The sequence below is a fragment of the Cynocephalus volans genome, chromosome 14 (assembly GCF_027409185.1).
Source record: "Cynocephalus volans isolate mCynVol1 chromosome 14, mCynVol1.pri, whole genome shotgun sequence".
Taxonomy (NCBI): Eukaryota; Metazoa; Chordata; class Mammalia; order Dermoptera; family Cynocephalidae; genus Cynocephalus; species Cynocephalus volans.
Window position 1 is genome coordinate 101,288,863 of NC_084473.1, and position 144,179 is coordinate 101,433,041.

Consider the following 144,179-nt stretch of genomic DNA (forward strand, 5'->3'; position numbering starts at 1 on the left):
TAAAAATATATAATTGTTAATTTTATAATACCATACCTCAGCAGAAAAATAAGCCTTTTCTTTTTCATTAGAAAGAAATCTATATAGATGTAGCCTGGAGAGGATGAAAGTGTCGGTTTTTACATTTAAGGATTTGTGCTTTATGAGCCTTGATATGTTAATGCTTCTTTGGGGCTCTTCTGGATGAGCACATTGCACAGGTGGCCCCTGAATTTATAGACGCAATAACTGAATGGGGGATATAATAGGCCAGAGCACTTGTGGCACATGGGCTGCAGGTGGCTTGGCCATTGAACAGCCGACATGAGTTTTATGTGACAGAGCCACTTACTGAAACTCAGGAGACACTCTCTTTCCTGGGACACCGACCTGCTGCTTTTTCCACTCTCTCTTCCTCTAGCACAGACCAGGGCAGCCTCTGAGAGCTGCTTTGTCAAACTCTGAAATGAGCAAATTAATTTACCATAATTTATAATGTTCTGGAGCTCCATGAAATGAACATCCGTTAAATGGAACTTCATTTTGTAGCACTTAAAATTCGGGTGAGTTAAACAGTTAAGGGGCTTGGAAACTTGAAAAAATTAAAGTGCCTGTCTCTGAAGAAAGTTTTAAAAAGGCAGAAAACTGGCTCCTGCAAATAAAGTGGTTATTTTTTATCTGCTAAATTATAAACACCAATTATAAACTTGCTGTATTTGTCAGGGGGTGGGGGACAGGGAAGGCGAGGTGCTTTGACCAGAATTTCCTCTAGATCATTGGAATAGCTATTGCCAAACACTGTTGAGAACCAAAACATGAAAGAAAAAAAAAAGACAAACGACTTCACACACGCACACAATTTCAAATTTAAAAGACATAGAATTGGTTATGGGCAAATACGAGGGTACATCAAAAAGTTCTTGGGAAAATAGAATTAAAAGATAATATGAATCTTTCCATGATTTTTTTTCAAATATACTTGTACTTGTAAACATTCAAGGTGTTCCCCTGCCAGTTTAATCTAAGCTAATGCCCTACTCCAAATGGAGGCACTTTATAGCACCACTATTTTAAGTAAGGAATACAGATCCTGGAAAAATAGAAGAGAGATGAAAACATGAGAGGAAAGGAGAAACTTAGAGAGCAAGCGAGATATGAAGCGATAGAAATGAGAAACAAGGAATGATAGAAAAGAGGTAAAATTATTGCTTTGCACATTATTTGTGGGCATGATAATTAAGATATTAATTTATTTTTTGTTTAGAGAGCAAAAAGTAGAACTTAGTTGCAAACAACCTGTGTTACTGGATTTTGTTTTCTGGAAGCTTGAGCTCTTTGAGGAAAGAGAGGTTGGGAAGGAGCATGTTGCTGTTCCTGGAGGCTGGGGTGGAACTGGAAACAACACACCCCCGACTGCGAGGTGGAAAGTCCTCAGAGGGGAAGGCCTGACAGGTGGGCTCTGGCCTCGTGTTACCTGTGTCAAAAGAGCAGCAGGTTGCCAGGGCCCCTTGTGAGCATTAACTGCAACAGCTAATGAACTTGGGCACTGAGGTCAGACATACCTGAAATTCAATCTCAGCTTCTTTTTTTATTACTAGCTGCCCAATATTGGGCAAGTTACTTTGTTTTTCCATCCGTTATCCATGGTTGTTGTAAGGAATTAACTGTAAATGTGGGTAGAGCATTGAACAGTGCCTGGCACAGACTTGATATTTAATGTTTAATAAAACTGGCTAGTTTGCTTTCTACTAAAGGGTTCTGCTTTCAAAAGTTTAGGATGTACTTACGTGAGGCAAATAATTGTTATGCTCATAGCAAATCATGATCCTTGGTTCATTTAAGTCAGACTCCTAAGAATACTTAACAGAATACATTTTAGTATTATTATTGTGTGTACCCAGAGAAATAAACCTACACTTTCTTTGGGATGTTGCATAATTCAAATTATTTACTACTTCAGATTAGCATTTCTCTAACCTACGGTAGAAATAAGATATTTTTATACAATAAAAACACATTAACATGATAGGTTTTGGATTTCTTTGTCCAAAAGTACTGATGGATTACACTAAATTATTAGCACAGGTTTTTTAGTTTCCCCCATTAGTTTTATATGTGTATTGTGTATGTGTTTATTTGGCTGTGTGTTGTGCATATACATTCACATGTATGTGCCTAAAGAAAGCTGATGTTCTTTAACCTCAGCAGTTTAATGGATGTTGACATTATCACACTGGCCTCATAAGCTCTGTGATTCATTTAAAGAACCAACCAGACCAGAATAAATGGAGAAAATGACAGGGATAGATAAAGTGTTTTTAAAGCATCTTATGTAATACATGGCCTATACTGATAGAAATCATTCTTCTTAAGGGGTATTCTATAAGGGGTGACAGGTGTTGCTTATTTATTCTGCAGTGTTTTTTCTGTTTTTTTTAACCTGGTCTCAATTTGAATAATAGCATAATTTCTACCTGTTTTGAGTATTTATTAGAAAGGGATATTTTTACTGGGGAATTTAATATAGCTTATAATAAAGATTAGCTGAGAATAACTGAACCCATGCAATGAAGTGAGAAATATACACTGTTAATTAACAGTTAATTTACTATGACGTATAGTCCACAAAATGCATATACCCAACAGGGTGGTTATAATGGTCCTTCCTCACTAAAATTGGGTGGAACTCTTGGCCAGCTGTGGCTGGCACTATTGCTTTCTTTATTGATAGGTCTATATTGGAATGTTTTTTTCCTTACATGAGAGTTTAACACAGATTGTAAAGAATTTTCGTTCTCCTCCTGCAAGTGATCAAAGTTGTCTTTAAGGTTCTCTTTTTTACTTCCCATTAACTTCCAGATCTAGGCAAATGCTGAACAATAGAAGAGCTGCTATGATGACATATACTGGCTCTGAAATATCATCTGTTTTTCCCTGGGAAGAATGACTCTATTTCTTTGAGCCACAGTTTTGTTTTCTGTTTCTAGGAGTTGGCCACAGAGATTGAAGAAACTCAGCATACTCTAGATCAGGTTTTTACTGAAAAATATTTTTATTTTTTTTCTTGAAAAATCATGGAATAAAAAAAAGGGAATTCATGGTCACAAAGTAAATTGTTTCAGTTGCAAACATTGCCTCAAATATTTTCTCAAGGCTCATAGAGAATTAGTTTGTAGCAGTAGAATGACTCAAAAAAGTCAATATCTAGTAGATTTTTAATAGAGTTTCACTAATCTAGGTAATATATTCTTCTGTTAGTGGAAATATGTGATTACACAGAAAAAGTCATTGATTAGCCTTGTTTAAAAATGTAAGCTCATCGAGCTAATAATAGGCTTTTCTGACTTCTAAGAATTTATCCCCAAACAATTAAAAGCATATGCACAAACTAATCATCCTAGTGTTCTATATATTAATAGTAGAAAATTGGGAAAATCTGTGTATCCATTAATTCAAGGCTGTTTCAATAAATTATTGTAACAAGAATAATGAAACACTTTGAAGTGATTTCAATTGATATATTATTATTGGTATGGGAGGATGTTTGTGGTATAGTTTTAATTGAAAAATCTATAGAATAGCAATATAGTATAATTTCTATACTGAAATTTTAATAAATTTCCCTTATTAAATTGGTGACAAGCTCATGAGTGATTTTAAATTTCATCTCTTTGATTTCTGTATTTTCTAATTATCTGCAATGGATATGTATTACTTGTAATACGGTATATCAGAATGTTATGCACATACTCTAATATTATCAATCAAATATTTCAGTTAATAGAAAGTTTCAAGATATATTAGATATTGGTTCATTGGCTTTTTCATTTAACCACACATTATGAACATCTTTTCATATTAGTACATATTTATCAACCTCATTCTTTTAAAGCTATATTCTGTTTTATTGCTTAAATGTTCAGTAATTTAGCCTATTCTGTCTTGGTGGACAATATTGTTGTTTTAATGCTATAATAAAACTACTTGTATAAATACCTTTCCATACTTGTGGGAGCATTTCATAAATTTCTCACAATGAAATTGCTAGACCAGAAGCAATACTAATATACTGATAGAAAAAAATTAGAGTTTGCTTTTTCCCCCCCAAATATCCCTTTAAAGTTCTATCACTTTTTACCCATATCATCAGGGTATGATTGTTGTCATTTCCCTAGATCCTCAAAAACACAGGTTATAATCCATAACTGTGCTCTTCAAAATGGATAGATACCATTTGAATTTACATTAATTAAAATTCCATACAACTAAAAATTCAGTTTCTCGGTCACTGGTCATATTTCAAGTACTCAATAGCCACCTGTGGCTAGTGGCTACTATAGTGGAGACATAACAGCACTAGACTTTAAACTATACTACAAAGCTATAATAACCAAAACAGCATGGTACTGGCATAAAAACAGACACACTGATCGTTGGAATAGAATAGAGAGTCCAGAATTCAACCCATACACCTACAGCCATCTGATCTTTGACAAAGGCACCAAGCCTATACACTGGGGAAGAGACTGCCTCTTCAGCAAATGCTGCTGGGATAACTGGATATCCATATGCAGGAGAATGAAACTAGACTGATACCTCTCACCATATACCGAAATCAACTGAAAATGGATTAAAGAATTAAATATACACCCTGAAACAATAAAACTTCTTAAAGAAAACATAGGAGAACCACTTCAGGAAGTAGGACTGGGCACAGACTTCATGAATATGACCCCAAATGCATGGGCAACCAAAGGAAAAATAAACAAATGGGATTATATCAAGCTAAAAAGCTTCTGCACAGCAAAAGAAACAATTAACAGAGTTAAAAGACAACTAACAGAGTGCAGAAAATATTTGCAAAATATACATTTGACAAAGGATTAATATCCAGAATATGCAAGGAACTGAAACAACTTTACAACAACCAAAACAAGTTACCCAATTAAAAAATGGGCAAAAGAGCTAAGTAGGCATTTCTCAAAGGAAGATATACGAATGGCCAAAAGACACATGAAAAAATGCTCAACATCAATCAGCATTCAGGAAACGCAAATCAAAACCACACTGAGATGCCATCTCACCACAGTTAGGATGGCTAATATCCAAAAGACTGTGAATGATAAATGCTGGCAAGGTTGCAGAGAAAAAGGAACTCTCATACATTGTTGGTGGGACTACAAAATGGTGCAGCCTCTATGGAAAATAGTATGGAGGTTCCTCAAACAATTGCAGATAGATCTGCCATATGACCCAGCTATCCCACTGCTGGGAATAGACACAAAGGAATGTAAATCATCAAGCCAAAGGTATACCTGTTCCTCAATGTTCATTGCAGCACACTTTACAATAGCTAAGAGTTGGAATCAGCTGAAATATCCATCATGAGATGAGTGGATATGGAAAATATGTTATATCTACACAATGGAATACTACTTAGCTATAAAAAGAATGAAATACTTCCATTTGCAACGACATGGATGGACCTAGAGAGAATTACATTAAGTGAAACAAGTCAGGTACAGAAAGAGAAATATCACATGTTCTCACTTATTTGTGGGAGCTAAAAATAAATAAATAAATAAATACACAAACAACCGGCGGGGGGGGGGAAGAAGACACAACAATCACAATTCCTTGAAGTTGATATGACGAGTGAACAGATACGAGGTTGTTGGGAGGGAGGGGTGAGAGGGAAGGGCGCGGGAGGTTTTGGTGATGGGCCACAATAATCAACCACATTGTATATTGACAAAATAAAATAAAACTAAATAAAATTTTTTTTAAATCTTGCATAACTAATCTATTATGTTAAAAGTAAGATAATGGTTGTTCTTGGGAAGGGGGTTAGAACTGGAAGGGGGGCCTCCGGGATGCTAGTAATATTCTGTTTCTTCATCTGGGTGTGAAAAATTATCAAGCTATATATTTACAATTGCTTGCCTTGAAATCATTAAAATTCCAAAAATTAAGGAAACTCCTAAAAATTAGAATTTACAAGAAACGTAGAACTTCTAAACTACGGATGGAGGTGAAAATGCACGAGTGATCAGCCCAATGATAAGTAAAAATGGAAACACCACAGAACGAAAAGGATGGTAAATCCAGCACAAAAGGTGATGTGGCAAAAACAAGTTCACACGGCAGTAATTCCAAAAAAATTTAATGGCTCAAATTTATCTCTTAAAAGAAATCCCAGATACAGTTCAGTTTTAAGGATTATTTATATAATTTATGAAAGACTCATTTAAACAAAATAACACAAAAGACTTAAGATAGTTAAAGAAAAAAAAACTTCTGAAACAGGTAAATACTAATAAAAAGAAACCTGAACTATTAATATTTCATAGCAAAAAAGTAGATTCAAAAGGACAGAAAGGAACATTTCAGATTTATGAAGGGAATAATGTACCAAGCAGGAAAAGTCAGTTATGGCTTCAAAATACGTAAATAGAGAAATTGAGAAATCCGTGGTCATATCAGGAACTTCCATACTGGCTCTCTCAGACAGGAAATATACTTTCTATTCAAATACAAGTGGAATATTTACAAAATATAATTACATACTACATCATTTTATCAAATCTTGTAAAAAAATGAAATGTAAAAACCCTTTACTAAAGATAAGCAGCCAAATTATCTTACAATTATAGGTATCTGTATCAGTCATGAGTGAACAGTTTACTCCCATATTAATTACATGGTTTTTCTGTCATAACCACCATCTAGTTTGCTAAAGGATAAAGTTATACAAGACTGTGATAAAGCTCTAGTTATTGCTCAGGGCTGTCCGTGTAAAAGAAAAGAACTATGTGAGTGAAATGAACGGTGACCCAGGTCTCACTAGTTTATTAATAAGAAGCGTGTGACAGGATCTTGGACTCGGCTGGTCTGCATATCAATCTTAGTAATCTCTAAATTCAATAACTTTCAACATATACACTCTGGGGCAGAAGAGAGGAATGTCAGTATTACATTGTGAAAGCTGTTTAGGCGTGGTCGATGCTAATGTGAGCTACTCCCCACATTACCCAGCCTTGCTGCACATACTAACGGCTCAGGCAGCACGTGTGTGCAACTCCAAGTACCCCACCCACAATGCCTGCTTTCCCCGTGTGTGTGTGTGCTGCAGTAGGGACAATGGAGGCCCTTACAACTGGTGACTACATAAGTAACAGTGTGTGGAGCAGCAGCAGGCCTTGAGGCTAACTCTACAATGGCAGAAGCACCCTACGATTCTTCTGCTTTGCCAAGAAACGTTGCCTAATATTAAAGACAAGTCGAGTCTAAGTTAGGGTCCTTTTTTGAGGCAAGAGGAAGAATCTTATAAGAAATTTTCCCTAAAAAGAAACAGTTGTTCAGTTGCAAAAGGAGCCTTTATTTATTGAGATAATAAACCACTCATTCATGTTCACTGAACATGTTTTAAATTGAACAGAATAATCTGGAACGGTATGTTCTAAAACAAATTCATCCATTTTTACAAGGCAGGCATCTTTTGCCAGCCTTCATCTCTTTCTCCCAAGGATACAGTGCATTTGATGTACAACAACTTTACAGAAAATTTGAATAGACAATTGGATATTAATCATTAAATTTTTTATCCCTAACCATACAAACTTCACAAGAGAGAGATTTTGTATATATAAGTAATGGTGTGCTGTTTAGTGTTTAACAGTTGGAGGGAAAAAGAATGATGGTTTGTAAGTCAGCTGGTTTCTGTGGTGTAAGTACTCCCTCCGTGACTGATTTCAAGCTACCAACATGATTCCTAAAAATGTAACAATCAGCTCTCATAAGTCAGTGCAAGCCAGTTTCAGCACACCCGTGAGGGGAAAATGCTCCCGAAGCATCAAAATTGAATGGATGAAAGTATCGGCATCTTGCTCATCTGGTCATGCAGTTTATAGCATGTGATTTATGGTAAATGTAATCTTCCATATTCTATTCATTTTTTTACTTCGGCAAAAATTTCCACAACAGAAATATCATCCTTTTATACCATCAGACCTTAGAGAGAGATAGTTGAATATAATTACACAAGAAAAAAAATCAATGATACAGTAGTACGTAACTGCAGAATAAAAACAGATTTTACGGAAATATTTTAAGGGCTCTTTTGAAAGCAGAGCCTAAAGACAATAGGTAGGTCTTTGTGTTGGTTTGTTGTATTTTGTTGTTTTTAAATGTGAGGCAGATAATAACCATTCTCTTTACACTCTGTTCAGCTCTGAAAAAAGCTTTCCAAGCTGTATTCTAGAAATGCTACATTAAAGTCATGCTAAGAACTCTTCCTTTCAAAGCTTTTATAGATGTGAGGAGATGTCATTCAGTTGCACTTCTGACCTGTGATAATCCAAAAAGCTTTGTAGGATTTTCAAATAGGAGAAATGATCTTACTAACATTTTCTCCCAACCTAGAAATGGGTTCTTTTTAATAGGGAAACAAGAGGGCATGAAGCCTCATTTTCTCCCTAACTAATTGTGCCATTTAATTGCTATTCAAATTTTTTAAATAAGCATCATTTTTAAAAAGTTGGTAAATTTTGTTCTATTGAGTTTTATACATTATATCAAACAAAACACACACACACACACAAACGTGGAAATATACAAGGGCACTTCAAAAAGTTCATGTAAAGATTCATATTATTTTTTACTCTTTGAAGTACCGTCATATTAGAAATTTTTCTATCCACAACACTAACTCTCCAAAGAAATTACAGTTTTTAAATATAAAATTTTAAGAATGAAAGAAATTCAGATACTGCCGCAAATGTTAATTGACCCTGGCAGTTCAAGAGACACTGCCATGGGATTTTGTAGTTGGGACTGGATTCCCCCTATGGAAAGAAAAGAGCAAGCTCAGGGATAACAACCACAGTAATGATGACTAACACACATGGAACACTTACACGTTACTTCACACCGGAAATTTTAAATTGCATTTTTTAAAGTTAATTAATTAAGGTTATATTTTACTAGTAAGAATAGCCTGCAGTACTGGTAGGATTAATTATCTAAATAAAGAAAAATAGAAGTAATGGGTGTTTATCTTTTGCTATTAGTAGTACCTTTATTTAACTAATTTGTCATCATGTTCTAACACCTTTCCCGTCAATGTATAAAAAGACTTCATGAAAGTGATCGCTTTACTTTTAAATACTCGCTGCCATAATTTTGATTATGGAATACTTGAGAATCTATTCAATCCATTCAATAAACATTAATGAAGTTCTTATCATGTGTCAAATACCATGAAAAGTCTGGAAGAAAACTTGGGCATCAAAGACACTTGGGTTGGGCCGACCCGGTGGCTCACTCGGGAGGGTGCAGTGCTTGGGAGCGCAGTGGCTCTCCCGCCGCAGGTTCGGATCCCATATAGGAATGGCCGGTGCGCTCACTGGCTGAGCGCGGTGCGGGCGACACCAAGCCAAGGGTTGCGATCCCCTTACCGGTCACAAAAAGACAAAAAAAAAAAAAAAAAACACTTGGGTTAGGTGTTATGAAATATTTATATATCTTTTTTCCCATGGTATGATCTAAACCACAGTATATTGCTCCAAATCAGTAATTCCAAGGCATAACTTAAAAGGACGAGCATCAACTATTCAGCTGAGCTTGATATATTAACTAGAAATATGCTTTTAAAAAGTATGAAAGTGCTTTAGTTTTGCTGAAATATATTTAACTGAATACCAATAAAATCAATAATACCACTAAATATCACAGCTTCCAGACAAATGATCATCGCTGACCTTTTTTTCCTTATTTCTGGGCTTACATTTAGGGAATTCTTTTTCTACCATAGTCAAAATGCTGTTCTTAAATAAATAACAACAGAAAAAAATAGTTAAGTAAGAGGATAATAACAACAGTTTTCAAGCTGGATTTAACCAGTTCATGTCAGCAGTTTTCAAGCTGGATATAATCCCTGAGGCTACCTAACACTTCCCCTGGGGTATAGGAACAAAGAGAGCTTTCAGGAAAGAAGACCATTTAAAATGGTTCCCTCTCACAATTACCCTCCTTCTGCTTCTGGAAAGAAAGGAAATGACCTTAGAGATGTAAAAACCTCTCCGGCAACAAAGACACTATTTGAAAGTTGGTGTAGGTGTTGAGAAAGACTGGGTAACAAATCATTTCTTGCAATTGCTTGTCTTAAAAAAAACTTAAAAAGAGCTAATCTAATTGTCCAATGATAGATTATTAAAAACACAGATGCTCTTTGACTTAGGATGGAGTTACAAACTGATAAATCCATCATAAATTGAAAATGCTGTAAAAACATCTAACACAAAGCCTGTTTAATAATACAGTGTTGAATATCTTTTGTAATTTACTGAATACTGCACTGAAAGTGAAAAACAGAATGGTTATGTAGGTACTCAAGGACGATTTCTACTGAATGCATGTCACTTTTGCACCATCCTGAACTCAAAAAATCATGAGCCAAACCATCGTAAGTCGGGAAGCATCTGTACTATTGATAAGAGAGTGTATTAGTCAGGGTTCTCCAGAGAAATGTTACAGCAGCCTGGGGTAACTAATAGTAACTAATTTAGTTGTTGACATTTTTCAGTTAGCAGAAAGCTAGAAACACCAGGGGGGTGCAGGTACATTCCCTTTTAGGGGCATAATGAAGAAATGATATTCTTCACTTCCAGTCATGCCTGCTTGGGCACACCACACCACAGGGAAGGCTGGCTGGGAAATATAATCTTTATTCTGTGTGGCTCTGTGCCCAGCTAAAAATGAGGGGTTTGTTAAACATAGAAGGAGTGGCTGGATTTCGGTGGATGACTATCCGCCTCTGCTGCAATATGTGAGAGAGCGTTCCCTTTGGGAATCACGCTGGAACCAGAGCTTCCCCTAGGGACTCTTGTTAAAATGCCAATTCTGGTTCAGTAGGTCTGGGGTGGGGGCAAGGTCCTGCATTTCCCACAAGGTCCCAGGTGACGCCAGTGCTGCTGGACTGTAGGCCACACTTCAGTAGTGAGGTTGCACACAGTACTCTGCATCCTTGCTTTCTCCCCACAGGCTGTTACTTATAGATTTAACTATTTTTAACAGCTACCTGATATTCAATTATTTCCTTATTGATGGATAGAAATGCTTTTCCAATTTTCTCCCTATACAGAATGCTGCAATAACTATTCATGATCATATATCCTTACATATTGATGCTTTTATTTCTGTAAGACAGTATCTTACAAGTGGGATTGCTGGCCAAATGGTGTGGGTGTTAGTGTTAATGGAAACTACAAGAATTAGTTCCTAAGGGTTGACAGTCCCCCTCCCACAAGCAGTAGGTGATAGTACCTTTTTTCCTCTCTCCTCAACAGCATGTAGATATAATCAATGTTTAATTTTTGTTAATTTGATGGATGGAAAATGGTATCCAATCATAGCTTTAATTTGACTCGGTTACTAGCAAGGAATAGGATATTTTTTATATCATTAGTCACTGGATTTCCTAGTTACATCTTTTTCTCTTGAGTTATCTTTTTTCTCTCATTAACTTATGGGAGCCCTTTGCACACTGACAGTATTAGCTCTTCTCTCTAGCACATGTTCCAAATATGTTCTCTCTTTAATTTTAAATATGAAATTTTAAATATGTCATGTGAACATCTTTTTTTCTAATATAAAATTAATAATACCTGAAGTAGAAAATGTTGCAATGTGAAGAAAAGTGTGAGGAAGATAAAAGAAACTACCTACAATTGTGCTGCTTAAACAGTGACAACTACTTTTGATGCTCTGATGCCCCAGGGTGACAGGATAATGGTTAAAATCTTGGGCTATGAAGTCAGACAAAACTGGGGTTTTGCCCATGCCTGAATTTACTCTTCATTAGCTGATAGATATTCTAGAAAGTTATTTAATCTCTCTGAACAGCAATTTCCTCATCTATAAGAGGCATTAATAATGCTCCTATTTTTGGAATGAACACTGTTCGTACAGTGCCTGAAATATCGTCAACGCTCAGTGAGATCTTTTGTACATGTATTTACAAATACTTTACACAGCATATAATTTTAAATCCTGTTTGGTCTTAGTTGCATTAACTATAAACATTGCCACTCAACCATTTACTATTGTCAGACATTCAAGTTTTTTCCAATTATGCATTTTCTCTTACAAATAAGGCTACAGCACAAACTTTTAAATGTCATCAGGTAGAAAAGGAGAAACAAATGTATTGGATCCAAATGAATGAACATGTTCTTGATGCATGCTGCCAAACTGAAACAGAGTGAACCAAACTGACTCCATTTTCCCTGCAGAGGACACTTTGTTAATTTTCCAATACCCAGTCATGAGACCCTCCCAGGCAAATGATTACCCCATAGGCTGCCCTGACAAAACAGGCTGAGATAAGAGAGGAAACAGATATTTACTGAGTTGCAAAACCCCTCCCCAAGGCTTGTTCACCATAATTGTAAAGGTTACATATTAGCCTTAAAACCCCTTTAGGAATTCCCACCTGCACACAAAGCATCAAAGTGACTGCTACAATGACCCTCCTGGGGTGACAATGATGAACACTACTGACATCTTGGAACTACTGAGCATGCACCGATGACACAGCCATGAAGAACAGAACGGACCACCTCCAGTGCCGCTGGCCTGCACCCCTCAACTCCTTTCCCTGTAAAAGACCCTGAACAGCTCCCCTGGGGGGGGGCAGCTTTACTGTCACTACCCCCCTTATTCATAAGCCTATCTCCTCTTTTAATGAAGTGTTGCTTGCTTTACTGTTGGGTACATTGTTCATTTCTATGACTTTGGAATCTGATGGCAAAAATTGAAAGCTTTGGGCCCGGGAGAGGACTCCAGCTGCAAGAGGCAAGTGGCCACTGGGACTGTTTTGCTCCCATGTCTCTCCTGGAGTCCCTGGCCTAAATTCTGACAAGGCAATGTTTGTTCTCTTTAGCTTTCTCTGATTTTCCCAGCCCCCTTCTGTTTGGTTGGATTGTATCCACTTCTGCACAGGTGCACCCTGGAGGGCTCCTGGCTATGATTTGTTTTTCTGATTTGAATCTAGTCGATACTTTTCTTCTTTTTGCTGAAAACAGTGGGGAGAACTGCTTTTGTCAATTACTGTTAATGGAATAGGTGGGCGCTGCCGATTGGGACCAGGCTAAACTGGACCCCACTGCTCCTCTTTTCTCTTTGTTTGCTTGGTTAGACATTTAGTTGGGTACCTGTAATCGGAATAAACCTTCCAATCCTTGCACCACCTTTTGGACTTTCAGGTCATTTGTTTATGGTGAGAGGGCAAGCCAAGCCTGACCCGTCAGTAACAACCATTTCTTAACAGGTGTATTTTTAATATTAAAAAATGATTACTAATTTTGTTACATGTGATTATGAAATTTTGGCTAAAAAAACTCTTGTCTATTAGATATATTTCCTTTTGAAATTTTTACAGGACAGATGAGGTCTGGACTTCATTCTAAAATGCTGTAGCAAACAAACAGCATTGGTGGGGTAGGGAACAGGTGCAGAAGTAAACAAGTAGCAGCTGAGTAATGAGTGCGTGGAAGTTCATTATCCTGTGCTTTTGTGTATGTTTGAGATTTTGCATAATAAAACATTAAAATGGAAGAGGGGAAGGAAGGAAGGAAGGAAGGAAGGAAGGAAAGGATGGAGAAAAAAATAAGAAAGGAAAGGAAGGAAGATGTATTCCTTTAGATGACTGGTAGCCATTTATAAGAGTATCTGATTCACAATGTCCTTGTCATCCCTGTTACTCTGATGAAAGAAAGAGAAAGAAAAAGAAAGGAAGGAAGGAACGTAGGAAGAGACTTAGTTTGAAGGAGTACAGTCTCTCTGATCCCCGGTGAGGCCAAATAATTTTTCATGTAATCTTTTTTTCATCAGTTGTAAAATGCTTCCTGATCAGTGCGTTCCTTTCCCTGTCCTGTTCCTGTCTTTCGTGAATCTCTTTTATCCATTACACCTCTAAGATGTTTATAAAAGAAAGTATCTATTAGAGAAATTTCACTCCTTCTCAATGCTTGTTAATAAACTGTTTTTCAGTGGTGGGCCTCGCGGATCAGCTGGTGGTTTTAACACATGACTATTTCCACACAATGCTTTAGCTGAGGTAAGAGTATGAGCAATAGATCCTCTGTTACATGCCAGGCTCTGTGCTACGCACTCTGCACGCCTTCTTTCATCTTCATGTACAGATGAAGAAACAGATTCAGAGAGGTTAAGGACCCGGTTCAAGTCCACACGTGGTCAGAATCTGAATCCCAGATTTATCTGACTCCAATTCCAAAGCTTCAGTCATTTTTGAAACCTTGCACGTCATTTTTACTCTAAATAAATAACGGCAAGCCCTTTAATATGACAACTGTCTTGCTCCCTAATGTCCAAGTTTCATTGATTAACCACCCATTGGTGTCAACAACTGTCTGGACAAAAAAGACCAACCGGATTCAGGGCTCCCCTTCGGCAGTTCTTAACCTGAGATGTTCAGGAGGCCCCCAAATCTCAGAAACTTCTCTCCATATTCTGGGGACAGCATCGCAGTCTCATGAGGGGTGTGAGTGGAGCACAAGTTGAGGGGCTAAAGATACAAAATGGATCAGACACGTGCCTGGACACTATCACAGAAAGATACACCTGTGCCCTGGGAGTGGACAGAGGGAGAAGGCTAGCTGTGACCTGGGTCCCCTGCAGCAGGAAAGGACGGTGGTAGGGGAGCCCAGGGAGGGATCAGGCTCAAGGGAGGAGGATGAGTTGAGACCCAGCAGGCAGCTTTGGAGGTGCTTGCCGCACCTTCCCACCGCAGGCTGATGAAACTTGGCTGTCTAAGAAACAGCCACCTCACAAATCTCTTTTGGATGGACAAGCTCTTGTCCCCAACAGCTTGCTTGCTGTGTGCTTCCAAGCCCCTTCATCCCCACATCTCTTAGAGGGTGCAGTGGGGTGCCCATGAGTGAATGCCTGCTGCAGAGTTCCCAATAACTGCTAGATATTTCCAATTTTATTTTTATTATCTTTTGAATCATTACTGTTTTACTGATTTCTGGGAGTGTTTTATTTATCTTTGTTGCTCGCAGAACCTGGCATATAACAGGTGCCCAGTAAATGCAAAAGGAATGAATTGGGGGCGGGGAGGAAGGGCTGTCCATGGGGAGGCCCAGGAATGAGCGTGAGGCTCCAGCCATCTCTGAAGTTGATCCCCAGGCTCGTGCCTCCAGCACTTCCAGCTCCAGGCAGGCTGTGTGCGGACCTTCAGCCAGGGAAGCTGCCAGTACCTGGAGATGTTGGGTAAAGCTACCCGGGCAGACGTTCCTGAGGATGCCCATGACTTTGCCCACTCAATCTACTCCCAACCAATTGGGGAAATCTGGGGAACAGGACTGTGGGGATTCAAATGTGGTGTGGGGTGGTGACCCCCTTGCCTTCCTAGTCTCAACTCTGGCCTGGTCCCATAATTGTGTTTAATCAATAGATCTGGAAGGAGCCTGCTTTTGTCAAAAGACATTTAAATATTCTCAGCACGAGACTCTTTGCTTCTTGCCCAGTTTATTGCTGGGGCAGATGCCAGCCACCCCATCTATCTTCATTCCTCTTGTTTTCTTTTGGGGGGGGGAAGCAGCCAGTACAGGGAACGGAACCCTTGACCTCAGTGGTGTTATCAGCACCATTCTTTACCCAAGTGAGCTAACTGACCCTTCTTCCATCTTTTAGAGCCCCCCTGAGGTCCCTGGACATAAGAGTGAGAGCAAGGAATCTGGAGCAGATACGGTGCAGGGGGAACCATGGTTCCCTGCAGGATGGGCCAGCCCCAGTGTCATACCCCATCTTACTAAATACTTACCTCAGCCGTTGAGTTCATACAACACTCACCCCCACTTTGTGGCATAGGAAAGCAAGGGCTCAGGTGATCTGGCCAAATGTCACACAGGTGGTATCTGAGCCGGGATGCAAAGCTTGGCTTCTTCCTTCCGTGAAATCTCACCTCGACCTTCAGTTTTCTCATGTGTAAGATGAGGATAATTACACCTGTCTCACAAGGTGCAAGCAAGAATGTATGTGAATGCAGTTTAAAATTTTTTAAAGTTAAGATGTTCCTTTTGATTATTAATATAAAAGGGAATGAACTGACACCTATTTTGCTGCACTTACTTTAAATTCCTTGCTGCCAGGCACGGTGCCCCCCACCCCCCACAGTGGGTCAACCTGATGGGGTTGCTTTGGTCATTCCTTGGCCTGGGGTCGGACCCTGCTGAAGAGGCTGCAGAAACTAGACTGGGGAGCTTGAAGGTAATGCTAACAGCCCTTACATGTGTATATTCTTCAGTTTACAAAACAGCCACAGATGGTGTCTTGTTCATGCTCATTTCCTCTCTCTGACTGGTGAATTCTTACTCCCATTTCACAGAGGGGACAAATAACCAAGGGGCTGAGTGGGATTCATTTGCATGGTGCCCTCTTCTAGATCAAGCAGCCACGCCACTGCTGATCACTAGCTCTGAGAGTGGCCAGCAGGGGACAGCGCCTTGGTAATATGTGGATTTCTCAGCTCCACCAGGTCTGTATGAAGATTCTCTAGGTCTGGAGTGAACTCCAGAAATCTGCATTTTTATCCAGTTCCCTGGAGGTTGAGTTGCTGTTGCTCTGTGGATCACACATTGAGAAGCAGAAGAGGGTGCAGAGCTCCTGGAAGTCTTGTACAAATGGCAGAAAAATTGCTGCTGGAGATAAACTCATAGCTGCACAAGTGGTTGTGTGCGGTGGGGGCAGCACAGCGAATCAGAGCATGTGCGTATCGAAATAGCTCAAGAACATTTTGGCCGAGCAACATGCCTGAGTGTTCCCATTAATTTCCAAACATTAAAATTTATATATATTCCACTCATATGAGGCGCCTAGAGCAGTCGAATTCATAGAGACAGAAAGTAGAATGGTGGTTGCCAGGGGTTGGGGGAGGGAGAAACGGGGAGTTAGTGGCGAATGTGCACAGAGTTTCTGTTTGGGATGATGGAAAAGTTGTGCAGATGGGTGGTGGTGAAGGTTGCACAACACTGTGAATGTCCTAATGCCACTGAACCAAACACTTCAGAATGATTAAAATGGTAAATTTAATGTTATGTGTATATTTTACCACAATAGAAAAAATATATATATTTATATGTATATATATACACACACACATACACACATGAAAGAAACGTTTCTTTAAGTATGACATAAACTCCAGGAAGTATAAGTTAAAAAATTAAATTGATATATTGCCTACCTAATAATCAAAATGTCTTCATGGAAAAAAAAATACCATAAGCAAAATCAAAAGTCAAAGAACCAACTAGGAAAATATTTGGAACATAAATGACAAAAGCATCTGAGTTCCTTACACATCAAGAAGGAAAAGGACCAACAGAGCAAGGGAAACATGATTTTTTAATTCAATATTACTCATGTAGCACATACTTATTTAACGCTTGTATGCCACGCACAATTCTGAGTGCTGGAAATATAGCAAAAATTTTTTTAAAAGTAAGATTCCATTCCAGCTGGAATAATTAAATAAGAAAAACCTACAGTATGCCTGAAGGTAATGCGTGAGAGAGAAAAAAGGAAGCAGGTGGGGAGGAAGAGAGAGCTGTGACAGGGGCACAGGTTAAGCAGGCTCCTCAGAGCGGTCCTCACTGTCGGCGTTTGAGCAGAGCCTTGAAGAAGCGGGGAGAGGCCTTCTCATGGGGATGACTGGGCAGAATGAACTGGAAGTGCAAAGGCCCTGAGGAGGGACCTGGGGGGCAGTGTCAGGAAGGTAGAGTGTGTCCAAGAGGTTACAGGGCTCCCTCAGGATTCTCTAGGGACAGGGGAGCCATTGCAGAGGCTTGGGCTCTTACTTCCAGGGAGATGGGAGCCACTGGAGAGTAGTGAGCAGAAGAGTGACAGCCCGATTTGTTTCAGAAGAGTCACTTTGGCCACCAGGTTGAGAAAAGACTGAGGGGCAGAGGAAGCCGATCGGTGTAATCCAGGCAAGAGGTAGTGGTGGCCTGGACCTGAGTGGGAGCTGTGGAGGTGGAGACGGTGGGAAGTGGTTGGATTTGGGGTGTGCATGAGGGCACACGGCATTTGTGACAGACTGGCTGGGGGCGTGTGAGAGAAAGAGGCACTGGTGACAAGGCTGTCTTGTTGTGGCTTCTGCAAGCTGGAAAGGTGAGCTGCTTCTTACCAAGACGGAGAGGAAGACAGTCCAGATGGGTTCTGGGGAAGATCAGTCTGGTTTGGGGAATATTAACTTTGAAGTCGCCCTCGGGTTTGAGGAGGCCGTTGGCTACGACACGGGGCAGAGTTCAGGAGAGCAGACAGGGCAGTTAACGCACGTGGATGGTGTTGAAAATCAGGAGCCGAGGGCCGGCCCGTGGCTCACCCGAGAGAGTGCGGTGCCGACAACGCCGAGGCCACGGGTTCGGATCCCTGCGTAGGGCCGGCCCGTCGCTCACCCGAGAGAGTGCGGTGCCGACAACACCGAGGCCACGGGTTCGGATCCCTGCGTAGGGCCGGCCCGTCGCTCACCCGAGAGAGTGCGGTGCCGACAACACCGAGGCCACGGGTTCGGATCCCTGCGTAGGGCCGGCCCGTGGCTCACTCAGGAGAGTGCGGTGCCGACAACGCCGAGGCCACGGGTTCGGATCCCTGTGTAGGGCCGGCCTGCGGCTCACCCGAGAGAGTGCGGTGCTGACAACGCCGAGGCCACGGGTTCGGATCCCTGTGTAGGGCCAGCCCGTGGCTCACTCGGGTGAGTGCGGTGCTGACTACACCGAGGCCACGGGTTCGGATCCCTGTGTAGGGCCGGCCCGCGGCTCGCTCGGGTGAGCGCGGTGCCGACAACGCCGAGGCCACGGGTTTGGATCCCTGTGTAGGGCCGGCCCGCGACCCGCTTGGGAAAGTGCGGTGCCGACAACGCCGAGGCCACGGGTTCGGATCCCTGTGTAGGGCCGGCCCACAGCTCACTCGGGAGAGCGCGGTGCCGACCACATCGAGGCCACGGGTTCGGATCCCTGTGTAGGGCCGGCCCGCGGCCCGCTCGGGAGAGCGCGGTGCCGACAACAACAAGTCAAGGGTTAAGATCCCCTTACTGGTCATCTTTTTTTTAACAAAAAAAAGAAAAGAAAAGAAAACAGGAGACCTGATTCCATTGCCAATGGTGGAAGCAGTGCGAGGGCTGAGGTCTAAGGCAGGTCAAGGTTGAAAGGTCGGGAAGCCCAGGAGGAGCTGTGAGGCGGGAGGGAGCGCAGGGGACTGTGGTGTCCTGGAGACCACGCGGAGGGGGTGTCAGGGAGGACAGAGCCATCCGCGGGTCGGCGGGGTCAGATGCTGTGCCAGGGCGGGGAGCGGAGGTCTGAGGCCTTGGCACCGCGCGCAGCAGCAACGCTACTGGTGCCCTGGCCAGGAGCTGGGGGTGGAAGCCCGAGTGCGGCGGGGAGACGCCAGGAAACGGTGCTGAGGACAGACGACGACTGTGGACAGACGACTGTGGACAGACGACTGCGGACAGGGTCTGCAGGAGAGGGGCAGGAAATGGGCAAAGACTGGCAAGTTCACAGACAAGGAAACGCACGTGGCTCTTGTGCACATGGAAAGACGTCTTACAATCAAATAAATATAATGGAGACGACAAAAATGTCATTTTACACCTATTGGATCAGGAGAGATTTAAAAGTTGATACTGTGGTGTTGGGAAAGAGTGGTGTCACTTAATCCTCACAATGACCCTACCGAGGGATTGTGCCCATTTTAAAGCAGAAAAACTGACGCTGTGATTTCATTTTAAGTCTCTATTTATTGAATTCTATTTACCAGAGTCTGCGCTAAATATTATGTATTTTATTTCTTAATCTTGACAAGTGCTATTTGCAGCTGAGGAAACAGATTAGAGAGCTGAAGGAAAACTGTACACAAGTAAGAAGTAAGGTGGCAGGCTGTGATTACAGAGCCACACGCTGTCTTGTCACCTGTCACTCCACTAAAATGCCTTCTGGATTGGAGAGAATTCAGAGAAGTGGAAATTGTTATGCTAATAAGGGCGGTGGGATGATAAGTGGATTATTACAAGCTTCCTGTTATGTTACAGTAGTTACTTTAATTTTTGCATTCTGTTTCCTCACATGTAAAACAGCAGTGAAAATATCTGCTTTGCAGAGGTCCTAGTAGCATTAAATGAGACCATGTTAAAGTCTTCTAAGCTATAAAGCAGGATACAAATATGAGACCAGTTAAGATATTATAAATTCTGCTTATTGGTTGCCTTTTCATTACTTTATTAATTTAATGTTATTAATCACAGAAGTATTACATCTCTTGGAAAGAAGTCAAAACGATACTGAGGTGCATATGGGAGTTAACAATTTCCTGCCACCCTCCCCCAACTCTACTCTTATAAAGTTACCTGTGTAGCCTTTGGTCTGGATCTTTCCAAAACTTTCCCTATACTCATGAAAAAATTCAATTTAAACAGGCAGAGAAGCTACTTTTTTCAGTTGCAACCGTACTATTCACACTTCTCTGCAACTAGCATTTGTCACTTATCTGCTTAATAAACCATTTAATAGTTTCACTTATGCTGCTGACACGTTCGCTTTAATAGTTGCTTAATATCCACAGAATGACGTGTCTTCATTTATTCAGCTTTTCTCCTGAATGTGTCTTTAAAAGATCCTTTTGGAGAGAGGACACACTTTCTCCTTCATTACTGCTCAGTATCAGACCCTCTGGACCGATCTGTGGCCTTTCTGTGGAGTGAAACTTCTCGCGGGCTCCCCGTGGGCGACACTGGAGGAGCTCTGCGCCAGCCAGCTCTGCGCCGGCCAGCTCTGCACCTGCCAGCTCTGCACCTGCTCTCTCCTCCCCTTACTCGCATGCCGGTGGCCAGCAGAAGAGGAGCTGCTCCCAAAGTCTCCGTCGTCATTTATGACAATGTTCTCTGGGCTCTCTTTAAGAGGCAACATCATTTACGAAGGCAGCAGGTTTTTCCCAAACAGGGAGCCACTCACTACAACACCCCCTGAAGTCTCCACACTAAAGAGCAGTAATAGAGCAGTAAAGAGTAGTAATAGAGGATCCTCTCCGGTTGTTGGGGGCCACCACTCATTTAGTTGCTGGGCCAGGGATGTCTTTCAGCTCCAACTGACCTGGCTCAGGCCCTCTGACCTTTTGCTGGATAAAGGCTATATCCTCTTGCGTGGTTTCCTGTCTCAAGCTTTCTCCCTCTGATCAACCCTCATTCTCACTTGTCATGATGACCTTAAACTGTCTCACGATGTCCTTCCTCAGCTCAGAAACCTTCTATGGCTTCTCGTTTTACAACAAAGCCCCCACTTGTTACCGCAGAATCCTGGGAAACTCATCATCTTCAGGAGGGGACACATCATTCCTTCTGTCCCTAAACCACGTCTTGCTACTTCTGGATTCAAATTCCCACACCAGAGACTCAGAAGCCATCATCTCCTTCACTTATATTCAGTTAATTCCAGTGTCCTGGCCTTTCTGCCTCAAAAATACTTCTTGAATTGGGCCACTTCTCTCCGCCCCTTCACTGACAGCTCTTTCTCATGCCTCTCCTCCCACCAAGCCTAGGCTGGTCGCTGTGTTTCTTCTTCCTTCCCAACATGTTCTTAGTCCCCCAGAGCATGAAGAGCCAGCGAAGGAAGCTACTCTGCTACGCAGAAAAGGGAGGTGCTAAGTACGGGATTGGGGATACTAAAGGTTGCTGGAAGTAGAGCTGATGAAGGTAACTGGGCACCTATTGCTACATTTATTGTTTTAAGTTATCATCTGTGTGAGGAATTTGAAAGCAATTCATGGCCTGTGGAATATACTATATAGAGCATATGTACTTCACAGGGCCTGGTTTTCCAAAGCCTTGCAGTTTCAAATATTGACCTTGCAAGGAGAGGAAATTTTCTTCAGGGTATAATTCTCTGTTGCAAGATAAGAATTGTGGCACAGCAGGTTGGTGGCTCAAAGACAGACTAGTTACTGATTGTTATGTAAAGATACTGAGAATTGCTATAGGAAGGAAGGTTTGCTAAGATCAGGCTTTTGTTATCTGCCTTACTGGAATGTCATCTGGCTTGTTCAACTGAAAGTTACGAGCCTATACTGTTAAACTAGAACCCCACCTGTGCTCTCTTCCTGTAACTTCCTGGTCTGGAGAATAAATGCAGGAAGAGAACCCCAATTCGGCGTTAATTTCCCAAGGAAGGGATCCCTCTCTCTTGAGGGTTCCTGCGGGAGATTAACCACTTCAGGGCCTCTCACTGCTCAGTAGAGATGGGCTTTGAGTCTCCGTCACCCAGGGGAAGTGGGGTGACAAATCCGTGGAGGGCGAAGCAACACAAAGCAACAATGGCCAAAGCATTATGGGACTTTGTGTGGTTAGAATTCTCAGCGCCTGGCATGTTTAAGTCATGTGCTGACCTGCCTGTGGTTCTGACGTGCTGTGTGTGTGCGGGAGGGAATGAAGCCTCTACAGGCTGAAGAATGTGCTTCATGTCAGCTCTCAACTGCGTACTTCTCGTGGGGAAAGGTGACAATGAGCCACCTGGTGGCAGTTAGTCTAGCTGCAGGGACAGAACATCCAGGGGGAAGCCTCTTAAGCCGTGCCTTGACAATCTAGTTATGGGGACCGCCAATGTCCCCAGAAGTGGGCCAAAGAACCACCCAGAGTTCCTGCTTAGCCCCTGACTTCTCCAAGAGTAAGACTGAGTGACTCTGTGGCTGGTGCGTGAATTGGAAGCTTGTTCTGTCTCCACTCCCGCAGAGAAAAATGCCACAGAAATATGATAGCTTTTGTTATAAATGAATCCAGAGACAGGTATCAGTGAGAAAAAGATATGCAAAAAACCCATCCTCGTGTCATAAATGTCGTCTGCTTTTAGGAAGCAAAGGGCAGAATAGGCAGCTAATTTTCGGAATTCCTCATGAGCTTCCTGACCCCTGGACCCTCACTCAGTTCAGTCCTGCTGCGTCCCTGAAGGCCGAACCAGGAAGACGTGCGTGTGCCTCCTCGTGGCAGTGTCAACGGGCATGTGCGGCTTTCCTCTTGGCGTCCCTCTCAAGACAAAAAGAGGGAGTTAGACTAAAGGTACAGCCATGTGGGTGCTAACAAGTGTCCCAGCCCATTTCTCCTCCCATTTAAAGCACAAAGTCCCCTTCCTTTAGAAAACTTCCAGGACTTGAGATTTTTATTTTTAGCATCAGGTTGTTAAACCACCTCTCTTCCTTCACTTTTGCCAAGTATTCGTTGCAGTGACTGGTGTACTTTTTTCTCTCCATTGGGCTATTTCCTGAGGGCTACTGCTATGCCAGAGTTACATATGTGTTTCTTGTAGTGGATTGAATTATGTCCCCCCAAAACTCACTGAAGCTTGAATTGTGTCCCTCAAGTTTTATGTATTAGAAACTTGGACTCCACTGTGACTGTTACAAGGGTGAGAAATGGGGCTGGCCCCGTGGCTCACTCGGGAGAGTGCGGCGCTGGTAGTGCCGAGGCTGTGGGTTCGGATCTTATATAGGGATGGCCGGTGCGCTCACTGGCCGAGTGTGGTGCGGACCACACCATGCCAAGGGTCGCTATCCCCTTACTGGTCAAAAAAAAAAAAACAAGGGTGAGAAATCTTATTATGGTACTTGAAAGGTGGAGCCTTGAACAGGTGAGAATGGAACCCTCTTACACTGTTGGTGGGACTGCAAAATGGTGCAGGTTTTATGGAAAATGGTATGGAGGTTCTTCAAACAACTACAAGTACATCTACCATATGACCCAGCTATCCCACTGCTGGGAATATACCCAAAGGAATGGAAATCGTCATGTCAAAGGGATACCTGCACTCTCATGTTTATTGCAGCTCTATTTACAATAGCCAAGAGTTGGAACCAGCCTAAGTGCCCATCGTCAGATGAGTGGATAAGGAAAATATGGTATATCTACACAATGGAATACTACTGTGCTATAAAACAGAATGAAATACTACCATTTGCAGCAACATGGATGGACTTAGAGAAAATTATGTTACGTGAAATAAGTCAGGCACATGTTCTCACTTATATGTGGGAGCAAATAAAAATAAATAAATAAATATACTAACAAATAAATGGGAGGGGAAGAAGAAGTCACAATAATCACAATAATTTCTTGAGCTTGTTAAGTGAACAGATATGATGTTGATGGGGGAGGAGGGAAAGGGAGTGGGGAAGAGGAGGAATTGGTAAAGGGAAGAAAATCAACTACACTGCATATTGACAAATCAAAATAAAAAATAAATACATTTAAAAAAAAAGAAAGGTGAGGGCTTGAAGAGGTGATTAGATTATAGGACCATGCAGTAGTGAAGAGGTTAAAAATGGTGGTCAGGGGTATGGTTCTGAGGGCTTTAAAAGAAGAGGAGAGTCTGTCTTTCTCTCTCTCTCTGCTGTCTCTGCTTCCACCATCCTGCAATGTGAGACCCCTGGGTCACGGTTGCCTCCACCAGATGGACTTTGGACTTAGCCTCAGAAACTGTAAGCAATAAACTTCATTTTCTTTCTAAGTTACCCAGTTTCAGGTATTTTGTCATGAGCAATGGAAACGGACAAATATATTCCTCAAATTCAGTTCTGCAAATATGTTATCAAGTGTCAGGTTTTATGCTAGATATTGTGGAGGAAGAAGATGTGTGTCTACTTCTGGGACCTTAGAAATGAACAAGGGAGGCTGACCTGCATCAGTTACTGGCTCAGCTAAGGCCTGACATTGATCATTACAAAGTGCTAGCGCAGAGGCAAGTATGTGAATGTTGCGGGGGGAGGGGGAAGGCAGGGGATTTGAAAAGATGCCAGGAAGGCAGCAGTACTTGCAGGGGGAGGTGGGGTTTGGAGTCAGTAGAAAGGGCTGAGTGAGAATGCAGGCGACTCAGTTCCGGCTCCCATTGTGGACTTGCTCAATGCTGCCAGCCCAGCCCCTTAACCTCCCCATCACCAGGCCTACTTTCCTGCTAGCTGCCAGCAAAGGCATACCCAGGATTAAAATGAAAGAAAGCCTGATTACATCCTGTATGAATTTACAAATAAGACAGCTTGGTGTAAGGAAGAAGAGAAAACAGACGAGGAACAGGCATATCTGGGTTTCGGTCCCAGTCTGCTCTTGCTGGCTTTGTGATCTCGGGCAAACCATAGCACCTTTCTGACCTGAGTCTGACCGTAGTAAAATGGTAAGCTGCCATGGTTAGCTCCTAGGGCTGTTGTGGGGGTCAAAGGATCTTCGAGGGACTGAATGGGGTGTGCTGGGAACAAATCAACAGGATGCCAGCTGGGGATAAAGAGGAAGGGAGTGAAGGAGCAGAACTAAAGCAGGCTGACTAAGACAGGAAGATGGTGCTGGGCTGGCCAGGAACCAAGCACAACCCTGGGAAGTAGGACGACATTCGAGCAGCACTGCTACGTGCAAGTCTGCGTACAGCCTACAGATGTCTGGGAAGTGTTCTTCCAGCTTACATATTGCTCCTAACTAACTGTGTGGAAGACAGTATTTGTCATAAGGTGGAAACACTCATGCACTTTGGCCCTTAAGGTTTGTGTCTAGCCAGTTGGTGCCTAGTGAGCTCAGCATGCCACGTGCCTCCATGTGGCATGTGTTGGATACACGGCTACATCAACATAACTAGCATTACCCCTGTAAGCCCTTCTCTCTGTGAGGTCTCCCTGTCGGGTAGGATTCTCTGTATATTCCCAGTTTCTGGCAAAGAATAGGCACTAAGCAAAGGTCTCTTGATTATGAATCCTGAAAATTTTGAAAGTGCCGTGCCAAGTCTTTGGGAAAGAATGGAAAAGACACCTGTCTGAAATAGGTTAGGCGTAAGTTTTCTTGAGGGTAGGGTTATGACCCTTCCTAGACCTATGATCACATTTTATAAATTTGGAAATCTACCATTTTGGGATTAACTCCCCCCAAAAGAGCCAACCATAAATAATTTTTTAAAGTTTTATTAAATCATTTAGACTTGAAAGAAGTCACAATGATTAACACACTTAGGTGCATTCTGTACACCACCAACCCAAATGGATTGATTTCAGAATTTTTATAAATAAAAGTAAACATATTTACAATGAAAAATAAAAACATGTTAGCAAGTTAGATGATTAAACTGTTTTCTATAATCAGTTAGGGGGTACCGACCTACAGGATTACATGTAAGACATTTAAGATTTCGTTAGGTTTAAAAAGTCCATAATTGAAGAAGTTAGTTGTAATATATGACCCATTTCTTACTATGGCTTTTTTCGTCCCCAAACCAGAACTTTTGACCAATTTACATAAAATGCTTCATTTTCCCTTTATTGGAGGTAAAAGTACAAAAAGCTCTTAAACTCTTCCTAGAACCATCTAAGAAATAAAGCTATTTAATGCTACAAATACGACTATAAAACTGCAGACATAACCAGTCATACGATTTCTGCTACTTGTCCTCCAAAATAGCGCAGATTCCTAAGTTACCCAGCAGGGACAAAAAAGGAGTCAGCTTTTTTTGGAAATCAGTTTCAAAATCATCATATCTCAAGACAGCACATTTCTGGAACAAGACAATTACCACATGGGGGGACTTTCATTCTTCTGTACTATAAAATATTTCCATTTTAATTCTCTCTCTGTATTTAGGGATTGCTTCTACCTCCCGGGGCAAAAGGTGAGGGCTGTAAAGCTTCATCCACCAGTTTCAAGAGACCAAAGAAGAGCAAGACCGCATGTGCTTGGGACAGCTCTCTCCTTAAGTACGGCAGAAGTCAAGAGCTGGCTCAAAATTATTCTATGCCCCCAAATCCTCTTTAGATTTGACTTAGAAAAAGTAGTCAGTCCAAAATAAAATTGAGCAAAGAACAAAATTTTCAAGTCTACAGCTTTGGAAAGTCACACTCCTAAGAGGTGGGCTCTTCTGTGACAGGGCTGTTAGCACAACTTGAGGCTAAATCGCTTGGCAAAGGGCTACAGCAGTTGCTGGACTGTCTTGAATGTTCTGTCGCTGATGAACTCATGGAGCCAGACCTCTGCCTGAGCACTGTTTTTCCAAGTCCTCAAATGTGGCATTTTCAATGGTATTTATAGCTTCAGGTCGTTCCACGGAGGACGGACAGAGCATGTCTTGAACCATCACATACTGAAATACAAAAATTGTTTTCTGAAAAAAGAGCCATGTTTAGATCACTAAACATTCCTTTAAATCAGGGGTAAGCAAAATTTTTCTGTAAATACTTTAAGTTTGTAAGCCGTATCGTTTCACTGTGCCACCCAAGCACAACAGCTGTTATAACCAGTACGTAAACTCATGGGCGCAGTTGTGTTCCAATAAACCTGTGTTACAAGAACAGGCAGCAGGCTTGACTTCTCCTGTGCGCCCGAGTTTGCCAAGCCCTGCTCCAAAGAAACAACCATTGGCTGGTAATTAGTGTTTTTCTAACATAAAGAGATTTTAAGTCACATCCTTGAAACACAGACATCATCCAATTATAAAAATAAGTTCATCTTACAGCTGCATATGCGTCTATACTTATCTCAGTAAAAATGTCAATTAAAAAAACAATCATGCCAGATATCAGCACCCAACCCCTCTTCTTGATTTTTTAAAAAAATCCCTTTTAATGATGTAACATAAAATATGAGCCCTGCTGGGAATAGAATTATCAACTTTGCAAAATGAATGATGACAATTTTTAGTAAAACATTTCATTTCCGGTTCCTATATCTAAGTATGTTATTATAAAGTTCATTTTTCATGCAATCCTTCATTGTGGGTTCATTGTAATTATAATTATACTGAAAGACAAACCTTGACTTTTTCTAATTTGATGATTCACACACAGTCTAATTTACTTCAACTTAATTATTTAAGAAAATTCAAGATTTATCAATGTATAAATTTTAAAATGATGTGTTTGTAGACCAAACATATTATAAAATAAAAATAAACAAAAGCCACAAAAAGAAATATAACTTCAAATGTTCTTTACACACAATTTTCACCATCAAGACCAGCTTAGGTTTTCCCTTCCTACTCTTCTGAATCATTTACTGGGTGGTGTAACCCCAATACACACAATCAACGGAAATTATTAGTGTCTTAGATAAATTTTTTTTAAGTGAGGAAGTTTTTAAATTCTCTCACAAATTCATAAAAATAAAGAGATTAATGGCATGATCATGACAGTAACTGTATTCCTGTGAAGGTGCTCCGTGTGTCAGCCTTATTTCAGCACAGGCTGCTGCCACCGACGTGCAGGAGGCCACACAGCACACAGCACAGGACACTAAGCTGACGAGGACAGGCCCGGGCTCCAGTCTTTGGACTTAACAACTTGTGTGCTCTTGGGAGTGGGTCCCTTTCCTCTCTAGACCTTTGGCTTTCTCATCTGTAAAATGGGGCAATGATGAGTTGATTGCTAAGGATCCTTTAAGTTCTAAATATGATTCTAAAGAAAATAAAAGATGAGAATTTTACATACCTCACAAGAATATTTCTAAGTAAATAGTGGTAGAAATTTGAGATTTCTTACATCAGTCAATATCTAAAAAGAAAGGTGTTAATTATCTTTAAGTTTATTTTGGCATATGGATCTATTTAAGCATAAAAATACCTTTTGATACTCTAACAGAGTAGCTAAGAAGAAAAGTCGGATATTAAACAGGTGGAAAACTTATCAATAGTGTTTCCTGACTAACTAATGTATATACAATGGCTTCCTGAACATAGATGTACACTCCTTCAAACTTCAAAATATAGGAGAGGGTGTGTGTGTGTGTGTGCGTGTGTGTGTGTGTGTGTGTGCGTGTGTGCGTGTCTGTGTGTGTGTGATTGTGTGTGTGTGTGTCTATGTGTGTGTCTGTGTGTGTGTGTGTGCGTGCGTCTGTGTGTGCGCACGCGCATATTTACATATATTGAGGATACTTCAAAAAGTTTGTGGAAAAATAGAATTAAAAGTTAGTATGAACCTTTCCATGAACTTTTTGAAGATCCCTTGTATACACATATGTGTATATATGTGTAGATACTGCTTAGACAGGTATATAAAGAGAACAGCTATATTAAACCTCAGAGAAAATATTGTTTGAACAGTAGTTAAAATTTATGAGTGTACCTCAAAAAGTTCATGGGAAGATTTGTATTACCTTTTTTGTTTAAGTTTTGTTTTTAATTTTTAATTTAATTAATTTATTTTTTACATTCTAAAATGTTGCCTTGGAGCACTTGGTGGGAAGGGGAAAGGAGACAGAGGAAGGGAACGTGGCGCGAGGAGGAGGAAGGGGGCATGGTCGAGGCCACTGGCACCCCTTCATTCCCGCAGGAGAAGAGCCCTGGGAGCTTCTGGGGGCAGCTCAGTGGTTCTCTCTGGGCTGGATGTGGACATTGGGGGGCATGGCTGAGGCTCTTGGCCTTGTATCACCTTTTAATTCTATTTTTCCACGAACTTTTTGAAGTACCCACGTCAGGGTTCATTGAAAACTAAGCAATTGAGCAAAGATGATTGTGGAAAAACGGGTTGTATAAGAAAGAAAAGAAAGTCAGAATACACTATTTGTCCTAGCATAGAATACTATTTACATGGCCAAGATAAATACTATTAATTCAACAAAATATTTTATAATCAATTTTTTTTACATTTTGTTATTGAAACAAAATTCATATAAAATTCACCATTTTAAAAGTGTAAAATTCAGTGATTTTTCTTATATTTACAATGTTGCACAACCATCAACACTAATACCAGAACATTTTCATCACCCCAAAGAAACCCTGTACCCATTAAGCAGTCACTCCCCAACCCCTTTTGCCTTCAGCCTCCTGTAACTACTAATCTAACTTTGTCTCCCTAGATTTGCCTATTTAGACATTTCATAAAAATGGAAACATACAAATGTGGACCGTAGCAAATTTCACTTAGCATAACGTTTTCAAGTTTCATGTGTGTATGTACTTCATTCCTTCTCATGGCTGAATAATATTCCATTGTACAGATACACCACAATTTGTTTTTTCATTCATCAACTGATGAACATTTGGGTTGTTTCTACTTTTGCCTCTTATGAATAATCCTGCTATGAACATTCGTGTATACATTTTTGTCTGGATCTATGTTTTCACTTCCCTTGAATATAAATCTAGGAGTGGAAATACGGGGTCCTATAACAATTCTATATTTAACTTTTTGAGCAACTACCAAATTGTTTTCCATAGTAGCTGGACCATTTTCTATTCCTACCAGCAATACACAAGCATTCACGTTTCTCTGAATCTTAGCTAACACTTGCTATTTTGCTTTTTTTTTTTTGGATTACGCACATCCTAGATAGTGTGAAGTGCTCTCTCAGAGTGATTTTGATTTGTATTTCATTTGATGCCATCTGATTCCAGATCCTTTACTTCCGTTGGACCTATTTTATTCTCCTTTCTGGAAGCTTTTGGGGCCTTTATTTCATGTGTTCTGAAATTTAGTTATTTTTGTTTAGTTTTTCTTTTTTCCCACATGTTGTGCAGAACTCTTGGTAGGTCCTTTCATTTAGAAGATGAGTCCTCTGGTTCTGTGTGAGAACTACATCCTCTTCTGCCATGGCCAGAAGTCAATATATGAGCTAAAATTGATAAATTAAGAAATGGTGATAAGACCATAAACTTTGGAAACATGGAGGTAAGTACCAGGGACAGCAACTAGGTGGAACATAACCACTGATGGAGGACGGGGACGAATGTGGCAGAGGCCTGCTTTGAAAAGACTTTTGGTATGATCTGCCTTAAAAGCTGTGCTCATGGTTTATTTTGAGAGGGAAAAAACTGATTATGCATAATTCACTAGCTTTTAAGTATATAAGTGTGTGGCCTCTTGCCCTCCAGAAAAATCTTCTCTGACCAGCTACCAGCACCACTCTTTCCCTCCCACTCTCCAGCCCACCCCCATTATTTCCCTAGGGTTCCCCTAGATTTGCACTTGTTACAAATTTATTGAGTTCAAGATATTGTTAAGTTACAATAAATTTAAGCAAAAACTAGGAACAAACAATCCAACTAAACAATTTTTCAAAGACTGAGCTTTAGATGGAAGCAGTCTGCAGATCCTCACTGTACTGCTCATATGACTTCTTTCACTTCTAGTTAACTAGTCTGTTGGTGCTAAGAATAACTTAATCTTCTTTTAAAAACTCTTTTGTAAATTTTATTTTCTTTTTCAGCCTTTTTTTGAGGACGGGGGTACTTACCCTAAGTCCTTCCATCTGAGTGCTGAATGCGTACAGCAATCCAAATAGAATCAGGCCTAAAGAAAATATGTTCACTTTATGAGAGTAGTTGTCCCCATGAATCTGAAATCCCACATAAAGAAAACAGTATTTAAAAAATTAACACAGAGATAGTACAATGCATGTTATAGCATTACTAAATCACCAAGTTTACTTAGCCACTTCTTGGTTTAAATGAAAGTGCACGTGTAAAAATGTTAGCAAAGAGTTAATAATCTCTCAAGCCTCTTTCCTTCAACTCACTACACCAGGAGTAATTAAACTACTCAGCATTCCAGAAGGAAGGCCCGGGCATAGCTCTGAGATATGCATCAGTAAAACAGAACTGGCAGAAACCTGGAGCCTTGCGATGCTAAAAAAGAGTTTTAGGGAGCCAGTAAAAGCTGCTCAACCACCCCCGAGGTGAAGTTTTTCAAAGCAAACACCATCTAAACCAAATCTCTCATTTCTAATCTTCTTAGTCCTCACCCATTTTTATGAGAAACTCTTCGTTACTCCAAACCACTAATCAACTGTGGTTAGCCTTCATGATGGCACTTAATTATGGGCTCCTTTGCATTCATAGTTTATTTTTCATGTGCATATTTCTTATCTTCATAACTAGATTATAAAGTCTCGGAGGGAAGGCAACTGCTTCTTTTGTTTTCCCATCATCCAGCACTGGGCTAAGTAGAGAGAAGGCCCTCAATAAATACTCATTTGTTAAGTTAAAATGAACAAATCAATTACAACTGAACTACTCCATTAAACAAAGCCTCATTTAAAGTAAAAGTGACCCCCTGGTAACTCAGAAGAACACTTTTATTTGTGAAAAAAATTTTAGGCATGTAACGACATTTGGTAAACGTCCAAAGAAGGGCATCACTCTGGAGACGCTCCAGACCAGCGTTTCTTTATTGGGGTGTGGGGTGGGGGTGTCACAAGGCAGTTGCCAGCGTTGATGAGCCCTTCACGACCTCCCTCTAAACCTTACTTGGTATGTCTCCTTGGGTGCTTCCGTGCAGCCAGCCCGCCTCTATGCTTCTCCAAGAGCAGATGGAAAGCTTCAGTGGCCACATCAGCTGCAGCACCCTCCTCCTTTCTAAGTGACTGCAGCAATCTGAATCCTCCCTTACCTCTCACCCCTGGGGGTTGGGAATTACTCAAAGAAAATATGTTCAAAAACAATGCTTACAGGGGTACAATGGAAAGGATACCCTTATGCACTATTCAGAGACTATAGATTGAAACACGTTCGTGAGAAGCAACTTGGCAATAAACATTTCTTCCCACTCAATGGTCCCATCTAATTTTGTCCAACCTAGGGTAGATGGAAATGTGAACAGAGATAGCTACCCAAGTGATATTCCTAACAGCAAAATTTACAAGTAACTAAAATGTCCAAAACAAACATTGAATAAATTGCTGAACCGAGCAAACATGATGCAGATAAAAATATTTTCTAAGAATGTTTAGTAATATAGAAAATGTTTACATTTTAATATTACATCCAATATTTTATAGAGTAGAATCTAAATTTTGCTTCCCAAACAAAGTATATATAAATATATGTTACAAGATGGATATATATATACATAGAAGGAAATAACTAACCTCCATTAATGTTTTAAAGATTTTTAGTAAGTGAATTCACTTTTTCTTTACACACTCCTATACTTTCCACATTCCCTACATAGAGGAGAGGACAGATTAATATATGATGAGGAAAAAAAGCATTATTCAATATATTTTCTTAAATGTAGCCTCATGAACACATGAAAAGTCATTTTTAGGAAATATCTAAATAAAAGGGAATTAAATACAAAATCTCAAGGGAGATGAAATATAAGATTACCTTTCAGAGTTTAATGTCACCTCTTCCCCAGGGTGATGGAGACGCAAAAAGGATTACCCAAAGCCCATTTCTTCTGAGCAGTGAGAAGCCCTGAAGGGGTTAATTTCCACGAACCCTCAAGAGAGAGGCATTCCTTGGAAAATTAACATTGAACTGGGTCTTCTCTCAGTACTTATTCTCCAGGTCGGAAAGTTACAGAAAAGGAACATAGGTGGTTACAAAAAGAACAGTAAGATAATTGTCATGGCAACAGTCATTAGGTTTCGTTGCACCAAGGACATCTGCCCTTGGAGCCAGCAATTTTGCTGTGTTACAATTCTTTATCTACAACAGAGACTTTAGCCTGAGGAAAGTTTTCTGTCTTTTGCAAGCTTAACATTTCTGTGTGTAATTTTTAAAAGTTAGGCTATTCCTGAAACTACAGGGCTTTGGAGGTTAGGCCCTGTGAAATACATTTGCTTTATTAATGTTAGTACACTCCACAGTTTAAATTGATTTTTTTATTATTGTGCAATACTAGAACTTGGTCTATATTTCTTGGTAATTACAACCAAGAGCAAAGTAACTGTGGGCCCTGCTCATTTAATCTGCAGGTAAGAAAATTAAGAAATTTAATAAGAAATATTTTAAAACAATGTCTTAGGACAGCTTCTGAGGCTTGGGTAAGAAAATTCACATAGCCAAAGTATTTTGAGAGACTTTTTTTTGGTGGTTGGCTGGTACTTGGATCTGAACCCCTTGGATCTGAACCCCTTTTAAATGGATGTTTTATAAAGTGAGTTTCTTTTTTCTTTTCTTTTTATTTTTACTAAAATGACAGTTTCTATATTTAAAGAGGATTATTAAGAAGAGAATTAAGACTACCCATCTCTAATTACCATAATTTAACTACCGTTAAAATTCTACACAGTATTAACGTTTCTATAGCCATCCTGATTTTCTAGTATCTTCAACAACACCAAATGTAGCATTGCTTGTCATCAATCTCTTCCTTTCTCGTGTGGCAGTCCCTGCCTCCAACAAACATACACACACGTGCTTGTACACACTCGTGCTGATACACACATAATCTGCAGCCACAACCAAAGCACAGTCAGGACAGCAGTGTGCACAGGTGGCCAGGGCCACCTGATGTTCATCTTTTCACTGGCATTCACGTTCACTCATCCACCAAACACTTATGAACACCTGCTGAATTCTAGGCACTGTTTTAGGTGTTAGAGTAAACAAGGTAAGCAAGGTTCCTCTTCTGATAGCATATGTTTTAGAGGAGAAGAAAAAACAATTTCAGAGAGTTAAAAATGGTATGAAGAGAATACAGCACAATGGGATAGACCCTAGTAGGGAAAGGAGGGAGAGTGGCCTATTTTAAACAGGGCTGTTGGGGCACCTTTCCATATAGAAAGTCTTTTATCAATAAGCAACCAGGTGGGATTCCTTCTATTTAGTTATTTCTAGTTTGCTTTCATAAAATGTCAAATGTTAAAGTGTTATTTCCAGCTTCTAAAATAATGATGAATTTTTAAAAATGCTTTAAAAAAATTTTTGGTATCAATCCTGATATACGCCTATTTTTAAAAATTGGGAAACACAGAAAAGTCCAAAATAGATTAAAACTGACACAAAATCCCCTAACTTGAGAGCAATGACTGGATATTTTACGGCTATTCCAGTCTTTTTTCCTATGCATATAAATATGTATTTAGAGTATTTTGATATTCCATACAGTTTTAATTTTTCCTTTCACCAGGTCCTGGGCACATCATTCCCCCAAGACAATTCAATTACTTGGCCAGTAGATTTCTTTTTCTTCTTAAGACAGTTTGTTGAAGACTTTGGGTTGCAAATAATAGACTATGTATAATAGTCTTCTATAAATTAAAATCTCTGCTGTATCCTTTCTAATTTCTACATCTGTGTGTGGTTTTTTTCCCCCTTAAGTAGATTCACTAGAGAGGATTATCTTTTTATTTAAAGGTATTAAAATCAACAATGATGATGTTTTAGTATTTCATCAGTATCTGCTCTTATGCTTGTTTTCCATCTTCTTGCAGCTCTTCCCTGCCTCCTACTGAGCAGAATGCTAAATCACGCAGTAACGTGCTTATGCAATGAAGGCCTTTCAAATAAATTTATCTCCAAATAGAACTTTGATAACTTCCTACAGATTTCAGTGTTTTACTATTTCTTTCATTATTCTCTCAATAGATTGTACAAGTATTTTACTTCATTATTGATCTGACAGTTATTTAGGAGCGTTTTTAAATTCCCAGCTACCCAAACTAGAAGCAAAAACAAAAATAAAAAGCAAACAAAAAACCAAAACAAACCACTATAACCTCTTTTTATTGCACTGTGATCATAGAAAGACATTTCCAATTTCTGTTTGGGGATATGCTGGTTTTTCTTCATGTTCTAGAAGGTTGAAATGAAAGTATATCCTATTTTAATTTATTTGTCAATAAATATTCAAATGCAATTACATATAAAGCCTAGTCTGTTTTTTACCTATCTTCCCTTTTTAACCTTTCTCTTTTGAAAAAACTTCTAACCCAATCTGAAGTTTTCCTTTTCATGGAGAAATTTAAACACATTTATTTATTTATTATCATAACAAATGTTTGGCTTTAGCATCATTTTACGTTTTGGTTTTTTGTATTTTCATGCCCTTTCATTTCATTGCAGTTTGCATTTATCTTCTGCAATGATACAGAAGGTAGAAATGTTGTTTTAGTTCTATTTGCCGAATTTAGGTGCATCAAATGCAAATCCCTACTCCCATCTTTATTCTTGTTCTTACCGTCTTCCATTTCCTGATCTTTGTTAATTTAGTATGGGAGTTACAATGCAGCTTAATGTGATGACTGTGATTAAAATTATAAGCCTTTCATTAAGCACATTTTAATTCAAAATAGCCACTGGCACAGATTGTTGATTGGTTCTGATATTTATTTCCAATTTTTGTAAGATTCTCTTCTTAAATTCACTTTTAATAGATAATCCATTGACATGGCTCAGAAAGAAGTAAAAGTAACCCTCCCCTTCCGCCTGCCCCTCGTCTGCCCAGGCCCACCAGCCCCATAACCGTCCAGCTCCTGCACATCCTTCCAGTTTTCTTATATAAACATAAGCAAACATATATCTACCTTTCCCTCATTTACACAAAAGGAACGCAATATGCACACACATGTCTACACCTTGTTTTTTCACTTAAAAGATTTTTTTTTCAAACTTTTACTTATCTAAAAATACCTGATTTCTTTGTATGTGAATAACTTCATAGCCAGATACAAGACTCACAGGTCATGACTATTTTTCTTCAAAACTGTTGTATGTTGCTTTATAATCTTTCAGAGTTGAGTGCTACAGACAACAAGCTCGTTAGCTGTAACCTCTTTTTTCTCTCCATGTACACTTATAATATTTCCCTTTATCTTTGAAGTACAAGATGTCTAAGTACAGGGTTCTTTAGAGCATTTTTTAAATTAAATAAAAAATAAAAATTTAAAATGCAAAAAAGAAACACTTGAATAATGTACATAATTCAAACACTTCAACAAGATACTGCATAATAGTAAAATAAAGTCCCTCTCCTCAAAGGCAATTTCTATTACTGGTTTCTGATATAACCTTCCAAAGATAAACTAATGCAGTGGTTCTACAATGTGGTCCACGAATTCCTGGGACCTCAACACCCTTTCAATGACCTGGGATCTGTGAGGACAAGACTATTTTTATAATGATACTAAGACAGAATTTGTCTTTTCACTGTGTTGACCTTTGCACTGAGGAAATCTAAGCATGAATTAGGAAATCGGCACCAAATTTTACTGGTAGTAATTACATTCTTTAGTATCCCTTACAGGTTAAAAAAATAAAAAACACATCTCACTTTAATGTCCTTCCTGTGTAGTAAAAATTTTTAATTTTGTTAAATCTCAACCCTTAAATACACATATTTTCAATAATTTGTGTGATAAAATGGGAACTATTCATAAAGCATTTCTGCTCCATTCCAAAGTGAAAATGGTAGTCTCGAAAAAATGCACTTGTGCAATTATTTGAGTCACAATACGCCTGAGCTGCTCTTCACAGAGCACCCTTCTGACTTGAAAGAATGATTGGTAGACAAACTATAGTTATTCGGACTTGAGCACTGGACATTCTCTTACAGATGAACAATATGAGAGTAGAAATCATATTATCAAGGAAAACTGACACTGCGAGTATATCTTGCCAATGATAAAAGTTGAGCTTTCAAGTGAAAATTAGAATTTTGAAAACTTCACACCCACCAGTGAGAATCTGACAGCTTCCCAACACTTAAAGCCTTTTCTAACAAGACTCGTGGTGATATTAACAAAAGTGATTTTTTATACTGTATAAAAATCTGTGACAATTTTTAGAAAAGTTGCATAACTTAAGGATCCAATAGTTTCAAAGTGACCAATGCATAATGTCACAAAATCATGCATTGGTAAAAAGATCCATTCAAAGTGCAAAAGGGACCAAGGGATATTAAAGTAACAGCACAAAATACTCATCGATATGGTTTTAGATTCCACAGTATAAATGACTTTTAAGAAACTATCATTTATTGAATTTTGGTGTACTAACAAAGAAGAGTATCCATAATTCCCTGATATGAAATATTGCTCCCTTTTTCAACTACATATCTGTGTGGGGCCAGATTTTCTTCATGCACTACATCCAGCCAAAATAACATATTGCAATGGATTGAAATCAAAAACAGATAAAAGAATCTAGCTCTTTTGTACGTCAGATATTAGAGATTTGTAAAAATATAAATAAATGTTACTATTCTAATTTTTTTTTGTTTGGGGAAATATTTATTTTTCATAAAAACATCTTAAGATGTGATGGTTTAATACTATTTTAATCAAATTAATAAAGCTTTATTAATTTTTCAGTTTTAATTTCTAATATGGAAAATATTGACAGATAAAATTCTATAAGAAAAACTTCTGGGTTCGCAATCATTTTTACAAGTTTAAACAGGTACTGAGAACAGAAAGTGTGAGACCCGCTGATCTAAGCAGATAAGCTTGTGAGCATCAGTGGCCTGGTGGCGGCTGCTGTGCTGCTCTGAAGCTCCCGGGATGCCCTGCTCCTGCCACTCTCCAGTCCCTGCACTGTCCACAGGGCCTTTCCTTTGGAGACCAAGTATCTTATGAGGCAACATATCCCGGCCTATGCAGCTCTATGAGTATTTCCTGCCGTGATACATTCTGGAAGCTGCCTGTGAATTCCCACAGAGAACAGCTCATTTTTCATGCTTTGAAAACAATTCCTACATAGTACACAAGACAAATTGGAGCTAAGTTTGGGAGGGTGGCATTCAAAGTCTCTTCCTAAATTTGTGGTTGCTGTCAGGTTCTGATTCAGAGGATGAGTGTATTTTAGGTGTTTTATTTTTCTTAACCCGTCCCCAATGTAGGTTGTAGAAACTGCACCCTAGCTGTGTTGCCAGTTTTCATAATTTTCAGGCTTTATAGTACTGGGTATTTTAATGAGAACATGGGAGGAGATTCATCGGGCATATCTAGCTTGCTGCCATGCTAAATAAAAGTCTGAAAAACTCACCTGCTCTGGGCTCATATACAGTTTGGTCCCTACTTGTCCTGTGTGTCTGGCATACGCTGGCATTGGGGTCAGAACCACCTGCTCTTCCTCATCCTCGTCCATTGCAGTTACGAATCCAAAGTCTCCAGCCTTGACCACATCATCCATTGCAAAGAATATGTTGGAAGGCTGAAAAAATGAAAGAAACAAAAGTACAGTGGGTGTGTATGAAGAAGGTGAAGAAATGAACTATTCAAATGACTACAGAAAAGAAATACAAGAAAAACAGATATTCTCAAACACCTTCCACTTTTAAAATGGGCTAATATGAAAATAAAAACAATTTTTCCATGCCAGACAAGTACTGCAAGTAAAGAAAAGGGCAAGATAGCAAAGATAACATCATTCATTGAACATCTACTTACACTTTTAGAGATCCACATTCCTTAGGGTCCAGGGTACTTAATCCTTTTTTATTTTTATTTATTTATTTATTTTTGTTGGCCAATAGAGGGATCAAACCCTGGACCTGGGTGTTATCAGCACCACACTCTGACCAACGGAGCTACCCAGCCAGCTCAGGGTACTTAATCCTTAATCCTATGATTCTATATACCTCCCTGGGCAAACTTCTCTACATTTATGTCTTAAGACGTAATAATTAAAGTGATAATATTAATATTAGCAAGTGCATATATAGTACTTGCAACGTGCCAAGCAGTGTTCTAAGCAGTTTATTGCCATTAATTCACGTAATACAACCCTATGAGATGAGTACTATTAGCCCGCAATTTTACAGACGTAGAAACTGAGGCCCAGAGAAATTTATTGCATTAAATGCTCACCTCAGAAGAATGGAAAGATGGCAAGTGAACAACCTAACACTTCACCTTAAAGAACTAGAAAAACAAGAACAATCCAAACCTAAAGTTAGCAGATGGAAAGAAATCATTAAGATCAGAGCAGAACTGAATGAAATTGAAACCAAAAAAACAATTCAAAAGATCAGTGAATCAAAAAGTTGGTTTTTTGAAAAGATAAATAAAATGGACAAACCATTAGCATGGCTAACAAAAAAAAAAGAAGAGAGAAGACTCAAATAACAAAAATTAGAAATGAAAAAGGCGATATTACAACTGATTCATCTGAAATACAAGGAGTCATTCAAGACTACTATAAACAACTATATGCCAACAAATTTGAAAATCTGGAGGAAATGGATAAATTTCTGGACACACACAAGCTCCCAAAACTGAACCATGAACACGTAGAAAATTTGAACAGACCAATAACAATAAAGGAGAGGGAAGCTGTTATCAGAAGGCTCCCAACAAAGAAAAGCCCAGGACCAGATGGATTCATAGCAGAATTTTACCAAACATTCAAAGAGGAATTGACACCGATTCTTTACAAACTATTCCAAAAGATTGAAACAGGCGCAAATCTCCCAAACTCATTCTATGAAGCAAACATCATCCTGATACCAAAACCAGGTAAAGATATAACCAAAAAAGAAAACTACAGGCCGATATCCTTGATGAATATAGATGCAAAAATCCTCACTAAAATACTAGCAAACAGAATACAGCAACACATATGTAAAATTATTCACCACGATCAAGTGGGATTCATCCCAGGGATGCAAGGTTGGTTCAACATAAGCAAATCAATAAATGTGATACACCATATTAATAAAGACAAACACAAGGACCATATGATCATCTCTATAGATGCTAAAAAAGCATTTGATAAAGTTCAGCACTCATTCATGACAAAGACCCTCTATAAGTTAGGTATAGAGGGAAAGTATCTCAACATAATTAAAGCCATATATGCCAAACCCACTGCCAATATCATCCTGAATGGGGAAAAGCTGAAAGCTTTTCCTTTGAGAACAGGAACTAGACAAGGATGCCCACTCTCACCACTCCTATTCAACATGGTGTTGGAAGTACTAGCCAGAGCAATCAGAGAAGAGAAGGAAATAAAGGGCATCCAGATTGGAAAAGAGGAAGTCAAACTGTCCCTGTTTGCAGATGACATGATCCTATATATTGAACAGCCTAAAACCTCTACAAAAAAACTCCTGGAACTGATAAATGATTTCAGCACAGTAGCAGGATACAAAATCAACACACAAAAATCAGTAGCATTTCTTTTCTCCAATAGTGAACATGCAGAATGAGAAATCAAGAAAGCCTGCCCATTTACAATAGCCACCAAAAAAATAAAATACTTAGGAATTGAGTTAACCAAGGAGGCGAAAAATCTCTATAATGAGAACTACAAACCACTGCTGAGAGAAATTAGAGAGGATACAAGAAGATGGAAAGATATCCCATGCTCTTGGATTGGAAGAATCAACATAGTTAAAATGTCCATACTACCCAAAGTGATATACAAATTCAATGCAATCCCCATCAAAATTCCAAAGACATTTTTCTCAGAAATGGAAAAAACTATCCAGACATTTATATAGAATAATAAAAGACCATGCATAGCCAAAGCAATGCTGAGCAAAAAAAAATAAAGCTGGAGGCATAACACTACCTGACTTTAAGCTATACTACAAAGCTATAATAACCCAAACAGTATGGTACTGGCATAAAAACAGACACACTGATTAATGGAATAGAATAGAGAATCCCGAAATCAACCCACACACTTACTGCCATCTGATCTTTGACAAAGGCACCAAGCCTATTCACTGGGGAAGGGACTGCCTCTTCAGCAAATGGTGCTGGGATAACTGGATATCCATATGCAGGAGAATGAAACTAGATCCATACCTCTCACCATATACTAAAATCAACTCAAAATGGATTAAAGAATTAAATATACACCCTGAAACAATAAAACTTCTTAAAGAAAACATAGGAGAAACACTTCAGGAAATAGGACTGGACTCAGACTTCATGAATACGACCCCAAAAGCAAGGGCAACCAAAGGAAAAATAAACAAATGGGATTATATCAAACTAAAAAGCTTCTGCACAGCAAAAGAAACAATTAACAGAGTTAAAAGACAACCAACAGAGTGGGAGAAAATATTTGCAAAATATACATCTGACAAAGGATTAATATCCAGAATATGTAAGGAACTCAAACAACTTTACAAGAAAAAAACAAGCAACCCAATTAAAAAATGGACAAAAGAGCTAAGTAGGCATTTCTCTAAGGAAGATATACAAATGGCCAACAGACATATGAAAAAATGCTCAACATCACTCAGCATCCAGGAAAAGCAAATCAAAACCACATTGAGATACCATCTAACCCCAGTTAGGATGGCTAAAATCCAAAAGACTCTGAACGATAAATGCTGGCGACGTTGCAGAGAAAAAGGAACTCTCATACTTTGTTGGTTGGACTGCAAAATGGTGCAGCCTCTATGGAAAATGGTATGGAGGTTCCTCAAACAATTGCAGATAGATCTACCATACGACCCAGCTATCCCACTGTTGGGAATATACCCAGAGGAATGGAAATCATCAAGTCGAAGGTATACCTGTTCCCCAATGTTCATCGCAGCACTCTTTACAATAGCCAAGAGTTGGAACCAGCCCAAATGTCCATCATCAGATGAGTGGATACGGAAAATGTGGTACATCTACACAATGGAATACTACTCAGCTATAAAAACAAATGAAATACTGCCATTTGCAACAACATGGATGGACCTTGAGAGAATTATATTAAGTGAAACAAGTCAGGCACAGAAAGAGAAATACCACATGTTCTCACTTATTGGAGGGAGCTAAAAATTAATATATAAATTCACACACACACACACACACACAAAAAAAAAAACCAGGGGCTGGAAGAAGATATAAAAACCACAATTACTTGAAGTTGACACGACAAGCAAACAGAGGGGACATCGGTGTGGGGCGGGGGGGAGGGAGGAGGAAGGGAGGTTTTGGTGATGGGCAACAATAATCAGCCGCAATGTATATCGACAAAATAAAATTTAAAAAAACAAATAAATAAATTTAAAAAAAAAAAAATTTATAAACACGAATAAATGTCTAGTGCGTGGATGTGAAAGCCAGGTTGGCCGAGGGCAGACCCTTTCGAGCAGAGATGTTTTCTAATTCCACACATCCCCTCAGGGCTGCTACCATGCCTCAAAAGGCAGGTGAATTGAGATCAGAAATCCTGAGTTCTGCTTCTAAGAGGTTCACCCCGATCTAACAGATTAGCTAACTGAACTCACTGAGAGCATGGACAAAGTTTTGGAGAAGTGGGATGGAGGCTAGGTCATCTTTGAGGCTCTCTGGGTATGAAGGATGGAAGACCCATCACTGTGTAGCCAGAAGGCACTGGGAATGTCAGAAACAGCAAAAGGACATGGGACTCTTGGACACCAGTGGACAGGATGGGGCTCAGACCAGCAAGGACTGACCATGCCATGGAGAAGGCAGAGGACCTCATTTACAGGTAATTGGATAGGTGAAGTTGCAGGCGAGCATAACTCACTTCCTGTCATGCCTAGGGCCAGCCCTGCCACTTCCTGCAGTGTGCATTTCCTTTCCTTCAAACTGCTAGTGAACTGTTTCTCCTGTGCTCTGCATAAAGGGTTGATCTAGTGGGAAAGCGAGGACCTGCAGCTCTCAATTCCTGCTAGCATTTGACTATTCCTGGTCAAGCGAGAGGATGCAGGACAGAGGCTATAGACATTCTGAAAACTAAGACCATTTGAGCCAAGGCCGAGTAAAAGAATGAATAATGGGAAGGAAGAAAGATGGGGTGGGGGAGAGAAAACATGGCATGAATGAGAAGAAAAGGTTGATGAGGGGAATGGAGAAAGAGGGAGAGGGTGGGGAAAGACATTCGGGAGAGAAGAGAGGCACAGGGGGAGAGAGACTCAGCAGGTCCTGGGATAAGTATTAGGTGGAAGTGGTTCAGGTCACAGCTTGTTACTGGTTGGGCTTTCCAGACAAGCTGACACTGGAAGCCATTGAAATCTTACCTACTTCTTATAGGTTATCAACTTCTTTAATGTTAAAAATGTGTCTCCAACAAGAGGTAATTCTTTGGTCTACGATGTTGTGACCATAGCAATATGACCCATTGATTTAGAGTAAATCAAAGCAAGGTATTAAACCTGAAAACCCATCCTTCATTTAAACATAAAGGCTACCAGGCATTTGGTGCAGACCAGGAAGCAGAACCTGCTCTGATGACCATTGACCCATCACTTCTGTCTACCTTCTTGGTGTTGTCTGACTTCAAAGACTGGGCTCTCAGCTCTACATCACACGGTCTTATTGAGAGCCAGGTCTCTATCGTAACAACTGAAATTTCAGGTTCACATGAAATGGTCGGGTCTTTATGAGATGTTTGGGTTAGTGATCAAAGCCAGATTTCACCTAACTCCACCTGGCTGTGTGAACAGGCTGGCTATTGTCTCACTCTGAAGCAAATTCCTCCATTCCCTGATGGTAATAGCATTATATCTTCTTGGTGTTGAAGCATTTCTGTCTTTCCACTTTTCTAGGAATCTGCAAAGGGCACAGAGGTTTGAGGGAGGGGTCTCCCGAAAGGCATTTCCCATGCCTCTGAAAAGAGATGCTTTATTTTCACCAAGAATTTGATCTTAGCATCTGAGCCAAATGGTAAATAAAATTGTAACCCAAGGGCAGGTACCCCTCCCCATCAAATGCTTGGATTCTGATTTCCAGACTGGGGTGGGGCTTGGGTTTGCCACATAATCTACAATGGGACAGCCTGGTGCAGCTCACTCCCTTGAGCCCCGCGAGGCCAATACATGGCCTGACTGCCAAGATTCCCAGAGGAGTTGAGATTGTCCCTGTAGCACATTCTCCTCTAAGCCCTCACAACCCAGCATCCCCCTTCTCAGGACACTCTACTCCTCTCTGAAGACAAAGCTCTTTTATCCAGCTCCTTATTGTGTTGCACAAACCCTGGGAGTCTTCTTCACTAGTTCTCCCACCTGCTGCCTATGCAGAAGGAGGCACAGGCCCTGGCTCCTGGGTCACCCAGGGCAGGAGCACAGACAGCGCCTCTGCCCAGTGCTGCTTCCTCTCCTCCATCTGCCTTACCTGCAACACTGGGAGTAGATTTCCCCTAAAGTACCTGAAGGAAAACATAACTTGTCAGCACAAAAGTAGGTTTTCTTCAGACGACCTCCCAGCCTAATCCATGTAAAGACCAGCATCAACTCCTTCTATTATCATGGCTTTGACCCCTCTTCCTGTGACAACTCACCACACCCTGGCTCTGCTTGAGAACATTTGCTTCTGTCCAATTACAAAGAGTCCCCACATTAAATGACAGTCCTTCCAAAGTGTTCACAAATTCTCAACCAATACTAATCATTGGGATTCATGAATGAGAAATAGGAATTCCTAAAAGCATAAACTATTATATATTTTTTATAATATTTTGTTGATATGCTTTTCAATCACAATGTGTAACTACAATAAAATACAGGGAAACATAAAAAAATAAAAAAAATAAAAATAAAAAGAAACTGAGGCCCAGAGAAGTTAAACAAGTAGCCCAAGATTACCCAGCTAGCAAGTGGTGGAGCAGATTCAAATCCTGGCATTTGGCTCTGTGAAAAAAGGACATTTTGATTCACTGCCACACACCCAGCATTCAGGACAGTTCTTGCTCTACGGTAGCTAATCGATATGTGAGGAATGAATGAAACAGAGTGACCTTTTGGTTAGTTTCTGAGGGGCAGATGCCTGTCCAGGGGAATAAGAGCTCTTAACTGCTACCCACCCCATGCGGTCTCTTCTAAAACTCATATGCTCTCAAGGCTGTATCTACTCCCAGACCTCCGTCCTTGTTCTAAACGTTCATATGAAACTGTTCATAGGATGCATCTCACCAAGTGTCTCATGGACTCCTCAAACTCACAGTGCCATGCGTACAATCCATCATCTTTCCTCCAGAGTCGACTGCAGGTACATGACCACCATTCATAGCCCTTGAAATAAGAAGAAAGGAAGCCATTTAGCTCATAAAATTGAATTTCATCATGCTTCAAATACTACCAGAAAACAGCATTGTGTTCCCAAACTCCAAAGTACCATTGTACAATTCTGACTTTGAAGCAATGAGGTTATTGTGTAGAACTAAAAACCCGCAGCTCTCCCACAAACAACCTGTACCAGAGACAACCACAGACGTGCCGCCTTAAACTTCCTCTTTGCTCCCACTCCCGTCTTCTGGTGGCGTGGGTCCTTACTGAATCCTCTAACAGGCCGCTTTCTAGCTCTCCGGCACCTGCCCCGAGCTTCTACCAGAACATCCTGACTTGCACTGGGAAATTCCTTCTTCCTGACGGTTAGCACCCCGTGTTTGCGTGGAAGTTATCCTGTCCCACAAGCTGCCAAACCCATCTACCTGCCCCATTCTCTGTCCAGGAGACTGGTGCAGGGATGTGCAAGGGTCTTCGGTTTATCAAGTAGAATGAAACCCAGGACTTCTGAACAATACTGTGAGAGAGAGATATTTTTCTCCCCATCCTCTATCCCACCAACTCCAAAAGGCTTTTTAAAAAAGCCATGCAGCCCTGAGAATCCCTGACAGCCATCCCGAGACTGTGAGGGGGGAGCCTGCTGAAAACAGAAGGAAGAAATGGGGCGGAGGTGCTGGGAGTCCACAGTGGAAGCAGCTTCTGCAGCGGGCGGGCCACAGGCCCCGCAGCACCTTGCACCGCGGGAAGGTCATGCTCCCTCCGTGCCCCTCTCCGTGGCTTTGGCTGGTGGCCGCCCTGGATAAGCCTCCAGCCTTTTCCGCAAAGGCTGGGGCATGGCAGTTGAGGAAGTTCATTTCCGAGTGACTTGGCCTCCCATGGCCCCTCCACTCAGGAGGTGTCAGCTGTGTTTACTGTGCTGGCATCGAGAACAGGGCTGCGGTGGACAAGTCTGTGGGCACCAAGGACGAGGACCAGCTGGAGGCCTTCCTGAAGAAGCTGACTGGCTGAAAAGCAGGGCAGAGTCCTGATTGCCCCTGCCTACCACTTCCCCCATGGTTGCAGGGAGGGGCCCCAGTAGACCCCACAGCCCTTTTGTGCCAGCCCTTTCCTCCTCCTCCCTTCTGTCTGAGCCCTGTGGGCATGTGTTTTGGAGACCAGTCTCCAAATGTGGGAGACATGAATGCTTCTATGCTAGCTGACTACCCAGGACGGCCATCAGAGGGATGGTGCTGCTGCTGATCAGGGACAGCCGTCTTCCCACCCACTCTCCTTTTGTCTGATCCCTCTAGGGCTCGTTGCAGTTCTCCCAAGACGCCTGGAGAGAGCCCAGGCTGGCCTGCAGCAACACTGCTCAGGCAGCCACGCCTTGATCCCTTCTGGTCTGGACCCTGGTGCCTGGCTTGTCTGCCTCCTGCATTTTTCTGTCCTGCTGCAGTTTTGTAAAATGAAAAAGAAGGAAAAAAGAAACCTCGAGTTAGAGTAATATATAATTCTCTCATTTCTATAGGTCTGTAACAAAGAACTTATGTGATCCCTTCTACCTCCTACTATGAAGAACAGCCCCTGGGCCCCACACTGAAATCCCCTATAGCTGTCCCCATGCCCATCCCCCAGAGAGCATCCTCTCTTCCTCTCCTCCCACCTTCCCTCCCAAGAGCAAGGGCAGAAAATAAGTTTGGGCTGGCAGAACCCTGCATATCCCTGATTCTGGAAGGTGTTCCCTCACCATTAGCTGGCCCTTTGGTTCTGTGAGGAGGCAACCTGTGAAGAAATCAGACCAATAAAACTACAGGGAGGAGGGTGGGGGGGGGATGGACGAAGGGAAGGAAGGAAGGAGAGAAAGAGAGAGAAAGAAAGAGAGAGATATGAAGAGAGAGAAAGAAAGAGAAAGAGAAAGAAAGAAAGAAAAAGAAGGAAAAGGAAAGAAATGGGGAGAATTCAATGCAATCCCCATCAAAATTCCAATGACATTTTTCTCTGAATTGGAAAAAAATATCCTAACATTTATTTGGAACAACAAAAGACCACTAATAGCCAAAGCAATTCTGAGCAAAAAAAAATAATAAAGTTTGAATCATAGCACTACCAGACCTTAAACCATACTACAAAGCTATAATAACCAAAACAGTATGGTACTGCCATAGAAACAGACACACAGATCAATGGAATAGAATAGAGAATCCAGAAATCAACCCATACCCCTACAGCCATCTGATCTTTGACAAAGGCATCCAGTCTACACACTGGGGATGAGACTGCCTCTTCAGCAAATGGTGCTGGAAAATGAAACTAGACCCATACTTCTCACCATATACCGAAATCAACCAAAATGGATTAAAGAATTAAATATACACCCTGAAACAATAAAACTCCTTAAAGAAAACATAGGGGAAATACTCCAGGAAGTAGGATTGGGCAGAGACTTCGTGAATATGGCCCCCAAACCATGGGCAACCAAAGAAATAATCAATAAATGGGATTATATCAAACTAAAAAGCTTCGGCACAGCCAAAGAAACAATTAACAGAGTTAAAAGACAACCAACAGCGTGGGGGGAAATATCTGCAAAATATACATCTGAAAAAGGATTAATATCCAGAATATACATGGAACTCAAAGAACTTTACAGCAAAAAAACAAGTAACCCAATTAAAAAATGGGCAAAGGAGCTAAATAGGCATTTCTCAAAGGAAGATATACAAATGGCCAATGGACACATGAAAAAATGCTCATCCTCACTCAGCATCCAGGAAACTCAAATCAAAACCACACTGAGATACCATCTCACCCCAGTTAGGATGGCTAAAATCCAAAAGACTCTGAATGATAAATGCTGGCGAGGTTGCAGAGGAAAAGGAACTCTCATACACTGTTGGTGGGACTGCAAAATGGTGCAGCCTTTAAGGAAAATGGTTTGGCGATTCCTCAAACAATTGCAGATAGATCTACCATATGACCCAGCTGTCCCACTGCTGGGAATATACCCAGAGGATGGAAATCATCAAGTCGAAGGTATACCTGCTCTCCAGTGTTCACTGCAGCAATACTTACAATAGCTGAGAGTTGGAACCAGCTCAGATGTCCATCATCAGATGAGTGGATGTGGAAAATGTGGTATATCTACACAATGGAATACTACTCTGCTATAAAAAAGGATGAAATACTACCATTTGCAACAACATGGATGGACTTAGAGAGAATTATGTTAAGTGAAACAAGTCAGGCACAGAAAGAGAAATATCACATGTTCTCACTTATTTGTGGAAGCTAAAAATAAATAAGTAAATACACAAATAAACAGGGGTGGGGAAGAAGACATAACAGTTACAATTCCTTGAACTTGTTAAGACAAGTGAACAGATATGAGGTTCATGGTGGGAAGGGTGAGAGGGAGGGGGAGGGAGGACTCCGAAAAGGGACACAAAAATCAACCACATTGTATATGAAGAAAATAAAATAAATAAACCACATTGTATATTAATAAAATAAAATAAGTAAATAAATAAATAAATTTTTGATATAATGACTTATAGAAGACTAGTCTTGTATTTTGGTAATTTCCTTATGTTTTATACTTAAATGCCTTGAATAAATCTGCCTTGGGCATCCAAAAAAAAAAAAGAAAGAAAGAAAAGAAAGAAAGAAAAAGAGAAAAGAAATGGGGAGGAAAGAAACCAGGTTTCTTTCCACGTCAAATCACTTGATGGCAGCTAAAGTTTTACCTTATTCCTCAATAGTTAAGTCACAGCTTAAACTATTAAGTCAAGTCACATGGGCAAAAGGATTTCCTTTTCTGATCAAATCATATCAATGCTTTTGGATGCCAGCAAAAAGATATTCAGAATAAAATACTCTGAGCTGAGCATCAAGAACATGCCAGGTGTCGTGCTGAGGCTATAACAGGTGAACAAAACAGACATAGTTGTGTCCCCATGGACACCAGAGGATAAATAATGCAGGTGTCATGAGAATGATGAAGGAGAAAGACCAGGCTATGAGAGAACACTGTATTCAAAGAACTGAAACAAGCTCAGAGCGGAGGCAATAAAAGATGAGAAGTCAGTCTGGAGAGGCAGGAGCCAGAGAGTGCTGATGACAAAAACTGTGACCCAAATACAAATGGGGGACCGGGCCTAGAAGGCTTAATAGCTCCAAGACTTGGGTCAGAATGTAGGAAAAATTACAGCTTTTTCAACTGGGAATAATAATCTTGGGATTTTGGGGGTACACTTAATAAGAAATTATCTTTAGGAATAATTTTTTTTAATTTCTAGAAAAACTAAAGGGGAAATTAACTTTCTTCTTGGAATTTTTCTGGTGCATAGACAAATAGAGAAAAATCTTAAGACAATATGGTAGCATTGCACAGATATTCACCAACATCTCATTTACATTATAAAATCTGCAGAAGAATATTCATTTATAGTGAAAACATAATTATACTGTCTTTCAACTTGGATTTCTGTGTCTAGCAAGTGTTAAGCATAAGAAGGGAGGGAGGGAAGGAGGGAGTGTGGGAGGGAGGGAGGGAGGAAGGAAGGAAGGAAGGAAGGAAGGAAGGAGGGAGGGAAGGAAGGAAGGAAGGAAGGAGAGAGAGAAGTGTGATATGATATGCACATATCAGCCAGCTGTTTACTACTAACTGATAAACGTCACCATATTCAGACCTACGCAGCTAGCATTCTCTCAGGTTAGGGTGTCTAGTCTCCTGTAAGCTGTCTTCTCCATTGGACCCAAAACAATTCATCCTTGAACATTTCGTTCCTAATTGCTGTGCAGAACAATTAGCAATCAGTTTGGGCCCATGTCAAAAATCACTGAAGCTTAGCGATTATATATTACTAAATAACAATTATATTGGAAAATAGAAATTATTTCCAATTCTTAGTCCTGTTATCACCAAACTGTTAAAATACACTCAATCAGTAGATTTCAAAACCTACTGCTAATTTTAGAAGAAAATAGCTTGTCCAAATTGCAAGTTGGGTGCTTGAAACAAAAGTTTGTGGTTACATGAAGTAAAACTGAAAATACTTAAAATGGATCCAAATCTGCCAAGAATTTAAGCTACTTTCATCAGAAAAATATTTATACATTCACTACACATGTACTGGTGAATGCTATGAGTATTTGAAACGTGGCAGCAATTAGATAAATAAAAGTTACACACACTTATTTCAGAAACAAATACTAAGAAAATACCCCAGATTTTAGTAACAGTCTTATGTAATTTAGCATATTGTATTGCTACAATATTCAATATTGTGTATATTGAAAATAGAGTCCAAGGTTTTAGAGCTCCAACTCGTCACCGGGTTACCATTTGCTAACTTTCTCCATCTAGCTTCTTACCCCTTCCCCAAAGCCCACACGATTCACAAACGGAAGCAAAAGTGCAGAGATTTGTTGCCATTCAGAGCTGACTAGTGAGGGAGCCCGTGTCTCTGCTCCCACGTGGGGCCCTTTCAGCGAGCTACGTCAGGGCCCAGGGGCTTGCGTCGGGGTTACTAAGAGCCAGAGAAAAAGCAGGGCAGACCTGCTCATGGTGGACGTCTGATTCCTCTTCTTTCTCTTCCTTCCTTCCTTCCTTCCTTCCTTCCTTCCTTCCTTCCTTCCTTCCTTCCTTCCTTCCTTCCTTCCTTCCTTCCTTCCTTCCTTCCTTCCTTCCTTCCTTCCTCCCTCCCTCCCTCCCTCCCTCCCTCCCTCCCTCCCTCCCTCCCTCCCTCCCTCCCTCCCTCCCTCGCTCCCTCCCTCCCTCCCTCTCTTTCTTTTTTCCCCATCAGAACCATTGGGAATACCTTTAACAGCAAAATGAACATAAACACATCACAGGGTAGCATGAAGGATTGGCCTGAAGTTTTCAAACATGAGGCTTCTTATTCTCGCAGCGGACCCCTTCGGGCTACTTTCTCAGACCTCTGCTCCCTGATGCCTTTACTGTCCTTCTGCTCTTAAGGGTCAGTCCGTCAGTTAGAAACCGACAAGTACAAGTAAGGACAACTCTGAATCACAAAACAGCAGATTGCAACCCTGTGTGGTTTGCACAAATACAGACCTGGAGGTCCCTGTGCGTGTGTCCCTTGCTGTGCAGAAGCTCCATGGCCTCTGCCATCTGCAGGAAGATGTGCAGACCTGTGCTCCTCTCTGTCCTCTGTGGTGCACCGACTGCTCATCCGGTCTTTGAGGTTGTCCTTTCCGCATAGCCGCATCTGAATGGAAAGATGCAGCTTTGGAGAACTGGGCTGCAGTTGCTCTGCAGTGTTTTTAGTGAGATCTAAACTTAACGTGGTCGGTCTGGGAGGAGAAACAAAGTAGCTTCAGAAGAAGACTTGCTGGGCCGAGCCCGTGGTGCACTCGGGAGAGTGCGGAGCTGGGAGTGCGGCGACGCTCTCGCCACGGGTTCGGATCCTATATGGGAATGGCCAGTGCGCTCACTGGCTGAGTGCCGGTCACGAAAAAGACAAAAAAAAAAAAAAAAAAGAAGAAGAAGATTTGCCACTGGAGTGCTTGAAAGCAGTTATTTTATTAGCGAAATGGTTGCCAACATGCAGTCGCTTAGTTTGGGGCTCTTCTTCACTGAGTGCATGATCACAGCCAGAATCTTCAAGTACTGTAGAAGAGGAGGTCCCCTCCCTGGACCTTACATAAGGAGAAGCTTCAGCGGGACAAAATTCAAAGCAGTGCTCCTCCTCACTGCCGTCCACAGAGCCGTCGTCCACATCGCAGTCTGTAAGGCAACTGTCCTGGTCGCGGTGTGCTGCATCCACGGACCCACTCCTGACAATTCCAGCGGAGACAACTGGCTCTCAGATGAACTTGTCTGCTACAGAAAATCCCTACTGAAAAAGACCTGTCTCTTTGTGGGGAAGGAGCTGTGCTTTCAATATGCGCTTTTATAGAGAAAGATCCATTCTGCATATTTTAACTGATGGTGCATTCACTGGGCTTGGAGAGCTAAGTGGCCAGTCTGTGCTAAAAGTGGGAGAAATACAAAGGGATAAGGGTAAGTAAATATTGATTAAATTATATGAACTGCACCCTTTGTTTAAAAAGCTTCAATTATAATAACAGCAGTTACCAAATGACAACCAACAAAACAACATACAGACTAAATGAAAACGTGTTATGTTAGACAAAAAAAATCACATTCCATCCATTCCTTCTAAAAAACCTAATTTGAAAGCTTAATTTTATACTTGAAACAGTTATTTGGTTCTGCCATGCCAGCATAACCAAGGCCTTTTGTGCACAAGGCCTTTTGTGCAAAACACAAAGTACAGAAGGAACACCAAGGACAGGATTCCTCGGAGGCGTGATTCTGAAGGCCCTGTCCAAGTGAGGGCAGCAGCTCACAGGGCTTGAGACAAAGAACCACTTCACGTGGTCTTTCCGTGGTTTGGCTACTGGCTGAGTTATAACAGGGGCCATGGTAACAAGGTACCTCTCTGGATCTGACGCTGCAGAGGTACCTGTCGGCAGGAGCTGCAGTCCAGTTGTCTGGTGGATCTGACGCTGCAGAGGTACCTGTCGGCAGGAGCTGCAGTCCAGTTGTCTGGTGGATCTGACGCTGCAGAGGTACCTGTCGGCAGGAGCTGCAGTCCAGTTGTCTGGTGGATCTGACGCTGCAGAGGTACCTGTCGGCAGGAGCTGCTGTCCAGTTGTCTGGTGGATCTGAGGCTGCAGAGGTACCTGTCGGCAGGAGCTGCAGTCCAGTTGTCTGGTGGATCTGACGCTGCAGAGGTACCTGTCGGCAGGAGCTGTAGTCCAGTTGTCTGGTGGATCTGACGCTGCAGAGGTACCTGTCGGCAGGAGCTGTAGTCCAGTTGTCTGGTGGATCTGACGCTGCAGAGGTACCTGTCAGCAGGAGCTGCAGTCCAGCTGTCTGGTGGATCTGACGCTGCAGAGGTACCTGTCGGCAGGAGCTGTAGTCCAGCTGTCTGGTGGATCTGAGACTGCAGAGGTACCTGTCGGCAGGAGCTGCAGTCCAGCTGTCTGGTGGATCTGACGCTGCAGAGGTACCTGTCGGCAGGAGCTGTAGTCCAGTTGTCTGGTGGATCTGACGCTGCAGAGGTACCTGTCGGCAGGAGCTGCAGTCCAGCTGTCTGGTGGATCTGACGCTGCAGAGGTACCTGTCGGCAGGAGCTGTAGTCCAGCTGTCTCGTGGATCTGACGCTGCAGAGGTACCTGTCGGCAGGAGCTGTAGTCCAGTTGTCTGGTGGATCTGACGCTGCAGAGGTACCTGTCAGCAGGAGCTGCAGTCCAGCTGTCTGGTGGATCTGACGCTGCAGAGGTACCTGTCGGCAGGAGCTGCAGTCCAGCTGTCTGGTGGATCTGACGCTGCAGAGGTACCTGTCGGCAGGAGCTGTAGTCCAGCTGTCTGGTGGATCTGACGCTGCAGAGGTACCTGTCGGCAGGAGCTGTAGTCCAGCTGTCTGGTGGATCTGACGCTGCAGAGGTACCTGTCGGCAGGAGCTGTAGTCCAGTTGTCTGGTGGATCTGACGCTGCAGAGGTACCTGTCGGCAGGAGCTGTAGTCCAGTTGTCTGGTGGATCTGAGGCTGCAGAGGTACCTGTCGGCAGGAGCTGCAGTCCAGCTGTCTGGTGGCATCTCAGCACGTGCTTCCTCTTTGTCCTCCTTTAGCAGTGTTTGAAGGGCCTCCCTTCCTATGGCACACCCTAGCTAATATGGGAAATGTCTTCAGGCTACCTAACTTGATGTATTTTGAACTGCAAATAGTTTAAACAACTTTAAAAGACCTTATAAATTGTTAACTTCAAGAGAGAAACTAAATAAAAAAATTTTTTAAAGGACGGAGATAAATAGAAGCAGACGACACCTCATACAGAGAAAAGCTGCTGCACATCCCTCAGCTGACAACTCACACAGCCCTATCGACTAGTAATTTTTAAAAAGTGATAGTCTCCACTAAACCAAGTTAAGACTAATTTAGTCTCAACTAAATCAAAATTTCACTTAACAAGTGCCTAGAGAGCTTTCCAAAACATGACATAGAACAGAACTCTTCTGATATTTTTCTTTTTTAAAAAATTCCTAAGGTTATAGGAATGATATGTTGCTCACATAAGCAAAAACCTAGTCTAAAAATAGTATCAGATTTTAAGTCTATGTCTAACAAAGTTACCTTTCATCTTTGAGCCAACTTTCATCCACCTTTTCTTGCCACTTCTCTGGTGGTGCTTCCCGCCAGGCATTGAAATATCTAACAGTCCCTGGACGTCTGAGCTTGGCTAAGGCTTTAACTTCTCGCACTACCTTTTCTCGGGCCAATTCCCTGAAGTTGAGAAAATAAGATGATAAAAGCTGTTCATATCAAAATAGAAAAATAATAAAACAGAATTCTCCCTTGAATCTAAAACTAGAAACAGATGAGTTACCCTGGGATATAATGCTAAAAAGCCACATAAGTCCTGTATTTTAAAAAAATACATGCATTTTAATATTTTTCTTTCCTTCTGGAAATAAATGCTCCAAGCACATCTATTGCCTTATGGAAATAAAATCTTTCTTTGACTAAAAATGAATCACAACAGACTCTTAAGGATTATTGCTTAATATCTGTTAGGCGATAGGAGGAGAATAGATGTGAGTGAGGTCTTCAGAAAAGGGCGCTTCGTCTCCCGGCTCAGGAGGGTTGAGAAAGACCTCCCCAGCAGGGTGCAAATCACAGCCCAAGACGCTCGCATGAGCATATAGTTTGTAGAAGCCTCAATTAACCATCACAGATAATGAAGTTTAACTAGAAAAGCATCTGGACTTTATCATCAGCTTTGACAGCTTTTCTGATGGATCTTATTCCACATTTCTAGGGATGCCACCATCACCTTAAACAACATACATACACACAAATTCTACCCTCTTCCCTTCCCAGGAGCATGTCAGCTACTCCAATCTTTCTCTCTGTGCTCTGCTGTTTTTGCTAAAGTTCCCCATTCTCCCAGATCAAGAATCCTGGTGCATTTTCAATTCTCTAACTTCTAGGTCCCCACATTCAGTTACCCCACAAGTCCTGTCAGCCCCTCCTTTTCAGTTCCTTATGCCCTTTCCTTCTCTTAGATCGGAACTGCTGCAAAAACATCTCCTCACACACATCCCTGTCTCCTGTCCTTTCCTCCCGCCGTCTACACACCGCTACCAGAGTCACCTCTACTTTGATCACGTCACTTTTGTACTCAAAGACCCAACTGTCTACGGAATAAAATCTAAACTCCTTTGCTTGGCACTTAAGGCGCTGCAGCCTGTCTTTTCTATCCTCTCTTCCATACTCCCCTATTCTTACCCATTGCTCCACCCATTCCAGAACACTCACTATTCTCTGCACCACCTCCCAGTGTTTGCTGAGAGCCTTTGCTCAGGCCATTTTGTGTGCGTGGCCGTCCCTCCATTACATGTCTGTCTCCTGAGAGAAAGGCTACTCTCCAACACCCAGGGCAAGTGTCGCGACCTCCATAAAGCTTGACTTCCTTGACTGCCTTTTGGCTACCTCTATTCCTTCTTCATAAGAAGCTATGAAGCTTGATTTTATAGTATAGCCTGTGTGGTGCCTGGCACATATGAATATTCAAACTACTCAAAGGTTGTTTACCAAAATAAAAGAATTAGTCTCACAGAACTCAAGCCATCAAATTTCTAGTCCTTTTCTGTTGAAAAAAGTGTAACTACCAGATATGAGGAAAGCACAACAATTAGTGCATATTTAATCAAGAATCAACAAGTGCCTTCTACATAGATAGAAAGGAAGGTGTATTGCTGAAAGCCCATCACTGTAAGCAACACACTGTTCTGAGCCAGAAATTCTACTTCTAGGAATCCAGCCCGAGGGAACAAATGTGGTTGAAAACTTACATAGAAGAGTGAGACTACAAAGTGTGTTTTATTTTTAATTGCAACAGATTAGAAACCAAATTGCTTAACAATAAGAAATGGTTAAACAAAACATGGCACATATACTAAATGGACTATTACTAATAATTTTAATGTGTTGTATTATTTCTTTAATTGAAACATAATTACACATATTTGTAGGGTACAATGTTGAATACCAATACCTGTGTACAATATGTGAGATCAAATCAGGATAATTAGCACATACTTCATCACAAAACATACTCATTTACCAGTTTCTCACCAACCCCTCCCACTACCCCTTTCCCGCCTCTAGTGACCACAGTTCTGTTCTCTCCTTCTCAAAGTTCAGCCTCATGTAGAGACTGTTGTCTTCCTTCCTTTCTTCCTCCCTCCCTTCCTTCTTTCCCTCCTTTCTTCCTTTCTTATTTATTTTTTAGCTCCCACTTATGAGTGAGGACATGAGTAATTCCTCTTTCTGTGTCTGGCTTATTTCACTTAACAGACTTTTCTCCAGACTCATCCATGTTGCTGCAAATGGCAGAATTTCATTCTTTCTTATGGATGAGTGGTATTCCATTGTGTATATAAACCACATTTTCCTTACCAAGTCATCCATCGATGGACATTTAGGTTGGTTCCATATCTTGGCTGTTGAAAATAGAGTTGCGCTAAACACCGGAGTGCACATATCCCTTCAAGATAATGACTTCCATTCTTTTGGGTATATACCCAGTTAGTGGGATTGCTGGGAAGTGCACCAGCACTATCTGTAGTTGTTTGAGAAACCTCCATACTGTTTTCTGCAGGGGCTGAACTAATTTACCCACCAGCAGTGTAGGAGGGTCCCCCTTTCCTCGCATCCTCACCAACATTTGTTATTCTCTGTCTTTTTGATAATAGCCAGTCTAACTGGAGTGAGATGATATCTAAGTGTGGTTTTGATTTGCACTTCCTTGATTAGTGATGTTGAGCATTTTTTTATACAGCTGTTGGCCATTTGTATGTCTTTCTTTGAGAAGTTATATGTTCAGCTCCTTTGTCCATTTTTTAATTGAATTATTATTTTTTTTATGTTGTTTGAGTTCCTTGTATATTCTGCATATTGGCCTCTTGTTGGATGTATAGTTTGCAAATATTTTCTCCAATTCTGTAGATTACCTTCTCACTCTTGATTGTTTCCTTTGCTATGCAGAAGCTTTTTAGTTTGATATTATTCTATCTGTTTATTTTTTCTTTTGTTACCTGTGCTTTTGGGGTCTTACTCATAAAGTCTTTGCCCAATCCTACAACCTGAAGTGTCTCCCCTATGTTTTCTCCTACGAATTTTATAGTTTCAGGTTTTATGTTTAAGTCTTTAGTCCATTTTGAGTTGATTTTGGTATATGGCGAGAGGTACAGGTATAGTTTCATTATTCCACACATGAATATCCAGTTTTCCCAGCACCATTAACTGAAGAGGCTGTCCTTTCTCCAACGTATGCTGTTGGTGCCTTGGTCAAGGATCAGTTGGGTATAAGTACATGAATTGACTTCTGGGTTCTCTATTCTGTTTCATTGGTCTGTGTGCCTGTTTTTATGCCAGTACTAGGCTGTTTTGGTTACTATAACTTTGTAATATAATTTGAAGTCAGGTAGTGTTATGCCTCTGGCTTTATTATTATTTTTTTTTTCCTCAGGATTACTTTGACTATTCGGGGACATTCCATATGAATGTTAGTACTTTTTTTTTTTTTTTTTTTTGTATTTCTGTGAAGAATGTCATTGGTATTTTGATGGGCATCACCACATTGAATCTGTAGATCACTTTAGGTGGTATGCACATTTTCACGTTAATTCTTCCAGTCCAAGAGTATGGAATGTCTCTCCATCTTTTTGTGTCCTCTTTAATTTCTTTCAACAATGATGTGTAGTTCTCATTGTAGAGATCTTTCACCTCCTTGGCTAAATTTATTCTTAGGATTTTTTGTTTTGTTTTGTTTTTGTGACTATTGTAAATGGGCTTGCTTTCTTGATTTCTTTTTCTGCTAGTTTGTTATTGGAGTATAAAAACACTACTGATTTTTGTACATTGATTTTGTATCCTGCAACTTTACTGAATTTGTTTATCAGCTCTAAGAGTTTTTTGGCAGAGTCTTCCAGTTTTCCTATGTATATATGATCATGTCATCTGCAGACATACAGTTTGACTTTGTCTTTTCCAATTTGGATACCCTTTATTTCTTTCTCTTGCCTATTGCTCTTGCTAACACTTCCAATACTATGTTAAATAGGAGTGGTGAGAGTGGGCATCCTTTCCTTAAAGGAAAAACTTTTGTCTTTTCCCCATTCAGGATGATATTGGCAGTGGATTTGTTGAATATGGCTTTTAATGTGTTGGAATACTTTCCTTTTATACCTAATATGCTGAGAATCTTTATCATGAAGGGATGTTGAATTTTGTAAAATGCTTTTTCTGCATCTATTGAGATAACCATTTGATTTTAGTTTTTCATTTTGTTGATGTGGTATATCCCATTTATTGATTTGTATATGCCAAACCATCCCAGCACCCCTGTGATGAATCCCACTTGATCATGGTATATAATCTTTTTGATGTGCTGTTGTGTTCTGTTTGCCAGTATTCTATTGAGGATTTTTGCATATACATTCATCAAGAATACTGACCTACAGTTTTTTGTTGTTGTTGTTGTGTCTTTGTCTGATTTTGGTATCACAATAATGCAGGCCTCAAAGAACAAGTTTGGGAGAATGGCCTCTATTTTAATTTTTTGGAATACCTTGAAAAGGATTGGTATTAATTCTTCTTTAAGGGTGTGGAAGAATTCAGCAGTGAAGCCATCTGGTCCTGTGCTTTTCTTTGTTGGAAAACTGCTGATTACTGCTTCAATCTCATTGTTTGTTAGTGGTCTGTTCAGGTTTTCTATTTCTTCTTGGTTCAGTCTTGGTAGATGGTATATGTCCTGAAATTTATTCCTTTTTCCAGGATTTGAACTTTGTTTCCGTATAGTTGTTCATAACAGTTTCTAATGTTTCTTTGTATTTCTGTGGTATCAGTTGTAATGTCTCCTTTTTCATTTGATTTTTGTTATTTAGGTCTCGTCTCTTCTTTTTTTAGTTAGTTGGGCTGATGGTTATCTATTTTGTTTATCTCCTCAAAAAACCAACTTTTTGAGTCACTGATCTTTTGTATCTTTTTTGGTCTCTATTTCATTTAGTTCTTCTCGGATCTTAATTATTTTTTTCCATCTACTAATTTTGTGGTTGGGTTGTACTTGTTTTCCTAGTTCTTTGAGGTGTAATGTTAGGTTGATTATTTGAAGTCTTTCTATTCTTTTGACGTAAACATTTATTGCAATGAACTTCCCTGTTTGTACTGCTTTTGCGGTATCTCATAGGTTTTGGTATGATGTGTCTTTATTTTCATTAGTTTCAAGAAAGTTTTTGATTTTCTGTTTAATTTATTCTTTGACTTATAGGCCATTGAAGAGCATATTTAATTTCTACATATTCTAGTAGTTTCTAAAGTTTCATTTGCTATTAATTTCTAGTTTTAATCTGTTGTGGTCTGAAAAGATACTTGAAATGATTTCAATGTTTGAAAATTTGTTGAGACATGATTTGTGACCTAATGTAGTCTTTCCTACAGAATGTTCCGTATGCTCACGAGCAGCATGTATATTCTGTAGTTGTTGGATGACATGTTCTATAGGTGTCTGCCAAGTCCAATTGGTCTAAAGTGTAACTTCAATCCTATGTTTCTCTGTTGATTTGTTTTGAAAGAGGGGTGCTGAGGTCCCCAACTATTACTCTATTGGGGTCTATCTCTCTGTTTAGGCTAATAATTTTTGCTTTATTCATCTGAGTGCTCTGATGTTTGGTGTGTATATATTCACAATTGTTATATCCTCTTGTTGGATACATCCCTTTATCACTATGTGATGACATTCTTTGTCTCTTTTCATAGTTTTTGGTTTAAAGTCTATTTTACTTGATATAAATCATCTCTGTAGAAAAAAGTGGGTGATAAAATTGTCCATCATTTTCAATACTAGGTGAAACCATTCCCATTCTCCAGTCGAACAATGTATAATAGTATTATTACATTGTTGTTGAAATTGGGAGAGCCAAATAACACCTTGTTCTAAAGTATTCTCCTAACCCATTTTTCTATTTCGAGATTTATAAATTTCTTCTTCAGTTTGGTTCAGGAGATCCTTGAGAGATTTGTCCAGGTTGAGGTCCCAGCCTCCCTGGCTCTGAGGATCTCGCTGGGTAGCTCGGCCAGGTCATGACGTGGGTCAACCTATCACGTAGGATGATGGTCTCCTCCTACCCTGAGAGCCACTGTGCTGAATCCAGGGCTGCAGGGACCCAGCCCACCTCTCCCGCCAAGTGGCTGGTGCTGAGGAGCAGAGGCTGCTGGGGAGACATGAGCAGGAGCTGCAGCCATCACCACTCCGCCTGTCCATGTGGCTCATCCCTGAGCAGTCTGAGCCATCACGGACCCTTCCCCAACCTTGGAGACCCTGACCAGGCACCACTACTCTGTGGAGCAGGACCCACCTCTGCCCCTTCGAGCCTTTTGGATCTGGAAGTCCATGTCTCTTGAAATACATGGGAAGTTTTCTGCTGTTATTTAGTTGAATAGGTTTTCGATGCCTTTACTGTTCTGCTGCTCTTCTGGAACACCCATAATTTGGATGTTTGTATGCTTAAGGTTGTTAGATAGCTCTTGTAAATTTTCTTTGTTTTTTAAATTTTTTTCTTTTTCTTCTTTTGTCTGCCTGGGTTCTTTCAAAAAGACTGTCTTCCAAGATCAGAAATTCTTTCTTCCACTTTCCCTAGACTGTTGCTTAAGCTCTTGGTTGCATTTTTTTTCCATTGAATGAATCCTTCAGTTCCAGCTACATTCTTTTTCAGGATATCTTTCTCTTTTACAATTCTTCTTTCAGATCCTGGATTGTTTTTCTCATTTCATTTTGTTGTCTGAGTCTTCTTGCACCTCACTGAGTTTCCTTAATTTTGTTGCCATGAATTCCTTTTCAGACATTTGAAAGGTTTCCTGCTGTCTGTAATCTGGTAATGGAGAATTACTGTATTCTTTTGAGGGTGTCACCTTTTCTTTTTCTTTATTTTTCTTTGTATTTCTGGAGTCCCTATGTTGATATCTGGGAATCTGGTGGAGCAGTTGCTTCTGTTACTCTGCAGTGACGTTTGAGAAGAGACTCCTTCATGTAAGTATGTTTTATATCAATCGTTGTGTACAGTGTTTTAGTTTTGGTCCTGGGTAGATGCAGTAGTGTAAACTCCATGTGGTTGTTCCAACTGTATTTCACATTGGAGTTGTCTGTGGGTTCCTCTGTGGCCTAGGCACTGGAGCACTCAGTGGTTTGTGCTGAAGTGAATGACACTATGCTGGGTTATCGAAGTCATGAGTGAGATCCTGAGCTCTTGGTAGAAGTGCCTGGGTGTCCTGTCTCTCTTTGGCTGAAGTTGGTGATCCTAGGTGGACCTGCTGTCACCCTGGCTAGTGTCCTGTGACCTTAATAGGTGCACTGGTGTGTACTGAAGCTCCTCAGATAGAACGGATGACTCTAGGTGGGGTTTCTCTTTCCTCTTTCCTTCAGGCAGAGCCTTCTCCTGGGTCCATGCTTCTCCCTCCTTCCTTTGTCCCCCTGCCTGGTAAAATGTAGAAACACCTGAATCTGGGCATGGTGGAGCTGGTAGCACCAGGGCTGGGCATTGACAGGGAGTGGGATTGACTTCTGTGCAGGGAGAGGGGCAGGGATAGCAACAGTGCTCTGGGGCTTGGCAGTGTTGATGGTTGTGGCCACAAGGTTGTGCTTTCTTCTGCAGTTCAGGAGCTGAACTGCCAAGGTTGGAGCTCCTGAGCTGCTTCTCAGGAATCAGATGAGGCCAGCAGGCGGGGCTGCAGGGAGGGGAACCATCTAGCTGCTTTGTGTGTGGTGGGTGGGGCCACTAGGCAGACCTGCAGTGAAGTGACCCATCCAGTTGCTTCTGGGTGCTGGGTGGAACGGCTACGGATGCTTGTGGTGAAGCGACTTGTCCAGCTGCTTCAGGTGGTGGACAGGGCCGCTAGGCAGGCCTGCAGTGAAGTGGCTCATGTGTTTTAGTATTTTAATAAAATACTCTTAATAACATGGAAAATGCTGAGGATACAATGAAGGAAGCAACAGACAAAACTGTACAGTATTGGTAACTGTGCTACCAATTAGGTACATTTATGACTAGAAATACAAATCAAAAGGAAATACTCTAAAGTGTTAATAGTGGTTGTTACTGGGTAGACAAAATATAATACAAATGGTTTTTATTTTAATACTTTTCCTTATTTACCACAATAAATACAGATTTTTTTAAATGCTGTGGTTTATTAAAGTCTATAATTATTATATGTAACTGGAAAAGTCCTGAGTTGTTAAGAATCAAAAACAAGGGCATGTTTTTTAAGTATATATAAAGCAATCTGTATAGATCACGACATTTAGATAGCCAAATACCTGGAGGCACTTAGAACTGAAGATTCAGAAGGTCAGAAAATAGGTAAGATACAGTAGTGCTGGTCCCAAATTTACTAAAAGTATCATCCATTGCCTATCAGGGAGATGGATCCTCTTGGTAGCATAATTGCAGTCATCTACTTTGTTTTTAGCCTCAACGACAACTCCAAAGCCACCATGACACATGCATTAAACTGGTTCAAAATCTGTTAGATATCTTTTTTAAAAAGTAAGTTTTTTTAAAGTTTGCAATAGTTTTAAATTGTGTTGTACGTTAAAAATCAGTTCAATCTTATGGTACATAACTCAGTAAACTCATAGAACTTATTTTAATAGAGTATAGTTTGAATTCTACTAACAGCATTCTTAGTTTTTCTTTTTCTATAAATGAAGCAAACATATTCTTACAAATTTCCTAGGGGGAAAAAAAGAGAAACTTTTAATTGGGAATTGCTTGCTAATTACTTGTTCTTACAGCAACTGCATTACTGATTTGTCCTATTCAATACTTTCCATCATCTACCAAAATATCTTATTCTTTGTTTGGTTTGTTTTTGTTTTTGTTTTTGTTTTTGTTGTGGCTGGCTGGTACAGGGATCTGAACCCACAACCCTGGTGTTAAGAGGCTGCCCTCTAACCAACTGAGCTAACCAGCCAGCCCTGAAAATATCTTTTTCTTAATCCTCTAAACTTTTACTTTCTATGGCATTTTGTGCTCAACTGAACAATGTATTTTAATCTTTTATCATTGCCTGTAAATTCTGTGGAAGAAAATTAATCAATCCTACTATTATTTAAGTATTTTTTTTAGCCAGAAATCTTTCTAACTTTTCCTGAAAGCTGGCATCAAGTGAATTGACTCCCACGTCAGCATGTCTACCACTGAAGCTATTCAGACAGAAGCTACCCACCATCTGTCACTTACACTTGGACCTCCACACTGCAGCCTGTTTGTCCCTTTCTTGCCTGACCTTGCTGACCTGCACTGTCCATTCCAATCAGTTCTCACTACTCTCTCTCACAACTTCAGGGCTTTTGCTTTTGTTTTTTGCTCTACTGGGATGGCTTTCTTCTTTGCACTTAATGAAACCCTATTCTTCCTTCATTCTGCTCACCTCTGTAAAGCTTTCCCAGACCCAGTCTTAATGTTCTCATAGCACTCTGCTCATAGTATATAGAACTATTTAGACTTAATCTCAATATTTTAGTTATTTGTATGCACCTTGCTTATCCCATGGCCACTGTGTTGTGGGGGCTATGAATGCAGAAAAGCATTTTTGTTTCTCTTTGTATTTCCAGGCCCTGAGTACTAACAAATGTCTGTTGAATAAATGCATGCATGCTTGCTGTGGAAACTATTTCAGCCCTATGGGGGTGAGTTAAATCAGATGATCTTTGGTGTCCCTTATAAGGGAAAGTTTATTACTTTATGACTGCACACATATTAATTTAGTAGTTGCCTCACCTGGTTAGAGCATGGAGTTAAAGAAGAGAAGCAAGAGATTCCACCTTCCATGGGCCAATTACGTTCACAAAGAAAGAAGAGTCATAATCTGTATTCCTAAAAATAGCCAGTCAGCGTACCTCAGTACAAAGCTATCTCCCCAAACACAAAAGCACACAAAGTTCACATCCTACTCTTGAAGGGCCAATTGAATTATCTTCCCTTATTAAGAAAAACACATATAAAAATGAACATGTCTTCTAGAAAGAGTAGCATCATATACATGATTACAGACCCTATAAATATAAGTATCATCTTGTCTAAGGTCCCAACTAATAAAAGACAAAGCTATGTTTTGAATTCATGACTGAATCCAGAGTTCATGCTCTTAATAATGCCTAGGAGAAAGCAGGCGCCAATAAACATTAGGTATTAGAATTACTATTATCATAGAAATCCTAAATTAAAAACAATAGTCCTACTCGTCATATGGAATAATGTTAAAGAAAACTTGATTTAAGCCTAATTCAGCTTTAGAGTACAGCACTCTAATTCTCTTCACAACAGCCTTGCAAGTGCTTCTTTATTCATGATCCCCATACCTCTGTCCCTGTCTCTACCTCACTAACTCCCACAATTTAAGATTCAACTCAAATGTGACCTCATTTATGATCCCTCCTGAATCATCACAACCAGAAGTAGTCCCTCAGTTCATGACTTTTTCTCTTGCATGTTTGTGTTTTACCTCATATTGTCTTTTCCCAGATCTTAAGCTTCTCCTGGATAGGCCCAGTCTTCTCATTTCTCCTGAAGCCTGAAATACTGGGCTGCACACAACTGCCCAGAGTAGATGCTGAGTAAACAACGAACGGCTTCAGTAGTGAATTCCTGATGGAAGCTGCTGGAGCCTTGTTCTTTCCTTCTCTCTTGCTGCCTGCTGGTATTGACAGCCACTAACCTATTAGCCTGCATCTTCATTAGCAAGGATACTAAAGTAGCCCTTAGCGTTTGTTAGTCACCTAGTAAATTTTGTTTTGTTCATGAAGCTCACTGGTTTTACCCGTTCCCCACCAACCTGAAGTAGCTGTCTTGTTGACAGAATGGTGGATTGGCCCTTTGAAGACCAGGTTACCATGCCAGCTAGGTGGCAATACTTGCAGGGCTGGGGCAAGGTTCTCCAGAAGTCTCTACTCATACATGCTCTAAGTCAGCATTCACTATATGGTGCTGTTTCTCCCACAGCCAGGATTCACGGGTCCAGGGAGGAAGGGGTAAACGTGGGAGTGGCACCACTCACCATTACCCCCAGTAACCCATGAGCACAATTTTTGCTTCCTATCCCACAACCTTATACTCTGCCGGACTACAGGTCTTAGTTGCAGAGGCAGAAAATAATCCAACCAGGAGACAGAACAATGATTTTGCTGAATTGTGAGTTAAGACTGCCACCCAGTAACTCATACAATGTATTGGCTTTATACCCCAGTGTTTAAGTATTACTAATTTTATGTCATAGTATTCAAGTTACGGGCTACCAAGGAGAAGAGAAACATCACTCAAGGACTTTACCTTCTCTTCTTGGAATCAGGACAGTGGGTTTTCAATTGTATGCAGACTAATTATGTCATGTTAGGCAGAACCACGACCTTTTTATTGTCTTTATCTGGAGCTGACATGTGGCTTAAGGAGATACATATCGGGGAGATGCATACGGGTGCCAGGTTGACAGGGGTGGACTCGTGATGGTTAATGGTATGTGTCAACTTGACTAGGCTACAGGATGTCCAGACATTTGGTTAAAAATTATTCACAGTGTGTCCTTGATGGTGTTTCTGGATGAGATTAACGTTTGACTCAGTAGGCTGAGTAAAGCAGATTGTCCTCTGTCGTGTCGGTGGCCCTCATCCAGTCAGCTGAAGGCCTGAATAGAACAAGAAGGTTGAGCCTCCCGCTAGTCAGGGAAGTTCCTCCTGCCTGACTGCCTCGAGCTGGAACATGGGTCTCTTCCTGCCTTCAGGCTTGAACTAAAGCATCAGCCCTCCTGGGTCTCCAGCTTGTCAAGTGCAGATCTTAGTACTTCTCAACCTCCAAATCTCTAAAGCCAATTCTTTATAATAAACCTCTTGATATGTGTGTCTCTGTGTGCACGTGTGTATGTGTTTCTTTCTTTCTTTCAATCTTTCCTTCCTTCCTTCCTTCTTTCTTTCTTTCTCCCTATCTATCTGTCTATCCATCTAATCTCCTGTTCATTCTGTTTCTCTGGAGAGCCCTAACTAATACACACATTAATCTATTATTTTCAGTTTTTTCTATCATAAAGCCACTATCCGAGATATTAAGTAGAAAAGTTCCATGTTTTTTCCTGTCCCCGTATCACTAAAATAATAAGAAGCATGCTATGAAAGCAAAGGAAAAGTAACTAAAATCCATGTAATATGAAAAATGAACCATAGCACCATTTCCTATGCTAGAAAGCATCAAAGATGATATTTTATACCTGAGAGATTGCTGACAGCTTGTCTACTTTTATTTTACTTTTAAATTATTTGAACTGCCTACTTTTAGCTAACCCATCTCTCTCTTCTGTTTTTAAAAGTTATCTGTTCTATTAGTGTTTTTCCCCCATCTTCCTACTTTCTGTTCCAGACAATAAAAATAAAATAACTGACGATTAAAAAACATATGAAGACTTATACTTTAATAAATATAATAATAATTATTATTAATGTGAATCCCAGTACGTATAGACCCGAAATAACAAATTTACCTAAATAAGAATTTAATTTGGTGCTTAAAATTCTAAACGCCTATAACACTTTATTTTTACCCCCCCCCTTAAGGTATATACCACTTTTAATAAATTTAAGTTACTTGAGAGTTAAATCTTTATTTACCTAGATATTCACACAAAAGCAAGGTCAAGGTTTAAAGCTCCATCAGGCTTAGGGAGACCATGATAAAGGGGAGGGACTGAAAGAAGCTCAGCATGGTGGCCGAGCATGGGGGAGAGGAAGGGATCAGGGTGATGGTGAAAAATGAGTAACAAGCACGTAGCGCACAAATCATTCAGAATCTTGCATGTTCTGAGAAGGTTGGATTTTAGCCTAACAACAGGGAGTCAGCTACTGGAGGTTTTAAACCAGGAAATGCAGCTAGAGAGCTAGGGGGTGAAGAACAGATTGGACACAGGGTGAGGTCCAGGGGCATGGAGACCAGCTAAAGCCTATCTTAGTGATGTTGGGGAGGAATGATGGTGTTTGTGCCAGGGAATCATAAATTAGGAAGTGGAGATGACAATAAATTTAAAGACATTTAGGAAGAAGAAGTTGGCAGAAGCTGGAGACTGATGAGGGAGAGAAGAAACGTCTGGCCTAGGTGACCGAGTAGGTAGCACATTTTATTGAGAGAGAAAAATTCTAGGGTGACAGGTTGGGGATGGGGATGGGGTGGAAATGAGGACAGTCTGAGATGTGACTCACTTGAGGTACCTGTGGAGCACCTATGAGAAAGTTGGTTCAGAGAAATGGACTTGGGAACCATTAGTATGTGAGATGCCTGGAGCCGGGAGACCATCCAACGAGAGTCCGTGGGATGAGAAGAGAAGAGTGAGCCTGAGGGGACCAACGTCACTGGGAGAGGCTGAGGACGATAATATCCTGATGTGTCCACGTCACGCCCAAGGAGACCAGAAGCACACGGCGTCAAGGAAGCCAGCTAAGAAAGGGCAAAAAGAGGTGTTCAATCGCATCAGATACGCAGAGGTTCAGTTAGATAAGAACTGGAGAGCACCTATCACATGTCACAAAAGGATCCTTGAAAACTTTGGCAGGAGCAGCTTCAGTGGAACAGTCGGGGTGGAAGCCAGATTGCAGTGGACTGAGGAGTGAATGGGTGGTGAGAAGTGAAAACGAGAGTTTAGCAACAACAATCTTACGGTAAAACTTAGCGCATTTAATCTCCCCCCAAGAAGCACACAGACAGTTTTCTATATATCCAACACTTTGAAACACATCATATTCTAAAAAATGTCTTCTCTATGACGATGAAGATGGAAAAGTCTGTGCACAATAAAAGCTCTTGCTATGATACAAAACATAATTGTTCCAACTATTTCTTTCTATTTTAGTCCGTTTGTGTTGCTATAACACAAATACCAGAGACTGGGTAATTTATAAGGAAAGAGGTTTATTTGGCTCACGATTCTGGGACAACTGCATCTGGCATGGGCCTCAGGTTGCTTCTACTCATGGCAGAAGTGGCAGCAGCCGGGGGGTTCAGGCAGATCACATGGTGAGAGAGGAAGCAAGAGAGACAGAGAGGAGGTGCCAGGGTCCTATAAACAACCAGCTCTCGTGGGAACTAACAGAGCGAGAACTCACTCACTACTCCCCCCTTCCCCAGGGAGAGCATGAATCCATTCATGAGGGATCTGCCCCCATGACTCAATCAGTTTCCAACACCGCCACACTGGGGATCAGATTCCCACATGAGTTTTGGAGGGGACAACATATCCAAACTCCATCATTTTCCACCAGTGTAAAAGGAGAACAGGATCTTTTTTGCAGATATCCTTGTTGTAATTTGAGTTGTCAAGGAATCGGACTGTGATCTGTGTGCTCCGTTTGTTCTTTCCCTCTTGTAGTATGGTAGATAATAACCATTATCTTCAAAAAGAAACATTAAAAGCATTTTAAAGATAAGCCAAAATAGGCCCACCTTTAAAGTGATCTATTTTCCTATGACTTATAACATTAATTCCTTTTTTAAAAAATTTCATTTCTGTTCTTTCGCACATTTCAAACATCTTCATTTGCCTTTTTTGGCTTTAATACAGACATTTTCCTTTATTCCATAAGCACCTTAAATTTTCTTCATATTAAATAATAAGACTGGGGAAAAAAACCTTAACTATCCTATTCATTATCTTATTAATAATTCGATACTTTAAATACAAGAATTATCTTCTTTCAAGATATTTTAAGCATTCCTTTCACTTAGTATCAATAAAATACCAAATTTTTTTTATCACTAATCATTCTTCACAAGCTGAAAAGAAAACATCCCATCATGCTCCTTGGTTCACTTCAGGCTGTCAAAATGAGTTTGTTGCAGAAACAGCCTTTCTTTTTTGTCTTCTATTTTACATTGTATGGGTACAGTCTACACAATTCCCTTGTCTTTTTTTTCTTTCTTACCTTGTTTTTTGATCAATATCAGATAAAGGCTGCTATTTCTAGTTTAGAGCTTTCTGTTTTTTACTTGATTTAAGTTATATAATAATTTTCCAGTTCTAGCATCTAAGGTAACTGATGAGGAATCTAAATTTTTGTCCGATGCAGTTTTGAGTACTTATAAAATAACTAACTCTTCAAAATACTTTCACATCTGAATATATTCTAACTTCTAAAGACTGCTATTTACTACACAGGAATGTATTTCATGCTCAATATCACCAATTCTTGACTTTTGCACCAATATCCTTTGAGAACAAAATTAAAACCACCTCACTTTACAGCATTTTCATGAAGCTCTCCATGAAACACCTGTTTTCTTCATTATACAGGCTGATATTATATCGTCTATATCATACAGAATGATAATTAAATGAGAATTGATAACAAGAACTAATGTTTATTGACACTATGTGCCAGGCACAGTGTTAATTGAGACTTTACATGCATTATCTCATTTAGACCTCACGACTACTCAATGAATAGATATTAGAATTTCCATCCTCGTTTTACAGATAAGGAAACAGAGTCCCAGGGAAGTTAGGTGTGCCCAGCCTAGCATGTGGCAAAACTGGGATCTGAGCCCTGGCAACCTGACTTTGGAGCTTGTACGCTCAGCCACCATTCACAATACTGCCTCCCAAGATATTTCATTTTCTATACTCCAATCAATTTCCCTTCATTTGAATTCGATCAATTAATTTTAAATTAATAAATAAAAATTTTAAAACTCAGTACTCTTGCAATCCAAGAGTAATCACAGTTACCATACGGATATTGCAAGATTGAGAGTGTACCATTACCGTATTCTTCATGAGAAAACTTGTCATTGCTAAGACATTTGTCAAATTCATCAGACCCCACCAAAACAGGAGTTCTGGAAGGAGAACGTAAAAGAAAATGATAAAATCTTAACTACTAAAACTTTGATGAAAATGCATGTGCTCATTCACTGAATAAACTGATATTCAACCACAGTGCAGTTCAAACATGTAGTTCTAACAATGGCCTGAGGTTCTTGCCCTTAGAAAGCACACAGTCTTATAGAGAAGATGAGTGAAACAAGCAATTAAAATATGATGTGACATGTGCAGTCAAAAAACATACCCAAGTTAGGGAAAGACAATTGAAGAAGTAGTGGCCCAGTACTTGAATTCAATTCATCTATGTGTCTCAAAGAATACGATGTGATAACCAGATAATTTTACCTAAATATTCTTAATAAGTTAAGAGCTAAATGCTACTTTGTCATGGTCCATGAATGGTTAAGAATTTTTCTAAGATGTAAAGAGAAATATTTTATTAACATTTATTTTTTCAGAAGCAACTGTTGCTTCTAAGAAATAATGCTCTAAATAATAATTAAAATTCATTATGAACTTCTGAAATACCTGCACAGTTTATCAGCAAAATATAAAGTATACTTCATATTTCTGCAATATTCAAAACTAGGACAAAGTCAGAATTAGGTCTCTGAATACTTTAACAATATCTATAAAAGTTTATAATTCACTTAGGAATTAAGGGTTTCCATCTGATTGTTAGCAAAGGAGTAATTGCATTTTCATTATTGATAGATTACCAGGCCTTGGGACTCGTAGGAAACTTTTCTGAAATTCTGACTGATGACCGCAGATACAGCTGGCCTCTACACATTCCCGACTGAACCAGAACATTGTCAATTATGCAATGCCTTTTTAAAAAAGGTTCATTTTGATTTAATAAAATTAGATTAATTCCAGTTATTTCTTCATGTGCTCTTTGCATAAAAGAAACATTCCTGAAGCACTCAAATTTGATTCAATGGTTTTTCAACAAAAGTGGAGGGTTGGGGGGAAGTTACACAAAGGTCCGTACAATGTCTCCCACTGAATAATAACATATTTTTGGTATAATTTCAGAAGAACTGTCCAACAAAAATTCAAAGATGGGAAGTCATTGTATTCTCATGAAGTGAGTAGCTTACATAAAGCAACTTTCTCCTCATAGAAAGTTCACCTAAACACCTAGAATTACCGAGCTGTTGCTAACAATTCAGCCAAATACTAACACAACACATGTGTGACATGTTATTCCTTCAAATTCTTGCTTTTCATTCAGATTGAGGGGTGGGCAGCACATTAACAGAGTCTATAGAATTTTGTAAGTATCTGATGATGCAAACTAGTTCAAATAATTAGATTCAGAACTTTTCATATAGTTTTATTATCTAACGAATTTCATTGGCCCAGAAGCACATCAGAATTTTGGTTTTGTTTTTTTGATCAGTTGTATAAATGCATAGGAAAAAACCACAGAAGCTAATCTTTAAGGGGGGAGCAAACTGATATAGATACAAATACAAATTCAGATACAAATATAAAAAGCTGTAGACTTTGAGGATATATAAGTAATTTTAAATCAAGCTATACAATGAGAACATTTCTAAGCCTTTCTAATAAAGATCACAGAGAAAAAGAATATGCTATAAAAATTAAAAGTTTAGAGCTAGACAAATGAAAAAACAGCAGTGATGGAAATTGAACTATAAATCTTAAGGGCAACTTAAATCAGAGAGTGTATTTAGAGATTAAAACTACTATATGCACTCCTGAAGTAGGAAGGAACAACGTAAGAATACAATCTAGATGTCACTGTGTACTATCACTACATAAGAAACATCTACTCACCCAAGTACACACCTCTCTGTGGCTCCTCAGGCAGCTTCTACAATGTCTTCTTCATCTTCTAAAACTTCATCATTAAACATATAACTTGTATCATCAAAAAGGCTGATGGGAATGACTTTGCCATCGTTAACCAACTAGGCAGATGCAATTGGAGTACAAAACTAAACAAAAATTTTAAAAGATTTTAAATAGTTCAAGCAGTATTTATGTAGTTTCAACTTATAAAATACCATTTAAAATCATGAATTTCTTAAAGCATAGAGAACAAGCTGAGAATCCACAATGACAGTTCTTTCTATCCACCCAACACGTTTGGTCAGTCTGGAAGAGGAAGAAACATGTTTATAAATGCTCAGTAGTTGCAGGTCCCTGGTATTCCCATTCCAGTTGTCCTCCTTTCTTAGTAAATGCCATAACCTTCCAATCAGCAACTGAGACCTTTATCACTGTGTCTGTCATGGCATCATCTTCCACACCTGAAATAACTTTAGACTCGTCTTTGTTCCCACTGGGTGTAAAGGTGCCTTCAATGAATCCAGCTCTAATTTCCATGTCTGGAATATATCGAAGTTCAAAAAGGCCAACACTAAAATTCCACCTTAAATTTACAAGGATATGGTTTAGAAATTTACATTTAAATAAAGGGACCAAATAATACAGAATTCTTCTAGAATGAAGAAACAAATACTAAAATTTTGTGATGAGAAAGGAACACATCAACGAAACCTTCCAGAAAGGAGAGCTCTGCTGATTTACGCCACAAGACGGCCCATGAGAACTTTGTCCTGAACCTTTAGACACAACAGTTCTGAGAGCTGTGGACTGACAACAGCCATGGCACAGGTTTTCTTCCAAAAATTAACAGCTGTTCACATTTCTAAATCCGAGTGATTTTCTCAAAACACATCAAAGTCACCTTAAACTGAGGTAGCATTTTAACAGCCTTTTCTCTCAATTAGAGGCAGGACACATTTCATTCAATGCAGAGAAATTAACATATCCCACTAAATCAATATAAAAGGCAAGATGAATGCATCAATTTTAGATTCTTATGAAAACATGGCCTTGAAGAGGCAGTGTGATTGATACAATATACCAAACCTGAAGGTCATACCACCCCAGCTCCAATCTCGGATCTCTACTGACTGACATGTGGCACATCATTTATCCTTTCCTAAGTTTCAGTGTCCTGTAGTAATAATGTTTCCTCTATAACTGGTAAATAAAAGAATCACAACAGTTGACAGGATAATGTCTTATCACTTACATGCAAAATGGCCTACCTAAGAATTCTGACAACTATTGAAAAAGGAAATACTTAAGCAGCGTGGATCTTACAACCCCACACCCTTCCTATTCTGATAACTCAAAATCTGGTTAAGTTGTACTTTGCTCTTATGCTCAGTGAGTGCTCAGACACTTAAGTAAACAAAAATCCATCAGGATAGAGAAGGTCAGGTTGTCAGCTGATGCCAAGCTCTATTCAGAGAGTCCAGTGAAAGCAGAAAGAATAAATACATTCTTAACTGAGTTCAAGAAAACAGTTTTCAGGAAAGGAAGCTGAGCTGTATTGCGTCAGATTGGACAAAATCTGAAAGTCTGGTTCACTTCAAAAGATAAAGATGGGATCTAAAGTTATTTTTACTACACAGGCAATTTAAAACTTAAATATTAGGTTTTAAAAAATTCTAACAAGGGCTGGCCAGTTAGCTCAGTTGGTTAGAATGTGGTGCTGATAACAGCAAAGTCCAGGGTTTGATCCCTCTACTGGCCAGCCACTGGAAAAAAAAAACTGAGCAGGTGATTTAGGATCAGCACGTGTAATCTAGATTATCTCATGTTTTGATAACACATTTAAATGTAAAAATTACGTAAGATATTCATTACTTGAAGAAGGAACAACAAGGTATTAGATCAAATAAATATTTTAATGCTTTAAGAAAATAGAGTTAAATGATTATTATTTTAATAATAGGGTAATCAAACAAACTATGAAACTACCTACTAGACAGAATTACAGAGTCAAACAGGTCCAAGCTCAAAGAAAGCACATTAACTTTGTCTGAAGAGGTTTATGCGTTCAAAGAATTTTGGCCAGTGAGGTTAAATGAGGTTTTGATCATTAACCTAAGACTAAACTAATGTAGAGTCATCATATGCAAATCCTTCTCATTACCATATCCTGAAGCATATGGTGAGAAGTTCAGTCCAGGATTTGTTAATAACCATGAGGCCCTTTTAAATTCAGGGCTCACATTTCTCTTGAGAAAGTAATATGCTTTTTAGGGTAACAAAATAGTACACAAAATCTCCACAAAAAATAATCTGATGAATTTTGGTCTTAGGTGCCCTTCTGCATAATACCAGCAGCAACATTATCTGAATACACACTTCTCCTTGCACTGCGAGGTCCGACAGCTCTCATAGTGTTCTGGGGGTTGCAGGAGCAGGATATCTTCTTGTTCCATGTCATCACTGTCCCATCGGCAACAACCCAAAGCTGAACAGATATACCTCACCTGAAATGACAGATATAAAATCAATAAAAGATACAAGTCACAGGAAATCAGAGACATTAAAAGAATCTCTGTAATTTTTAGAAAGTAAAAGCAAATTAAGGAAACTCTGTAAGAAGTACCGAAGTAACAAGAAGCATCGATTAGATCACTAACTTTTAAAATAAAAATTTTAGTACCATGAAAGTACCAATGAATATTTATTTTAGGGAATGATTTTAAGGATTTAATTTTAGCCTTCATATGGAGATTTCCATGGGATATACAAGAAATAGATAAGCAGTTGTGATATCTTAGCAATAATATCATTAATAAAATTGCAGGTGAGTTTATAAAAATCAAGAGTTTTCATATACAGAAGTATTTGCCTTTTAAAAATTTGAACTATTTTTAATAGCTTTTGTATTTAAAAGTACCTCCTTCAAATCTTCATTAAAAGAAAAAGGAAGACTCAATCCGATCCAAACTAAAATCCTCACAAAAAGAAGCATGCCTACTAAAATACCAGAAGTTTGTAGCAGCACATAAATCAGAAATCTAGATGACTGGGTTCAATCCTGTTGTCTTACAGATGAGAACACTGAAGTAAACAGACTGAGGTGCTCACTCAAAAACAGCCAGACAGGAAGGCACGGCCTCAACACAATGCAGAGGCAGGTGGGTGGAAAAGGCAGAAAAGCATCTGCAGGATGCAAGGAGGTGCGATGGGCCTAACACTTAGATAAGGAAGCACCAGAGTTTGAAAACTCCAGCGTAAAAAGATTATGTTCTTATTCTTCCTTATTTTGGTCTAAGTCTATATTTAAGAAGTTCACATATCAAGGTGTTAAGAGGTTAAAAAAATATTTTTTACCTTTTTAACAAAGAATGTTTTAAATTAGTTATTCTTAATAATGGATTTATATTACAAGACCCAATCTTAGAAGCACATGACATTATGACTATATCCCAATATCTAGTATTGGAAAAGGCTAAGCCTTTAATAACATGACTGTGTCATCAGATAGGTCTAAGTCAAATCTGACCTTGGAAGTTTCTGAAACTTATAAAGTCTCGGTTTTCTCATCTGTGAAATGAATAGAAACTTTCCCCTTGGATCATCTTATAGGATCAAACTAGATAAATGAGTAGGGGCAATTATTCTTATGAACAGGATTATTAATCTTTGGAGGGTTCCTCCTGTGTCAAGATGTGAATAAAAATGTGACCCTTAGGAATATTGTGAAGATTTCAAAATAATGTATCAAAAAGCCCCTGACACACAGCAGACGGTATTTATTAATTCTCTTCCTCCTGCTGTTCCTTGCTCTGCTGCTTATTCTGATCTTAGATAAGTTTAGTTTCCCCTTTCTACTTCACAGGTCTCTTATTAAAACAAACGATATCCTCAGGGGAAAATTATAATAAACCTCAGCTAGTAATGGTATAGTTTAAGAGATTATTTCTTCTATCTCAATTTATTCTGATTTCCCCAAATAAATTCAACATTTTCACTCACCTTTCCACTATATGCACTGAGTCCCTATGTAGTGAGAGATTTTCCTCCAACCAAAACAACATCATCTCCAAGTTTATAAAAAGATTCAAGAAGTGATTCAAATGTGAAAGGAACTGTGTCCACGCTCTCCCGGTCTCAGTCCCACTGGAAGAGGTCTCCAACCAGGGAAGGAATGACCATCTTCTTCCCAAATACCTAAAACAGAAACTAACCTTTAAAAGGGTCAAAACTTTAAAAGAAGAGTAAATAAGAGCTGGAGACTTGAGCCTCATGTAGTCCAGCCTCCTTCTGAGTAGCACATGAAGGAGCACAGTCCATCAACCAAAAGTCATTTAAAAGAACTGCCAATCACTGCAGAGTACAGTTTTTCTCAAACCCTGTTGGCCCTAGGCCAAGAAGGTCCCATAATGATAGTAAGTTACCAAAAGAGAGTCTTTTGATCAAGTAAGTTCACGAAGAGGTTGCTACAGGAGTTCTTATAGCCATTAATATGTTAATGTGCAACCTAATTTTCTAGTAAATAGATAATATATGCAGCATTTTCCAGGCCTATCTCATCTAGGCCAATTATTGTCACAGACTTAGATACAAGGAACACAGGTTTGGAGATACTGATTCAAGCATTTCTTCTCTTATTTGCTTTCTCAAATCCGCTATGAGCTAGAAGCCTGGTAGCTAAACTTACTTGTTTAACGTTCTCAGTCATCCTTCCTTCTTTAACAATGTTTACTGAGGTCCTAACTATGTGCCGGGAACATTCTGGTGGTTACGATAGGCAAGTGAGCAAAACAAACACAGAAATTACTACCCTTATGGAACTTAAAATCTGTTGTTTGTTGGAGACAAACAACACAATAAATAAGTGTATTAGTCCATTCCTGTTGCTTATAACAAAATACTTGGAACTGGATAATCTACAAAGAAAATGAAATTTATTGCTTACAGTTTCTGAGGCTGGGAAGTCCAAAGACTATCTGGTGGTGGCAACAGTGACCCAGGGGCCTCACATTGAAAGATGGTGGAAGCAGAGAGAGCAAGAGAGAGAGAAAGACAGAGTCTCCTCTTCTTTTAAAGCCCTCAGAACCACGCCCCTGACCATCATTTTTAATCCATTCACTACTGCACGGTCCTATAGTCCAATCACCTCTTCAAGGCTCCACCTTTCAATTATCATAATAAGATTTCCCACCCTCTCAACAGTCACAGTAGGGCTGAATTTCTAATCCATAAAACTTGGGGGACACAATTCAAGCTTCAGTGAGTTTTGGGGGGACATAATTCCATCCATTGCAATAAGTAAATTAGATAGTATGTTAGGTGATAGATGCCATAGGGGAAAAACAGAACAAGATGAAGGACTGGAAAATATGTGTAGGGTGGGGAGGGTATTGTCAATAAAGAGCTCAGAACAGACCACTGAGAAAGTAACATCTGGGCAAAGACCCAAACATGAGAGAGTCAACCACGCTGGTATCTGGACAACAGACTTTGCAAAGGCCCTTGTATTAGACCGTTCATGGTGCTATAACAGAAATACCTGAAACTGGATAATTTAAAAGGAAAAGAGGTTTATTTCACTTAAGATTCTGGGACAGCTGCATCTGGCATGGGCCTCAGGCTACTTCTACTCTCGGTGGAAAGTGGCAGGCAGCCGGCGGGTACAAGAAGATCACATGGTGAGAGGAGGCAAGGGGGGCAGTGCCAGGGTCTTTTTAAACAACCAGCTCTCACAGGAACTAATAGAGGGAGAACTCACTCATTAATCCCCCCACCTAGGGAGAGCATGGATCCATTCATGAGGGATCCACCCCCGTGACTCACTCAGTTTCCAAAACTGCCACATTCAAGATCAAATTTCCACATGAGTTTTGGTGGCGACAAACTGTCCAAATTCTATCAGCCCTTAAGTGGAAGTGTCCCCATCACATTTGAGAAACCACAAGGAAAGTGAACAGGCTGAAAGCAGGAGATTCATTGATAGCAGTGGAGATGCTGAAGGTAGTCAGGTTTGGAGCATAATTGGAAGGTAAAGCCAACAGGGTTTCACGGTAGATTCCCTGTAGAGCATGAGCAAAAGAAAGGAGTCCAGGATGATTCCAGGCTTTTTAGCCAAGAGCATCTGTCTCTTGAGTAAGAGTTGTAGTGCACGTCTTTGTGACGTTGACCTTTGGCATTTAAAATATATATAATTCAACCTACTTCAGTTATTGACACAACTGTTTTCCTGGTCATCCAAGCTCAAAATTTTAGAAAGACAGAATATGAAAGAAGTACAAGTTAAAAAAGAAAAAAACAAAACTCCAAACAAATGTCAGTCTTAACCTTTTTAAAAACAAAATTTCTCTCTGCACTTTTTTGTTCCTTAAGAGCAGAATGCTTTTTTAAAAGGATACAACCCCCACACAGTCACTGAGCTTTCTAACCTGGTGCTCAACTCACAGACCTTCCCCTTCTCCCAACTTTGCCTTAAACCCTGGGGTTCTCAAAGATAGGTTGAAAACCACTATCCTAATTCACTTCTTTCTTTCATTTTCTAGCTCAAATCCTTACAATCTCCTGCCTGAACTATTATAATAGCCTCTTTACATTCCTTAACTGGAAATTTCCTCAATCTAAGCTTTACGTCTCTTCCAGATTAATCTGAGTCAGAGTTAAGCTTGTTAGGACATTATTCAATAATTTTCAACAGTTCTCTATTATCTTCTTAATATTAAGGGCCCCAAATCCTTTAGAGGACATTCAAAGTCCTCTAAATCTGACCTCAAACAACCTTTCATCACTGTCTTTTCCTTTTTCCCACATGGGCAGAAATCAGGCACGGTTACTTAAACACAACGTTTACCGTTATTGCTATTGTTTAGTTATGTCATCGTCAGTGTCATTTCTCCTCCGTGGGTCACCTTCCTGGACCAACACTATCCACTAAACGTCTATCTGGCCTTCAGCCTAGCATCACTTATGATTTTGCTTTGAAATCCAAGAAAATTTTGGCAGTGTAAGTTTGCTGACAAAAATCTTCCCATTCCATAATTTTGCACTTTTTGCTGTAATTGTATGCGGGAGACCAACTGTATTCTCAAAACTTATTTATTATACCTGTAAGAAATGTTTACCAGGTAAACTAATGCTTATGCATGTGTGTTTATAAAGTGGCTGTTAAAGTAGTGCACTCAGACCCACAGCCCAGATTCTGTTGTCTGATTCCACTCCCCACCAAAAGCAGCCCAGGCTCCTTGCAGAAATGACTGATTCCAAGGCTGGGGCAGGGTAGGTGCAAGCTGAGCCTTTACCATCTTATTATTTCAACAAGTAAGAATGTGCTCAAAAATGATGAGGGATAACCCTGGCCAAATCTGGAACAATTTAAGCACCAAAATAATTAAGTACTGAATTTAAAAAAAAAATAGAAATTCATGAGTCCAAATCAAAAACAAATAGAGAAAATAGATAATATTTGGGGAAGAAGGGAGGTCTGGAGTGGGAAAAATTAGCATTTCGTAGCCATCATAATAAAGACTGAATCAACAAGAATCAGCAATGGTGCTAAATCTAGGTAAAAATTTTGATAAGGAACAGGATATCTGTTTGGTCTGAAAGTATCTCTCTAAAGACAGTAAACTTCAACACAGACAGTAAATTAAAGTATTGTATCAATATAAACTAATGAAGTTGATAACTGTTCCGTGATTATGTAAGAGAATATCTCTATTAGGAAATACACACTGATGTATTTAAGAGTAAAGGGTCACGATGTATATTTAACTTCTCCTCAAATGTTTCAAGAAAAACAAGTGTTATGGGGGGTGGGGAAGAAGAGAGAGCATATGCAAGCTCATTTAAATGATAAAGCAAAAGGGTAGGTAAATTTAGGCATATAAGGGTTTTTTGTTTTGAGGTGGGGTTTTTTTTTTGGTACTACTTTTATTTGTGTGACTTTTTGTAGTTTGAAATTATTTCTAAATAAGAGTTTGGAAGAACAAAAGATACTCAGCAGCCTTACAGGAGCTCTATAATTAAACTCAGAAGATTACACCATCAAACTGAAGGTTCCTCAAACTCCTAGGCACTTCAACACTTCCAACTATTACTCTTCATTGAAAAAACATTTGATTTTTAAGGAATTCTCAGATGACATTGTAATGTATCCCACCTAGTATTACCTTAGAGTTTTAGCATTACTATTTTATTCTTTGCTTTCATATATTTCTTGATAATGGATAATAGATTTTATTTTCAAAAGATTAAACTTTTCTTTTACCCTTCGTAGAATGCCCAACTTGAAGCTGCCATTAAGAACAAATTTAGGTCACAGTATATGCACCTCACAGCAACAGCGTGTAGTATTTAGCCAATATGATCTCCCATTTTGAGTTACATATCAGTTAGAAAATCAAGTATTTACTGTTCTGTACCTCCCATATTATGTTACGTATTCTATATTCTATTTACTAGAAAAGTAGATTGAAATTATCATAAAGTTAAAACATAGGTATTTCAATCGTCCAGTCACTTCAACAGTAGCATTAGGGAAAAGTACAAACAGGGAAAGGTGTGCATCACTAAAAGAAATAAGAAGAGGAGTTAGTGGGTCTGTAGTAAACAACATTTATTTTGACTTGTTTCCTCCTCCATTAATAACCTCTTTTTCCCTAAAGCAGTAACAGGTCCTTATGGAACACATGGCTCCTAAGTGCAAAAAGCAACTGTCAAACTAATATGACCTAAAATTCACCTTTGCTTTAAGAATCATCTATGTACCTCCTGAAGTAAAAGAAAACTTCTCTTTAGCTAAAAATAGGGTTTACACAACCAAAACGATTTGATATGCTCGACCATACTGGAAAAAATTACCTTATTTTAAAAGTTAAATCTTCAACAGCATTAACTCAGTAAGTGCAAAACACAAAACAACAACAACAAAAGCATGATGACTCAATTCTGAATCATCATGTCATATTTCTGGATCATGAGTTTAACAGTTCACTTTTAAATAGCTGCTCTTCACTAATCGGCTGCTTAGGAGTCATACACATGGCTCCTGCCCTTTGCACCAATCTTTGTAAGTCTTTCATGCTGCACGTGTGAAAGCAGATGGTGCTTTTCTTTGAGAGCCACCAGCAGCAACATACGCATGCAGCTCAGGTAGAGAGATGACATCACCCCTCACAATAGCATTACCTCATCCCCTAAGCATAGGAATGAGTCACCGGATAGTCAGCAGCAAAACTCCTGGTAGAAAGAGATGTTGGTTATGGTGACGCGTTTTCACATTCCACTGACTTGTCCATGTGCACAGCTATTTGTTCTGATTCGCTGCTCTGCATCTCAAACAAATTGGGTGATGTGCTTCTCTCTTCAATCATTTCAAAAGTACAATTTTTTTTATTTTGCATTTATTTCCTCTGTTTGCTTTTCCCTGTTTGTAATTTTAAAATAAAAGGTCTGTCACATTGACCAGCAAACCAAAGATCCAGTCAGAGTCTTTATCCAGGCAAATCACACGGCAGCTTAGTAAAGTAATTCAATTTCTGTTTCTGAACCAAATCTATGTGGCATAAGGAATAGCAGTAGCACATGGAATCAGGAACTATCTGAAATTAGACGTGAAAATGAGAACTCCCGTTTCCAAAAGGAAGAGGAACTTCAACTGAGAAATAAAGGAAATACTACTACTAAAATGAATATTATCGGCAATAAAAAAAAAATTCCTTTACCTATACAAAAAATATTTTTTCATTTGTTTCTTCCCTATTTTTCGACAGAACCAGTCCTCTCCCCACTGACACACAGTTTTAGGGGTACATCCAAATTTACTTTAACTTACTCTGAAAAACTTCAAACATACAAAACAGAAAGAGACTAATATAATACCCCCCATGTATTTACCATCCAGTTTCAACAATTCACATTTGTCAATTGTTTCACCTGTCACCACACACCTACCAAATACTCGTTTATTAGAGCATTTTCAAGCAAATCCCAGACCTTGTGTCCTTTCACCTATAAATACTTCAGTACTCATTGTTGAGAAGTAACTATCATGCCACTATTACATCTAATAGAATTAACTTAAAATCATCCAATATTCAAATTTCTCAAAGATCTACTTTACAATTATGAATTCCAAGTCTGCATATTATATTTGATTTTCCCCTCTGTAAGAGCCCCTTTCACCCCCTTTTTCATGCATTGATTTACTTGAGAAACCAGATTATCCTACAGACTGTCCCAGTCAGGATTTTGCATGTCATTTAACTTGTTCCTTTATCTCTGTATTTCCTGAGAAGTATAATTAGACCTGCAGCTTTGATTTGATTCAGGTTAATTTTTTTTTCTTTTGACAAGAATACCTCATAATTGGTGCTATGCACTTCCTATTATATTAAGGTTTGCAAACTATATAGCCCATAGGCCAAATCTGGCCTGATGTCTGTTTTTCTAAGTTAAGTCTTATTGGAACGCAGCCACACATTCATTTGTGTGTTGTCTATGACCGCTTTCAAACTACAATTGCAGAGTTCATTAGCTGCAATTAGTTGTATGCAATTGGTTGTATGGCCCTCAAAGCCTAGGATATTTGCTATCTGGCCCTTTACAGAAAAAATTCGCTGACCCCTGTGTTACATCACATTAGGAGGTACGTAGTGTTTAGTTGCCCCATTTTTAATGATGTTACTATCCATCAGTGGGTTCAGGGGAGTCAGCCTAATCCCTCCATTTAAAGTGTCCCATCAACTTTTCAACATTTTAGTATTGATTGATCTACTATTTCATTAAGGGGAATACAAGAGTGATTTCTAATTCTATCATTGTACATTTAGTAGCTTGAATTTTTCATGAAGAACATTCCTTCATTTGGCTTTGAAAGCCAGATGTGCATACACTAGCATTTTCTCAATTAGTGACTCAGGCATTAAGCACACTCAAACCCTAATCATTGTAGGCAGAAGTAACCCATGCACAGGAAGACTGAAAATTGAAAATGGCTCAGGAGCCTTAGTGAGACCAGTGTGTTCCCCAACCAGGAAAGAGGGGTAAGAAAACACTGGCCATGACAGAAAAGCCAAGGGGCTGGCCAGTTAGCTCAGTTGGTTAGAGCATCACCTCCTAACAGCACGGTCAAGGGTTCAGCAGCCAAAAACTGAAAAAAAAAAGCCAAGTTCCATGTACAAGCTAAAAAGCAGTGAGTTTAAAAAAAAGGGGGGCGGGGAGTAGGAAAAGAAAGAAGAAAAAGGGTATGACAAGACGCAGATTTGTTGAGTGTACAGAAATAAGAATGAACACAGACCATGAAGAAAAAGGATGGAAAACAATGCTAACTATTGTAGAATATTTTCTAAAGGGACATCCACGTCCCTGCCCCACCTCAAGAACTTGGAAGTACCTCCAGGATAGCACAGTAACCGATGCTTACAATGATGACCCCAAGAAATCAATAAAAGATAAAACTCACTGATATCGGGAAGATGTAAAATACATGAAAAATATTCCCTTAAAAGTGCTAACTTGCTGCTTTCCGTCAGCTGGAAGCCCCCTTTCCCCAGAGCAGCCACGTTCCTGCCCTGCTGGCTGTTTTGCACACCCAGGTGGGGGCCGCTCGCCCCGCGTGTCTGCTGCAGACGCCCACAGGGAGCAGACTGCACCGGCCCAGCACATTCCCCGGGTCCCCAACGCCGCCAACCACTCACGATGTGACCCTGGATGAAAACGAACACTTCGCTGTTTTATAAAATTTCTCACACTAACTTATTTCTCTTGATTCCCATAGTCACTCTCCACAACTATCTTCAAAGGTCCGTCTGTCGGTCCAAACCGCTGATCAATGTTCCCCGCACGGTGCGAATCCCCAGGCTTTTCCCCGCTGCTTTCCAAGTTCTCCCAGTTCCTCCAAATCGAAACAGAAAGGATCGTTGGACGTTTTCTTTGGCCGTGAACTTTTGATGAGACTCGAATGAACCGAGGGGTTGTCTCACCGAGGGACCTGCATTACACGCCCGCTGTCTTTCATTGTGGGAGTGTTTACATTTATAAATATGCATGAGGTGCTCACGCCAAGCGGTCTCGCCGTTTCTGCTCTCGCTCCCGTCTGTGATCTGGCCACAGTGATCCTCTCCCATTTAACACCCTTCAGCGGCTTCCCATGGCTCAGGATCAAACTCAAACGCTGCCCTCACTGGCCCCGCACAGCCCGGCCCGGCCTCCCGCACTGGGCTCGTCTCTGCTCCTTCCCCGACCCTCTTGCTGCCACCTCACCTCCCTTCAGGTCCCCCCACACGCCTGGTAACTCTCACCGTAGCACCAGACACGGGCTTCTTCCTCTCCCGGAGCAGTCGTCCCCACCTCTCGCCATCTCTTGCCTAAGCAGCTCCTCCTCATCGTATGATCTTGTGAGAAGCCTCCTCTGGCCACAGGCCTCTTAGTGCTCCACCCTGCCTGGTGGCAGTGACCACACGCAGTTATGTTATCGACACTCCACACAGCTCCAGGTTCTATGAGGGCAGGAATCAAATCTGTCCTGGGCACTGCTGTAGCCAGCACAGAACCCTGCATAGACCCCCCAACCACACAGTGATGAACTTGGTTTCAATGTGCTAAGTTTAGGTGATGGCGACTGTCTCACAGCGATTATCTAAGAAGCAGTGACGTGTTCGCCATGTGCTCAGCAGCCCGCTAAGTATGCTATACACGTGACGTCTGTGAGTAATTAATCTTGACAAAATAAAGCACACGAAGAATTTAATTACTAGTAGAGATAATGCAAATACATTAGCACACACCGAAGTGTCTTTAAAAACATGAAATGTTGGAAAAAGAAACAGGTATAAAGATCTAGGGTTGGGTCTCAGCTTCACTACAACAGACAAATCTCTGCACCTTTCTGAGCCCCAATTTTCTCATCTGAAAAATGGGGGTTAATAAGAATATTTACTTCACAAAGCTATGTTAATGGTTAAATAAGAAGAGATTCAATATCACTTTGCAAACTATAAAGTACTAATCAAACAATAGTTTATGTAGACATGATGGTCCAGGGCTGCTTATTTTGAACTTCTAATGTATCCGTGTGTGTGGATGTTTGCATATGCATGTATACATGTATACTTACTACAGAAAAAAGTTAAAAACAAAAATTATAAACTCTTAATCCAGAAACATCTGACTACCTATAATTCATCATGAATCTCATTTTATTCTCTAGAAGAAAACTTCAGAAAAGAACTGGATTCATTAATACAAAATTTCAAAAATAATAAAAGCTTTTAGAATTCAAACAGCTGCTCCAAAAGTAAATGAAAGGGGAAAGCAGGAAAGCAGATAGAAAGTTTAATTATGCCAAGTCAGTTATTTCTTTCCCACCATGGGTTCATAACATCTATTTAAAAACAAAGACTCAAAAACAAATAAAGATTAATTCAATGTAAAATTAAATACATCAAACTTGTACCAGTTTTTGATTTATCAGAAATCTCTATCAACCCTAAAATTATTCTTTGATTGTAACATAGAAGCCCCAAAGAACTGTAAAGTACATTATCTATCACAAAAGAAAACCAATATTAAAGAAAAGTTAACAGGTATATTTTTGTATACTTTAACTCTCCAAAAATGATATAGTAAATATAGATTATAAAAAGGTAACTCTAATCAAAATGAGCAACTGATTAGACTACTAGATGCTAGAATTGACTATGTGACTTAAAAAAAAAAAAAAAGATGCTCCGACATTTTGTATTGTGGAAATACTTTTTAAAATTTCCCTGAAAACGCTGAAATAACCATGATGGGGAGAGTAAAAGAAAGATTATTTGCTAAAAGTAAAGTGTGCCTGGGAATCATACCTCAAAGAGTAGGGAAGGGGCCATCACAATGAACAAGTGGTGAGAAGACCTAACGGAGGGATTATGAGATTTGTTAGCAGATGCAGGTAGCAGTCAGAAGGCATCCCAAATGACATGCTGGAGAGGAAACGTAGGAAAAAAACCTCAAAATGATTTGGCATATATTATCTTCAAAGATTGTGAATCAATACTCAAGAGCAGAGAAATGCCAACAAGATAGTAATTGTTTAATTCTTTTTTTCCTTAAATTAGCCAAACTACCAAACAAAATACCTCAAGGAAAACTATCAGACTAGCTTTTAAGGCATACTTTTACATTCATGATGATATTAAAGTCAAATATCTATCTCTGCCTTCACCTAGATTAATACACATTTATGAAATAGATATACAATTGTGCACAAAGCATTAATTTCCTAAAAAATAGGGTCACAGCAATTTGTCCTTTAGCAACATGCGTGTTGAAATAAATTGGTTCAGCTCACAGCACCGCTTTCAGCCATGCTAAAGGATTAATAAAACAAAATCAACTCGAAGTGCTGTTTCATTTCCATAATTAAAAGAAAAGCAATTAACCTAAGCAATTATTTAAAAATTGGCTTGCTACATGACTGTCACTCTTTAAAATAAATCGCCATCTTGGATGACATAGCCAGACTCAAAATGTGCTAGTTTATGTACAAATGAAAAACCACAAAATGACTTAGACAACTTTCAGTATAAAAGACTCTTTACTAGAGAGTACAGATCCTCTTTTAATAAAGCAATACTTAAAAGGATTTACTTATGGACTCTTGGCGAACAAATCAGTGACCATTAAAGGTGCGCTCTTTTCTAAGGCACTGCCACCTTTTAAGGCCCTTGCACCAGTTGGGATGAATGCGTCTGACACAGGGTGTGGGAGGAGCTGGGAGCGCAGCACCGTCATGGTCTGTGTCACACCTGTCCGAAACAGAGAGATGGTGTCCCTTCGGGAGAAACATGCTTAAAATAAAACAAATCCCCAAACTCTAACTTTAGACTTATAATAGAGTCGTCTGTTCTTTATAAAAGGGGAAATGGGGCATTTTAACAGAAAGTCTGAAAACAAATATGGTATCTCTTAAAAAAAGAAGATGAAGGTTATTTGTACAAGTACAAACTAGTTATATATACACAATCTTAATATGTATTCAAAATAAATATAAGAAGGTCTTTGTATTCATAAATATGTCCCAAGACATAGAGAAGTAAGCAGTTCAAGGATATTATATCTACTGGTAAAGTGTGATCCAAATGCCACTCAGAGACCCCCGAGAAGAAACCATGCTAAGAAGTTACAAAGCAGAAGTTTCAGATAACCAGTGAGGAAACAGCCAAATCTCCTTCATGCTGGCTGCTCCAAGGGTGAATCTACATGTAAATTACCAGGAAAAGGAAAGTCAGATTTCACCTCAGGTGGTCTTCCGAAAATTCAAAACAAAAGTCTTAGCTACGATCAACTGTCAAAAATATTAGGTTTAGGGCTGGCCGATTGCTCACTTGGTTAGAGTGCGCTGCTGCTAACACCAAGGTCAAGAGTTCGGATTCCCTTACTGGCCAGCCGCCAAAAAAGAAAAAATTAGGCTTCGAACCTAGGACACATCTGTTAAAGATAACAGAGTGAACCTGAGGTCCATCACTTGTTCTAACACACACACGCACACACACGTGCGCGCCACACACACACGCCCCCCTCACACACGCACGCCACACACACGCACACGCATGCCACACACACACGCACGCCACACACACACGCACACACACACACACGCACGCCACACACACACACACACGCACGCCACACGCACACACGCACACGCACGCCACACACACACACACCCAATCATGATTCTAGCTTGGTTTTGTATCAATATTCTTTTGAGGAAGTTTGTAATATCTCATCAACAGGAAAGAGTGGTAAATGAGATCTGTGTCCCAATGCACCTCAATCTTCCCGCAGCACACGATTCATTCTAAAGACAGTGTAAAACCCTTGTTTTTAATGGAACTGTCAATCTCCTTTATCCTCCAGGAACTCTTTTCATTGACATAATCAAAATACCACTAAAACAACCTAACATACTGTATTATATGCCTTTTGGAACAAAAAACTTTAAGGACAACATCAGAGTAAGCCAGAAGGCAATGAGATATGCACTTAATGGTAATTTCTAATGAATTTGTGCTTTATTTTAAAAAGAATCCTTACATGTTGTAAAAGAGGAAGTTAAATTCCTCCAGATAATTTACTGGGAGCTCCATGTACCTGATTCCTGAAGTTAGAACAATCTTTAGAGATTTAATCCAACCCCATAAATTTTCGGAGAAGGAAATTAAAGCTCTACTGTATTAAATAATTGAGTCAGTTCATAAAGCAAGTTCATGAGAGAATCATGGCTTGAACTGTAGCTCCTGAAATCTAGTCCCTTCTCCACAATACTACACAGCCTAAAAAGTTCCTGTGCTGCTTTTGTATTATTCCAGCAAAAGTACATGTGATCCATAATCAATTCTTCTACTAATAATAATTTTTTTAAATGAGCATATAGTCTATCAAACTTTTTTTCTTCCACTCTTTCATTAGAGTAACTTTAGCAATTGCATAGAGAATATATCTTCTCTGGTCTTCTGAGTTTAATCTGTTTATCTTCATACTACTCTTTTTTTCTTTTTTAAGACTAGTCATTCATACCAGTCTTGATGAAAGCTTGGAGAAACTAACATTCTAATACTGGAGTCCCCACATGGAGCTATGGATCTATTCATTGTCATATGGGAGGCTCCTGCTATAAGTCCACGCCAGTTTTGTCTGCAAGATGCAACTAGCCCTTCTCCCTACACTATCCTTTCCAACCAAACGCTGGGTTTCAGACAAAGCAAATTAACTATTTCTCACAAAATTAACTATTATGAAGGTTAGGAACCTTCATAAAATATTGTACCAGATGCACTTAGGTACTATTACTCGATGCATCCAACTCAGGGCATTTCAAACGACAGTTTCTGATCCTCTCTCTGTGGTATTTTGTCCAACATTTGAAGATAACTTCCAGATGCTGAGCATATACATCTTGCTGAATAACAGGTGACTCAAGCTCACTATACTTTCCCCTCTCCTTGCTAATATGTTTATAATCTCACAAATACTCCTGCAATTCTCAAAGTGTGTCTGTGGACTCTTTCAGGGTTGTAGGAAGTCAAATAGATTTCACGATAAGATGTAATTTGCCTTTTTCACTGTGTTGCTATTTGCACTGACGGTATAAAGGCAATGCTGACTAAAGCTGCTGGTGCCTTAGCACGAATCAAGCACCCAACTAATACTTACTGTGTTCTTCCCTGTCACACACCCCCAGCAAAAGAAGAAGAAAAAAGAGACAGTTGCAGTTAAGAATGCTCTTGATGAAGCAATGAAAAATGATTAATTTTATTAAATCTTCACCCTGAGTACATATCTTTTTATTATTCTGTGTGACTAATTAGAAAGGATGTATCAAGCACTTCTCTACATACTGAAGCATGGCTTGAGGAAAAGCACTTGTGGGACTGAGTTGTGAGCTGAATTAGCTGCTTTGCTCATGAAGCTCCATTTCTACTTGAAAATCAAGTGAGAAAAACTATGCTATAAAGTGAGTATCTGGCAGACACTTTCACAATAATAAATAAAGTGGGCCTGTCATTCCAAACATCACTCAGCATTTGGGAAATGCAAATCAAAACCCCATTGAGACATCATCTCGCTCCAATTGGGCTGGCTAATATCCAAAAGGCTGAGAATGACAAATGCTGGCCAGGATGTAGAGAAAAAGGAACCCTCCTACACTGTTGGTGGGACTGCAAAATGGTGCAGCCATTATGGAAAATGGTATGGAGGTTCCCCAAACAACTACAGATACAACTGCCATATGATCCAGCGATCCCACTGCTGAGTATACACCCCAAGAATGGACATCATCATGTAGAAGGGACCCCTGCACCCTCATGTTTATTGCAGCTGTATTTATAAGAGCCAAGTGTGGGAACCACTGTGATATTGCCATCACTGGACAAACAGATGCGGAGGCTGTGGAGTATCTACACAGTGGAATGCACTGCTCTGCTGTAAAAAAGGATCAAATCCTGCCATTCACGGCAACATGGATGAACTTAGAGAAAATTATGTTAAGTAAATAAGCCAGGCACAGAAAGAGGCATACCACATGTTCTCACTTACATGTGGAAGATAATAAAAACAAACAAACAACTAGGAAAAAAGACATAACAATAACAATAATTCCTTGAACTTGTTAAGGTGAGAGAACAGATATGCTGTTGACGGGGGTGAGAAAGGGGCAGAGGGAGGGGGAGAGGGAAGGATAGGTAAAGGGCCACGAAAATCAACTACATTATATAATGATAAATAACAATAACATAAAATTTTTAAAAATCTGATAGTATTTGTGATAAAATTCAGGTTTTCTAGTGAAAATTAGAATACTGGCAAACTCGTATCTGCCAATGTGAGCTTGACAGCTTCCTAGTACCTAGTACTTAAAGACTTTTCTGATGAGACCAGTGGCGATAGTAATAAATTTGACTTTTTTGATATTCTATAGAGTAAAAGGCAAGACAATCCAATTGATATTAACGTAACAGAGTATCAAATGTTTATTGATATGGTTTCAGATTTCACATTGGCTCTAACCTTTAAGAAACTTTCACTTGTTTTAGTGTAGTTTCAAAAAAGAATGACAACAATTATCTGAAAAGTCTACTAAAATACTATTCCCTTTTCTAACTGCATATGTAGGTAGCTGAATTATCTTCTTCACATAATTAAATCAATACAACAATCCAACATATTTAGTGCAGAAAAACAGATACGAAAATCCAGTTGTCTTCTATTAAACCAGAAATTAAAGAGACTTGCAAAAATGTGAAACGATGACATTTTTCTCATTAAATTTTTTGTACTGAAAAATATAATTATTCTTCATAAAAATATGCTATTTATGTTATTATGCAATGGGTTTTCGTTATTTCTTTCATGAATTAATAAACATGTCTTTTTAAAATCTAATTTTTAATCCTGTAAATATAGATAGATATAACCCACAGGGGAAAAATGCTCTTTGGAATCCTCAATAATTTTTAAGAGAATAAAGAGTCTTGAGACCAAAGAGTTTGAGACCCTCTGTACTGGATGCACAGCCTGAGCTGTGAAGTGCAGGTATACACTGGATGGGGAAAGGGCTCTAGAGCAGGCAGGACTGAGTACAGACAGGCATGATTCGTTCAATCCCAGCGTTATCATATAGTCCATCTGCAACTTCAAGCAAATAACTTCTCTGAGCTTCAGTTTCCTCTTCTACAAAATGGGACCAACATATCAACCTCAGGAGGATTAGGACAGGGATCACACTGTATAGATTACTAAGCTGGGAATAATGTTGTCATTAGCACATCTACATACTACACACATACTCTCAAGAAATGTCCCAAAAACTTGGAGCAGCAGTAAAATCTAGTAAACCTATCACGTTATCACAGATGGCTCAATGCCTTTAGATTTTCGTTCTTCTTTCTTTCTTTCTGTAAAGTGGAAAATTAAAATCCAGGTCATGCAAAGAGGTCTCAGGATTCTTCTGCATGGAAAGTGACCAGTGAGGTTTGCATTTATTGCCGTAAAGGTGCACAGTGAAACTTTTTGAATATGCTGCAATTCAACATTTCAAAGCATTCTATCCAAAGATCTAGGATTGGGGATAGGTGGGAGGGAGGACACTTAAATCAAGAGAGCCCTAATAAACCAGAAAAAATGGTAAGAACTAGAGACAGTAAGAAAGTTGAACTGTAGTTTACCAAACAACTAATATAATTTCCATTTGTAACAACACCTTCAAGTACAACTAGCTGCTTATAATATAAACACAGTCAACAGCACTCAGGGTTATTACAGCTATTTTCATTCTACTTTGCCATGCCATGCAGTTTAACTTTTTGTGCATGTGTATTTCAGTTTGCAAACACACATGCTTTGCACCACTATAACACACTGTGATATTACTCCAGATGTAAGCAGCTTACAATCTTCTCATTTTGCTGATCATCTTTTATGTCTAGTTTAAAAATAAAGCAAAATGTGCATATCCAAGCATAATCCCTGCAGAACACAAATAAATAAAGGTTTAGCTGGAGCAGTAGTTGATTTGAATACCATACCCGATTCAAAAATTTTAATGTAATTTACAATTAAATTGCTATTTGCATCAATAACTCACAATACAACAGAAGTTCACTATTCTTAAAGATATAATCAGGATACTTCTTACAAATAGTAGGCACTCTAATTAGGGCTTAGCACACAGCAAACATGGAAATTTGGCAGTGATGTTTCCCCATGTACTTGCCTGGGTGTACCAGAAAAGAATTCGGGCTGGGTTTACCGGAGAGCACAAGGAAGTCTGTTATTACAGACTGGTCCCTGGCAGCAGTTTTCCCATCAGAAAGTTCCATCATCACTATCCAGGTCATTGTCAACCCCCTCGTGTTAGGTTTTGTCTTTTCCAAACTAATACCAGCTAGGAAGCTTTTGAAAGGATCAGGCTGATGATAAGAGGAACAAGGACTACCCTAAGGCACGTCCTTCGGGAACAACTTGATATGGTAGAGGCTGAGGGCATTCTGGAAAACACAGGTGACTGCTTCAACTTTAGCAGTCACAATTCAAACGATGGACTTATTTTTAAATAATTTAAACAAGAGAATAAAGCTCCAAAAACGAAGAGAGACTTAATCCATCAGAGTCAAGACTAAAGGTGAGACAAACAAGCGTCCTCCATTAGAGACCCCCCCACCCTACCTCCACCCACCTCATCAAGGTGGGCAGTGCCCTCACCTCACTGATGGGGGTGCAAAGGCTCTGAGGGTAAGTCACGTGCCCATGCCTGGAGGTCGGATGCCAGAGCAGCTTGGGAAGCACGGTCTCTGTGAAGTTACTCTAGCTCCTCTGCATTCTAGAGCTCAGAATAATCAAACTTGTCTAGAATAACATGCCAAGAAAGTTTCAGATGAATTGCACTTGAGGGAAAATGTAGGGACTAATAGTTTATGGGATTTTGCACCATGGATTTCTAACCAGTAAACTCAACGAAGTTTTTTTAATATTTATCTTATTATTCCTAGAGATCTTGTGATAATGACAAGAAATGATCATGTTATAGCTCAAATTTGCTATATTGATGTAGCAGATGGTATCCTCAGTTACTCACTTCTATGATTAACTCATTTAATGCCCAGAACAATCCTAGGAGTAGGTGTTACTATTATCTGTCCCGTTTTACAGAAGGGGAACTGAGAAATAGGTAAGTTAAGCAATCGCCCAAGGGGACACAGCTGGTAAGAGGCAGACAGGCCACAAACTTAGGCAATCGGGCCCTGAGCCTATTAATACCAGCAGCTGCTCATTGTAGCTAACTTTTCCAGTGCACATTTAATCCAAAATTCCTACCTCTGGGTGGCGAAGGCTGGATGAAACCAAGGAACCAGATCCCACGTCCAAATCCCACTGCTTTGTACCGTGATTCTCAGGAGGCAGCAATTGGGCTGTCTAACATGCTGGTAATTGCTACTGATTTGCAACTTTAAAAATGAATAAGACACAATTGGAAAGGTATCTAAGATATTAGGCACTTATTGTATACAGTTGAAAGAAAACCTGCCCCTGCCCAGGCCTCCATCAGCAGGAGAGAAAAGAGGACCCGCCTCCCTCCAACACTTAGTCAGGCCACCACTCTCTTTAGACCAGGACAAATTCAGTAAGCCCTTTTCTGTTTATGTCACTTATGAAAAGTCCCAGCCTACTAGGTCAGCCCTCATCCTACACACTAGTCCCCATAAGACTCAGCACCCTGCTCTGTCCTCTTCTCCTGCCTTTCCCCACTGCTGAAAGCCTTTCCCCTGACACAGTCTTCCCTAAAAGTAGACTCGTCTTCTTGCTCTCACAGAAGCCAGGCTTTCCCTGAGGACACTGCTTCCCTACAGAAGCAAAGAGAGGTTTCTTCTCCCATAACCCTCACCCAGTGATGGGACAGGTGCACCCCTTGTATCTCGCTGACATTTCCAGACCATTTTCTCCCTCTCCTCCCTGCAAATCCTCAGGATCAGATTGTTCCATCTATTACCCCTCTTAGTGGCTGTCCCCTCACCTCTAGGCCGCTAGCCCCATCCCTGGAGGATTTTAGTGGCCGGTTTACTATCGCTATCTGACAACCGCTGCAGTCTTTAGTTTGCGTCACCTGTCTACCTGCCTCCATCAGTCCTGCAGTCAGATTCTAGACCTTGCTGTTACCACGGCCACCCTCTGCCCACGAAAATTTCAAGTGTCCCTCCCCCAGCTACGGCCCCTCTCCTCCCACCTCACTTCCTCTACTTACCTGACTCCAGCAAACCTCTGGCCCTCCTGGAACCTACGAGAACCCATAAGCCATTGATCCTATGACCTTCACTACTGTCGTGCCCTCACTTCCTTCTTATCCAGTTTAAATTCCACAGTCTTTCACCTCAAGCACATCCTCAACTCCCTGTCCTCTGTCTCACACGTCACACTCGACTGACAGAATGCCAACCCCGGTTAAATCCAATTTTATCCCCTTTCTCATTCCTGCATCTGTGCAGCTGAAATGTAGCTGAAGAAAAACATAACCATGCTGACTGTTCTTCCTTTGATTCCTGGCCACCAACCTCAAAAAGGCTATTAATGCTGCTCACAAGCACAGCACACTTCCGCAGTGTGTCTAATGCACTTCACTGCTGACAGTTAAATAATTGCCTACCAGACTTACACTGTCTAACAAGCTTCTCAGAGTTCACATACCCAAAATCAATACCTCTAGACAGACTCTCCCAATTCTTCAAACACATCATGTATGGTTTTCCCTCAAGGCCTTTGCAGCTGCTGTTGCTTCTGCCTGGAACCCCCAGATACACAGCGGGTTTTCCATAAATATCTGCTGAGTGACAGGATGAGTTGTACGGTTGTTCTACGAATTCGTTACATATATTTGTCTGCTTTAAACACTATACAAATTCCAAGCGTGGATAGCTATGTTCCTGGTTGGGATTATAAGATTCAATGTTAACTCTGCCCCCATTGCCCCAGCTCAGAAGACCACGGGCTTCCAGCAGTGGCTTGGTCATTGCTGGGCTGGTTGCAGATGTCAGGGGTGTGTGGCTGAAGCCCTTAGCCCCCCACTGCACCAGCTCAGAAGACCAGGGGACTTCCAGCAGTGGTTCAGTGGTCATCGCGGGGCTGGTTGTGGGTGTTGGAGGGAGGCATGGCTAAAGCCTGAGACCCCTCATGATTCCAGTTTGGGAGCCCAGGGTGCTTCCTGCAGTGGCTCAGTGGTTGTCTCTGGGCTGGTTGCAGGTGTTGGGGGGCATGGCTGAGGCCCCAGGCCCTGCCCCCTCCCTGGCTTGGGAGCCCAGGGGGTTTCTGGTCCTTCCAGGGTTCATAGGTGTTCTTTGGTGATGTGAGACCTTTACTAGTTAATATCAAACTTTGTGTCTGTTCTGTGGGTATTTTGTTTTTTCTTTCAGTTCTGCGTTGGATTATTCACTGTTCCCACCACTTAAACTCTGTACTGGAACTAATTGGTTGTCCTTTGCTTGTTTCAAAAATGGGGGAACTTGCTGTGGGGACCAGCACTTGAGCTCTGTAGTTGAACTAAACTGCCACGTTGCTGCTGATTCTCTGAGAAAGGCTTTTTGTGCAGCTCGGGGGGCTTTATTTGTTGTTGTTTTTGTTTTTTTTTTTTAGAAGATGACCAGTAAGGGGATCTTAACCCTTGACTTGGTGTTGTCAGCACCACGCTCTCCCAAGTGAGCCACGGGCCAGCCCTTTAGGTTTTAATGGTTGACTTTATAGATACTTCTGGATCTTGTGAGATCCAGTACACCCGGGTTGTGTACAAGCTCTGGTCTGGACCTGAGTCTTTTCAGCAAACTGGACCCCCAGCCATTCTATATTCCTGACCAGTCTACACAGAGTGGGCCTGTGCTGATGGGAGGGCAGATCAGCTGTCCTTACTGTGCCCCAGTGTTCCCCTGGTGGGCCCATCTCCCCCACCGCCCCTACTCCAAACACTTCCCATGGGACAGGCTGTGTGCCAGTCCCCTGCAATGACTCACTGGACTCTGAGTGGCTCCTTTTTCAGTTGTTCTGGCTCCTTTCTCCTATGTGGGTCCACAGAAACCCTGTTAGTGGACACCCTGCCAACTGCAAGCAACTTCATATGAAGAGCACAGCTGTGGCTTTTGCCAGCTCTTGCTCCATGTGCTCACCAGCTCCAGGCTTGAAGGGGCCAGATTTGACATGGTGGGAGTGGTCCTTTCTTTCTCTCATCGTGGCTTCTCCTGCCTTCATGAACTCTGTAGGACTCTCCTCCTCTTCTCCTGAGCTCTAGTGGCCCCAGAGTGGCTGTCATTGCATTTACTAGTTGTAAATTGGTTGATTTGTGGGAGAGAGTGACGCTGGGGACCATCTATTCTGCCATCTCTACCAGAAGGCCTCAATTATGTTTAAATAAATGAAAAGAAAGAAAGAAAGAAAGAAGCCAGAGTTACGAGGTGGGGAAACACAGCATAGACACACAGAGGAGTGGGAGTACAGCAGTAATCAGGACAGACAGTTTCTGCAATTCAGAAGTGGATACAGACAACTAACTAGGAAAACCTAATTCAGTGGGATGCTATAGGGTCCACCGGAAGGGCAGTTGACCCAGACTCATGGCATGAAGGAAGGTTTTACAAAGAAAATGACATCATTGAGTTTAAGGCGAACAAATATGAGTTGAAGAGGCAGAGGTGGAGAAGAGGTGCATCAACATGTGCAAGAGGTGATGAAGGGCAGGACGGCTTAGAAGTTAAAGTAGTCAGACGCAGCATAGAGTTCGAGTGGTGTATGAGTCCATTTCTGCAAGGAGCAAACATTTCACAGTGACAAACAGAATGAAAAAAATCACTCTTAGAATTAAGTAGAAAATAACTAGAGAGCAAATCTACGCCATTCACGGATTTTTTTCCATTCATTCAAATGCTGGCTGAGCGTAACTATGTTTTACCATCTCTCCAAGCTCCATGACTGAGTTGTGGCATCTTCTCCATGGGAGCTGGAGTTGTGGATGGAAGGCACACACATACGTGGATGGGACATTAACACACAGGGGTCATGAATGGACACAGGGAGGGACTCATGGCACGTCTTGAAAGCAAGTAATTAAGGGCTGCATGAAGCCATCTGCAAGGATTTTCCTCTTTATAATATTCCTCAGAATTCCTGAACTGACAAAGCTATCTCTAAGCAAACTCTATGTACCCAGAAGGAAATAGTTTCTAGAGAATGTCCAAAGTGAATTTTTTTTACAACAACATGAATTCTATCTCAAATTAAGTATTGGAAATTATTTGGAAATACTTGACTGAATTCAGCACTTTCGGGTATTTAAATCTTCCTCTAAACTTTTATAGTTTTTCAAATGTATATGCTTGGATTAGAGATGTTGCTATTTAATATAAATAGCACATTTTACTCAAGTGAAGATTTCTGAAAACAATCCCATGCTGTGGCCCTTTGCAAACTCCCTTTGTGCTCTACGTCTTCGGTTGACAAATGTAACCTCACAAGGCCAGCATCGTACATGCTGTTCAACAGCTTCTAGAGTCAGAAGTTTCTTCAGGTTTCAGCTACCATGTAAAGTTATGGCAACCATGAGAAAACGAATTCCACTAGTAAAATACTTTATGTTGTCCAATTATGAGAGTCTACCACAAAATCTAAAAAAAGGTCAGTCGAATAATCATTTGTTGAATGAATAAATGGATGAATGTACCTCAAAAATGACTATTTTCACCTTTTGTAGCTCTTTTCTTATAAACCAAAGTATACTTTAAAATAAACAAATTCAAAAATAAATAAATCCAAATTTGGATTAAACATTCCACTCTTTAATCTTCCTTTTTTCCAGGTCACTCCTTCTACATCAATCTTTGCCTCTAACACATTCTCCACTGTTCTACTTGAAAGCACCTGAGAAAGTAACCTGATATTTAGGGGCAACCAGCCATGGAGAGGAGGGGGAGATGACAGCAGCGCTGGCCTGGAACATGGTTCATGGTTAGTGTGGTTCATCCAGGCCTGGGCTGAATTCCTTCCAGACACTGATTTGATTTGCAAACTTAAGTATGTCTGTTTGTGTTGAGCTCTTTTATCTGCCTGTAATCCTGCCAACTGGGCCCATTGTAGAGCTAGGGCTGGGTCTAGCACTCATAGACCCCTCAAGCCCATTCACAGACTGGGTCACAAACCCTTCACACACCAGGCTGGGTCCCCAGACCCCTCATATGCCAGGCTGGGTCACCAGGCCCCTCACACGCTTGTCAATGAGCTAGGTAACCGGCAAACAGGTCCTTGGAAGCCATAGGTAGGAGAGCACGGCTGCAAGCAGCATGGATGCCTGAGGCAGACGCCAGCCAAACCATGGCACCGTGCATGTGCACTAACTCCACCCCCACACCACAATTTGCTTACAAAGAACGCACCAGACCACCCCCAACCGTACCTAAGGTGAGGGGGGCTGATTAAATTATTCTATTTTCCCAATAATCCACCCCTTCAGGGTCCCTTGTTGTACAATCTACGCCCAATGTTCCCTTAGCGGGGATAAATGACCCTTCCATTTACATAACCTATTGTCCATTCAATCTGCCTTAAGGCTGTAGTTCTGTCCTTTTAACTATTAGCCACATATGTCCAGTTAGTAGTCACCATTGGTGTGATCCTCCATGGGAATCCTGCAGTCATACTGATGGGAAGTTCAAAGCACATTCAGTAGGCCAAGGCACCAATCACACGACTCTGGTGCAGCGCCTGCAGCCAGAAAACTATGCATGAAAAGACAGAAGAGTTGTTGGTATAGAGGAAGTTCTCGTCTCTCTGGTAAGATACATGCCAGTTTGCCATCCTGAGAAAGGATGGTTACAGGAATAGGTATCTTACCTGGCTTATGATACCATTCTTTATCTGCTAACACTGTTGGATCTGTAGGTTCTACATGTAACAGTATAGGGGAACTAAAATTGTCCATAAAGATAATAAAATATGCCCCTTGGAATAGAGCACTTATCTATTCCAGGCCATGTTACCATTACTTGAGGAGGCCAGGTACTTGTCACCCAAGGTGAAACGTGCAAGCCTTCCTCTAATCCTTTTCCCCAAGACCCTATTAAGCCTACCCAGCATATATGGGGGTTTATTCTCCAAGGCCGTTCCCATTGTACTGTCTGTCCCTGTTGCAAACAGGTCAGGGCCAGCAAGAGAATATCTCCATTCTTGCCATATCCTGGCGTCAAAAGCTTATCTTTAGTAGTGATTTGCAGCTGTATAGGTGCTGCAGCCCTATGCAATGGAGCTTCCACTGGAGAGGGTCCGCTCTTGCAGGGTCTCTCATTTAGAATCCTGACTGTCAGCCATATCACCGTGTTCTCCCTTTCAGGGATGGGGCTTGGGTAGATAGCCTTAGTCCCTTTTTTAAAAGACCATTGCACCGTTCAATCATTCCCACTGCCTGGGGATGATATGGCACATGTAAGTTCCACTGAACGGACAACTGGGAGGTCCACCTCTGAACCCCATGTCCAGTAAAGTGGGTTCCATTATCACTCTCTATGATTACAGGTCAGCCATACATGGCCATAAGGCTGTTCAGTGCCTTCACAGTGTTTACCTGGTCTGGGGCCTTACAAGGCCATACAAACAGAAGACCAGTAGCCGTATCAACAGCTGTGAAGATGCATCTGAAATTCTCTGACCTTGGCAGTGGTCCGACAAAGTCCACTTGCCATCAAGTCAGCGGCACCCTTCCTCGAGTTATTTGCCCATCTGTATGGGGCACCTGCTGGGATGTGGATTCTCTTGAGCACACACTGGACAAGCACTACAGGCATTCAATACATCTTCCCATTTTATAGGCAAGGCCCATCTTTGAGGCACCATCCACATGGTTTTACTGCCAGCATGTTGCATTGATCGATGTAACCACTGGGCTGCATCAGTAGCTGGGGCTCTCTCCAGCCATCTTACCTTAGCCAAGGCATCAGCTTCATCATTTCCTGGGCTGGCTAAGAGGAAGTGTCCTGTGACATGGAAAAGAGTTACTTCTTTCTCACGTCCCAATTCCCATAACTCTTGCCACATGGTTTGTCCCCACAGGGTTCGGGGGCCTACCATCCACCACTGATATTTCCAAGTAGAGATCCAAAGCATTAAACCTTTGTACACAGCCCAGCTGTCAGTACAGATGGGTAATGGCCCAGGGTCATTTTTTATCACCATCTATAGTGCTCTCAATTCAGCCCATTGGCTGCTTTTTCCTGTGTCCTTTTCATACTGTATGATATCTGTTCAGGGATGGACAGCAACAGCTGTCCATGATGCTGAAGGTCCCATGCTAGAACCATCTGTATACCAAGCTTGCTCTCTATGTGTCCCTGTCCCTCATGGAAAGGTATAGCCTCCACCTCTATGGTTAGGGGTTGTGTCAAAGTTTCCTCCAAAAACTCTACTGGGCCTTGCACAGTTTGCAACTCTTTGGACAGAGGACTCGTTGACACAGTGCTCCTTTGTTCTATATATGCTCCCCATTTAGAGAAAGTGGGAGTCTTAGCTACACCCATTTTAGGGTTGGTGGCCCATGTGCGCAGCCAACCTGTTATGAGGTATGTCATCCTCACTAGGACTTTGGCAGTTCCTGTGATAGCTTCAGTGGCTATCAAGGCAGAATACCCAGCTGCTAACTGCTTTTCTATTAGGGTATAATGCACTTCAGCTCCCTTCCAGAGCTGAGACCAGAATCCTACAGGTGTTTGGAATCAGTCCTGTCTCTGCCACAAACCCCATCCTAACCCCTCCTGGGTTATATGTACGTCTAACTCAAACAGCTTAGTGGGGTCAGTCACTTGTAAAGACTGTACTTGCTGTATTGCCCTTTTTGTAGCCTGATAAGCTTGTTCTACTTCCTCAGTCCAATCCCAGAGGGCTCCTTTTTTTGTTAATGCATACAGTGGGCATGCGATCTGGGCCATATGGGGTACAAAAGCTTTCCAATACCCCAAAAGTTCCAAATATGTCTGTAGCTGAGCTACAGTTGTGGGTCGAGGGTATTCCATGTCTCTTACCTATAATAGCTTCTGGGATGACTCTTGTCTTACCAGACCACACCACTCCTAGGAATTTGACTGACAGCCCAGGTCCTTGCACTTTGGCTGTGTTCATGGCCAACCCACATTGTTCCAAATGGCTTAGCAGTGTTGGAGCTGGCTGGGTTAAAACTGCAAGAGAATCAGAGGTTAGTAAGATGTCATCAATGTAGTGAAACATTGTAACCATGCTGGGTCTACTCCACTTGGCTAGGTCCCCAGCCACCAAACCATGATAGATGGTTGGGCTATGCACATACCCTTGGGGCAATACTTGAAAGGTCCACTGCCTTCCTTCCCATGTGAAGGTGAACTGATCTTGGCTATCAGCTGAGATTGGAATAGAGGAAAAAGCATTTGCAAGGTCCAAATGATAAGTTCCCAGCTGAGTTGTCAGGTGATCCATCACGTCATGAACTGAAGGCACAGGTGCACACAAAGGAGGCACTACTTTGTTTAGTTCTTGATAATCTACAGTCATTCTCCCGGTACCATCAGGCTTTTTCACTGGCCATACGGGAGCATTAAATGGGCTCTGAGCCGGACGAATAATGCCAGCTTTCTCTAATTCCAATATAGTAGCACTTATCTCTGCATATCGTCCTGGTAGGCAATACTGCTTTACATTAACTACAAGGCTTTGCTTGGGTAATACCTATGGGTCATGTTTAGCATATCCCTGTAACCGGCTTTACTGTCCATATTCACAGCCGAAACTCTCCAACTGTTGTTTGCAGGTGCAAACCATAAAGCACATCATACCAAAGATATATTAAGCTACAGGAGATATTTGTTGGGAAAAATAGGAAAATGTCAGGGCCCCTCAGATGTTCATAACCTTGCTGAGCATTTGCTGTAAATATCCTCAGGTGTTCCTTGTTACTACTTAATGTAAGTTGTGTATGGGCACCCAGGTGTCCAGGGTTGTGGACTTAAGAATAAAAGACTAACAGCTCTGATCCACAGTGCTTCTCAGAACTCTCAGAGAGGCCCCTGGGGTAGTTGCTCCTAGATCTGAATAAAACCCATTCGTCTTTCTATACCTACAGCTCCCAGAACCTTTTTTTTTCTATTACCTAGCTCACAGACCTGCGTGTGGAGGGTTTGTAACCCAATCTGAGCAACAGACTCAAGGGGTCTATAAGCCCTAGCTTTACATATATGTATACAGTATACACACAAGGAGGTAATCTTCCTGTGCCCAATGGCAATGACACAGCTTTGACCTCAATCGTATGTCCTCCATAGCCATCTATGAACTGTGGCCCCTGGAAACTTCTCTGGATTGCCATATACCAGGCTACATTCTGCACCTGTATCCACCAATGCCGAAACATGCTGCACATTTGTCCTTGACCAATATATTGCCAATTCAACATGAGGCCTCTGGTCCTCGCCTGCCCCCAAAAGACGAATACCTTGGCCTGCTCCCTAATTGAAATGGAACAGTTCATCTGCCTCCTTGGGAGCAACCAAAAAGTTCTTTAAATCCCCTGAGTGTACCTTGCTACCTGTCTCCAGATGTTTGGTGAAACACTGTTCAGGGCACAATTGCTGCCACAAAGCAAACAGGACTGCATTTGGCTGCAGGTCAGGTTTCTTTTTATCAACCCCTGCTGCAAGCAAGTCAAGCCACATCTGCTTCTGGCTAGTCTTGCTTGTTCCCTTCAGGATAAAATCTCAGGCATTTCTTGGGGATTTGCTCTTTGCCACCTTTTAGACCCCTTTTGCTTGTCTTCTACCCCCTACTTCACCCAAGCTGGCTATCATGGTTGTTACCTCATGTATAGGATGACCAATATAGGGGACTAGTGTGGCCATCAGTGACCCAAAGGACGTTGATGGGACATTTTGCAGCACTATGTCTCTCATGCTGTCTGTACAGTTTTCATCGTCTGGGCCACGAGTGTTCACATTAAACATGGACTGCCACATCCCCAGCTCTTGAATAATGTGGACCAGCTCAGCATACGTTTGCCATTTACTAACAATCTTGGGCAGTTCTCTAGCATTTGCCCACACGGCTCGGGCAGCTGCATTCGCCCAGTCCACCAAGGAGTGATGACCTCGCCCTCGTGCATATCTGCAGCTATTCTGCAGCCGCTGCCTCAGCGACGGGTGCATGGTGATGGAGGGCAACTTCTCCACCTCCTCACCAGAGCACACCACACTATCCACCCCTAGGTCCCATAACCGCAGCAGCCAAGCAGCCAGGGGCTCCCCATGTTTCTGCCTGAACTGTCTTCCCAAGTCAACCAGTTCAGCCTGGGTATACGGGACATAGATGGTGAACTGGGTCACCTGTGGACTGCCCACTGCTTGTGCATCCACTACCGTAGGCTGCTCGTGTTCCAATTTCTTGTGCACAATGGGTCATGCCTGGAGACACAAGGTCTCCCTCAACTCACCACTGGGTTGGTCGTCTTCCCTGGTGTGAGGGGCAGGAGTGGCCCGTCGCTGCACGTCATCCTCCAGCACATTCATCTGTGCTTCCAATGACTCTGCTTTCTGCCACAGATCTTGATCAGTTTGCAGCATAGTGAGGAGCAGCCAGGCTCCGGTTAGCAGAAAAGTGACCCCCAGGCCCCACATGCTCAAGGACAGCCACATTTCCTCCCCCTCCCAAGGGGTTTTGCATTGTAGTACTTGGTCTATGCTACCTTGCAGTACAGTGTGCAGCAGCCAGATCCCAGTCAACAGGAAGGTGGCCATAGGGCATGGCATACTCAAAAGTAGCCACATCTCCTCCTTCTTCCAAGAACTTTTGGCTCTGTACCTGCTCAGAATCCTGTCGCAGACTACACCAATTGTTGAACTCTTTTACCTGCCCATAATCCTGCTGTGCCAATTGTCGAGCTCGGGCTGGGTCTGGAGCTCTCAGACCCCTCAAGCCCATTGTCCAGACTGGGTCACAAACCCTTCGCATACCAGGCTGGGTCACCAGATCCCTCACATGCCAGGCTGGGTCACCAGACCCCTCACACACTGGTCTATGGGCTAGGTAAGTGGCAAACATGTCCTTGGAGATGTAGGTTCGAGACCATGGCCCAGTGTAGTGTGAACTCCAAAGGCAGACTCCAGCCAAACCGCATTGCCGCACATGCGCACTAACTCCACCCACACATACACAATTTGCCTACAAAGAATACACTGCACCACCCCCAACTGTACCTATTATTCTATTTTCCCAACTGTTTGCTTATTTGCTTCTAACCATTTCTGCATCTATTTTTCTTCACTTATAAAATGGATCCAAGAATGTCTGTGTCTCTTGTTGGGTTTTGTGATGATTAACAAAATGTAAGAGTGGCATAGAGCCTGCCACGTGGGGATTCTCAACCAAGAAAAAAAGAAAGAAAGAAAAGCCATCTAGCTATCTGCTGCTCCTTTCTCACAAGGGTATGCAAGGCACATACTTTAATAAAAGTATACAGTGAGAAGGGAAGAGGAAGCTCGGTTTTGGATGGCTCAGTGATTTTTTTTTTTTTTTTGATAGATTATCTTTACATTAAATCCTGTTGCACTTTTAAAAAACAGGTGCAAAAATATTAATCAAAGTGTTCCGTCATCTCTCAAATCCTTTTCCCATTTCAGCCTGGGCTTGCCCCTGCATTCCTTTGGAGGTCTAAAGTTGTTCCTGACTTGCTTCTATTCACGTGGAGGATTTTTCCTGTATCCTCTGCTGACATCTCATGGATTCTCTCTGTTAGAACTTTGAAAAACAAATCTGCCATGAATGTTGAACTGCCTGGTGTGTTTGTTTAACAGCAGGAGGCATGTTTTGACACATTAAAACAAAACCAAACAAAAAACCAGAAGGATTTCATTTCATAAACAGGAAGGGAAATTTGTTACAGTCAACTGAATGGCAACTTGTCTACTTTTTTTCGTCCGTGTCAGTTTCCGGTGATAGACGTTCTGGGAGGTAAGATTGCAACCAGTGCAGTAAACAACGGCCTTGCATGTAACAAAGCTGCAGCTGGAACGAGAGACCATTGCACCTGGAAGATAAAGGTCTCTTACGTCCAGAAGAACTGAGCTTTCCCTTCTGCTTTCCTAACCACAGCCCGTCCTGTAGTCAGAGCAGCAAGTCAATCTGAGCCAGGCAAATCACTGGTTTTCCACAAAATAATTCTATTTCAGATGCTCTCGGAAATGTACACCTCCAAGCCTAAAAGCAGAGAAAGATGTTTTTCTTTTTCGTGAGCTGGGGGAGGGACAGTGTTGCCATGAGTGAAAGCAGCAGGAGATGGAAAAGAAAAGGACTCCGTGGGGGCGTGGGAAGAGTGAGTTCTGCACAGGAGGTTTGTGTGCAGAAAGAATACTTTGTACCGACGTGTGGTCTCTCGCAGAAGGGCAGCAAAACGAGGCTTTTCTAAACTTGGTGCACATCCGGGGAGCTCCCTTGAGTCTCGGCCTCAGCAGCTGCCGGGCGGGGGCGACAGCACCCTGCAGGCGCGACAGCAGCTCTGCCCTCCTGGCCTGCAACACCTCCCTGAGCGCCCAGCGGACCGGAGTGTCCCTTGGCAGGAGCCTGCAGGGAAAAGAGCGCGACGCGTGGGTCGCTCCGGCCCCTTCCCTGGATGGACGCCCGACGCTGCCTCCGGGGCGGGGACAGCTCCAGCCACAGGACACCCGGCAGCTCCGCGATTCCACCCACCGCTCACCGGCCCCGAGGGTGGCAGATCTCAGGCCTGTGCGGGCGAGAAGGAAGCACATCGCCGCCCTCCCGGCCACGGGGCCTTGCGTCGCCTGCGGCTTCGGCAGGTGCTCGCGCCCGCCCCGCCCCGCGCCCGCCCGCGCCGTCCCGGGCAGGGCCTGCAGCTGCGGCGGCGAGCCGCGGACAGGGCATGGGCCGGCGGCCGGCGGGGGAGGACGGCTGAGGGCAGTGCGACTGCTCGCAGCGGTGATCGAGCCCGCTGGCGGCAGAGACCCGGCCCCGCGGCGGTGGCGGGTGGCTCTGGCTGCCTGGCTCTGCGCGGGGCCGAGCGGGCGGCGCTGTCCCAGCGCGATGCGCTGAGCGTGCAGAGTGCTGAGCCCTCGGCGGGTCGGTGGCACCCGGAGCCGACCCCATGGAACCGGCTGGCATCGGGCCCGCTGCCGCCGCTGCTGCTGCTGCTGCTGCTCCAGCAGATGGCGGGGCCGGCGGGCGCCCTGGCGGAGACGCTGCTGGACGCGCCGCGGGCCCTGGACACCAGCTCCAGCCCGCCCAGCCCGGCGAGCGTGGTGGCTCCCGGAACGACGGCGTCCGAGGACAGCCGGCTGCCCGTGTTCACCCTGGATTAGCCCCACGTGCAGATCCCCTTCGAGATCACCCTGTGTGTGGATCCTGCTGGCCTCGCTGGCCGAGATCGGTGAGCGGGCTGCACCCGGGGCCGGGGGAGGAGGAGTCGGTAGGGGGACACCGGGACAGTGGACCCGTCAGAGAGTCGACCTGTGGGTCGTGGCCACCTCCCCGTGGACCAGGGCAGGGGCAACAGATAGAGCAGCTTCTTGTGGTTGAGAAAGGACCCCGGGAAGAGCGTTCTCTGTAGGGGAGAGGAAATCACTTATAACAAAGCCTTTACTTTTATGCCAAAGGAAACGTTAGGTAAAAGAAGCGTGTGTTTATCATATTAAAGTGGTGTGTGGACATGGGCGTATTGTCATTTTAAATGACCCATGCACAATTACAGTTTATTCTGTTGCCATTACATCTCTTAAAGGTAGTGAATCATGGGCCAACCCCGTGGCTCACTCGGGAGAGTGCGGTGCTGGGAGCGCCGAGGCCGCAGGTTCGGATCCTCTATAGGGATGGCCGGTGCGACTGAGCGCGGTGCTGACGACACCAAGCCAAGGGTTGCGATCCCCTTACCGGACACAAAAGGGGGGAAAAAAAGCTTCATTCAGGCATGTCTGTGTTCTATATTAATATCTTTTACTTTCGTCTCTGCTAACTTTTTAGGAAGTGAGACAATTACAGCACAGGATTACCTTCTGTTTCTGCAGATTCTTTTTTTTTTTGTTTTAATGTTAAACTCTTTGACCTTCTTGAAATTTTCCACAGTTGTAGAAGTAAAGGGAAAAAGAGCAACTTATGTATGTGTTTGTTATTTGTCTTTGTCTACCTGCTCCGGTAACACTGGTTGAATTAGGCTTGCTTTCCCCATCGTCGTACAGCTTCTTACTTTGTGCAGCGTCTTTGTACCTCTACACCCCAGTCTGTGTTCCACCCTGTGATTCATTATGGGTTTAATAAAAAGTGTGTCTGGCAGTGGTGTTGGTCGGTCTGACAGCATATCCTTCAAGAAGCAATAGCTCCTCGGTGGTGTCCTATAGAAAGTGTCTGCCACTTTTTCTAACTAAATCTCACCATCAGTTAGTTCAGCTCCTGATATGTTTCAAGTAGATTCTGCTTGGCATTTGCCATCTTGCTTTTCTCCTCTCAAATCTTTCTTCCTGTTGTTCTCCATCGCAGTAAATAACCCCGCTCTCCACCTGGTTGTTTGAGTTCAGCAGTATTGATCCTGTATCTCAGTTGTTATTCAGTCTTTGTTCACTTGAGTTATCCTGTAGTGATAACAGTTTTATGATGTTTCTGATTACAGTGGCGTTTCTTACTATTTTCTTTATGTTTCTATCTGGCTGTCTATTGCTTATTGCAATGTGAATTTTAAGCTCGTATGATCTTGTTTATTTTTCTTACTATTTAAAAATGAGTTTAATGACTTTCATAAATATTCCTTTCTTCCCCAGCCAGATAGGCATGCTTACTTTACACCATCTTTACTTTAAATCCAGTGTTTCAGAGCGTGCTTTGAGAATGACCGACCCCGAACCTAGCGCTGGCTCAGACAGCCACACTGTCTGCGGGTGCTCACCAGGCACCCATGGGTACTCGTCTTGTTCTTCACATGGGCTTTCTGACACTCCAATAAATGTCATTTGTCTTCAAGTCCTTTTAAAATATTGAACTTTAGTAGATCATTTGTGTTTGTCTTCACCTTGAGACCTAGTTTTCCTTTTCTCCTCTGGTTGAGCTACTTATAAATTAGAACTTTTTTTTTTTTTGGAAACCTGTTTTGTATGCTTTTGTTGGTGGTGGTAGTGTCTTTCTCTGATTCAGGTTTTTACATTGTTGCTCTCTAGGGGATCCTGCTATCTGGCAGCTTCCTGTGTTGTTTCCCTCTTCCCAGAATTGGACAAATAGATTATTTTAGGTATAATGAGAAAATATGGCGAATTAATTGCATCATCCTTAGTTACACACAGATCTTTAGCATTTAAAGTCCATTAATTTCAACACTTGTGTGCAGAGAGAAATTAAAATAAATTCACTCTGGGAAGGACGTCTTTACTACATATTTTTTATGAGACCTTTAGTCCTAATTCCCTTCCCACTAAGTGAATTTTTATAGCAATTAAAATAAAATAATAAATTTTGCAAGCATCCTTCCTCATACTTTTATATGCTAGCAATAAAAATTGAATGGCACAAGGTGCAATGCCCAACACCATAAACAGAAGTTAGAAGGAAATAAATATGCAGAACAGACTAAACCAGGAGTAGGTACACTCCTGGGGGGCCAAATACAGCCTGCAGCTAAGAATGGTTTTACATTTTTAAATGGTTAAAACAAAATCAAAAGCAATTATTTTAGAACATGTAAAATTTTATGGAATTCTAGTTTCCATGTCCATGAATAAAATTGCACTGGGACACAGCCACACTCATTCATTTGTGTGTTGTCTATGGCTGCTTTTGCACTGCAATGGCAGAGAAAATGTGGCCCGCAAGCTGAAAAGGTTTACTCCCCAGCCCTTTTGGGAAAAAAGCTGGCTGACCTCTGGACTACACAGTAGGTTGTACCTGCCATAAATAGTTCATGTTCAGTGTTGTAAAAATCAACAAAACATTCATTTGACTTTTTTCCTGATAACTGATATATTTGTCAATACTGATATGTTTTTTTCCCCAGTAAGAGATACATTTTTCAATAATATAAGGTGGGATGATATTTCCGGTGAGCAAATTCCATCTATTCATTTCCCCTTTAAGAAATACTCGAGGGAAAAAGAGCCATAAACACATGCACGTTTGTAGTTGTTGATTTACTTCTTTTATTCTGTGAACAGTGAAATTTATGAAGTTTTTTTGTGTGTTGTCATCAACTACTTTGCCCCGATGAGTTTTACTCTGGTAGCTCCTGAAAGCGTAGCCGCCTGCACACCAAACCCTTTGCTGCAGGGTGCAGCTTCTCTGCTTGTATTAACCAAAGGCAAAGTCAGTGACTGCTGTCCTATCTCAAGAAAGTGTCCTCTGGTTGGTTCTGAATGACCTAAGCATTGATAAAAGAAAGGAGAGGAAGTTTAAAAACATATAAACGCAGGAGTCCTTCAGCGATGTTCCCGGGTTGGTTGCTGTTCTTTTCTGATTCTGCTACTACCAGATCTTCCTTCTCTCGTTTCCTCCACACCTCATCCACCCTCTGTCCCAGGGTCCCCTCCTTCCACCCGTGTCCTGCACGTATATGGCTGCATTCTATTTGCTGATTGATCAGTGGTGGTTTCCTGCTGCTCGGGGTCCCAGCAGGATCAGCCATACTGCCTGAGTGTGGTGGCACTGGCCTCTACCATGTATCTGAGCCATCTCTGTTCCCTCCTTTCCCCCATCCACCTGGCTTCCCACCCTCCACTTTTAGGAAGAAGCATGTCCTTTCAACACGCTGACCCACATGAGAGCACTGGTCAGTGAAAGGAAAGAAAATAGCAAGAGGAGGAAATGGGAGCCTCCAGAACAGGCCTCACCCCCCCTTTTCCAGCGTGCCTCCAGTGGGTTCTAGGGCTTCTGTGCATTTCTTTAAGTCTGTCATTGGGGAGCAGAAAGCTCTTACCCCCAAATGTGGTGCTTTGACAGGCTGGAATAAAGCAGCAGCCTCAAGGTCTCTCTGACCCTCCCTCCCCCGTCCCATCCCTCAATCCTCTGACCCTCTCTCTTCACATCTGCCTAAAATTCAGACCTGCCAAGAAGAAGACAGTCATCTCTAGTCCTTTCCCTGAGTTTTTATTAACTTAACTCCTACCACAGGAATAAGAACTAGAGTCTGTCAACACACCTGAGCAGACTTTCGTCACAGACCATCGTCTTCTATTTTGGTCCCATTCAGTATTTTGGAGAGAATCACTTACCATTCATTGCTCTGCGTGCCAAGGAGACTTTGTCCCAGGCCATTGTATGTTCACCAGCCACTGAGTCTCCTTAAGAATCATTTACTCCTACACCCCATCTCCCCTTTGCCTATGGATGGGGGGATATAAGCTTTGTACCCCGTGGGAAAGTGGGAAATGACTCTCTTGTGACTCCCCAGTGCATCGCCGCCTCCCAGCATGTTAGAATAATAAAATCTCTTATGCCTTTTCTTCATATTAACTCAGTTAATTAGTTGATTTTTCAGAGAACCATTAGGGTGTTGAAGGGCGAGTGTTCCCTTGGCCCTTACCCTGTTTTCTCTTGCTTTTTTATGTAGAAGACAGAGTGGCAACTATAATCCCGGGGCACTTGTGACATTGCAGGCACAGTGTCGTTATAGTTCTTAGCCTGGCAGGTGCATTTGGCCCTATTTCACAGGTGAGTCAGTGGGGCCTGGGCGTGTTAGTAACCTATCCACACTCACAGGCAGAGAGTGGGAGGGCTGGATTTCAAGCTGGGGGGGCAGTCCTCAGGTGGTGGCCTCAAAGTTCCTTGGCAAGAAACTTTCAGGTTGGGGCTGCGTTCCAGAAAGGAGGTGGTTCCACTTGGATCCCAGGAGACCAGAGCGGCTACTGTTGGCACGCCCTCAGCATACAGGGGAAGTTGTGTGTAGAAGCAGGAGTTAGCATGAGGGGACAGAGACGTGGCTGTCAGGGGACTTTTTTACTTACCTGTTAGCAGCGAAGTCAGCGGGCCGGCAGAGGTCGTGGGTAAAGAGCACTGGAGCTGTTGGCTGCCTTCGTTCCCTGCCGATTAGTGGAGCCTGCTGTAGTGCAGCATGAGATAATCACCGCTGGAGAGGTGATCTGAATGCCCAGGATGCAGATGTTCACTTTGTTATTTAGAAATTAGTTTTCTAAATCTCTTCAGGTTATTACGAGTGTATTGCTGTGGCTCACAGAGGGTTTGATTATAAAGATAAAGAAGTTATAACAAAGTGCTGTGGTGTTAGTCCTGTTTGTAGGCTCGTAAGGATTTACTTATTAAAACTTGTGATTTTAAGTTTCTAAGGACTTACCCTTTCATTTTAGTATTACCTTCACATAACTCAGATAAACTTCTGTCTTCATTCGTGCTGCTGTAACAATACCACGGACTGGGCAGTTTACAAAGAACAGACATTTATTTCTCACAGTTCTGGAGGCTGGGAAGTCCAAGATCAGGGTGCTGGCACTTGCGGTCTGCTGAGGGCGTTCCTGCTGCGTCCTCACATGGCAGACCGCAGAGGGCCGAGTGAGAGAGGAAGAGCAAGCTCACCCAGGACGCTGCGAGACGCCTCTTCTGTAAGGGACTTAATCCCATTAATGAGCACCGAGCCCTCATGCCTCGTCACCTCTTAAAGGCCCCACCTCTCAATCCCACCACGTTGACACCTGGATTTTGGAGGGAACGCGTTCACACCATAGCCTTCTCCTGCTCTGCCTTAATTGTAGAATGTGTTGAATGGCTTCAGGATGACTCACTGCTGCCTTGTAAGTAAGGGCTCTGCCTACGTAAGCCCTGTCGAGTGACCTTATTGTGTGAAGTCACTTTGCACCTCGGCCCCATGTGCTGGCCCCACCCACAGTTCCCTCCTTTTCCTGCTATAGTCGTGCCCTAACATGTTCTCCTTTAAAGCCACACTGGGCACCACCATTAATTAGGAGATGGATAATTTCCTGCACTTCTTCATTTCCCAGAAGCCTCGTCCTGCCTCTGCGAGTTTCGTGCCTGTCTGTGCTTTAAGCCCTCCCCAGGTACCACCTCCTCCAAATGTCTTCCTCAGCAGATTCCCTCCTCCTCTCTGTTCCCATAACAACTGATTGGGGCTTGATCACACCTTGCCTTGTGTTAGAGTAAGTTGTAAACACTTCTGTTTCTTCCCTTGATTTGGGACTCTTTGTGACTGGCAGTCATGGCTGGCATGTTTATCTCTCTCATGTTATATTTCTCATGTTGCATCTTGATGAATTGAGCTGGTTGTCTCTGAAGGAGCAAACATCTCAAAAATTAAACATATTCAGTATTCCAAATTAAAGAATCTGAAATCAAACATAAAGAAGTTATAAATGTTTCTGAATGCCAGAGCTGCCAATAGTAATCCAAAAAGTGGCTTGTGACCAACCACCTTGGTGAGACCCCATATCTCCTTGAGTCTCAGTTTTCACTTACATTTTTTACAAAAGTGTTATTTTTTTTATGAGGATGAAATGAAGTGAGATGTTATATCTGAAAATTTTTTGGAAATCAGGAAACCACTAAGTGGTTTCAAATATAAAATTGCATTGTGTTATTCCATTTCCACAGCCCCAATATTTAAGAAAAAAAATAAACACTCCACAGATGATGTGTACCTATAGCATTCTAATTCTGGTTTAAAGTTAAATTTGTGCCTACATGTACTTTGTGCATAGTTCTATGGGAAACATCTGATCCAATTATGTAACCAATTGTAGTGACCTAGGAGAATCTGAAATAGGACCCAGTGGTTCTGTCAAAGAGAACCAGTTCCCCCTCTCCATAATTCCAGCATCATAACCCACATTTTGTGTTTTTATTCTTTTCTTAACAGGCTTCCATCTCTATCACAAGTTGCCCACAATAGTGCCTGAGAGCTGCCTCCTTATAATTGTTGGACTTCTACTAGGAGGGATTATTTTTGGTGTTGATGAAAAGTCACCCCCTTGCCATGAAGACTGATGTGTTTTTCCTGTATCTCCTGCCGCCCACTGTGCTTGATGCCGGCTATTTCATGCCCACTCGCCCGTTCTTTGAGAACATTGGCACCATTTTCTGGTATGCTGTGGTAGGGACACTTTGGAATTCCATTGGCATTGGGGTGTCTTTATTTGGTATCTGCCAGATCGAAGCATTTGGTCTCAGTGACATCACCTTGCTCCAGAATCTGCTCTTCAGCAGCTTAATCTCCGCTGTGGATCCCGTGGCTGTGCTGGCAGTCTTCGAGAACATTCATGTCAATGAGCAGCTGTTACATCCTGGTCTTCGGAGAGTCCCTGCTGAATGACGCAGTGACAGTGGTGAGTAACACATGCCCACTGCATCACTCTGGCCCCCCGCCCATCTGCATCAGCTCTGACAGTGACAGCGGGGGTGGCTCCTGCAAGCAGGATGGCTTCATGGTCAGTAGGTAGGCGTCCCCACTCAGAAAGACCCCTCACTTTGTTTAATGCTCTGATGTCCTGTCTTGAAATTCTTAATACCTTTTTTGATTTATTATTTATTTTTTATTTATTATTATACAACTGGCTCCTCGTTTTCATTTTGTGCTGGCCCCAGCAAAGTGTGTAGCTGGTCCCTTTTTACAAGACTTTGTTTATACAAGAGGAGCATAAAAGTGACTGTGGCCTTTGTGCCTCTGAGGATTTATCATGTTGGCATTTTCACAAGGGACGGTCTTTGGTTATAATTTAAAGGACGTCATGCCCTAGGATTCCTTGTGAGAACAAATGCTGTCAATATATGAGGGTACTTCAAAAAGTTCATGGAAAGATGTATATATGCGTATTATCATTTTTTTTTTTTTACAGGGTGGGTGGAGGGGGCAAGTGGCTGGTGCAGGGATCCAAACCCTTGACCTTGATGTTACACCTTGGGCCCCAACCAGTGTTTCATCTTTTAATTCTATTTAAAAGATCCACATATCTACAAACTTTTTGAAGTACCCTCGTGCCATGTGTGTAGTGCATGTGAAACGATAACACCTACTAAGTACGGTTCTCTAGCTGGGGGTGGTTTATCTATTGTGTCTCTGAGTTTAGGCAAATTTTTGTCACATGCTCGTTTCTGCTACAGTTCAGCCAGCACATTTCTGGTCCTCATCATTTTCACATAAGTGGATGTTTTTTCAGAAAACGCAAATTACTTTAAATTCTTTTTTAACTGACATGGAATTAGAGTCAGAGGCTGTAATGATCTTAGCGTTAGCAGAATTTACCTCCACTCTGCCTTTGGAATGCCGGCAAGGGCAGAGAAAGGAGGAGGCCTGTCCCCTCACCCACAGACCTCCAAAGGGCTCTGCCTGCACCGGTTGAAAACACTCAAGGGATCCTGGATTGCTGAATAGGTTAGTTAGGCTTGTGAAGCTGTTTCATGTTAGCTACGGTTCTGTAGCAGTAAAGGCGATAGTAATGGAAGCCGTCAACTGTCCGAGAATGCTTCCTGGTGTCAGTTCTGCATGACAACCTATGAAGTAGGTATTCTTCCTGTTTTGCAGGTAAGAAAATTGAGGCAGAGAAAGATTAAAGTGTGTTTAAGTAAGTTCATTTATATTACCTTCTCCATTAACTCCTATTAAATGTTATTCCTGACTCATTGAAAAGGCTACATAGGAACCAGCATTATTCTGTTAGCCTGTCTTCAGAATCCTCAACTGAATGAAATACCATCTCTAAGGATGCTTATGCAGGGGCCAAGGGAAGACCTTGTTCCCTTCAACCTCCTGAAGACTCTCTGAAAAATTAACTCACAAACAGATTAATAGAGAAAAAAGGCATGTCAAATTTATTTGATCATAGTTTTCAGGGACATAGAAGCCCTCAGAATGAAGACCCAAAGATGGAGGGAAAACTGTCCACTTCTGCGCTTACCTTCTATGAGACAGGGCAGCCATGTGGAAATGGGATTGATTGGACAAGAAAGGTATGATCTAGTTTTGTGCACTGAGTGGGGAAGCACAGCAAGGCCTGTTGGTTCACATTCTGTTGGCCTTTGTGTAGTGTTCGTTCTTCCAGCATAAAGGGCAGGACCCTTTCTGGAGTGGAGGTCTGTGACCTACAATCAGCAAGGTAGGCAGAGCAGTTCTTTGTGGCAGCTCCAAGACAGAAGGCGGGGAAGATAGAGTATAATTTTAGTTTTCGTGGCTGGCTTTGGGGAAGGGGGTTCTGGATTCTATGACGCACCTTGGGGAAGAGGGATTAATTTCCATGGCTTGCCTTGGGAGAGAGTAAGGCTGGGAGCTGGAGGGCAGGAGAAGGTTAGAGGAAGACTTTGCTTTTGAGGCTGCTTCTGAGGCCTTATTTTAGGGTGTGAGTTTTCTGAGCCCAACATTCATTAACTCCATGTAGATGTTATTGTGTAGAAAAAAAAGTATCAGTAATTTATTGCTTACAGTTATTAGAAAGGCTTCTAAGACAGTTATTTTAAGACAGCTGTTACTTTACTCAAGTAACAAAATCCACTTTATATATTCCGTTATTGACCAACAGTGATTAGTCATTAACTTACCAATATTAAATTTTAACCAGGAGACTGTCATAAGAGTAAAGACATTTTATTACTCATTCCAATTTCCTGAGGCATCAAGTTTTCCATGGTGACTTATGTTTGATATGTACATTTTACCCTTGTTGAGGGTGATTGCAGACATTCAAGTGTGGGATCCTTGCAGTGGATCTATATAGTGTAAAGGAAACTTTACAGAGAAAGATAAACACCTTACTGCATTCCTTCTAGGACAGTTCAGCAAAGTCAGGGTGGTTTCAGAATGACACACCGTGCCTTTACACTGTGTTCCCACCGCTTATAAAATTTATCATTCCCACATCTCAGTGGTCTGTTCTTCGAGTTTGTCCAGGATCGTATTTCAGGAAAGGATCTGACTGCATCACTGTCTAGAGTGTGCAGAGGCAGCGGGTGATCCAGAGGCATATCCTGTGCTTCCTCTCAAGAGGCACAAAGTTATCAACTTTAGGGACAGAGAGGGAGGGCTGACCCAGGGAGGGCAGTGGGCTAGACCGAGAGCCTGCCATTCCAATAGGGAAGGTCAAGGACAGAGAAAGGACATGACTGGTAGTTAGAGGCGGAAGCCCTTGTCCATGGCCAGAGCCTTAAGTCAGACGGACTGTAATAGTTTCATATGAAAGAGCCTTCCTTGGTAAGTTACATACCCCAGGTGGATAGTCAACGGTCCCTCAAAGCCACAGGAGATGAGGGCATGGCTGGAGGTTTGCCTACCTAATGCAGAACAAAATACGTGCTGTTTCTCTCACTGGATTGGCTGAATAGTGTACAGAATTGAGCATGTGTTAGAATAATTAGAACAATGGTGCAAAAAATGATAACTTTATTTCCTATCAGGTACCCTCAAAGAGCAGAGGTGGAAATGTTTTATGGAAGATTCTTTGATTCATTCATTCAGTCTTATCCCTAGGAGAGTTTTAAGTAACTCATGGAATAGGGAAAGGTATTGAAGACATGTACCATGATGCATACAGCAAAAATGACGAGTCTCTAGGAGTTACAGATAGAAGGATTAATGTTAAAGTGCAGTCTGGAGGATGGGTAAATTGTAGGTTAGGGCAATTAATTCCTTCCTCAAATTGTGATAAATTCAATATTGAGCTAGAAAAGTTGAAGAGAAGAAAACTTAGCATAAAAATGTCTCAAAGCAAGAGAAATCGATGATATAAATTGTATATAAGCTATATAAATTATAGATGAACTTTTTCATGGTGTTGTGTGGGGGCTAGAGTGGATTAAAATTAACTGGAAAATGGTAAACAATTGAAAAAATAACGGTGCGATTTTTAAATAGGGTTTTTGTGTTTTCCCTTATAACAAATATCTTACAAAAACTTTTCAAGTCACCCTTATTAGGCAAAGATTGCTCAGGTTCTCAGTTATCTGAGAAGTCCTCCCATTTCCACAGTAGTGCATAATCAAATGACTTATATTCATATGGTAATTTCCGTATAGTTTGTAAAACACGTTAATACAACCATTGAGTATTCTGATGAAATTTACAAGAAGACTTAGAGCTTCCCTGATCTTCCCATCACTAGGCTTGGTTAAGGAGAGTTGGCTCCGTTGAGAGAAGCGAGCGATGTGCCCAGTGGCCCATCACTGTGTGCTGTGGAGTGGAATCCAACTAGGAATTGGAGGGTAAGCAGAGACCACCACTTTTGTAAATAGCAGAATAGATCTAAAATTTTTTATGCAAAAATTGTTATTCTTTATGTTTTGCATAAGAAAAAGTGACCTAAACACTATTTTACTGGAACAGAGCTATTCTGATAAACTGTGTTTGCATAGTTTGCTTTCCTGCTTTACATGGTTTCACTGAATTAGTGCACATTTTAAACCAAAGTTCAAAATATGTAATTCCTAATTTTAATGTGTATTTATGTATTTGAAAAATAATTATAAGAAGTCAACTTTTGATCATTTGGAAGATTTGAAAGTACTCAGCTGTCAAATTAGCTCATTATAAAATTTAGTAAATTGGCATCACTGGCATTTTAATCTCCTAGAAACACGTGTCAAGTTGAGGCTAACTTTGTGCAGACTCACTAGAGACATATTCGTAGTTCACATACATTATATATGTACATATACATAATACATATACATATATAAATTAAAACTGCACAGCACTTTCTGGATAGATTCCCTTGTGATAAAATTACAGGATTTAACTGGAATGAACTATGGGATTATGGTCAGTTGTAACTAAAATAATTTTATCATGTGCCGATCACGAGGTATCAGGTTCAGTGTAAAACAGGTGGGAGGCTGTGGAAAGCTTTCTGGTTGTCAAGGTGACGTTTCTACTGAAGACACTTGCTCTGCCTTTGCTGTGGCATCTCAGGCAGTAGATTGATCAAACTGGAGCTTCTGCTTGGTGTGCTGACAGAGAAGTGACAGTGATTCAGCTTTGCTCTTTGCAAAATCTAAAGGGATATTTAAGACACAATGTGCCTTTGATAGATTTGATGGATGAGTTCCAGGAAAATAATAGTTTTGGGAGGATTATGAGTGTATTACCTATCTGCTGGCGCCAGTTCCTCTGTGAGAGTACCTGAGCTTCCCATGAAGACCACTTCTGTGTGCTAAATGGGGTGCGGGTGGGGGATGAGAGGAGGAGAAAGAGACGAGGGCTGTACGAAAGGAGTTTCTAATTTTGTTGGGGAAATGAGGAATTCACTTGAGGCAGCACCAACAACCCAAGACAGTGCATCACAAAACGCTGGTTTAGGAGATCATCTGTGCTGCAAGAGGTCAGAGGACAGGGTGACTCACAAGGATTGGAGGAGTCCAGAGGGCTCTTGGGAGGAACAGCAGCTTCAGCTGCACCTTGGAAGGTGGACAAAGTTTCCCCAGGTTTGGGGAATGAGTTTCTGCCAAGAGAAACAACAGGAAAGAAAACCAGAGGCAGCAATGAATAAATACAATGTGTTTTGTGGAGCAGACTGGTGTATTGAGACTGTTAGGCCTTCCCAAAGTCAGGCGGTAAAGATTTTAATCTTGGGAGTGGACAATGGAATGGCAGCCATTAAGGAAATAAGTCTTACATAGTCAGTGGGGGGATTAAAGCTGGGGGCAGATGACACTCCCCGGTGCAGGCTGGAGGAAGGTAGGGCAGAAGCTATGGAGTCTGGGGACAGAACCATGGTACCCATGTGGCATGCCCAAGTGGCCCAGGAGGGAGGCTGTCAATGCAGAAACAGTTGGCTGGGAAACCTACCTCTCTCCTCTGGGACGCCAGTGACTGTCACCCTTGGCTTTGGCTGTTTGGAGGCAGGGGGTGTAGACAGCCCATCTCTGATCCTGTCTCTGGAAGCATGTGTGGGATGTTGATGCTGATGGAATCCGATGCCTGCAGCAAGCACTGGCTGCAAGTGGGAAGTGGTTGCTGCCTGGAGCCAGTTTCCTCTGTGTCTGGCAAACGATGATGCTTTCAGAACATTTAAGTCCTGGTGGGAGTGAGTCTCTTTTGTTCTTCTCTTAAGGCATTTCTTGGTGGTAGGATACCAAGTGCTCTTTAGTGTCGCACCAACAATTAGGAGAAAGGAAAACCGCACTGCTTCTAAGGAATAATCCACTATTTTTCCAAAACAAGCCACACATTTGTTGTCATTTTCTAGGCAACATAGAAGACGTAAATTGTAATAAGGTGTTGGTTGACCACAAGGAGCTTATAATCTGGCAGAAAAGAGAGAAAAGATTATATAAAATCTATAATATGGTAGTATAATCAAACAATGGGCTCTTCCCAATGCACACAGAAAGCCAAACTCTGTGACACTGGTTTTTTGAGAAGAAAGAGCTTTATTGTGTGGCCGACCAGTGAGGGGACAGGAGGCAAAGCTCCAATCTGTCTCCCATCTACCTGGGGTAAGGTCAGCCTTTTATGGGCAGTGGAGGGATTGGTATGGGGAAGCACTGGTGGGCAGGTTTTGACGGGGTGAGCTTTAAGCATGGCTATTTATGGAAAGGCAAGGAATGGTGAGTTTCAGAGTTTCAGCACCAGAACTGCCTGGACAAAGGACTCCTTGCTTCTGAAAGGACTCACGAGTTTCAGGTTCTGGTCGTGTCCTGGCCTCCCAGGTTCTGTTGGTTCCTGGTGTTATTTGGAGGGCAAGGCTTTTTCTAGTGTGCATGCACAGGCTGCATGACTTGCAAATTTTGCTTTGCTCCTGCAGAAAAGCTTATGAAGTGGTTAAATAATGGACCAGGTTGAGTTGGTCACTTGGTTACAGTAGGGTGTATAAATGACCATAAGCGAAGTAGATGTAGGGGCCAAGGGAAAACTTCGTCTTCTCCCCAATGGTTCATTAATAAAAATCAATGACAAATTTTGATTGATAAGAAAAGGCATTTATTATTTTAATGTGGTGGGAGGGGCAATGCATGGGGTAATCACAGGAGGGTAATTTCCCAATTTTCTGGTGGAGTGCAGAGGCTTATGTAACAATCGTCACAGGCGAGAGGGAAGGAGAGGAATGTAGATGATTCTCTTGAGGAACAGTAAACAATTATTGGGGGTGAGACCGAGAGGCAGATATAATCCTGTGAAAAGCTCTGTCCATGTGTGGGTCCCTCCAGTCTCTCCAGTCCCTTCTGGGGTTGTCCTTTCCTGGTTATCTGGGGAGGTTCCTAAGGAGAACTTAAGACAATTGCATTTCTTTTGGAAAGCTTTCTTAGATAAGTGCTTGGGGTGAGGGGAACAAGCCAAGGTTAGAGGGACTTTAATTGTGAAGCTCATTTCCGAGGCCTTTTAATTTTAAAGCTTTCAGCATGCCGAAGCACCATGGTTTGGGGAGCAGTTTGACCTAAGAGAAAGTGAGGACGAACATATAAAGCATAGGATTTATTGAGCCAACATGACAAGTGCACCTGGGGAAATGCATAGGTCACATCACCCTGAGAAATGTGCTGTGAAGTGCACCAGCAGAGCTCAGCATTTTATAACCACAAGAGTGAGAAGAATCAAAAAAGAGAAAATGGATCCCCCCTTGTCATTACATCAGTGCTTTTATTGGTGTCCCTATGTAGATCTGGGATTGTTACCAGGTTACGTCTTCCCTGTGGGGATCTAGGGTTAGGATCACAAGAACCATTCTAGGTTGTTTTGTGGCTTTCTGGTGCCATCATGTGTGCTTCTAAGTAAGAATGGTCTTATGATAACGTTTTCCAGGACAGGTGGACCTGGCTACTGACGTATCCCAGAGCCCCCGAGGCACGACAATTTAGCTGACCTGCTCAGAGCAGATTTTTTTGTCATCACATTGCGTGACTCCACAATAGGACCTTGTGAAGTACATACGTACAGTGACAGCATCACTGACAAGCTTTCTCTGTGGTGTACTACCTCCCAAGTAATGGTGATAATATGAGTGGCCTACGCTGGATGGCAAACGAGTATTTTAAAGTGATCTTTCAGATGATACCTGGAGAAAATAATATTTTACAAATAAGTTATGCAATAATTTTGAAATCTCCTCTCCCTTTCTTTTAGAAGTTTCTCTGACAACACACTTTTATCAAAGGCTTTTTGGTTTAAAGCTGCAATATTAAAATATAGGACGAATAAGTGCCCCATGGTTGCCACTTTTCATCCACTTGGGCACACAGAAGAAATGTACATATTAAAAGGTCGGGTAGATTTTTTTGTGCCCAGAGTGGTGATAGGGAATTTGGAACAGACTTGACAGCGTGTCTTCTTTCTCCCACAGGTCCTGTGCAACTTGGTCAAGTCCTTTTGCCAGATGAAAACCACACCACAGAGATCAGATATGTGCTTGTGGGAATTGCTAAGTTCTTTGTTGTGGGAATCGGTGGGGTGTTGATTGGCATCTTCCTGGGATTCCTAGTGGCATTTACGACCCGCTTCACACACAATATCCGAGTGATCGAGCCGCTCGTTGTCCTGTACAGTTATTTGTCCTACATAACGGCCGAAATGTTTCACCTCTCAGTCACCATGGAGTAAGTACTTCATTGCCGAGAGCTCTTGGTAATTACATTTCACTGAATTCATGTGTTCTAAGCTAAGATATTCAGTTGAATCAGTTGTACAAAAGTCTAGGTTTTCTTATCCTTTTAAAAACAATTAAAAATAATCGTTCTTTCTTTTTGTTATGAAGAAATGTAAATATGTATCAGCTGAATTTATCCTAACATGATCTGGTGCTAAGATCTGGTGCTATAACCACTTAAAAGTTATTTCTTGGGTCTCATGTGAAATATAACAATAAACCGTTGGGGATGATCTTGGTCAGGCCCCATGAATTTTATGAGTTTGATGCTCATTGAGCATTGTCCACGTGGCAGGCTGTGAACTTCCTCCAGCAAGGCGTCACCCAAGCTGCTCTCGAGTTCATGTTCCGGAATTGCTTGTGTATATTCATTTCAATAGTCTTAATAGTAAGAATATTTTATATGATAGATTCAATTGGAAATAGTAGCTCAAAGTCATTCAAAACAAAATTTAATGAATAAACGGTGCGATCAGGTAATTTTTGTTCAGCTTTTCAAATAAAGAGTTATGATTACAAAGCAAGAAATTTAGAAAGCAAATTGTTTATTCACTAAAGGTCGGTGAGGGTACCGTTCACTAGCTGATTCTGAAGGACATTCTCAAGAAGTTCTGTGAATGGGTGAAAGAACGGTAGTGTTTGGATCCCATGTTACCCTTTGGAGGGTCACTTTGAAAGAGGCTACTCATTAGGTGTGGGCATCTTTCTAGCTTCTCCAAACAAGCCTATTATGTAATGATCACACCCTGTAAACAAACGGTCAGTGAGAAATATGTAGTAATGGATGCCTTTACATTTTCTTTTATCTTTGGAAATATTTATTTACAGCTCAATAGACAGGAGCCTGTGTGCTAGGACCTGCTTTACCTGTTTAGAGTTTTGCTGTCCTAAACACAGGCCAAGTTCTTCCTGAAATTTTCTCTCCCGACCTGACTTAGGTTTTGCTCAGCCTTTTGGCTGACTTTGCTTCAGATCAGCACCTTTGAGAGTCGGCGGTCCCAGCAGCCCTCCTGCCTCTCCCTGGCATTGCTGCAGAACAAGCCAAGCCATTCGCACTGTTCCCACTGTGATGAGACCTACACCCTCCCCCAGAACGGCACCATCGAGCTCTCCAAGGAGCTCCGGTGCCCACTCGACGGCTTCGAGCTGGTCCTGTGGTCCTCTGGCTCGCAGGGCAAGAGCTACCCGCCATGCCCCTACTGCTACATGAAGAACAGTGAGTGCAGCGTCCCCCTGCCCCGGCCACTCCCTCCCGAGCCTGGCCTTCCCGTCCCCGCTGGGTACCTGCGGTCTCTGTTCAGCATCAGCCCCTACTGGGCTCCAGGGACCCCTCACCCTGTCACTGAGATAAGAGACCCCAGCGCGTATCTGGGATACAGCTCAGGCATCAGCCAGCCAGTCTGCCGCCCTCTGCCTGGGTCACAAGTATGCAGGTTAGTCTAGAATGGTTGGGATCTGGGCAGGGCATGTGCTGTGCCCCCTCGTGGGCTGGGGTGGGTGAGAGAGATAGTGGGTGCCCTTGGTCAGCGTCCATCGCTGTTCTCTCCTTGTGCTTGTTACTGAAGAAAGGCAGGTGTGTGTCCAGGCAGGGCAGAGAGCACGGAGCCAGGAGCCTGCAGGGGGCCCAGGGCCCAGTGCGCTCCCCCATGGCCGTGCCAGCTCCTTTACGCACGCTTGGGCTCACGGGGTGTCGTCATCCCATTCTGTCCACAAGGAGCCAGGAGGGGTGAAGTGTTCACCTCCAGGGGGTGTGGAGAGAACCCTCAGGGGTCACAGGCTGCAGTTAGGCTGCCAGGAAGAGTGAGGTCCTGTCCCTGCCCTGTGGCAGCTTCCAGTGTAGTGATGGTCCCAGGAGGCCAATTGATGTCAGGAGCACATGAAGCTGCCAGTAACCAGCTGCAGGAGCAAAGCAAAGGGGAATGGACTCAGCTGAAGGCCACGTGGAAGATGTTGGCTGGGCAGGGAGGACTTAAAGTTTGAGGACGTTTTAAATATGCAGAGAACAGGGATGATGGTAGCCTGGGGGCTTCAGGAGCCCTGGGCTGCCATGAGCAGAGGCATGGCCAAGAGGAGTTCATTCTGTTGGGACAAGGGATCCAGGGGTTCCCTTCAGGAGCACACCTGCATTTGAACAAGTTCTGTTCATTAGTCATTCCATCAAAGGAGAGTATGCACCAGGAGGAACCATGGGGCGTGTGTGGAAGAGAGTGTTACAAACAAACTGTTATTGCACTACGTTTTAGTTGTGTCATTTAGGAGACCATCTAAGGAAGCTCTAGTTTGGATGCTTTTTAAAGGTGAGGGAAATACTATCAATGGTTAGCTGAATATCTACAGGGAGGGTGGACAGGAGCAAGGGTAGAGCTGTCAATGGAAATGAAGTAGCAGCCACTCATTTCAGACAAGAGAGAAGGCTGTTTGTCATTTTGGGCACGGGACAGGGATCAAGAGTTGTATATTCTTCTGGTCTCAAAGTGAGTGCCTTCGTCGGCTCAGGCTGCGATTGCAAAACACTATCGACTGTGTGGCTTCAACAACAGAAACTGATTCCTTACTACTGGCCTAATAGGGAGAAAGGGACAAGAGGGGGGACAGAAAAGGGGAGACAGAAAAGGAGGTACAGGTACTGCTGTCTGAAAGCCAAGTGGGGTCCCATGAAGAAGAAACAACCACATGTATTGTGGAAGGCAGTGGCCAGTGAACAGGTGGTACGCACACGCCTTAAAACCATGACCTAGGGAATATCTATTGGTGTAGTGACAGGTGAAGACACAGGTATGTGTGAGTGCTCACACTAGGAGGCCAGAAGGGATCGGAAGAACATCGTGAAAGCACTGAAAGAAGAGACCCACCAGCCCAGCACACAAGACGCAGCAGAGACGTCCTTAAGGAGGGAAGGCAAAAAAACCCCACACACACACAAAGGCTCAACACACAGAAATTCACCTCCAGACAACACAGACAGACATCCTGTAATGATGTGAAAGGAAATTTTTGCAACCCAAACAGTAAACTATCCCGGACAAAGAGAGAGCCTATTCTCCTCTTAAATTCTTGACCATCGCATGAGTTTTGAATGCCAAAATTTTACCACTGTCTCAGAGGTGGGGACTAATTAATGCGGATGGAATACATGTGACAACTCTAATAAAGAGAGCAGGGGGTAAAAGAATCTATATGGATGCATGGCTTCTGCATTTTACGTTTGTCAGAGCCAAAGTTGCACCAGAGAAAGTTGAACAGACAAGGAAGACGTTAGACGAGGCTATTGCAATCGGGGAGCAGGCCTGAACTCACTCTGAGCGCAACTCCATTGAAACAAAAGGCGGGAGGGTTTTGAAGCACTGAAGTGAGCGCTGGGAAAGGACTGGAGGACTTTCGGGGGAGGTGGACGGTGGGAGCTGTCCAGCACGCTGACTTCGTTATTCCTGAGATGGCAAATGTTATCTGTGATCAACCCATATGTGTTGGCTAACCTGTGCCCACTAAAGTTTGGCTCCAACCCCTCCCGCAGAGCCTGGGACATGGGGGCTCTGTCTTCCTGGATGGTTCCATTTCAAAGGGTGGGTCCCAGGTCTTTGAGAAAGATATTCCTGGGTTCTAAAACTGCCAAGAGGCTTTTTTCAAGTTTCCATCTCAAAGAGCTGAGAAATAATGCACGTTTACACGTTATCTAAAGTCAGTGCTCTAAGAGGGAGCAGAGGGACCTTCAGTCAAGCTGAGGTGAACTTCAAGGCTGCCTTGGTCACTGCAATTGGGAAAATATGAACCCAGCCCAGACTGTGAAATGATGATGGAATACTGATACTACTATGCCCTGCCCCAAAGAACTTAAAAACTGACAAAATCACCTAAAAAAAAATTGGGTAACGTTAGTAGTCCTACACCTGGAAGATACAAATAAAGCAGCTACCACATTCATTTACAGGATTTTGTGAAGACCTAAGTTTTCATTTCTCTTGGTTAAATATCTCGGAGGGAAAGGCTGGTCAGATGGGCCTGTTCCGCCTGTGGCATGGGCACACGCCCCTCCTCCTCCATAATCTTCTGCACGCGCCTGCTCCTGACATATACCCTGCGTGTGCTTGTTCCTCGCACGTCCGTTACACACACACTCACGTGCACATTCTGTGCATTCTGTGCACATTCTGTGCATGCGCATTCTGTGCACATTCTGTGCATGTGCATAGGTCGTCCCAGCAACCGGCCAAACGTTCCGAGCTTTGCCAGTTGACTGAGTTGGTTGAGTTGGCAGCTCGAGGAGCATTGTCAGTGCTCAGCTCTCTTACTTACTCAAAGAGAGAAACTTCCACAGCTGGAAGTTTCCACATGGGTAGCTACGTGGGCAGGCTTCGCCCCGCACCCATGCCCCCTGCCCTGGGGGGGCAATGTCCTGCCAGAAGGGCTCACACACCCGCAGCCCACTCACACCGCCGGCAGAATTCCCACGACTGGCCGGGTCCACGCGACAGCCCATGCCCTTGGATGAACAGTGGGCCATGCCACAGGTACCCAGGAGTGTCGCACAGGCGCTGTGACAGAGCATCTGCCAGGAGATGTCCTGTGGCCCTGCAGATACTGTGTTCCCTGCTGGGGGTCCTTACTTCCATCTGCAAACATCTCCACCAGGGGATGCAGGTACTGTCTGCTCACAATCGCAAGATGTTCTTCAGGTCAACACCCAGCTGTGCACAAGACTCCTGCACAGCGAGGAGTGTGATGAGGGCCCTTGGAGAGAGCCTCAGAGAAAAGGCTGAGCAAGAGAAAGACCCCAAAGTCACAGAGAAGCAGGACGGTGAGAGACGGGGCCCTGAAGGTGCTGGCACTGCACAGTCAGCATTTAGGCCCTTTAGGGTCAATGCAGCCTTTTCTTCCTTGGTGCCGAGGCATGGGCCTCTGCAGAGGAACCTCCAGGTGGGGTGCTGGCAGCCCACATATAAGATGCCCCACACCTGTTGTTTGAGCTCCTGCCCCCTACGAAATGCCATCACAAGCTCCTACAGCTCGACTTCAAGTATCCAACTGCCGCAGAGTAGGAAGGGTCAGGCCTCAAAAGTGAGAAATGAGGGCCCTCAGCTTTCCATTTTAGCTACTGAGATTTGCCAGAGGAAGAGCCCAGGTGCAGCGACAGGGCAGGAACTCCCCTCTAAGATCTCTTCGCCCACAGTCCAGAGCTCCAGGCCCCGCAAACGCAAGATTCCTCTGCTGCCGCGTAGGCGAGGGGGATCTTTTACGCTGCCACCATGCCCCGAGCCAGGTTTTCGAGTCACCGCTGAAGACCTGGACAGGGAGAAGAAGGCAGCACTCCAGCGTATCAATGCTGCCTTAGGAAGTCAGGGAGCCCACTGTGACGGCAGGGCCAGGCTGCCTTCCGAATCTTTCCTCCTGCCAGCTGCAGTGACCACCCCTCCGCCTGCTGGCCCCGTGACTTCCCTCATCTCCTCCCAAAGCTCTGCTCCCAGCGGGGATCCTAGTGCAGCCAAGGACACCACCACCCTGCCCTCAGAGAGGCTCTGGGCGTCAGCCAAGGACACTACCACCCCACCAGCACAGACATCCTATGCCTCTGCCCCAACTCAGAGACTACCTGGCAACCCTGGAGCCCATGCCCAGTCCGGAGTTGGGTCCCCTCTTGGGCAGAAGTGTAAAGCCCCTGAAACTGGCTCTGAAAGGTTCACAAAGCATTGATACCAAGACGAGGAATCAGGCTAGAAGGAGTTTTTTGGTACAGGTGGTACGTTAGGGACATAGGTACAGAACCTCGCCCGACCTCTCCCCCAGGGGTTGGGCTCATGTTTCTTCTTGTGCTGAGCTGTGTTGCTGTGATTGGCCATAGCTTCTGTTGATGAGGAGTTAAATGAAAAGTCCACTGGTAGTTGTTGAGGCCTTGTGTCAATTCGGTGATGTTTAGGTTTGCGATTATTGCTTCACTTACTGTGTAAAGTAGGGTTTCAGAGGGGACCAGTGGCGTGGAGATCTGATGCTGTTAGGAGTTTTGTTGTCTTTTTACTTTACAGGGAAGTCCTGTAGGGCAGGCACCACCTTTCTGAGTATCTTTGAGTAGCACCATGTGAAGTAGTCCTCCCCAGACCTAATAGTCCTCCCTTTTGTGTTTAGTGAAAAAGAAAGGACATGAGTCAATTGTTATTAGGGAGACCCCCAGACGGGGTATATGGATGAAGTTCCGTCTTCTGTAATGTCTTCCTGCTGACAAAGGGGTGATGAGGAGCTAATGACCCGAGGGGTTTCCTTGTCACTGAGGTCCTTGAGGCTGGAGGAGATGGTAACGGGCATCTCTCATCATCACAATTTCAGTTGCCCACTCATGAGTCACTGGATGGTCGTGCAGAGGAACCAGGAGAATTGTTGTAGAAGTATAGGTGCCATGGATAGCGGAAGGGAACTTATGACAAGGGGAATTAAGTTAGGGAGCAAAATGGGTAATAGCCATGAGCCCTTAGACCATTCCGTTGGCAGAGTTTTTAGGTTTGTCGCCTTTTTCTGACTGAAAAAGAACATGGTGAGGATGATTAATTTTCCACTTCTGTCCACTTGGTTATTTGAGGGGACAAGAAGTCCCTGAAGTCCCCTTGTAGGTAGCAGCCCCAAAGAAAGGATAGAAGTGTGTTCTCACAGGCTAGGGCTCAGGTGTGTTTGGAAGGAGAAAGTAGAAGGAGGTCGTAGAAACTGCCTGCCGCTGACAGAGACACCAGCCAGGGCAGCTGACTCATCAGGTGAGTGTGGGTTGGCCGGAGCATTTAGGCTTCTGTGTTTCTGGATTCTTCTTCCTCTTGTGGATTCCTCAGGTATCCTTGTTAGCCGGACAGAGGTGAGTGTGAGAAGCTGGGAATGATATTTCTCAGGATGTCCTGAGAGGTTTCAATTGAAGTCTGCTACCTTTGTAACCTGGAAAAATGAGCCCACACACTTATGCCCGATAATGTTGCCACGGTTGGGGTGGTGAGAAGTGCGTGATGGGGGCCTGTCTTCTTAGGTTGAAGAGGTTTTGGGTTTAAGTCTTTTAGGACAACCCAGTCCCCTGGCTCAATGTTGAGTGGGGGAAAGGGAGTGGAGTATGGTTTTGGTAGGTGGGTGTTAGTGTACTTGTGCAAAAGTGATCAGGTGTGGTTTTGAGCAGGTAAAAAGTCTCCCATGGGGTGAGGTTCATAAGGGAAGTTACCCAACAGAAAAGATTTTCCTTATTCCCAGTGCAAATCCCTGTGTGCTGTCTCCATAGACAAGGAAGACTTCGTTTAGGTTGGGGAGCACCAATGCCAGAGAAGAAGTAAGAGCTTGTTTTCAGAGTGTGAAGGGAGTAGATCCAAGGGGATTAGGACCTAAGGGTTCATGGAGGCTCCCCTCAGTGGCCTGATACAAAGGTCTAGAAAAGAGACCAACATTTGGCACCCAAAGCCTAAAATATCCTACTAACCCAAGGAAGGAGAGAATTTCAGCCTTAGTTTGGGAAGGGGAATTTCTTGTATGAGGTGTTTTCTGTCTACTGGGAGAACCCTGTGACTTGGGACGAGTAAAGACCCAAATAGGTAACCTCTGTTTTGGTAAGCTGTGCTTTTTTAAGTGAGACTCGGTAACATTTTGTCCTAAAAAGTTTAGAAGGAGGATAGTATGAGGTTTGGAAAGTTGTTTTGAGGGGGTACATAGAAGTAAATCATCAACATATGGCAGTAAGGTGCTAGGGGTGGCGGACAGGTCCTGCAAGTCTTTCATTAAAGCTTGGCCGGACAGGTGAGGCCTGTCTCTAAATCCCTGGGGTAGGACTGTCCAGGTGAGTTGTTGTGAGACCCACGAATCTGGGCCAGTCCATGTAAAAGCAAAGTCGTCTTGGGACGATGAGTCGTGAGGAATGGTGAGGAAGGCGTCTTTAAGGTCTAACACCTGGTAATGTGAGGTCTTAGGGGGCACAGTGGAAAGAAGGATGTAAGGATTAGAGATGCTGGGGGACAGGGGAAGAACCGTTTCACTAATAGCCCTTTGGTCCTGAGCCAGAGGATAGGACCCATCTGTCTTTTTATCTGGAAGGATAGGGGAATTACGTGGAGAGCTGGTGGCCCTTAAACGGCGAGCCTGTAGTAATTTATTTATCATGGGCTTTAGATCCTTTAACCCTTGTGTGGGCTCTGGGTATTGAGGAAAGAAAGTGGATCCTGTAAGGTTTCATTTGTAGGAGAGAGATGGGCAGCCATCAAAGGATGTTCAGTGTCCCACACCTGAGGGTTGATTACATCTGGAAAAGGAGTAGTAGGTGGGACAGAATTTTGGGATTCTCCCTGTGTGAGGAAAAGGAGATTATGTGTTAATGTCTTCGGTGGGTGTAGGGGTAAGGTTGTGTCTAGCTTATTGAGTAGGTCTTGCACTGTTATAGCAGTGGGGCATGTAGGTATGGCCAGGAAAGAATGAGCGAAAGCTGTGTCTTGTACGACAGAGGCTAATGGTGGGGTTATTTATCGTAGGTTTGTTAATTTGGCCATTTACCTCCATAATAGAGATCGAGGAAGGGAACAAAGGTCGTGCATTTTCAGGAAGAACCAAGAAAGTGGCCCTTGTATCGAGAAAAAGATATCAGCTTACCTGCCACCTACATATTTAGCCTGGGTCCAGTCTTGTTGATGGTCACAGTGGGGACCTCTGAGCCCAGGCGACATCAGTCTTTGGTGGCATGTCCCAGAAGTTCTGGGAGGTGCAGTCCTGGCTCAGATTTGGATGTTGGCCTGATGGCCCCAGGCCCAGAGACATGGAGGCAGTCCGACTTGTGATGATGCGTACTCTCACAGGCCATACAGGGTCTCCGCGGAGCCTTGGGATCTGGGCAGGGTGTGACCCAGTGTCCTTCCTCATCACATTTGTAGCACAGCCCTGCAGGAGATCGGTGTTGTACTGTTGGTGCTTTAGGATTCTGACTGTGCTGGAAGGTGGGGGCCCTCATTTGGAATTGAGCCTAATCCCTTTTTACCTTTGGTAGCCTTTGTTTCTCACCTCTATGAGTAAAGACCTTAAAGGCTGTCTGCATTAGGTCCTTTTGAGGGAGTTGTGCGCTGTCTTCTAGTTTTTGTAGTTTTTTCTTGATATCTGGTGAGATAAAATGTGGATGTAGGTACAATTGACCTGCTTCAGAGGTTGGATCTAGGTTGGTGTATTTAAGGACCGCCTCCTTGAGTTGGCTCATATAAAGGTATGTTCTTTCAGGCCCATTCTTCAGAGTTGGCTTAGTTTTCTCAGCTAGAGTCAGTTTGAGGGACTGCCAGTGTCCCTACTGGATATCTGGTGGGGTCTTGAGTGCATAGAGAGTTGGCAAATGCAGTAGTAGCGGCTGACCAGACCCTGTCCCTTTCTTCTGGATTGAGAGAAGAGGACATGATGATGTACGCATCATGTCATGTAAGATTATAGGTATGTGTTAAATATGGGAATTCTTTAACACACTGAGTAGGGTTAAGTTTCCATTCTATTTGAAAAAGATGAGAGAGAGAATGAGAGAAGGGGTCATGGACATGTGCAGTGCCTTCTGTTCTGGCAACATCCTGTAGAGGAACCTTCCAGTGGGGGAGACAGATGAAGAACCTACAACAACTTGAGGAGTACATGCTGGAAGGAGATCTAAATAAGGCCGGGGAAGTCGAGGCTTGAGCTGAAAATGAAAGAAAGAGAAGGAAGCAGGCGGGTGGTGAAGGGGGTCCTGGAACAAATCCTGCATAGAGAGCAAAGGATAAATGGACACCCTGCTAGGAACACATGCAGGAAAACTCGCATAAGCAGCAAAATCATGCTTGTCACATTTGCTGAGAACATTCCAGATTGTCAAAGACTCAAGTGCTCACTAGGCCAAGTATGGGTTCTCTCAGCCAGCAGCAACCGCAGGGAAATGCAAAAGCGGCTAGTCTCTACAGCTGAAGTCACAGCCACCGTGCAGATGGCACGCCAGACTCTCAACTGCACTGACACGAGGAGAGGCACCGGCAGAGACCAGGAGCACGACATGAAAAGAAGCACGCTAGACTGGGAGCACCCCAAGACCAGGAGCCCTCAAAACCAGGAGTACCCCATGACCAGGAGTGCCCCAGACCGGAAGCACCCGAGACCAGGAGTGCTCAAAACCAGAGGACGCCTGCATTTGTCAGGTCTGAGTGTGGACTGTGGTCAGGACATCACCAGAAATCTACTGCCTCTTGTCCTCTGAGCACCACCCTCCTGGCCTGGTCCTTGTGTGTCAGCTGTGATGAGCACTTCTCAAAGCATGCCGCATCTTGGGAGAACGTGGGAATGGCCAATGGAATAGGCAAGTCACCTCTTTTTTCCAGTACGTGTTAATGTTTGGATATATTTTTAAGTGTTCATTTTTACCTAGATTCCCTAAAATGGGTGAGGAGGAATTGGGGTGAAACCTGGGGCGTAGTGAGAGGATGAAGGGGAGGGGAAGGGGAGGGGAAGAGAGGTGGAACACGTTTGCACTGATTGAGAAAGGTCCCTTTAAACTGCTTTCCATACATTCGAGTTCTGTGCACCTGTCACACCTTCAGTGTTTGAGCTGTAACTGGTCTGGGCCATCCATGTCATTTTCACTTACACACTTGGGTTGCTTTTCTTTTATTCTGTATTTTGCCTCAGTTTGGTCACAGAGAAGGCTGCACAGTGTTCATCAGCAGGGGGAGGTGTCATCTGTCGTTCTGCTGTTTTATTACCAATGCTTGTTATATTTTAGTTCTGAGCATTCTTGTTCTCATAAGATGTGACCTCAGTGTACACAGGGTGAGCCACGTGAACGTTCTTTGAGGATGCTGGAGAGCAGTGCTTTCCAAAGTTTATGGTGTTTCAGCTCCCTGTTTGTTTTTGTACCTTTTTTGCTGAACTTTCTCTTTCTTCCAGGGTTGTAAAGTGGGTTAAAACTAATTTTATATAGAAGTGGAAAGTTTTATGCCTGAGGATAACCCCACAGAATTGAAAACCTGGTCTGTGAATGGAAGATTTCTTAAAAGCCAGTGAAAATAAGACAGCATAGGAATCACACTTGGCCACGCAATTTTAAATGTCTCTGTTTGTGTTCACAGTGCCCCAGCTTTTCTCTTAGTGAACAGTTAGTTTCTCAGCAATCTGTGTTCTTATCTGAAAGGTGCTATTATCTCATTAGTCCAATTGCATATTGGTTCATTCTTGGTTCAGGACAATGCAGCTTCCATATCAACCTACATTTTCTCATGTCCTTATTACTATAACATCCAGCCCATTTTCTGATGATCACAGTCGACACTCTCACGCCTTATGCCGGAAATGACTGAGCATTAGGAAATTCCAGGGTGAAAGAGGAGGGAAGGAAAGAGGGTGATGTAGGTGGTGCACTGAGCAGGCACTTTGTTAGTGCTTTCACGTGCAGGGATTCATTTCAGAAAATACCCAATTCCCACTTAGCTGAGGAGAAAAGTGGAGGCTTAGCAAGGTTAAGTCACCTGTCTGTGGTCACGTAGCTTGAAGGTGCTGAGTTGGAATTTGAGTTCGTTCCATAAAACTGCACGGAGAGTTTACAGCCTTGTCCACATTCGTCATCGTTCTCACTGCTGACCACTGTCCCATATCCAGTGGTGGAACCGTGTCAGGCTCAGGATACCTGTTCGTGTTTCTGCTGGTGCCAGGCTCTGCCTGCAGGGAGTACTGGCAGCCTTAGAGTCATGGCATTCCCCAATCAGAAGCAGACTGCAGGACAATGCCAGTTCTGTGCTTATTACAGAGCAAATGAGAATAACAATAGCCGGCATTTATTGCATGTTTGATGCACTCCAGGAGTTCAGAACATGCTTGTAACAACCACACTCTCATTTCATCCTTCATAATGCCATGGAGGCAGGCATTAAGTTTTTATCTCCATTTTTTAGATGATGCATTTGAGGCATAGACTTGTTTGTGCAGTTTATCTGAAATAGTTTAGATCTAGGCAGTGGCAGAGCTGTGATTTGACTTTCTTGCTAAATTTAAATGCCTACCCAAATTTGTCTTTGAGTATAATGGATAAGTCAGTTTCTGCAGCTCACCCTGCCCATTCCTACCCTTCCTTTCTTCCCTCGTAACATGCTTTTTCAAAGAAAATCTTTGTTTGAAATAAAAGTTTTTGAAATGTGCCTTTGGTATTTTGGCATTTTGGACATAAACATTCTCACTGTGCTGCTTGCAGAAGGCTGTGGAAATGCATTCCCTGGAAAACTTAGCAAAATAGGGTAGATCTTTCTTGTTGAGGTCCTGGAGTCTGAGAATCAAGTCAGTGGTATCCTAAGGTCTCGTCTAGCTCTGATTTATGAAACACAGTGATATGGATTTCAACAAGTGTGTGAGCCACTTCTAGCATTTTTGCGAATCATCCTTCCAGACATTTTTGTCCAGAAGCATTCACTGAGTTTGCTTAACCCAATGAAAACACCTGCAAGCTCCAGTCTAGGAGATAATGTATTTATTTCAAGCAACATTCTTTACAGAAATTTCCAGCACACTAAGGGATTTGGGTGGTTGCGCTGGATTTAGAAAATTACATCATGCTTTGTGGCTTTAAGAGTTAAACCATCTTGGTGTGAATGGTACTTCCAGGTGAGCAAGTTCACTCCTGCTGCTTGAGGCTGTGTCTGTGGGCTGTGCAGGAGCCTTTAAAGCACAGGCCCTATTGTGGTCCCTGTCCAGAAGGATAGACAGCCAGTCCTCAGAGTCTTAATTATGAGTGGCTATTTCTGCTAAAATGAAAAGGAGGGGGTGATTGACCAGGCCAGTGTGGCAATTGGCTTGCTTTCTATTAATTGGAAAGTCTCAATCAAATAATGGCATTGCTTTTGTTTTTCAGTGTTAATGAATATGCTGCACTGTCTGCATCTTCTGTATATGTGAGCATGAAATGTTTACAAGGCGGGACAGAATCTGCAGGGCATCTCCCAACAGTAAGTGCATTTTCATGTCTTCATGTTACTGACCAGATTCATGTTACTGACCAGGAGATGGTTGCTTTCTGATTCTGTGGGAAATCGCTTTCAAGGTATGTGTTATGATGTTGTTTTATTCAAAGCATGGTGGAGGCTTTGGGTTGGGGGAAAGTATTGTTGACATAAGCTTTTATTAAGCAGAGTGAATTAAAAGACAGCCGCAGGAAAATTGCTGTGGGAGAATTAATGGTGGCGAACTCGTATTGGCTGGTGCTAAAAGCACTGAGAACTTCTCAGTCCTCAACAGCTGCATGTTGGAAAGGGAAAGGCTTTTTAGCTTTATGAGTTTATGAGGGAAAGGCATGTAGATGGGAGGGAGGCGGTGTGAGGAGAAGGGGGAAAAGATCCAGAGTATTAATAATGTCCACAAAACCCAGTGAGTTGTATGCTGTGTCACGATTGTGAACTGACATGGTGTGGTTAAATGTATTTGTTTTTATTTATATCTTGCTCCAGAAAGAATTTAAGGCAAATATTTACTATCCAGGTTAGCCTATTGAGGTAACGAAATGGTTATGGATATGGGCAGCTGCTGTCTTTACATTGTATTAGCTAAGAAAAGTCAGTGAGGATATCACCTTATTTGCTAGATTTGGGAACCACTAATCACTAAGAGAATAACAAGGTTTGTCAAGTGTTTTTTTAAAATTTAATTGGTTTTCCTGCTTTTTTTTTTTTTAAAGCAGAGTGAAAAATTCTCATGTTCTGGGCTTAAATTCTTTAGTTTTCTTTTGGACTTCCTAGTAAAGGCCCTTTGTCTGTTATGCAGACTCTGAATTCACGTGAGCAGTGCTGGGGAAGAAGTAATTGCTTAAACACAGCAAAGGGAAAGCCTGGCCCATCTTCTTGCTCCTTTCATACTTGTTATTTCCCACCCCGAGGCCATGTCTCCGATTATCCCTGACCCCAAAAGAAATTCTTCTGGAAGAAATCTTTACTGAAATTGGTGTGTGGCCTGAGACAACTTTTGAAGGAACAGAAATTCCAGAAAATGATACTTTGAGTTTCAGTTCTGTGTCTGATTAGAAGTTTTTGTTCTCTTTCTGTCTGCCCTACCCTCTCCACCCCCTGCTTTTTTTTTTTTCCTTTTTTGTGTTAATCCCATCTGCTTCTCATGGGCCTCTTACATTTCTCCACTAAAGAGCTGTCCGTACTGTCCTTGGCATCGGTAGCTAATGTAGGTCTGCCCCGCCCTGTTGAATGCACTTGTCTTATGCGCTTTGTGCTGCTGCTGAGGGCACTTTGCACAAACAGGTACTTGTGTTTCCTGCCTGTCTTTTCTTTCATTAAGTGACTTTAGTTAGTGCACGTCTGACCGTAGTAACTTTACCACACTTTTGTGCAGGTAGCGAAATTTTATTCATAGTGTGAATTCTTGTATGACGTGTTCTCTGAGTTAGTTTTCTTTTTTCTTGGCCAGTCTTTGCAAGTTGTACATTAGCTGCCTGTTGCTCCAGGACCACCATTCAGCTTATGCATTTTCCAGACACATTTTCTCTGCATCACCCTTCCATTTTTCCTTCTAAACAGTTTCAGATAAAGTGTTTATTTCTAATGTAGTCTCTCTTATAAATCAATTTGCATTTTTGAGGGGGACTTTAAAAATCACGTGAAGAATATGAAAGGACTTAAAACTGACTTTTATACCTTCAATCAGATATTAAATCTCTGAGCTTTGTCATTCATCTTTGAGAAGGATTTGATTGCAGCATACTCTTACTTTACATCCCTTTTCTATGATGGGAAAGAGGTATTAAAATACAAGTCAGCCTTTTTATTGAAAGCAAAAATATTTGCCATTATGAACACTGGAGCTTTCAACCATGAGCACATGCATGAAATAACTGTTCTTGGCCCTTTTCCTTAGCCTATTGACTGAGGTAGACACAGTGATTCCAAATAGTATTACTTTTCATGTTGCTTCACTGTAAAGTGGATTTAGTAATGTGCCATCTCAGCTTCAGTGCTAGGTACACTTTGTGGGTGGGGATTTGCCAGCTGTTGGACTTTGTTTGTCTTATAGGTTTTGTTTTGTTTTTGGTGGGAGTGAGTGAGAAGAGGCAGTTACCTTGTGTTGATGAGGTTAACATAATCTCAATAAAGTAAATAGTTTTGAGTAGGAAGTTATATTCTCTTTCAGCCTATGTTATAAGCAGAATAATGAATACGCCTCTTTCTATTTCTGAGTCAGCTGTGTTTCAGGAAGTCACAAAGGCACCTTGATCTTAATGAAATCATGGGGTCCAAGTGTTGCTTCTCAAACCCTCCTACAAGATTTCAGTATGGATATTGATGGAAACCTTATTAAGCTAGGAGGGTATCTGGAAGCACAGTAGGTGCCATCTAATCTAACCTGTTCCTGTTTTGCAGCTGGGAATACCAGTACCTGATCTGTGGTGGTTGAAAAATGCTCTTGAAGTAGCTTTGAAGGGCAGGACTGGAATCTGTTTCATCTTTACCACCGGTGCGTTTTATTACCAGAATGTCCTCCATCACTTAGAAAAAAATAACCCACTCAGCTATGAAAAGCTTTCAGCTAAGAATTCACCTGGGGGTTGTGTTTGGGTAAGGTCCTCAATGCCATGGTTACTGATTCTTCCATTTTACTTCATGCAGAGCACAGCGGTACTGGGTTTGTTGGACTTCTAAGGTCTCATTCAACTCTTGAGATCTCTTCCGAAGTATCTGTGTGTAGCATTGAGGTTAGGGATTAGCAGGAGGAAAACATCTTTCATGTGGAAAGCTCAGGGCATAAAAGCCTTGGAACTTTGTTTTATGCAGTTACAGTGCCATTAGAAACTCATTGGAATAATGACAGTTGACCAGTGCTTTTTGGAATAATAACATGGTAACTTTATTCTTTTGGGTCATCCTCTGTTGGTAACCCTGGAAGACTTGTTACAGGTTTCAAAAAAAAAACACAATACACATCTGTGCTTCTGTCTCTGTCTCTCTTTCTACAAAATTTGAGAACACCTTCCCAGCAAGTAATATAGTGAATCGATTGGATCTACCGAAAAATAATCTGTAGCTTAAAAATGGTAAAAATGAAGATTCAAACACAGTCCAAAATTTCTTTCAGTTAATCCAACATACAGTAGTAGTGAGAAATCATTGAATAGAAATTCTATGGTAAAGCAGTACTTTTAAAACAGTCTTTCTTATAGTAATGAATGTAGTCATGGAACCCTCTATTCTTGGAAGATGGTAAATCAGAGGTATCTGTGTGTCAGAAGTTGTGGTTACAATAGCTATTTTACATCCTTTATTTGAAAAGGGATGCTCCAGAGGCATTTAAGTACACATTGAAAATTGTCAGTGACATCTTACTCTGCACTTATATGTGGCTCAGGTCAGGTCCGTGACCAAGGGCAATACGGTATACTGAAATTCTCCCAGGTTTTAGGTTTTCCAGCCACTCACCTTTGATAACTTTAACCCTGACTGATCCTGTAGGTTTGCTTTAGTTACTTGTAGGAGGAAGCATGTAGTCTGAAGAAAGGAAAGAAAACACTTGAGAAGTTTGGCGGGAGTCAGGAATATAGGCATATTAGAAATAATCACACTCCTGCCTCAGGCGGCATGCCCTCTGGAAGTTAAAAAGAATTTGACAATAGAAAGAGGGATTGTCGTTATATTTCTGGGTTCTTATTTTAGTTTTTAATGGACTGTAAAGGCTCATTAAATTAGTTTAGGCTTTTCTCTGTGTGCACAAAGTTTGCTTCCTTTGCTGTCCTTGGGCACATTTTCCCTAGAACCGGCTCTTACCTATTCTCTTGTTCTTTGAGGAGTCTTGCATGACACCATGTCCTTGGCATTTCCTCTGCATTTGCTGTACCAAATTTCCCAGCCAAGCGGAGGGGGGTTGCTTGTGAAAGGGAACTGCAATATAAGCGAAAATTATCTTAGCCTTTTCTTTAATTACCTTTTATTTTCTTTGTTTTTCTGAGATGTAGGCTACATTTAAATTAAGTCTTTTAAATATTTTTGTGTTTTTGTACTGTTTTGGTTCTTAAGCTGGTTCCCAGTTATACTGAGACATCTATGTATGAACATTAATAGGATGTTCTTTTGCTTAAAAAATATAAGGCAGTGGAGATGCAGTGGTGAAATATTATTTGTTAGGATAATATTAAACACTTTTTAAGCTCAGAACTGAGGGTTATAACAGTTAGATAAAAAAAGACCAAATTGAATCCAAAGAACCAATTTTTTACCTTCCGAATTGTAGGTCCTGTAGGAACAAAATATTAGTCAATAGCAACTAGAGTTTTAAAGTGAAGCATTTGCGTTTGATGAACTTTGTGTCTAAGTTAAAGGTGTTCTCAATGGAATACTATGCTGCCATAAAAGAATGAAATTCTGCCATTTGCAGCCACATAGATGAACTTAGAGAAATGTACACTGAGTGAAATAAGCCAGGCACAGGAGGAGGAATACTACATGTCCTCACTCATAAGTGGGAGCTAATAAATAAATAAAAATGGGAAGAAAGATGCAAGTCAAAATAATTCATTGAACTTTCAAAAGGAGAGAACAGACTGAGGCCCCCAGAGGTGGCAAAGGGGGAGGGCTAAGGGGGTAGTGAGAAAGCGGTAAAGGGCCACAAAAAGTGATTGCACTGTGCAATGTCGAATGTACTAATGATCTCGACATGAGCATCACATTGCACACTGCTGTGGATATTCAATGCTGTAACTCACAGATACGTACAATCAACCACGTTTCTTTTTTCTTTTTTAATTTTTATTTTGTCAATATACAATGTGGTTGATTACTGTGGCCCATAACCGAAACCTCCCTCCCACCTCCCTCCCACCCAACAATGTCCTTTCTGTTTGCTTGTCGTATCATCTTCAAGGAATTGTAGTTGTTATATCTTCTCTCCCCCACGTTTTGTGTGTGTGTGTGTGTGTGTGTGTGAATTAATTTATTTTTAGCTCCCACCAATAAGTGAGAACATGTGGTATTTCTCTTTCTGTGCCTGACTCGTTTCACTTAATATAATTCTCTCAAGGTCCATCCATGTTGTTGCAAATGGCAGTATTTCATTCATTTTCATAGGTAAATGGTATTTCATTGTGTAGATATACCACATTTTCCGTATCCACTCATCTGATGATGGACATTTGGGCTGGTTCCAACTCTTGGCTATTGTAAAGAATGCTGCAATGAACATTGGGGAACCAGGTATACCTTCGAGTTGATGATTTCCATTCCTCTGGGTATATTCCCAGCAGTGGGATAACTGGGTCATATGGTAGATCTATCTTCAATTGTTTTATCTGTCTTCAATTGTTTGAGGAACCTCCATACCATTTTCCATAGAGGCTGCACCATTTTGCAGTCCCACCAACAATGTATGAGAGTTCCTTTTTTTCTGCAACCTCGCCAGCATTTATCGTTCAGTCTTTTGGAATTTAGCCATCCTAACTGGGGTGAGATGGTATTTCAGTGTAGTTTTGAATTGCATTTCCCAGATGCTGACTGATGTTGAGCATTTTTTTATATGTCTGTTGGCCATTTGTATATCTTCCTTAGAGAAATGCCTACTTAGCTCTTTTGCCCATTTTTTAATTGAGTTGCTTGTTTTTTCTTGTAAAGTTGTTTGAGTTCCTTGTATATTCTGGATATTAATCCTTTGTCAGATGTATATTTTGCAGATATTTTCTCCCACTCTGTTGGTTGTCTTTTAACTCTGTTAGTTGTTTCTTTTGCTGTGCAGAAGCTTTTTAGTTTGATATAATCCCATTTGTTTATTTTTCCTTTGGTTACCCGTGCTTTTGGGGTCGTATTCATGAAGTCTGTGTCCAGTCCTATTTCCTGAAGTTCAACCATGTTTCAATAAAAAAGTTAAAGGTGTTCTTGTGGGAGTGTAGTTTTTTTTGTTTTTTTTTTCCCCACTTAGTTCTGGAGGTGCTTTTGTCCAAGTTGTAACTTGAATTTCTGAGCAGCCTCTTCAGAGTAAGTGGAGAGGTTTCCTCAAGTTTGACATTCTGACGTTTATTGCTCTTTTTCATCATAACACCACAGAGGGACAGGCTCTTGGAAAATATGGGGATGTTCTTCCTGTTTTAAATTTGTTGCAGAAGAACCGTTTCCCTCAAAGTCTGTAAGTAGATCAAGCTCAGGATGTCTGGGTGGCTCTTTGTTACTGGCCAGAGAAATGACCAGCAAGGTATTGCAAAGAGTGATTAAAGAGAAACAAGATTGACAGTCATTAAAGCCAATACTCCTCATCTGGGTGAGAGGAGAATGATAGCAAATTTTTTTGAAATGCCTAGTGATATGAATGGGCTGCAAATTTTTAGGTCCTATGTCAGGAATTAGAATATAGCTGTAATAGAGCTATCTACTCTTTCCCCCAAATCTCTTTCTGTACTCCCTTTATTCTGGATGATTCTCCAATCTCCCTCCACTGGGACTGCAAGAAAGCTCCAGTAAGACTATTAATGTGTAACTCTTGTGGAATCCAGTAGTAGGTATTGGGAGCACACCAGGCAAAAATTACTGTTATCTGTGCATATCTAGAGTGTTTTCTTGTTGTTTAGTTTTTGCATGTGGAGTGTTAAGAAGGAAAGGGTGGTCAACCTGATGTGTAGAAGGAGACCTTATGTTGCTTGGAGGTAATGGCATGTAAATTAAACATGTGAAAGAAAGAAGGAATTGTTGCTTTATCAAAACGTATTTGTTCTAATTGCTTTGTTTATTAAGTGGGGTTTACTGGTATTACAAACTATATTATTCTATTGGAAAGCACAGGACTATGTCAGGATCACTTTTGGTTAGTAAGAGAAAAGTATAAAAGAGACATGATTCGTTGGAACCTTCAACCATTCTGTTGTAATGATTGTGCAACACATTGGTGCTGATTGATCTTTTTTCCCCTCTGTTTTTCAGGGTAGACGTGTTAAAACGGGTCAGCTGGCGGCTATCAAAGTTATGGATGTCACTGAGGTAAGGTTGGATTGCACATGTCTTTAAAGAAATTGTTAACTAAAAGACAGGGATCTTCTTCCCCAACTGCGCCCCCCCCCAATACAATGTGAGAGTTATTACTCTGGAGAATCTGTTCACTTGAACAAGTTGCCATCCTGTGACATCATAGGTTCAGAGGTCCAGCAGACTAGTTGGCTTAAATCGTTGCAGATGGCTCCCAAGTAACAAAGAATCATTAGTATTTTCTTTAAACACACACACACACACACACACACACACAGCTGAGTGATGTCATCCTTGGCCACATAGTGGGCCATAATTTTAAATATCTTCTCTAATGGAAAAGATTTGAGAAGGGATTATGGAGGTCACATGAATAGAGACACTGAGGGGAGGGGGGTGGGGAAAAGCTTCTCTAAGGTTTTATGCCCCATTTGTGCCATTTCTTTTATTTTTAACATGGGGGAAGAAAACAGATTCAGCTGAGTTCCCAGAGGTTGGAAATCAGAAACATTTGCTAGAATGTTGAGCAGGTTGTTGGCCAAATTTAGCAGCAAAAAAGTTCCTGAAATGGTCACATGAGGATTTACTGTGCAGCTTTAGATGGGAGAGAGGAGAATTTAACCCAAACAAAAAGTAATTGCATGTATGCTCGTGTGCGTGTACGTACATATGTGCATGGGTCCATATTTAAATTTTAAAAACTAGCCATAGATTATAATGAACTAAGTCCTTTTTATTTTAATTTATTGTATTTTTATCTGAAATTTTACTTTAGGATCTGCTGATTGCTTCTGACTTGCCTAATTATGAGTAGGATTCAACATCATACTTTACAGATGCTAGAAAGTGAACCATCAGCCTTGGGAATTTGTGATATCTTTAAGTCAAGCATAATTTCTGCAAATCAATGGTCCATCAAGGGAGATAACGGCTAAACCAATTTCATTCGTGCCAGCCAACAATCTAGTGAGAGTTCCTCCTCTGCTCTGCTCTCTGTACTTGGTCTCTAACAACACGGTCATCTCTAGTATGTATATTTTGTCAGTAAGAATGAGAAAGCATTGTTGTCTCTGGACTGCAGGACAACTGATAGAGCTTTCTACAAATATTTGCAGATGTGACATTTTATGAGGTGACCACTCTCTTTTCTCTTTCAAAGAGGATACAGGAGACTTTAAAATGAAAAAATATCATTGCTTGGTTGATGCCCAAAAGATTCTCGTATTGTATTGTGACATGGACTCTGTTGTGTTGTGTTATAGTGATCCTATATTGATGTACAGCTCAGTGGGATATTGGATGCTTTCCAGTTAAAATTGTTTTAAGATTATTTTAAAGAGTGGGGATTGAGCAGCAAATTCTAGCTTATTGTAATTTAAATACAGTAGTCTAGCTATGCATGAAGTGCTCTCCTTGTGAATGGAATGAGGAGTGGCACCTTCCTTCCAAAATCAGTCTACCGTGCATCTTGCCAGGGCTGTGTTAGGAAACGCTGTTGCTGGAGCCTATGGTCTTTGCATATTTCTTAACCACTTCTTGACTTGTTTTCCTGGCAGACTTGTTGGTACCATTTTAAATGTAATTTTTGGAATTTTTTGAACCAAGAGTTCACTTTCTTTCCTTGCGGTGCTCTTCAGTTTGTGCTTCCTCACCTGACAAAGGTGTTGTGGCCAGCCAGAGTATGCCTCCTTTCACATCTCAAATGGAATCTAAATGGGGTTTGTCTTTTCTGTAGAGGTCCTCTTCACTTAAGCCTGGCTCTGGTGATAAACGTACAGTACATGATCACTGCAAAAAATAAAGTCTAAAATACCGGAAACCATAAAGAAAAAGTGAAATCATTCTACCCCCACCACTTTACCGTGGCCATTATTGGTTCTTTGGAGTATTTCCTTTCAGTCATGTCTCTATGGGCAGAGGTATAAAAGACATACCTATGTGTGTAATCAGTGCTTTTGTATTCCACTTTTGTTGAGTTGTATACAAAAGGCATTTCTTTATCTGAAAAAATCAGACAGTGTTGGACAAATGCATGATATAACTATTTTCAGGCCTCCTTAAATAATTAATGCAAACCCCACATATCCAGATAAAATTGAAAACTAGATGGTGGCGAGTCTTTGAAAAAATAGAAACCCAATCAGCCCTTTACCATATTGGCCTCTCAGTAATGTTTCCTGTGTGCTGTCTTCATGCAGTGACCTCTGCTGTAGCTTGGGGCACAGTCAGGACCAAGAGTAAGTGTTGATTATGGATAGAGGACTGTGTGCAGCTGGCAGCCCGGAAAACATGCCCCTGCCT

General features: G+C 41.8%; 1 pseudogene; it reads right to left on the minus strand.

Moving 5' to 3' along the window:
• Positions 1 to 26,907: 26,907 nt before the first annotated feature.
• Positions 26,908 to 93,827, minus strand: LOC134362668 (eukaryotic translation initiation factor 2-alpha kinase 3-like; annotated as a pseudogene).
• Between the last annotated feature and the right edge of the window lie 50,352 nt (positions 93,828 to 144,179).